Source organism: Astatotilapia calliptera, chromosome 18 (genome assembly GCF_900246225.1).
Source record: "Astatotilapia calliptera chromosome 18, fAstCal1.2, whole genome shotgun sequence".
In the NCBI taxonomy this organism is placed as follows: Eukaryota; Metazoa; Chordata; class Actinopteri; order Cichliformes; family Cichlidae; genus Astatotilapia; species Astatotilapia calliptera.
The window spans coordinates 27,334,441-27,475,185 of NC_039319.1; the positions used below are offsets into that span (position 1 = coordinate 27,334,441).

Below are 140,745 nucleotides of genomic sequence, written 5' to 3' on the forward strand. Positions count from 1 at the left end.
GTAAAAAACAGGGGGAGGTGGCGCACACACTTATCCCACACTGTCCTGATGGCAGCTAGCTTGTCTCTCTGCCGTCGAGCTGGTCTGTCATCTTGGTTATCAAAACGGATAATCCTGGAAATTTTGTGGAAGTTTTCCAGAGACATTGATGCATGGAAAGGTTCTTGCCGGTTTCTGCATCCCACAGGATTCTGTGGATTCCCCTTTGGACCTCAAAACTCCTGCAAGGATAAGAACCCCAAAGTAGGCCTGCAGATCAATTTGGTCCATCTCCTTCCACCTCTCTCCAAAAACACACGTCCTTCTAGATTACTGCAATCCAGAATAATTTTCTGGATGGAATCTGGGATGAAAAGCTCAAATGAAGACTTGATGTCCTGCACATGAGTACCTGTCAGCCGTGTTGGCCCTGGCTTATCACAGTAACAGCTCTGTAGGGTGGCTCATTTCTTGGGCAAGAAGACCATTCAATTTCACCAGTTATTGACATCCATATTTCTTCACTTGCTGTCTGGTGGGCTTGTTCTGGTCCTGGAGCTGGCAGCAGATGGGGTACTCGTCTTTGTTTGGTTACTAAATGGTGCTCAACCTCATCCTCTTCTTCAAAGTCACTGTCAAACTCTGAATTTTCAGAAATGTGAAATATTCTGAACCCTCTTTGTCAACATCATCATCAGAAGCCCCTCTCTCTTCCAAAATCAATTGGATGGCCCTCGCAGCAGATAATCTTTTGCCATCTTGATCAGTTGTGGTAAAGAACCACAAGTCTTATTTATAGTATTATGCCCCTAATTTGCAGGAGGGACAGGGTATGAGAAAATAAAATTTGGATCCCTCAAGAAAGAGGGTAAAATGTGCAGGAATGTAAGAGCAGACGGTGTTGATAGTTGAATTTTCAACAATGTTGCAACTTTGTGCGGGAGCAGGAGGGGAAGAAAACACTATCAGCAGCACCAGAGAGGAGGAAGACAGAGTGTGGGAACACAGGACCTGCACTTTCTACACTTTTATTAGGCCTGGGTCCAGTGGACCCAAACACCTTGTATGTAATGTAAATGCGTGGGGGGAGGTACAGTATGAGGTCATTGAAAATTAGTTCGGATTTATGTTCTTCACAGAAAATAAGCCAAAGCCAATGAATTTCAGGTTGAAAAAATAATTAATTGTTTAATTTTTCTTTTGAGAAAAACTGAAAACGGGTCTCACAGACCCGAACACCATACAAGGGTTAAATAGAACAGTGACAGTATAAGGTCCTCGTAAGTGGATATCAGGCTGTTGTAGAGCAACAAATAGGACAAATAGGTGGCAATTATCTAGTTTATTCTGTGTTTACAATATTGAACAGTGTCACTGGTAAATAATACTACTCCAGTCAGTGTTACCTCATAGAAGGAAAAATAATAATAATAATACAGGCACTAATAAACGCAGAAGGACACAGTTTTCTTGGATGACTTCAAAATCACATTTTAGGATATCAGAAAACAAATAAAACAAAAACAACACAACAAACAAAACATCTGTATGTCAGGACCAGAAGCTGCACTTGAGAGTGACATTTTAAATGGAGGATAAGGAAGGAGTCTCTAAAAGAAAAGAAGAAAACAAAGTCCAAATCCTATGATGCAGTGCATGAAGTCAGCAACAGTGTGTACAGTGTCACTGCACAAAGACCTCATCAATGGCAAAAGACCATTTGATAGTCAGTAGAATCAGAGGGTCTGAGACTGGACTACACTGTGAGATTTTAAGTGTCTTTTCAGGTGACTGAGGCACGTGTACGTTTTTGCACACAGCTGACAGGCGTAGGGCCGGACTCCTGCATGGTTCATTGTGTGTTTTTTCAGTTCGCTGCCACGTGAAAAGCCTTTCCCGCATTCAGAGCACTCGTAGGGGCGTTCCCCAGTGTGAACACGCATGTGGAGCGTCACTTTGCTCGCCCTGGTGAATCCTCTCCCGCACACAGAGCACTTGTATGGCTTTTCCCCCGTGTGGGTGCGCCTGTGTATCTGCAGCTCTCCGGCAGAAATGAAAGCCTTGCCACAGTCGGAGCACAGGTACGGTTTCTCTCCTGTGTGAATCCTTACGTGTACGTTCAAGTTTCCTGACACGGAGAAACGCTTCTCGCAGTAGGTGCACTGAAAGGGCCTCTCGCCTGTATGACTGCGCATGTGAAGGTTCAGATCATGCTTGCTCTTGAAGGCTTTGCCGCAGCGTGTGCAAATCTGTGTCCTCTGCTGTGTGTGGCGCAGCTGGTGAGCAGTCAAACACGCAGCCGAGCTGAAAAACTTCCCGCACTGCTGGCACTGATTGGACAGCTGAGGAGGATGGATCTTTTGATGTGATCTTAGCTCGCTTATACCCGGGTATACCTCCCCGCACTGTCTGCATGTGAAAATGCGGTTCTGGTTGTGAGTCAGCTTGTGCTTAGCCAGCAGGTACATTTTCTTAAAACTTTTCCCACAGTAAGGACAGTCAAACTTGTGGATGCTATGAACACAATGGTGTCTACATTTTTCCTGCATAGACTGAAAGCTTTTCCCGCATTTGATGCAAATGTACGCTGCTTTTCTGCACTGTGTCCGCCTGTGACTTGATAGATCAGAGCTCCGCCGAAAAGCTTTCCCACACTGAGAGCACTTGTAAGGGTTTTCTCCGGTGTGCAGCCGCTGATGCTCCAGGAGTTCATACTTGTAAATGAAGCACTTCCCACACTGAGTGCATTTCTGTGCAACTCTCTGTCTGAGAGGGCCGATCACAGAGCTGGATACCACATGACTCTCAGCAGATGAAGAGGGAGCTTGGCGAGTTGTTGTAGCTTGGTCACCACACTCCTCCACAACATGTGTGTCAGGAATGCTGTCGGTGTCTTTTCCTCCCGCCTCTTGTTCTGCGCTGTGAGACTCTTCCTCATGTGGCCATCTTGTATCCCACATGTCACCATCTCTGGGCTCTTGAAAGGCAGCTGCTTCAGACACTCTTTGGTTTTTGAAAGTTGGTGCATTTGATTCCACATCTTTGGCGCTGTTGTCTATCAGGGAGACGGGGAGCGACAACGAGGAAAAAAGCCGCTGCTCTGAGGGAGATGGCACTGTTTGAAAGAGGAATTAAGAATTCAAAAAGAAAAGGGTCAATAAAAATAACTGCATCCAATACCAATGCATTTTTATCTTTTTCAATTAACTGAAGGTATTTGGCTATAGAAATCCAAAACACAGCTCCCAATGTCAATCACAGGACCTACAATAGAAATACTGCATCTGACAAATACATAACTCTGATTAAGTGCACATATACACTTAAATTTTATTTATAGAGCCTCAGTTCAGCAACAGCAGTCATTTCAAGGCATCTTATACTGTATGTAGCACACATTATGAACCCATTACAGACTGTCAGGTAAAGAGCCTACAGAGTGAAGAGAATCCTAATGATCAGATCACTCTCTGTGTGCAAGCACTTGGAGATGCTGAGGAGGAAGAACCCTTTTAAACAGGAAAGACCCCCAGCTTAAGCATCATTAGTTTGACTATGGTTGCGGGGGGATGTGAATGAGAAAAGAAAGGCAGACAGACTCACCACTTGAATCTATCTTGGCCATTTCACTATTGCGAGGCCTGGTTCTGAGCAATACTTTGATGTCATCAGCTTCAGTTACACAGTGCATGTACTCCTCTACCTCAGCTGGTGTATCACTGATCCACAAAGCAGCCTTTATCAGATAAATAATATGATTTTAATGCACAGGCCTTAGACTGCTAATCTGTGAAAACGCCCTAAAAATAGTCATTTCTTACAGGTAAAGACTGTGGACCTCTACCTGTTTAAAGTCTGGTACTGGCAGCAGCTCTTCCAGTTTGGAGAAGAAGTCACAGAGAAGCTTTTCCAGTGCTGTGTCAAAGTCGGGCCCATACGCCACAGGAAACACATTCTATCAGGCGAAAAGTTATTATTAAACACCCTCACCTATTTATATTTAGACTAACTGTAAGACAAAAGCAGAGACACACTTTGAGGAAGTGTTCTCTCCCTTCTGAGTCGTCCAGGAGTCTCTGAACAAATGTGACAATGTTGGCTTCAAGAGGGTTACCTTCTGGATAGACCTGCAGAGTTAAATAAACAGTTAAAGTCAAGCAGAGCTTCTGAATCAGCCAATAACCAACATCCAGGAACGTTAAGCACTACACACCTGTCGTGAGCGAGTTTGCAGCAGGCAACCCAAGTGTGTTTTAATGCCTCCGAGATCCTCAGAGTTTAACATTTGCAATATCATCTGGAAGAGACGTTAAGGACAGACAAACAGTGAAAGATCAAATGTAAACAGTGAAATCTACCTGCTGCCTCTTTCTGTTCTACTTACAGAAAGACTTGCCTTTAACTACCTCTTGTTACGAACTTGCATGTTCATGTGTTTGTTTTGTGCAGGTGATGTATCTTTTTATGTTAATTCAGCTGTGCCAGAGCCCTGCTCCGATTGGTGTGTGGATACACTGCCCCGACGTGACTGGTTCCAGCTGGAGGACCCGCCCATTAAAAGAAGGCTGGAGTGTTACGGCGGGAGAGGTCCTCGCGTTTCATGACCCAGCAGTGTACCTGTGGCAGCCGCTGGCTGCAGTGCGGCTTAAAAGTTGTGGAAGTGGAGTGGGTAGGGGTGAGCTGCCGTTTCTTTTGATCACCCGTTTTCTCCTGTTTTGAATTAGTTAAGGAGCTCAGACTCTGTCTTTATTTTTGGACTTTGTTTTAGGAAGGTCAGGGGTGTGGGATTTGTGTAGATTTGTTTTTGTTTATTATTTTGGCCTTGGCTCACCCTGAAGTGTTGACACTCCCGTTTTGTTGTTCCTTTTTTTCCACTTTGTAAATAAATCACATTATAACGAACGGATTTGTTTCCTCTGGCTGCTTGGGTCTTGGTCTTGAGCGAGTGCCTCACTCATGTTACTGCCTGGCCCTAGACATGAGTGAGGGTCGTAACACCTCTGTATCTACAAATGTGACACTAAAGATTTAAGAAAAAGTATTATGTATATTTGTTACTCATATCATCTTCAAGACAAAGTAAAGTTTTGGAGTTTGTGATCATCCATCCAACCATTCGCTTCCGCTTATCCTTTTCAGGGTCGCGGGGGGTGCTGGAGCCTATCCCAGCTGTCATAGGGCGAAAGGAGGGGTACACCCTGGACAGGTCGCCAGTCTGTCGCGGGGCTAACACATAGGGACAGACAAACATTCACCTAGTGGCAATTTGGATTAGCCAATTAACCTATCCCCACAAGCTGCATGTCTTTGGACGGTGGGAGGAAGCCGGAGTACCCGGAGGGAACCCACGCAAACACGGGGAGAACATGCAAACTCCACACAGAAAGACCCCGGCCTGATGGTGGAATTGAACTCAGGACCTTCTTGCTGTGAGGCAACAGTGCTAACCACTGTGCCACCAGTTTGTGATCAATGCAATGCTTTTATTTTGTTGTTAGATTAACAACTGCACGAGCCAACATAATCCTTACAAGTTTGTAAAATGAGAAATTCCACAGTCAGACAAATATGCAAATACCTAAGAAATTTTAACATGATAGAAATGTGACTAATACATGTGGAGACTGAATCCGCAGTATGTTTCCTTACCTTTGCCCTCAACCCCACAGTGAGCAGTGTCACCTGATGGCTTGTTAAGATGTCGGGAATGGCTTCAGATACCAAGGACACAAATTCCTCCACTTTCCCATATTGCTTGACGATTTTCAGATGAACCACCTTCCACATCACAGCCGACATCACCCGCAGTGGTGGAACCAAGAGCCTCAGCGATGATGGAGGCAAGGGCCCCTCTGTACGTGCTAGAACAGTACATTGATCCTTTCAATGAATCTGTAGAGACTCCTACAGCATCAATATTCTTCACACTTTGAACAGTTGGAATGAGAAAACTATTCATAAAAACACAGGTGTCGGTACATAAAAACTCAGTTTTCTTTAGGTTGTTTGTTCTTCTTAAAAGAAGAAAATATGGTGTCAGGTAGAAGTCAATGAAGCCACACGTGACAAAGATTTTAATAGGCTTCCATTAGTTGTGGGGAGAAAAAAAATGAAAACACCAAAGTATCACAATATTTTTGTGTGCCAGTACATACGCTGAGAGTACTATGAACATGTGAGCTAATCTTATGCACCACTATCCTGAGATATTAGCTGAGCAAACTTACATGAAATCGGCTCAACCATTAAAAAAAACATCCAATATTGGACACGTCTAGCTTAAGAAAGCTACCTCCTAATTTAGAGCAAGCTCAGTCCCAAATGTGCAAATAGGATACCATCCTCCATCTCTGCCTGCCTGCTGATTATACTGAATTTTTTCACATTCTGTGAATAATTGCAACTCATGGTGACTAAATGCTTGTTCAGAGCTTTAAGGTGTGGCACACTCATGACAGCATTTGATCGCAAGGCGATTGCACAGTTCTGATAGGACGCAACCTATCTGCAAACAGTTGCAGTCTGATTTGGACTGACAGCAATCTCTCAGAGAGATTATTGGTTTCTAAATAATAAGTGTCAGATTGCCAACATGCTGCTATTAGTCTGAACTAGAGCTGGGCGATATATCGAGTTTTTAAAACATATCGATATATTTTTATACGAGATATAAGATGTGACAATATCCTTTATATCGATTTAGTCTATGTTACGTTATAATTATAGTTGTGGAGCCGCAAGTTTGCCTCTCTTTCGTCCACTTTTGTCTCTACGCAACGTTACTCGGCCTCGCCTCTCTCCTTCACTGAAGACAACTCCCCCTCCTCCCCCATCGCTTCATATGCAGGCAGCGACAAGATGTTAACGGAGATTTGCCGTATCCGAGTTACTGCGCATCGCCCCATGCGTGGGGCTGGACGGCGTCAACGTGTTAACGAGCTAACCGCGCTAACGAGCTAACAGCGCTAACCCTAAAATCCTTTCATTCTCTCAAAAGTTGACAGCGCGCCTTATGTATGAATTCTGGTTGTGCTTGATGGCCGCGAACCGATTTTATGTGGTACACGGCGCTCAGCAATCTGTCACAAATGTTTGAGTACGACTTTGGTAAGCTACGGAGCTGCACCGCTTGATAGATTGTCGGCACATTACGGCTACTGAGGAGCTTCGCGGAGTGATACGTACTGTGCTTCAACGTAATATTACCCTACTGTGTATAAGGACCATAAATGGCACCTGTAAGAGACGTGGTTATGAAGCGGATTTCAAACTCCAGGCTATCAGTCACACAGTAAAACTTGGGAACAGAGCAGCTGTGAAATCTGTCTGTCTTTGTTATTACGCTCAGCGTCTTTTAGTTTACATTTTGACTGCACAATTGTGAGCTCTTTGTTTAGCACAAAAATAACCTTGTTTTCTTTTATTTATGGAGCATTATTATTTAATGAATGCTCATAATTTAATTTTGAGTAATTTTTCATGTACATCTGTGCTGTATGTTAATAAAAGTGCCTGTGTGACATCTGGGACACAGCTTTGACTAAGAACTCTCTTTTTGTTCTTACTTTATGGCTTAAAAAAATATTGAGATATATATCTTATATCTCCATCCAGCTAAAAAATATCGAGATATGAATTTTGGGTCATATCGCCCAGCCCTAGTCTGAACGAGCCTTTGTCAGTGAGCACAACTCAAGGGGACCCGAGTCCACTGGCTGTCCGCTGATTGTATTCTGGTTATATTCCTACAGAGCAGGACGGTTGCTGATCGCAAAGGAAACACTTAAATGTAAATTTCCGTCTATACAGTAAGCAACAGCTGTGATTTCCCCACAATTTATCACAGTTAATAGCTGTATTATCAGAAACTTAATTGCATGGAATTGTTTCAGGTTTTAGTGACAGTATTGGTACACTTGACAATCTTATTGTCATAAAAAAAAAATGAAGTGAAATAAATTTTTCTCATTGGACAAAACAAATAATGACAAAGTTTAACTTTAAGAACATAATTGGCAGTTGAAAAAAAGATGATAAGTGACAATATATGTCATTGCAATACCCAGCATATTGCAAAAATGTCAAAAATCACAATAATATTGTTTTGTAAATTAAGTATCGGTAATACTGTATTGTGGGGTGTCCGGTAAGTCCCACCTCGAGCTTCTAGCTTGTGTTATCTTATTGATGTGTGATATGAATGTGTGCTTAGGATTGGTCCACCCTTTAATTTCTTATCTGTGTATGACACTACTACCTTTCTGTGTAATTAGGATCTCTCTTATGTGTTATCTTTCATGTGAACAAAATAAGACTGAAGGGGCACTGCCGAGCAAAAACAAACCAAAAAACTTTCATCGTCTGTGATTTATCGGCAGGAAATTTACTGAATATTTTTCAAAGTGCAGTATAATTTCTTCGACTTTTTTTTTTTCACAAGCTGTCGAAAATGAGTCAAAGAGAGGAAGTTAACGTTAGCGGAAAAGCTAACGACATCAAGACAAACAAAGACAACCGATAAAGAAAATTAACCTTTACCCATGTTGTTATCCTGAAGAGCTACAGCTGTTCAGCGGACACTGAGGAAGGCTCCCTCATAAAATAATCTTCCCGCTGGGGTAACGCTGACAACAAGCACTCGCTTCAACACACCTCACCGTTTCCAGTAGGCGGACAAACACAGCAGAGTAACTTCCGGACTCTTCTTCGTGGTGCATATGTTGGGTTGACAGCTCTACCGCCCTCTACTGTCTGCTGCAAACAGCTCAATAACAGCAATTACACGCAGTCAGAGACGTCTCTGCCAGTTTATTCAAGCTGTAAATGTAAATGAAAAAAACCCTCTCTGTTATACGTCTTTAGTGGTAGTTTATAGCCTAAATGACAGTAGTATGAAAATGATTAATATCATAACATTTGGATGAACAAAAAAAAATTATAAAGAGGAGGACGAGAAGATAAGCAGAAGCGATCAGAAGGCCATAGTAAATCACCAAACCTTTATCACATGTTCTCTAGTTTTTCATTAATACTGCATGTTGATGGGCCTTGTCTCCTTTCCAAAGTAAATCTGCTCATCCTTCAGACTCATGTGTAGTTGCATGAACCCCCTGGTGGTGGCAGTGAAGGATATGAAACAGTCATGGCTCAGTAAGTATTTATCAGAGGCAGAGGATCCATGGGAGAAGTAATTAGATAGTGCCTCATCAGGCCATCTGGGCAGTATAAACCAACATGACTAAGTAAATACCCTGCAGCACATGTGGTGACTGACAGACGCAGTACCTAAAAAGGCTATTTCCGCTCTTTTCTGTTTTTGTTTTTGTTTTCTTTTGTTTGTTTGTGTTCTTTATGTGTCTCTCAGTCCTTTCAGTAAAGCCAGCCTTGGTTTTTACTTTGCTGTCACCCACAGCCACTCGGTCCAGGACTAAAAAGTTACAACAACATGCAAGCTAGCTATAACTTTGTATTCCAATATCAATAAAACTGGGTGATAAACTACTAAAATACACGTGTTGCAGTGTGGACATCAAGTAAGAAAATCTAACTCACTGTGAACAGATTTCAGGTAAGAGGATCTTTATCAAAAAACCTGACTGATTGAGTCCATAAAGTTTATTTTGTTTAGTTTTTTAAGGTACCCAAAGTCTGTAGGATCATTAAAGAAGGCTTTAAAATCAACTTCACATATAGAACAATTAGATCTATTTTCTTTTAGAAAGAAAGTAATTTAAAAAGAAAATTACCCATATTTAAAGTATTTGAAGCTTAACATGAAAATACCAAAAGCAGTATATAAACAATTTTAATTCCAGAGAAGTTGGAACAGAGATTTAAACTGTTTCATGAAAAATATTAGCTCAATTTCAATTTGAAGGCAGCAACAAGTTTTAAAAACGATGGGATGGGGGCAACAAAAAGGCTGGGAAAATAATTAGTATTACAAATACATCTGCAGTTGGCAGCATGTCAGTAACATGATTGGGTATAAAAAGAGCATCTCACATATAAAGATGGGCAGAGGTTCACCGGTCTGTAAAACACTGTGTTTACAAATGACACATGATACAAATCTGATTGTGTGTCATTTAAAATGAAATTTGCCAAAGTGGTCAGAAAAATCAGAGATTTTAATTCTTTTTGGTCCTTCAGACTAAAGAGGAGAGGGGCCATCCAGCTTATACTCAGTTCAAACGCCTCCATCTCTGATGGTGTAGATGTGATTAGGCAGCTTGCGCATCTGGAAATGCACCGTCAATGCTGAAAGGTGTATACGGGTTTTAGAGCAACCACGCAGACCACATCTTCTTCATTGAAGGCCTTGCATATTTCAGCAAGATGATGCTAAACTGGATACTGCATCTATTATAACAGCATAGCTTTGTAGTAGAAGAGTCCGGTTCTTTACACAAATGAACAACATTTGGAGCATCATGAAACAAATGCTATGACAAAACTGAGGACAAGAGTGGGAAACGTTTCTCTCCCACAAGCCCAGAAGTTGCTCTCTTCAGGTCTCAGATCTTTACAGACTGTTGTTAAAAGAGTGGATGTTACACAGTACTAAACATGGTCCTGTCCAGACTTTTGTTGAGCCTTTCACTTCCAAATAACCTTTTTTTTTTCTTAAAATGGTGTATTTTCTTATGTAAACATTCATATTTTCTGTGCTCTACTGTGAATAAAATATGGGCTTATAAGATTTGGAAATCAATGTATTCTGTTTTACTTACATTTTACTGCACTGTCCCATTTTGGAGGGGGGGGGGGGGGGGGGGATTTGGATTGGATGTAGTTAACCACTGCAAAACTTTAGAAACTTCAGACTTTAGAAGGTCCATGCCAGGACAAAAGTGTCGACCACCTATTTAAGATCTTTTGAAGTGACATAACTTTTCACATAACTTTAAAAAGCTTTAAGCTCATATTCTTCTCAATTTTTTGCTCACAGTGTATCAATTTTTCCAACATAACGTTTTATTTTTAATGTTTTTCTTTCAATTTTTATCACTTTTTTCATTTTTCTTTTCTTTTTTTTTTTTGGCAGAGACAGGCCATAAAAACCACAAAACCAAGAAGTCAGAGATTCATTAAAAACAGCTGAAGTGTAAATGTTTGTACTCCAAGAGTGGAGAACCAAGATTGACCTTAAAGACTGACAATGATGATGATGAGACACAACATGAGTCATGACCTTTTTAAAATTTATTGTTATATATATGTATGTATGAATATACTGGTGCCATATTCATCATATGTCCCTTGTATTAGGTGTTCACATCATATGCAGTCAGTGTTTCTAAAGCATTACGTTGTCGTCGCTTATTTTTTATTTATTTATTCTTACTGTGGCTGTGCATTTTGTAATTACACATAGTGCCTTTTTAATCTTTTAAAAAATATTTTAGTTTCTCTCCGTGATGAAGCTTTAATCTCCGCCACATGTCCCAACGCTTAAAAAAAATCAGATCAATTACCAAGTCACATCCAGTCATGCCACATTTTTTTCCGGCCCTTCACGCATAAAAACCCAAATTCAATTTAAAGCGAGCATCTGTCTGTTACCACGGTCGAAGAGTATAGCGTGTGTATGGCGGACAGGTTAATGCATGTGTGCACGCAAGTGTGTAAGAGTGCGAAAGACAGGAAGAGAGAGAGGAAGACTGTGTGTGTGTTTGTGTGTCTGCGAGTGTGTAATTAAAACAAGTGAACCACCCCCCACCTTTTTTTCTTTTTTTTACACACAGATTATCCCTCCATCCCAGCTGGTCAGAGTTGGATTTGACCACCCGACAACGAGAGAGAGGAAATCTCTTTGGAGCTAAATCCAAATTGGCACCCTTGATTTTTTTTTTTTTTTTTAGCAAACTGAAAATGTTGGCGTGTTTAAACAATGAATTTGACACTAATATCTAAAACATATTAAGTAGAAAAACACACTGACGTCTCGAGGTATGAACACTGTAAAACTGGTTTTGTAGTTAGTTTTTGTGGCTCTTCAAAGTATTGCTAAATTTTTCGCATGTGTTATAAATCTCCCATCACTGTGTGATCACATCACATCACTGACACATGAGTCTGTGTCAGAATGAAAAAACTAAAATAAACTAAAAAAATAACAACAAGTGGAAATGATTAAGATCACTCAGGCTGGTTGTTGAGGGGTTTTTGTGGTCATGTCGCTTTTGTGCTGGCATTATGAACAAATTTAAGCTGCAAAGGGCAATACGAGCACACTCACAAGGACAGCACAGTGATGCAAAGGTTTCTGCACATCTGTTTGGCTTTTTTTTTAAACACATGGACTCTGAGAGAGATTGAGCGAGAGAGAGATTTAATATCGCCCTGACTTGTAATGAGGTCAAATCAGTTAACTGGTTCCTCATGTGAAAATGAAGATGCTGGGATGCTGCTCGGTTCTGAGCGCAGCTTTAACTGTCCACTGTGTGGTCAGTGAAAATCCACAGGTCTGTAAAAGAGCTTTATTATCATTCAGTAAAACAATCGATAAAATGTTTAACCTAAGTGCATTACAGACAACCAGGTCCTCAAGGAAAGTCTTTTATATAAAAATGAAGATATTATATTTTTATAGTTTTAACATATCGTATAATGGCCACTATGAGAGTCACTGAAACGGTCTTTAAATATAAATATATCACAAAAAATATGTAAAAATTAGCTTTACACTCATCATACAGCCTAGAAGCTGTTTACGCGCTTAATTACAAAATGAGCTTTCAGTGCATGCATGCTCTTCAAACCCACATCAGTCAGATCAAATTAAACGGTCTAAAGAGATTCAGAGTGTGCGGACAATAATCAATATCAGGCACATGATTCAGGGATCATCAGTACACACAGCCCTTCTTAGTAACTGACACACAAGTTAAATGTGCAATGCAGTATACATGACAAAATAGCTGTAAAAGGTTTCATTGTAGTATATTTTTTTATAATGAATATGAAATACTGCTTGTTTTCTGTCATCTGAAAATGCATATATCACCTTCATTTAATCAATAATGATATTTTGTTGACAAAAAGTAGTAAAATGAATGTCATTTTATGGGTTTGGCTTGGCTATGTTTTTTCCTGCATTCTGGATGAGCAATTGCTAAAGTTGTAAGCTTTGGTTAAAACTGTAATACGGTAGTATGCATTAACATATTAAAACCTGAATTAGCACTTTAAAAGTGCCACAGTCAATTAAAACTAGAAACTTCAGCCTGCAGGCGAGACTGACTGCCATCAAAACATTTGGACATTTCTATCAAATTTGTATTTGTAGAAAATAACTTATTCAACAAATATATATTTTTAACTTCATGAAACTTTTAGCCAAATCTGTTTTTGATTGTATCGTCAGTTTGTTACTTAGGCGCATTCTTTAATACCTTTCTTTAATAATTTTTAATTTGCTGCATATATCTTGTATTTCTCAGTTTGAGAAACCAATTTCTTTTTTTGTCTGCTGTTCTCTCGGGGGTTTTGCTTGTCCATTTATCATGTAATCAGAGAGAAGCTTTTCACTGCAGGTGACAGTTCTTGGCCTTGAGGAGGGATGTGTTGCTTCAGACACAAATTTTACTTCACGAGGACTCCTGGTTTTAGCAATAAAAATTTATTAGTGTAAACTACTGTTGTAAATTCCTTGAAGTCATGATGTTGTTTCATTGGCATCTGTCATTGGATAGTTTTATTAATCTGCAAGTAAACACTCTCTAATCTAACTCTCTAATTCTGTAATGGCTCAGTCACACTAAAGTAAAAGTAGGATGGCAACCTCCTTGTGATTAGGAAAAATCAGTGATTGCATTTCATTTTTTTTGCTGTTGAAGACAGGTTGTAAGGAGTTGTGGTGGCCAGTTGCTTGCCCAGAGGGTGAAAGATTGTGACTGCACAGTTTGCCTGGTGGGCAGCAACCTGTCTCCAAAAAATTGTGGTTTAATTCAGACGGACTGCAGTCACTTTCAGACAGATTGTCGAAGGTTTGCAAATAAATGATTTATAAAGGCAGACAGACTGCAGCAATGTCGGCATCAGTCACACCCGACTTTTGTGTGAGCGCAACTCATCTGTGAGCAATCTCTTTGCTATGGGGACTTGACTCAAATGTTTGCCAACTGGTTGCAGCAAGTGCAGTGTTTAGTTGTCTTATAAAGTGGTGGATAAACAAATCCATTCAACGGAAGACCTTATTCTAAATCTGATTAATCTGCTTCTAACAACTTGGTGCCAGATATCACAAATGACCTTTGCAAGTCTTCTGGTTTCCTTACTTCAATGACTCAGAGTTGTATTTGCTGCACAGTGAGGACCAATACGATACAAGGGAGCTGGTTTTAATGTTGTGGCTTTGTCTTGATAGGTCTAGGTCGATATTAAAAAAGAGTGCGTGATTATGTCTGATGCCATATTGTGATATTTTTAAGATGACGTTTAACTTCAGAGCTGTCCATGGTATTCTTTTGAACGTTGTGGCATAACTGACATCTTCCATTAAGAAAATAGAGGCCGAGTTACCTAAAAACACTGCATATTCCCTCCATATCTGTTAAAATATAAAAGCTTTTTTTTTCTCTTAGACCGTGAGTAATTTCAATGCATATTCTCTGCTGTAAACAAAACAGACAAAAACAATACAATCACCCTCCGTTCAACTGACTCTCAAAGAAAAGTTTCCTCATAGTTTTCCCCAGGCTCCCTGAGTTCAGAGTCTCTGGATACTGATCGGGTCACCTCAGAGAGGCTCAGAGAGGCTGCCCTGGTCACACTATCATAAGATGGTGGGGAGGATGTTACAGTGTCGTCTGCTGTCTCTGCAGCCCCCACAGGCCCATAATGCTGGATCATGGTGGCTATCAGACCCTCCGTTTCTGGAGCATTCTCCACATCCACAACTGTCTCGTAGTTTATCTGTCTGTAGAGGTAGGACGCCTGCTTCATCTGCCGGCGCACAAGATGCCTCCTGTAACACCTCTGGATGACGATCGCAGACACCTCCTCGAGTTTGCGCCGCAGTGTGGAGGTGATGGGCTCGTGGGAAACTTTGGACGGGTTGGTCATCATGAACTTCTCCTCCATTTGCTGTTTCAGGGCATCCATTTCCCCCGACTCTCCCAGTACGCGCTTTGTGAAGGCAAACAAAATATCCAGGCAGTGGATTCTGTCCCCACTGACCATAGGGAGGTCCATGGAGATCAGGTGGATTTTGTTGGGCTTTGGGATACGCAACGGTTCCGACAGAGTGTCAGCAAAGTTCGACAGCATGGAGAACTCAATGAACTGCGTGGCCTCTGAGTCAAACTTCTCCCAAACCTCGTAAAACATTTCAAAGTCATCCTCGCTCAGGGGCTCTGTGCTCTCCTCTGTGGCAACACTGAAGTTCTCCAGAATGATAGCTATATACATATTTACCACAATGAGGAAAGAAATGATAATGTAACTGACAAAGAAAGCTATGCCCACCGAGGGGTTGCCGCAGTTTCCTCGGGTGTTGGTGCCTGTGTTGATGAAGTTGAGGTCACACTCATCTGGGGGGCTGGACATTATAGGGCTGAGCAGGTTGTCCCAGCCTGCCGAGGTGCTGATCTGGAAAAGGCAGATCATACTATTCCCAAAGGTCTCGAAGTTAAACATATCATCGATTCCATCTTGTTTCTTCACATAGGCAAAGTTTGCCATGCCAAAGATTGCATAGATGAACATGACAAGGAAAAGTAGGAGACCAATGTTGAACAGTGCTGGCATGGACATCATTAAGGCAAACAGTAAAGTCCTTATTCCTTTGGCTGCACGTATAAGTCGGAGTACACGTCCTATCCTTGCCAGTCTGATGACTCGAAACAGGGTCGGCGATACAAAGTATTTCTCAATAATGTCAGCAAGAACAATCCCTGAAATGAGAGCAGACAGGAAGTGATTTGTCTCATTGCACAATGACACACTCAAATTAACCTGCAGCACTGTAATTCATATACTGTTCAAAAAGCCCTTTTTAATCAGAGTATAACATCAAGTAAATTAAACTTGTGGGATATTGATGTGGTCAGCTGTAATTGCAGCAAAAGGTGGTTCTACAAAGTATTTACTCAGGGGACTGAATAATTACGCACACCCCACTTTGCAGTTATTTATTTGTAAAAAATGTTTGGAATCATGTATGATTTTCGTTCCACTTCTCACGTGTACACCACTTTGTGTTGGTCTTTCATGTGGAATTTCAATAAAATTAATTCATGTTTGTGGCTGTAATGTGACAAAATGTGGAAAAGTTCAAGGGGGCCAAATACTTTTGCAAGCCACTGTATTATGCTAACCATAGCTCTGTGCCTAGCCACCGCGCAGCACATCATTATATACCAGCTAGTCCAACTTCAGTAACCCTACAAACGTCACTGCTGTTTAGTTTTCCATCTTCATTTATTTTGGAAGTGATAGCAGAGCTGTACATTTTAATTTTTTCAGAAATCCCTCAGTCACAACATGCTATATCATGTTTAGGTAGAAACTAGCAAGCTAACTCCCTGCTAACTTCTAACTCATTTCATAAATTCTGTTTTCATGGATGCCTGGATGTTAAACTCAATTGTTACTCCTGGTAGAACAGCCACACAGATCATTTTATTAAAGATGAAAGAATTTAGACAGTGTTTAACTTTCAGCGATGTTAAAGTGACTGTGGGACCTGAAGCAAAGTTTGGACCCGGAAATGACTAATGAGGTCAGACTTAAAGACTGGGTTGCTTAGATGTTGAAATAACAACAGGACAACAATGAGACAACCCCCAAAACAGGTATGTTTTTACAGGTGGACACTCACAATTTTCCCTCCTCATCTTTTCTGACTGGTTTTTTCACTAGCTTGGCATTTACAAAAATTGTAAACAAAAAGATTTTTTTTTACTTCTTACCGACAATAGAGAGAATTATCACCACGAAATCAAAAATGTTCCATGCAACGGTGAAGAAATAACAACGGAGGGCAAAGATCTTGATCAGGCATTCGGTGGTGAAGATCACAATAAAAACCAGGTTGATCTTGTTGAGGATGGACTCCATTCGCTCTGACTGCTCATCGGTTTCCACCATCATGGTCACCATGTTGACAATGATGAGCATCATGATCATAATGTCGAAGGCTTGCTTAGACACCAGATCAAAGAAGAAGGCTTGGATAATGTTCTAGGATCGGGAAAGAACAAGCAAGAATACAATTTAATTTATATAATCCTTAACAAGGTTTGCAAGGTTAATGATATCACTTCAAAAAAATACAAAATATTTTAAACAATATATAAAGTGTACAGGTAAAAATCTGTATCTTAAAAATGTGCTACATTTGCAATTTATATAGCTTTACCGTGGGTCTGGGTATTGGCTTTTGAGGTTTTTTAGTTCCTAACTTCTTCATAGCATTGTAGTACTTCTTCTGCTCTTCAGTCATGAAGATATCTTGTCCTCCTAAGTGGAAAAGAAAAATATCTCACGTTACTTTCTTTCCTAAAACAATGACAGGAGTTGTTTTCTTTTAAATGTTCAATCTGGGGGAATTAAAACCAAAAATCCTGCCACCTTATTCTTACTATAGAAAATTTTCCTTTGTACTTTTATTGGACTATTCATGCATTTATTTCTGCAGCTTCAAATAATAAGAACTGCACGCAAATATCAAGTGATCCCAGCCTGAAATCAGCGTTTTTAATACTCATCTTTCTTTTCTGCTGATTGAAATTGTCAATGATGACACCGATGAAGAGATTGAGGGTGAAGAAGGAGCCAAATATGATGAAGACTACAAAGTAGAGGTACATGTAGAGGTTGATTTCTTTTATCGGTTGTTCCTCCACCTAAAAACAAATGGGTTCATTAGTCAGTTAGTTAGTTAGAATTTTCATGGTATAGGTGTGGAAGAAAATAATATACTTACTCCTCTTGAATCAACAGCTGCATACATTATTTCCATCCATCCTTTAAATGTAGCCTGTAAATAAGAGAATATAGTACGATGTCATAGTCCAGGCGCTGCATTGTAATGTTATAGTAACAGCTGATTTCATTTTTAGAAAGAAAACAACAGTGAAATGTCTTTTATGATCTGCTGTAAATATTGCAACATGAGAGAGACTGATTTAAGTGTCTGGACAGAACAGGAGAGGAACAAAACAACAACATGAATAGTGAACAAGTTCTCAAGGTGTTTATTAGCAAAAACAGGCTGGCATCATGTTTGACAGGTTAAAAATAAAATCAACTTACCACTTGCAAAAGAGAAAGGTAGCCAAGCCCCACATTGTCAAAGTTGACCTTGACTTTTGTCCAGTAGAACTGGGTGTCATTCATGGTGAGGCAGTCTGACTTGTTGTTGACCAAAGAGACACTGTGGATGAACCCCGTTCTGTTCACGCACTTTCCAAATTTGCCGGCGAACAGATTGACTCCCATGATGCTGAAGATCAGCCAGAAGATGAGACACACGAGCAGCACATTCATAATGGAGGGAATAGCTCCTATGAGGGCGTTCACCACGACCTGATGAGCAAACAAGAAATCAGGTCAGTCCCAGAGAAATAAAGTATATTCTATTGTTGTAAGCAGCTTATCTTTGTGATCTCTGTAGTGCACACTAGTCTGGTAATCTTGTTTTCTACATATGCTATGATGTGATAGTTGAAGTTTAGTTTCCCAATTCTAACTTGAAGCCAACAGGACAATTTTTCACAGTGATTTACGTTATGACAATCCCTTGTATGATAATACATGTGCTGTATGTGCTGTGTGTTGATAATCAATTTCACTCTAAATCACATGTATGATTTTTGAAAGTACAGGAAAAGTCAGTGGGATACATAACAATGTGGCGATACTGTCATACAAATTCAGGGTATATGGACAGACACACACGTTTATACACATGGCCACTTTATGAGCTACACCTTGCTAGTATTAGTGTGAGACCCCCTTTGTTTTCAGAGCCCAAATCAAAATCACTCAAATCATCTCCCCCCACATTCTGGTGCTTGCTTTGAACCTAAGCTGGCCCTTTTACCATGGCTCCATACCTAAATGAATTGGGTTGCTTCCATGTGATTAGGTGTTAGTAAGCAGGTAAAAAGATGTACCTAATAAAATGGCAGTTAAATAAACGGAGTGGCTGTAGCTCAGTAGAGCAGGTCATCTACAGATCGGAAGGTTGGTGGTTCGATTCCTGGCTTCCCCTAGTCTGCATGCCAAATATCCTTGAGCAAGATACTAACCCCAAACCATTGGAGTATGAGTGTGTGTGAATGTTACTTAGAAAGCACCTAGAAAAATGTGCTTGTGCGAATGGGTGTGAATGGGTGAATGCACAAGTTGTGTAAAGCGCTTTGAGTGCTCAGAAGAGTAGAAAAGCGCTATATAAGAACCAGACCATTTGCCATTTAAACTGTTTGCGAAAACTGCATTAAATCACAATCACTAAAATAAAAGTATAACAGCTAACAGCTACTGTTATAAAAGTATAACAGTACTGTAAAGTTTACATTTAGTATGGCTCGGTTCAGCATGTACCCTATAAAACACATATACTGCTGGAAAATCTAGTTGTCAGAACTTTAGAGTAATTTACATTTTTTTACAATAAGATTGGGAACTATACATGTTTGCACAAAGTTTAGGGCTAATCTAGCAAGAAGCTAAAGAACTGCTGTCTTTTGTTGGATAACTAAAGACTTTACATGTAACAAATCCCTGAAATACTACAACACATCCACAGTGACATCAGTTCCAAAGTTTTATCCACTCAGCAGCTGTTGAGACATTTCTACCTTGTAGAAAACTACTAATCAATTAAGCTGTTGTGGTAGTCCCAGTGCTAAAGTTGCTTTATAACTAAGGGTTTATTCATAAGTGAAAGAATATTAATGAGATTAATCAGGATGTTAGTAGCCAACAGTGACAGCAAAGGACAGAAAACATATTTCTCACCCTCATGCCCTCAAATCTGGACAGAGCTCTGAGAGGTCTCAAAGCACGGAGGGTCCTCAGGGACTTGATGGCAGTAAAGTCAGAATATCCCAGTGAATTTGCTACCAGGCTTATCAAGGACACCTATGTGGAGTACAGAAAGGTGTATGAACTCTGAGAATCATAAAACAGACATCTGTGCTTAAACCTTTGAGAGGAAACAGCGAAAAGTACTGAAAAAAACAATATCAACTGGTCTTATCAGCACATTTGCCAAGAAAGTGAGTATATTTTTAGCGACTCTTATAAAGAATCAAAAAAACGGAGGAGAGTCGTAAGAGACACGTCAGAAACATTTAAAGAGCCATAGTCACATTTTTTGTGTGTATTTTGGGACATTCCACAGTTAGGAACACAAATATTGTATTTTTGAGGTTTAGATTTGATTTGGTTTTTGAATCATCGTTTCAGCAAATTTAGACTTCCACTCTATTCTACATCCAAAAGAGACAAAACAAAATGGTATTCCGCTGTTGAATGACCCTTGGATGACAGCTATGGATGAAAATGGCATGAAAGATATGTGAGAAAGTCGAGTCATGAAGGATGATGAAAAAACACAGACAAGTATGCACATATGGTAAAAACAGTATCCATGCATGCATACTCAGCTATATATGCATATAAATATGTATATATATCAAATAGAGTGAGTTTTATAAAGAAGTTTAATCTGTCTTTGCCAAATTTGTTTCCCATTTTGTTCCAAATTGATCCAATAAGTTCATTCAAAACAATTTAGGGCTAATAAGGTCCCAATGATCTGTATTTCTTTATAAAAGTCCTTTTAAAGATGCGTTTGGCCAATATATCTAAAGAAGATACTCAAAATCAATTTCAGGACTACAGAAGTCTTTGGCTCCATCACAATACAGACAAAAAAAAAATACAAAAATAAAGCAAAAGTAGGAAAGAAAAGTTTGCTAGGACTTCCTTTAAACATAAAAAACAGAGAACGCTCGGTACCTGAGTTACACCAAACAGGTCACACATGAATTCAGCTGGTGCAGTTCAAAAAGAAGACTTTACGTTCCACAGTAAACCAGATCTTCTGTAGATAAGCCTCAGATCACATGAAACTGCGTTTGGTTTTGATATAAAAGCCAAGGTCCTGTACCCAAGCGGTTCAAACGATGATTGCTGAGAGCGGTTTTTTAAATTATTCTTATTTTAAATCTCATTTTATATGAAAAGCATTTGTTTGGAAACAAGACGGTGGCTTTTGATATCGCAACAAAAAGCGCTTACGAGTGAAGAAACACAGAAGCATTTGTGATGCGGATGCAAGTTTCCAGTCCCAGACTCCATACTCCATACTCACCTGGGACCTGCTAACTACAACTTACCCTAACAATAGAGCGGTCTGTGGCAATCTGTGTAACAGCAGGTGAAATCAGAGGAAGTCAAGGGCTGCATGCCTCGGGCACTTTGAGTGACTAAACACTTACAGAACCGCATCCAGTTCCCCACAAATGTGTGGCAAAATCCTGACATGAGAGCAGCTGCAAAAATCTACAACGTATCTACTGTTTCAGTGTGAATTAGCACTTAGTTCTGCAGCGAACAGGTTCAGGTATTGAAAATGTTGTCTAGAGCTAATTCACGTGCTCTCCTGTGAAAAATCTGGCATCATTAGAGCTATAAATCCCACAAGTACGGCATACATTCAGCTACATCCTTTCACGTCATATGATTTGAAAACCAAAGCAGCAAAGCGTTAACTTACATCCACAATCAGAAAGTCGAGCCAGCACCAGTAGTTTGTAAAATACGTCTTGAAGCCGTATGCAATCCACTTGAGGAACATCTCCAGGACGAAGATGTAGGAGAAGACTTTGTCAGCGTACTCCAGCATCACCTTTATGACTTTTCTCTTTTCAATGTAAATGTCTTCAAATGCCTGCAGTATAAGAAAACGCAGCATTACATTTCCATTGCTCAGCATAAGAAAACCATCTGTGAGAAGTTTTTTTCTTTAAAACTACACAAAAGGCGCAATTTGGACATCAGCCAGCTCAACATCTCATCAAATCTACTGCTGATACTGTTGGTCAATCCAGAGATTAATAATTAATATTGGTATTGGATCAATACTAATCTTTCTAATTAGATCTAGGACCCTTACCAGAGCCCCACTGCTGAGCAGGATCATGAAGATGATGAATGTCTCAAACCAGCTGTGCTCCACAATCTGGTAGCAGGTCTTCCTCAGCCTCCACCAGGCCTGTCCTAGTCCATGGCTGGTGTTGATGTTACAGCACTGGCAGTGTCTCATGCAGACTGATGACCGTGTCAAAAAACAAACCGGCATTTATCACAGCATGAAGGAAAAAAATAAACATTTTAAATGAATGCACGTTAGCAGATTTAGTGAGGTTGCTACTTTCGCTCACATTCAGGAAAGCATTCATCAGGCTCCATACTGTCTTCATCCAGCACTGACAAGTTATCCTCTTCCTCTCCGGGCTTCCTTAGATCCACTGTGCTGCCCTCTGACAGGCTGATCTTCTCCTACAAAATAAAGTCTGAGTGTTTACAATCACGTGCCCTCGTATGGAAACAGCCCTCAGCTCTTTGACATCTGCATGTGTAAATACAGAATATGAATCTATATTAAACTAGCAAACAGTGATTTGTTCTGGTTGTGTTCCCCAGCCTGTTGTGATACTGCTGATGCTGTTGTCATACATTCATGTCACACATTAAGAGTTTTTTTTTTAAAGAAAAAGAAGTTGCAGCACATTTTCCTGCTCCACATGAGCCTGCGTGCATTCATCCCATCAGAGCCGGCGCACCTTGATGGACTTTCAATCTCCTGTGAGGCTTACTGCAATTTTGATGAGATTTTCACGTGTTGTAACAACAACATATTTCATATGATTTACAGGACAGAGGTGCAGCTTCAATCTCGTAAAATGATACGAAATTTAATCCAGCATTAAAGGGCGTGCACGGGATCTGGAAACCAAATTACCAGCATTGCTCATCTTAGAGTTTAAAGACAGTGAGAAACATAATGGACTGATGGCACATCAGAAAGTAGTAATTGATCCCATTTAAGCAAAGGAGATTTATTTACACTCTAGAGAAGACTCAAATACTTAACTATAGGATTTCTTTTTAACAATATTCTTACATATAATATGTTTATCACTTTTGTGTGTGTTTAAAGCTCTGCATATGCAGAGCAGCTGCAGATGCCCAGTTAAGCTGATGGACGATTGGAGGTCCCCCCCGCCCCCATTTTTCATGATGCCTAGTTCTAGTGTGGTGTGCAGCAGCGCATGGGAGGGAAAGAGGAAGAGAGAGCACCAGACTGCAGGCTGCCCAGCTCAGCTGTGTCAGTTTAATCTGCTCTACAGCGCCTGGCTCCACATCTGGCCTGCTCCTGTTTTTCTGCCAGACAGGACAGGAACGACACATCCTCCGCCTCAACAAACGCCCGATCTGCAGGACAGTCTGACTCTAAAGCTTTCGAATGAACACAGTCAAATCCAAATCTATACAAAAACTGAGGAGTGCTATTGCACTCTCACTGTTGCGTTTTCATGCAAATTAAAGTCCAGTGTTGGTGTGTAAGTTAGCTGTCTAATGCCGGGCAAATAATACTAATGCACCTACGGATCAGGGGTGAGCTTTTCAAGCTGCGATGCCTGACCCGTCGAATGCTCGGTGTGCTTCCCTAAGATTCCCTAAGAGGCTTTCAGAAGTGTGCTAAAGACATATCTGTTTAGGCAGGCATTTCAGCGATGCACCGTCTGCTGTATACGTCCTGCGTTTCTAACACTGAAGTCTTGAACTGCTTTAATCCCAGATTCTTTTGTTCAGTTGTTCATGTTTTTATCATTTTGATTTCTATAAACGTGTTCTGCTTTCAATTGCAATTTTCTTTACTTTATATTTCAATGATTTCAATGATGTGTTCTTCCAATGTTTGTACTCTTAATAATCATATAATCTTACAGTACTCGCTAATGGGTGTAAAGAGTGCTGTGGACAAAAGTACAGGGAGACCTAAACATCAAACCTACAGGAGTTGCTCAGCCATCCAAACACATGAAGCTGCACACAGTTTTTGTGCTGATGGTAATGCCAGAAGAGGTTTTGAGTCAGAAGAGCATTGGTGACCTTTACTCACTATGCACCTTACCACTTGGCAACCTGATACTGTAACTTTAAGTGGGCTGTAACTCCATGGGTCATTGCTGTGGCTCCTAAAAGCTTTCCCTTTGTAATAATAGCACTTACAGTGGATCGTGGAATATCTAGAAGGGAAGAGATATCGAATGCTGACTTCTTGCTACAGTGACATCCTGTGACAGCGCCACCTTCAAATTCTGTGAGCACTTTGGAACGAGCCATTCTTTCACAAATGTTTGTAAAGGCTGACTGTGTGGCTAGGACGCTGATTTTCTACACGTGTCTCAATGGGACTGAAAATCTAAATTCAAAGGATAAGATGTGTGGCTTAAATAGTAATGGCCTCATTTTCCTGTTAGTTAGGGATAATCAACCCCTTTAACATGTGTGTACTAAATATAGCTTTAAGCATAGCTCGGCACACATTCAACCACATCTCATTAACATGTGTGTGGGTGTGCGGGACTCTATGACAGACTGATTCCATAGCATCATCATCATCATCAGAATTAGAAAACACAGATGTTACTAATAATATTTAGGCTACCAGCACAAAACATATATGCTTAAACATACACACATATGTTAAACAGTATAAGCTCTGTTTTAGCCACAGCTAGTTTGGAAAGTGTGCAGCCCTTCTGTGTCCAGTCATTAAACATGATAAACTAATCCCACCATTTTGATATCATGTTCATTCTCATACAGACCCTTTGTAAAAATTAAAAGCTTCTGAAAAATCTTTGAAAAAACTTCAATTATTCCAGCACATCTCAATTTAATAGGTAGATCAGACAATAATTTCAAAATCATAATTTGTTGTCAACGTGGACTTCTTGAGTTTATCTCAGCATATACAAACAGCAAAAAACCAAGTAATTACTCATTTATATAATAAGAAACACAAGCCAAACAAACAAGTTGAGTGTTTCAAATGACAAGATGAGATTTCATTCTTAGCGAAAAGTATGCCGATAAAATCACATTCTCTAAAGTATGTAAGTTCAGAGAGCATTAAAGCCTGAAGTTAAGCCCCAAACATGATTCTGGGCACGACATACTTACCAGTTTGTTTTCTTCATCCTCTGATGACTCTGAGATCTCCTCCTCCTCCAAAAACTCCACATCTGACTCCCCAGGCGCGATAGGAACAATGACAGTCAGGTTTGGGTTGGTCATGTAGCTGTCCTCCTCTGGTACGATGTACTTCTCTCCATAACGTCCAAAAATCCCCCCATTGCTCTCCATGTGATTTCCGACCGGCTTGAGGGCCTGACTGGTTTCCTTGGCTTTGTGTTTTCGACGCTTCAAGCTCCTGTTGCAGAGGTTGATGACGCTTGTGACAATCCAGGAAAAGCCGGAATGGATGCGAGCGATGGCAATCTGAATGTTATTCAAGTCCCCGTCTTCGTCTGGAGCAGAGAGATTGTCTGAGCTGAAGGAGCTCAGCAGCAGGGCCAGAAAGAGATTCAGCACCTGTTGTTGACATACCAAAAAATGTATGTTTACTTACATCTGAATGGATGAAACTATTAAACTTGCTTATAGCTATTTAGCCGTAACCACTTAAACCCTTAGCCCCTTTCTCTCTTTCTTTTTTGCATCTACAAATAAGAAACACATTTCAACCAAATTTGCTTATGCACAGAAATGCTACATCCCATTTCCACACAGCCTCTTTATTCAATATGCCACACTCCACAATAATAGGTGGTGGTGGGTAGTGTGTTAATATGGCCTGCAGCAGAGATCCTTGGTGTGAAAAGGGTTAACAAAGCAGGACATTGTATAGCCATATTATGCTTGTATCACCATCTGATGCGCAAAGCTCTGAATTGTTTAGTATGTATGTATGCTTTATCATTTGACATAATGCCGGACATGATGTCCCATATATTTTGTCAACATTGGCAAATCCCGCAAAGTTCTGCAACAATGATACGCTCAGGTACATATGGCTGATGTTTCAGGCCTCCTGAAGTCAAGGTTCAAAGCATCCAACTCCTAAGTAATCTGTCTGCTAGCTTAGAGAGCAGCAGCACGGGGCATAACACTGCACATATGTGTGTGTGTCTGTGTGTGCATTCCCTTCATGGGTGATGTGCACAGTTGGCAAGGATCATCTTTAGCCACTGAGCTACTCAGAGATGGGGAGCATGAGCAGATGATTAGTGATGAATGCCCTCCGACCTTCTCACCCCTAAGCATCCTGGATAATCCCACAGATAAACTGCTTTCCCACGATTCATGTGCACAGAGAGGTTCCTGTCCATTAAATTCCATAGGGAGCGCTGTTGTGATCTGATCTTTAGGCTAACAAGGCAATACAGTCAATGAAAGTGTCTCTATCCACTAATAGCATCTATGTGATACTTGAGAAACTGCTATGTACACCTAGAAATATCTAGTACCATTCTTTTGACTGGGTTTGAATTATGCAAATCTCTTGCTAATTTTTTGTCAAAAGAATTTAAACTTATCCTAACTACAAAAGTCGAGGGGAGCAAGTGAACAAGTAAATAAAACTAGATTTTTACTGGGTTAAAATAGTGCTATACTAAAATACAACTATTTCTGCATGTATTTCTATTACCAGGATCACCACTGGAACGACACCACATTCAAAGCAAAACAACGTTGACTATAAACAAATCCTGCAAATTCAGCGCGCTTTTGTATTCTTTAATATCAGCTCACAGGAAACGGCTGGCCATATGGGAGGAGCAGTGAATGTGGGTGGGCGTATACAATTAAAACTGAATTAACTGCTGTTTTTTTTAACAGCTGCATGTGTTGGCTTGCAAAATGAGTAAAAATCAAAACTTGGTGTTAAACGGGGTGAACGCTCTGCGGTGTTTGTGCAACACTTGGGTCCCCATTTCACCCGTAAGGCTTAGCTCATTAGTGGTGGATAAAAGGGCAGTAAAGCTGCTCCAGCACTGAGTTTGTCTCTTGTCGCTTCAGTTTGCACGGCAACATGTGTAGATAATACACATATGATGCAGCACAAATAACAGAGGGTTTTTAAGTTGAGGTGATGTGTAAAAATGCAAGTGAAAATAGAACGAAATGATCTGCACATCTCATAAATCTATAATCTATTAAATTTGGTAGAAACTCTGCTAAATCTAATCTGAAGCAAGACCATGACACTTTCATTTAATACAGCATGCTGAAGAGTTGCTCATTTACAGATATACAAACTAATACAGCTTGCAAATTTTAACATAATTAACTTGAAGGATGGTCCATTCACATAATACACAATCAGCAGTCCTCTCTTGTGCCACGTAATCCCAGATTACTTGTGACATCACCAAGTGGATTTGGTAGCATTGAAACGCTACTGCATCGCTCTTAGTCATCAAATACTGTTTAAAGGATAACTTTGCCTGTCACAACTTTGCCTGAACATCAAAAGCACTTCTTCTGTTAAAGACAAATGATACACTCATACCCTCCACATATCCTCCATTTTTTTAAATCTTTATTAAGGAGCAATGGATTCAATCATTTTGTAATGCTTACAAAAATCCATACTTCTATATGTTTAAATAGGCTGAGTAATTCCACGTACTGCCTGGACACCTTTTTTTAACAAGTCCGTTTTCAGAGTAGTTCAGCCACTGACCTAAACATTTAAGGTATGTTCAAAAATAACAAACTTTAATTTTCTCAGTCTCCCCTTCCAGGTAATTTCCCGGGGAAGTGCTGCTCCAGTTCCTGCACAGTTGGTAATTTAACTGCACAGTTGGAAGCAAATCTCAGGGTGGTGGGGAATGACTTGCTACCACATGGTGATGTGACAGTAATTTCCACACTGAAAGTTTGACTTTGGGGTCATTTCTGGTGAACAACCATGTTGCCTGTGCTCCTGACATGATGTGAGGATGCTCTCTGAGTCGGGTGGCTATGACTTTGAGATCACTGCTATGAGCAATGTGACGGTTGCGGCATGAAAGTTGGTCAGTTTGTGACAGAAGTTGATGTTTGCTCTCTATGCAAGCGCAGCTGATCAGAACAGGACTTCCAGTGAGAGCTTTCCAATGAAAGAACGTGAAGGAGGGATCAGATAGTTTAAATTAGGACTGGATTCATTTTCCAGCTTTTTGACTGCACCTCGTGCCTGATCCTGTAGTTGGCATTTGCAGCAGCAATGTGGTGCATGTAGGACTGAGGTAAATGTCACTCAGTGCAACACTGTGGTTGACTCATTTCTACTGTCTGAACTTTACAGCACAGAGGAACAGGGGAAAGGCCACACAGACACTTCTCAAAAGAAACTCTTGTTGAGTTTAATCTTTTTGTGAGCTTTGCCGGTACAAAAAATATAGACTATCACTCAACATAACCTTAAACAGGTTAGAGTTTAAATGCCAAGTCATAATAACTTACCACCAAGTTCCCTATGACCATGACCAACATGAAGACCAGGATGCAGAGGGGCTGGCCAGCCACTTCCATACAGTCCCACATGGTCTCGATCCACTCGCCGCACAAGACCCTGAACACAATCAGGAAGGAGTGGAAGAAGTCCTTCATGTGCCAGCGAGGCATCTGACAGTCAAAGGAGATCTTACAGACACAGTCCTGATAGTTCTTGCCGAATAGCTGCATTCCCACCACAGCGAAGATGAAAACAATGATGGCCAGCACCAGCGTCAGGTTTCCCAGGGCGCCCACCGAGTTGCCGATGATCTTGATGAGAGTGTTGAGAGTGGGCCAGGATTTTGCCAGCTTGAAGACTCGCAACTTATGATAAGAGAAATGTGAAGACAAATGATGCTGCATCTTCAGAATAGACTGACTATTACACTGTACAAGTTGCACAAGTTAACTAGACTTCAGAGTTAAAACCTTAAGAGACTTTTATGTTTTTAGATGTAGTCTGATTATTAGATATAATGTGCAACTCTGACAACTCTGTTCCTAGGTATCATCATTTTTTTTAATGGACATATTATGCTTTGTCCATATTTTTATCTTAGACTTCACCCATCCGAGAACCCTTAGTTCATCAGCTGTCTGTTTCCCATTGCAAATAGTTGAATCTGCTCCCGTGTCTAGGTTTTGTCTTCTGTTCATCAGGAGCTGATCAATCGGAAATAATTAATCAATTTTCTTCAAAGTAACACAGAGAATGAACAAGATTTCCCTCACCAATCTGAAAGATCGCAGGACGGACAGTCCCTCCACATTGGAGAGGCCCAGCTCCATTAAACTGAGGCAAACAATGACGCCGTCAAAGATGTTCCAGCCCTGTTGGAAGTAGTAATAGGGGTCCATGGCAATCAGCTTCAGTACCATCTCAGCTGTAAATATACCAGTGAACACCTAGAAAAAAAACACAGAGTGACAAAAGGACATTTAGAGGTGAAAAATCCAGCAAAACACTAGGAATATTATATAGCTACAGCTTAATTAGTAGAGCATTCACTCTCTTTTAGATGAGTTGTTTCTCTTTTGTTGACCACAAATAAACAATTTTACACAACCGCCTTCAAAAGATGTGTAATTTGAATTTTATTAATGAGTGAACTAAAAACATTTCAGTGAAGGTTTCTGCACACAAACCTTAGTTCAACAGAAAATATAACAATGTATTTCAATGTGTTATTTCATTTTTGTTGTTGTTTTTAATTTATTCATATAAAGGTACATATAAAGTTATATAATTTTAAAATTACTTAATGTATTAATGTATTTATTTATTTACCAAATCTCTGTCAGAGTCTAAAATTCACCGGTAGGAAGAGATTTCAAAACAGAACAACAGGAAATCAATTCCACCTCTTGCTAAAAATACTCCATGTTATTAAAGATAATCGCAAATAGTCTAAAACAGAATCTTTGACAGCGGATCAGCATCACTGTATTTGACCTCCTGTCCTGCACCTGCTTTAAAAATCAACCTGTCTGCAAACAGAGACGGATTATCTGAATGCCGGCCAGTTCAGTTTCCTCTCTGTTCCACTCTCCTCTCCTTATCTAGCACCCGACAGCACTTATAGAAAGTGTGTTAAAAGCTGGAAACATCCCTCTGGTATCTTTAAAACCCTCTTACCAGATTGCCCACTGAGAGCATGGTGTTGAACTCATCAGTCATGGGGTAGTGTTCAAGTGCCATGAAGAGGGTGTTCAGCACAATGCATATGGTGATACCAAGATCCAGGAAAGGATCCATCACCATTAGCTTCACATACTCCTTCAGCTTCAGCCACCAGGGGCAGCAGTCCCATATCAGATACTTCTTGGCATACGTGTACCAGCAGGGATGGCACTTTTGCCTCGACTCCTCCAGCTCTGCAGAGACACCACACGGAAATGATTTATATCTGCAGATAACTTGATCATTTTTGAACAGCTAAAACCTGAAACCAGCGGCGATTCTAGGGTCCTTCTGCTAGCAAAGTTAACTAAAGTTAAATGTTATTTGGGCAGGTGGAGGGTTGGTTGAGAAAACCAGTTCTAATTTCTTCTACTATGCCTTCATTATAACAGCTGAGCATAAATACAGAAATCAGGGGGAAAGCTGGTTTGGCTTTGTTTGGGAAGTAGCAAAATCCACCTACTGGGACCTTAAATATGTTAGGTATCATCTGCTTAATGACACAAAACAGTACTAAAGAAATAATGGGAGATATATGCATTTGTTACACTATTTTCTGATGTAATAACTTCCTGGATATGTTATTTAGCAACATGTAGAGGATCTAGTAACCTTCAGACAAGACCAGGGTAGCTGTTTCCAACCCTTTTGCTAAGCTAGCTTTATATATCCCCAAAAAGGGATGTAATTTCTGAACACTTCCTTAAACAGTGAAATGGACGCACCGTCCATGGCATCACTATAAAAGCTGACAGAGCTCAGGCCCCTTTTCCTGCGCACGGGGGATGGATCTGTCACTGTGGGGGAAGGTTGCAGGAGAGGCCTTGGAACTGTCTCCTCTGTGCTGGAGGGCTTCTGGCAAACAGAAAATATCTAAAAAACAAACAAACAAGGCTGTATTGTCATGTTCTTATAAACTCATATTTAAACTTTTCAGAACAGTCTCATAACAACGGCTCCGTCACTCACTGTGTCTTCCCTGACTCTCTCCATGCTGTGAGCTGGCATGGACGTAGAGGTGAGCAGACCCATAGTCATGACTCCATTGTGGTCGAGGGAGATGTTCAGTCGACCGTTGACATTGAGGCTGGGGGTGAAGATTTGGGAGCAGTGGCTTCTCACGCTGCCCGTTCTCCTCTTCCATGGCGTCGCTGTCGAACTGGTGCGACTCCTGAAGACGTCTCCGTGAACGCTGTACTCGTCGTCCGCGAAGTCGGCCTCTGAGTTGTTGCGAACGCGGAAGGAGCTGAAGATGCTGTTCTGGCTTCCTCGTCTGGTGCTGAGCGGGTGAGAGGATAGCGTGGCCAGCAGAGGGTGGGCCGGCAGGGGGGACAGGGGAGGCTACAGAAATATGGAAGAACGCATTAGCTTCTGTGGTTTCAACCATTAACAACTCGACAGCGCGCTCCTTAAGGTTACATACCATTACTTCTTCCAGGGGCTCCATCTTCTGTTCTGCAGCTTCTTCTGCCGTTTCTTCGGACAGCGTTCTGTGAGATCGTCTTCTTCTGCTGCTGCTTCTTCGTATACTTCCTGTGTACTTCACACAGAATGGAGACAGCTCCGGGGACAACACTGAGTCTGTCTCCTGTGCTTGTCTTTTTGCTGCCAGCTTCACATGGGATGAAATTGTTTGAAAGAGTTACAGTTGTGTCTGTCTTCAGCTGAAGGCGCACATGAAAATATGACAATGCACCGCACTTACTCTTTGCTCTCTTCTCAGGTGTTCCATGGCCATCTGAAACTCTCTCTCCTTCTGCCAGGCCTCAGCGATGGTTGCCTGATTCTGCTCCTCGTAGGCCATGGCCACCACAGCCAGGATAAGGTTGACCAGGTAGAAAGAGCCCATGAAGATCACTAGAACAAAGAAGATCATGTAGGTCTTCCCAGCTGAACGCAGAGTCTGTGGGAATCAAAGAAAGTAAAGGCAATAAAAGCAAATTCACCAGAGTCACTGGTTCAGCACTGTGTATAGTCATAAGGCAGATCATATGCTAAAGCTAAACAACACAGGTCAGTACAAAAAGGTTTCTGGCCACTTTGTGAAGTGACGTCTTATTCAATATCCGTTTAAGTATGTTAGTTGTGTTTCTCCACTATGTCACCCAGTTACTGATTCTTTGTGAAAGTGAAAACTACTTTGGCCCCAGAGAAGACCAGCAAATAGAAAAATGCTCCGAAAGCTCACAAAAAGACAACAGAAGTTGAATAAAGAACAAAGGACATGGGAAAAAAACTAAACAGAAGGAAAACAAAAGGAAGTAGAAAAGAACAAATCTGGGAGACAAAGTGATGAAACATCTGCTTAAGTAACAGAAACCAGAACATGTGAAAGACTGAAGTGAGGCAGAAGATGCAGGTAATCTGTGTTTTAATAGCAAGACACTGTAAATACATGTTTGCTCGTACATTTCAGCGTTAGCTCGTCACTTCCACAGCTGTTCTGTCCCCAAAAATGCTTCTGTTGTGTTTTCTAAGGGTCTTTTCTTTGTGAGCGTTTGAGTTGTTTTTCTGTTTCTATTGTGTTTTATTCAACTTCTATTGTTTTTTTTGTGAGCTTTGGTGACGTTTTTCTGTTTGTTGGTGTTTCCTTAAGTTGCAATGCGTTTGACCTCTTAGAGCCACTGCTGAAAACACTGAACCTATAAGAGGAAAATTGAACTTTTAAGTTGAAGGTTGTAACTACAGGATGCTGATAGATGAAAAAACCAAAAGTAGAAAATTGCACCTGGTGAAACAGTTTTTCCCAGTAGTCCTGCGTCATGAGACGGAAAAGTGCCAGGAAAGCCCAGCCGAAAGTGTCAAAGCTGGTGTAGCCATAGTTTGGATTCCTCCCTACTTTTAGGCAGTCAAATCCTTCTGGACACTTCCTGTAATGTGCAAATGATTGAGAGGTAGAAGATAAATGATTAGAGGCCAGGACTGATAAACAAAGGCCGAACACAGGAAATTAAAAGCAGCTGCGGAGAGATATAGCCGTGCCGGTGTGCGTGCTGCTTTCCCAGAGTTAAAAACATTCTACATGTGGCTCTGCGGCCTTTGACTTCACAGAGAAAACTGGGAGATGAGTCAGTAAGTACGTACTATCATCACCGTTATTTCAAAGAAGACGGCACTTGAAACCTGTTTCAGACAGGAGCACTAAAATGCACTGGAGCAAAAAGAGATTAGCCAGATGGATATCAAATTGCAGCAGGAAAAAAAAATCAGCTCGATTCCAGCGTCTCTGATCTTCATTGTCAACATAGTGGCATTACAGCAAATATTTAAGTCCAGCAGCTGAGAACAAGCTGGACTGCCATGTCAATCTCAGTGTGGAATAATTTCATAATGGCAGGCAAACAGCTGGGCGGAAGAGCGCTGCTGTGAGAACAGCTGTGGATCTCACCAACACGCCAGCTAAGCAGGAATGCTCACTAATATCCAGCAGCGAGGGCAGAGGATGCTGTGTGAGGCCAGCGACATCTTCCTGTCAGGCTGGCCCTCTGCTACATCACTCACACCAATCTGTTCACCTCTGTTAATCAATGCACATTTAGTTTATTTCATATCAACATTGTTGAGCAAAATTAGCAAAAATCTTTCTGTCAACTCGGCATCTAAACAAATGTTGTGATTTAAAAATTCGACTTTTGTCAAAAGGAAAACTTTATTTTAAAAAAAATGCACACTAACTGAAAACAGTATCATGCCTGTAAAAAATAACTGTCTTTTGTTTTAGTCTTTGTCAAGTTTGTCAGCTTAAAGAGGCTTTCAGAGCACGTGCTAATGGAGACTGTGATTTCTACAAGACTCCGAGTGTACTCCCAACTGTAAAGTTTATCCCGGAAATTTCCACCTTGTGTTTGCTTGAAGATGCCACATGCCATTGATTTTCTATTGTCTCTGGTCACAACTGCAAATCACTTCCCATGTGCACTATGTGGAGCTTCCTATACACTGCAGCTTAATGCGTCTTCAAGCAAACATGCCAAGTATACTGCTGAGTTCCTGTCAACTAAAGCTGCTTCCTGACAGGAAGTGATATACGGCAATGTCCAATGAAAGACCATGTTGGGTCTAAACTCAGAACAATTCACTTTAACAGACCATACAACCTCAATGACATTGAGCGACTAGCTGGTGATGCGACGAGGGCAGATCCGAGATAAACCACCAAGGAGAGTATAGGTTACTGATGATTGACATCCATGTAAAGCGGCCCTGGTGTGCTGGTGATTAATTCTTACGTCTGAGATCATTTTCAGCACAGTACTTATAACTTGACTTTGGAACATTTTATATACTTTACACATGAAATGACTAGTCTGGAAAATAAACTGCAGCTTAATTAAAAATGAAAATAATAATACAATGGTAAACAATGCATGGAAGGTGTCATATCACTAAGTTTAGCTAACAATATTTCCTGTAATCATCACTATTCCATGTTTTCATCGTGTCATTCTGCAATCAAGTCTGAGCAACTTTCTGTAGGTGCTCAGACTAGGTGCCTCTGTATGCAGTTTATAAATGAATAAACTGCACTCAATGATATGCTTGTTAATCCACTGTTGTCCATTAAACAGCTACAAAAATGTGAGAGTCCTTTCGTAGTTTTGTAATTGTGAACAAGGTGCCTGCAGAGTTCATGTCCCATTAGTCTCTATAGCAACTGCCCAATGGAGCAGCTGCTGATACACACAGATATAACTCAGCTGTGCATCACATCTAAGTATTCTGCAAGTTTGTTTTTTCATGCATTTTTACCACTTGCTATTACTACTATTACTATATATATCTGTTCTCAGGCTCTAGGAAGTTATTTTTATATGAATTCTCTACCATAGTACACTGAGCAAAAATTCCCTTTTATTTTTTTACTTTACTGTTTGGGGGCTTTTGCCTTGATTAGAAAGGAAAGCAGGGAATGAGTGAGTTGGGGAAGACAAAGGTAAAAGCACCTTGGGTCAGAGTTGAACCCGGGCAGCTGAATTTAGCCTTGGGGTATATGGTCAGCTGCTCAAACTATGAGGTAAAGCAGTACCCCCATTTCATTCTTTTAACCACACGTCATTAAGAACAAACCCATGGCGACAGTGGCGGTCTACCCCAACTTCCTCAAAGCCTCTTGAGGAAGTTGGGGTAAGAGCTAAAAAGGACAACACTTATTGATTTTTTAAGTTAATCTAAAGAGGAAACCCAGGGAGCTGAAAATGAAGCCACTGCTGAGTGATGCAATCTGCAGTTCCTCCAGTTGAAAAGGCCTTATGATTTTATTAACCTGTTGCTTACTGGAATTATAGGAAGCATGCAGCCAAAAATCTAAAAAGCGACATGTGAAAAGAAAGGCAAAATATGAATAATAATTGATTTTACAAGTCATCTTGTGCAATCATTGGAGCACAGCTAACACAGGGTCGGGTGTGTTAGACCTCTATTAAAGCCCTTTGCTCCATGTTTACAATGTTTGGTTTTTTTTAATATTATATATGTGAGGACAACATCAATTTCCTGCTGTTTGTATAACAGCAGGAAATAACATCTGTCGGTGGCAACAGTTTTTTTTCCTGGGTGGGGCTAAGGCGGTGAGTTTCCTGCCCGCATCGCTCCAGCTCAGGGCAAAAGTGGAAACTTTCAATACAATCAGTCATAATCCTTAATGCATAGTGGTTTTAAGATGTAAGGGGATAAGCACTTGCCTCGACTCTACAGTAGGCGTGATGGGGGCTATGCGCATGTGTGTGACTGTGTGTGTGTGTCATCATAACGTATCCAAAGCTTTAATTTGGAAATCTACTCAGGGATTACTTGTTGGAATACACTCAAAAGATTAAGCATCCTCTATGTTTTACGTCCTCCATCCTGACCTGCTTAATATCTTGCTCTCCTCCACAGCCAGCCTCAGAAAGTTCCATCTAAAAATGTTGCACAAGTTAAGAGGCCATCTCAGTTATCTGCCAGTAAAACCATAAGCTACCTTATGGTATCTTTAACCTGTCAAGCATGTCACGAATCTGTGCCACTCTTGCTTTAGCTGCAGTTTAGCTGGAGAGAAAGTTTTTTAAAAATGCAGTAAGTGCAACAAAATGCATTTTCTTGATGATGATGTAGCAATGTTAAAATAAAAGGGGACAAAGACGCCATTAAAAACAACAAAAAGGTTCAAACTCTGCTGTATCGATTGCAGCGCTCTGTTAGAGCTCCACAAATGGCAAAAACACAAAAAGCGGGCAACAAAAGAAAGTTCACATGTAGTGACTTGTAGGTGGGACAGCTGGGTAGGTCTCGCCTGATCTTACTGACCCACTATTTAAGTGAGTTTAGTGACATCATTTCCCCGTCCAAATCTTTTGCTCTGACTTCAACACAAATTACTGAATCAGACGGTACTTCTTGGGAGATTAAGGTCCTGTGCTTTTGGAGGAGAGGGATTAAAAACTAAAGGGTGGCTGGATTCTGTTGCCTCTAAAAATATGTGACTACACTCATAATAACTATAACTGGGAATGGGAAGGATTATAAGTTGCAAATTAAATATAAATATGTATTTTTTAATTGTTCTTGGAATTCTATATAAAAACTGGAGTTGTGGCAGTCAGATAGTGTTAGCTTATTCATACTGGCAGTTTTTGTCTTGACTTGATTGATTGATTGATTGATTTGATTTGATTTGATTTTATTGATTAGCATTCAAATATCTCAGTGAAGACAGAACAAAGATCTACCACAAAGCAAGAAAGCATGAGACAAGGCTAATCAAAAGGTATTGGCTGAAGCATTTGCTTATTACGCCTTTTTGCATGCAGCTCCTGTACACAGGGCTCAAAGCAAATAATAAAACAAAGCAAAAACAAAACAAACAAACAAACCAAGAAGAAGAAGAAGAAAAAAAACTTTCAATTTCCACCTTAGAGAAGTAACTACATCAAAGCAAAAGAATCAAGAGGTTTTTTTTTCTTCTTGATTATTCTAACAAAATATCTGCATGAATTAAATATATGCTAAAATGCTAGTTTTAGCCACGGGCGACCGTGGCTCAGGGGGTTGGGAATCGCATCTGTAACCGGAAGGTTGCCGGTTCGATCCCTGGGCTCTCTGTCCTGGTCGTTGTGTCCCTGGGCAAGACACTTTACCCTACTTGCCTACTGGTGTTGGCCAGAGGGGCCAATGGTGCGATATGGCAGCCTTGCTTCTGTCAGTCTGCCCCAGGGCAGCTGTGGCTACAACTGTAGCTGCCTCCACCAGTGTGTGAATGAATAGTGGTATTGTAAAGCGCTTTGGGTGCCTTGAAAAGCGCTATATAAATCCAATCCATTATTATTATTATTAGTTATTAATGTCGGCTAAACATTAGGTCCTTATTCAAACATTAGCTGATCATTTATAGAAAACGTCAAACTCCTCAAACATTTTAACTCTAAATATTCTCTGCTTTTATTAAAATATATATTTTTTGTTTTTTAGTTCACTAGCCTGGTTAGCTGTAACAAACATTGTGCAAAGGGTTAGCTTTGAAGCAAGAGGAGCTATTTTTGGTGCGCCCTTTTTTCAAGAATAAAAAGTTGATTTACTTTATTCTTAATGACAGTGTTTGAACAATTTGAACTGGTATCAACAAAAAATTGATAACAGCCATTGTAACAAAATTTCTGGTTCTTTGAGGAAAAAAACTTCTGTCCACGCAAATGTCAAAAACAGCTATTTTTTGACACAGTGATTGTCTCCGGCCAAAAGCTACTTTTTGGCCGGAGACAATCACTGAGCTTACATAATCCAACAGTACTATGCTGTAGAAGTGAAGTGACCACCAGTGACAACCAGAAGATTGCTTCGAGTATGTGACTAGCTGAGGGTCACAAAAGACCATTTAGATCAACTGTGGACAAATCTTTTTTTTTTATTTTAGAATCAAAGTAACTAAAACTTGGCTATAATCTTCTGATCATTAATCACTTTGGAAAACATGATCTGATAGGGTTAAGGCTGGAATGGACCGCTGGAGCCCCTGCTCAAAGCGTGTGTTATCTCCACTAGCAGCATTCTGTTGGATTCAATTGAGAATCCAGAGCGTCTCATAAGGAGGCGGAAGGGTACCTTTCGCCATACTATTAGACGCCTCGGGCCGGGACAAATCGTCGGTATGTTGGAAATGAGAATGCTCTGAATCTAAAACCTAAAGGGTCAGGAGAGAAAAGCATATAAGACATGATTTAAATAGGGAAATAGCATGAGGGCAAAGACCACTACATTGTGTAACATCACTCTCAGTGAGATGCACGTGGCTAAAGCTGCTTAAAAGAATACAACATATGAAACTATAACCCACAACAACATCCAAGGTTGACCAGCGATGTTTAAGCAGACAAATCAAGTTCAGGTTGGCCAAGTTTTTTCCCTTCATTGTATTACTCTGATTCCTCTTGATATAAAAGGAATCTGGCGTGCCTTCTACCGTAACATAAAGCTTCTGGTATGTTTAATTACAGAATCATATTCAACAATTTCTTCACCATAAAAGAGAAACATTGCAAATATGCTACATCATCTCCTGCTGTCTCTAGGTGCTTATCCCTGCTTCTCCAAAAAACATGACAAGCTAATGGTACATGAAGTAAATGCATGACATAAACCTATAAGGTTTCATATAGAACCACCTTTGTTTAACGTGCAAATAAATTGAAAACATCTGCATCAAACTTCCCTGCAGAGGCTTTAACATCATCACCATGTTTTATTTGCTATCATTCATTATCTTGTATTATTAACAAGAGCACCTAATGGAAGCCATTTGTTGGAGCTACAGGATTTCAGATTCACACAGATGGGTATTTAGTTCACTATAACCCCTGAACTGGGCCTGGCATTGGGCAGAGTCATCCTGTTGTGCTTGTTTCAAAAGCATTTGGATTTACAGGATTATTCAGTGCGTAGGCTGAGTAGCAATATTTGGATGGTTTCAGACTGTGCCTTTGACTGGGAACAAAGTCCATCACCCATTTCACCTATGCATTTACATCTATATTTACTTACATCTAAGGACCTTATATTTAGCATTGTTTTGACTTATTTTAGCTCAGCAAGCAGGTTCGTCAGAAGCACTAGTTAAAAGCTTCAGTACAGTCGAAATAAAAATATGATAACAAAATATCAATCCCAAAGTGTTCTAGTCTGCTCCAGTTACCCTAATCACAGCACAGAGCTTTTGAGATGATGAAATCTCCAAAGACCTCCCGCTCTCCAGCTGGCAATGCCATGTCTCTCTGTGAAGAGCTCCAGTGGAGCCGTGGTGATTATCCACGCCACATGTTGTCTTGTGCTCAGCTTCTCTCAGGCGAAACCTCTCCCTCCAATGGGATCAGTTACCTATATATTATACCTAAGTCACAGACTGAGAATCCTAAATGACAGGACATCATCTATCATTGAATCCTCCTTTTCTTGTGAGCCTTGAGCTACATGTAACTACACATATATATATATATATATATGATATTACATAAGAGCCAAACAGGTGAACAGATTAAGAAGCAGTAAGAAAAGTGAATGTTTACTTACCCCGCATCACTTCCATATCCACATATTAAGGCATCCTTTGCTCCTTCAACTTTGTAAAAATTATCTGAGGAAAAGCCAGTTAAACATACAAAAAGTTGTAATATGTAAAGTATTAAATATTACATTGTTAAGAGCACTGTACATCTGATGATCAATAGCAGGCTCTTCTATTTTTGGCTGACCTTCACTGCTGAGGAAGTCCTCCGTGGAGCTCCAGGTTCTGTTGTTGCAGATGAAGGATGTGTTGGGGCTAAACGAGGAGTTGACGCAGTGCGAGAGACTGCGGACGCACTTTTGTCGTAGTAACCCCATAAAAAGCTGCAGGCCGATGAGGGCAAACACGCTGAGACAGAACACGGTCAAGATCATCACGTCTGCCAGCTTCTTCACAGACTGGATCAGGGCACCAACGATGGTCTTTAGACCTTGTGTGTGTGTGTGGGGAGGAAACAATATGTATTGGTTGTATGACACCATTACAGAAACCTTTGTGAATAACATTTAGACATTTTAGAGAGAACTAAAAGGAATCAAAGAAACCTGATTGTTCTCTTACCTGGGATAACTGAGATGGTTTTCAGTGCTCGCAGTACTCGGAAGGTTCTCAAGGCAGAGACATTTCCAAGGTCTACAAATTCAGTCAAATATCTGGAAATTCATACAACAAGTGAAGAGAAATCACATCTTTGTCTGGAATGTAGTGTTACAAGTTTATATTACAGCTTTTCAGCTGGTCAATGTTAATCTGACATTTTGTCGTCTTTTAGCTCATATTTTGGTCTCCACCAACCTCAAACTATTTTGTGTTGAGCTGCTTAACGTTCCACTAAGTTCAATAGCTAGTCACTAACTTAGTCTGCATGGAGTTAGGTGCTGGGGATGCACAGTGAGTACAGGCTACAACAAAACATTTTTGTTTAAAGTCTCCTGTTTTTGCCCTTTGCTCTCAAAAACAATGCTGCAAGGGCAGCTTCAAGGATGAGATCCAGTAGAAGTGTTTGTTTTTTTGTAACAAAGCAAATGTTGTGTTTCAAATCACCACGGAGAATTATTGCTTCACTAAGTGAGGGAGAGGATTTTTGTTTTTATCAGATGATTGCATTACATTTTTCTTAAAAACTGTTCCTCACAAGAGAATACAAACACAGATTCAGAGAATCAGAAGACAGTGATGATGTGTGCAATGGTGAAATGATATCTGTACTCACGCCATCATAATCACCGTGAAGTCCAGCCAGTTCCACGGATCTCTCAAAAATGTGAATGGCACTGTACAGAAACCTCTCGCTAATATCTTTATTGCTGACTCGAATGTGTAAATACCAGTGAAGGTATACCTGGAAAAGATCCATGGTAGGAGAACACAATGTAGCATTAGCACCAAGGACAACGTTACACTGAAACAAACTGGAGCTTTAAATACATCTCAACACTAAAACTATTTATAGTAAGATAACAATGAAGAGTTGTGTTTGAGATATGACGCAGCCTGCTGAAAGAGCTTGAAAAAGAAAAAAAATACTACTTGTTTAATATTTGTCACCATTTTTAAAAAATCTACCAAGATTTGAAATCTAACTATAACTAAAATCATGATAAAGTCCAAATCTTAAAACATATATAGACTGACAGATATAAAAAAAAAAGAAACTACATGTAGTGTGATGACAGCGTCACACAACTCATTTTCTCAGTTTGTGGTTTTTCAGAGTTTCGTGCTGTTTTACTGTATAAGTGGCACAGGCAGTTTATCTGCTGATGGTGCAATTGTACAATTGATTATCCTGTTTGGTGATCTGTTTTTGTAACTACATGGTCTTTATAGAGCATATATACACTCACTGACCACTTTACAAGATACCCTTTAACTTCAACCAGCTGCTGGAAACATTCGTCAGAGATCCCGTTCCATCACATCCATAATTTGCTCTATTGGACTGAGGTCTGGTAATTGTGGAGCCCATTTGCACACAGTGAACTCACTTCCATGTTCAAGATTTCAGTTTGAGATGATCTGAACTTTGTGACATGTGGCTAGGAAGAGCCATCAGAAGATGGGTACAGTGTCTAAAAACTGAAAGCAGGCAAGATGAATCCATGCTTTCATGTCTTTTTACACCAGATTCTGACCCTACCATCCAAATTAAATGGAGACTCATCAGACCAGGTGACATTTTTCCATCCATCCATTCCACTTATGGATGGCGAGAGGCGGGATATACGGTCACTGTCACATGGAGCAACATTTTTCCAATCTTCCTTTTTGCAATTTTGTGAATTTAGTTTCATTCTCTTAGGTGAGAAGGTGTCGCCCCTGTGGTCTTCTGCTGGTGTAGGCTTCAAGGATTGTAATGCTGGGTGTTCAGACATGCTCTTCTGCCTTCTTCTAGTTGTAACAAGTGATTATTTGAGTTATTAGAGGTTCTCCTCTTACCTGGCGTTAACAAGGCATTTTCAAACATTGTGAACTGTCATTCACTGGATACTTTCTTTATCAAACTGTTGTCTGTAAACCCCGGCAATGGTTGCGCAGAAAAATTTAGTGAAAATCCCGGTAGCTTCTGAAATACTCAGACCAGCCCATCTGACAACAACAATCACGCCACATTCAAAGTCTTTTAATTCACCTATTCTGATACTCGGTCCGAAATTCAACAGGGCAAACTGAACATGTCTACATAGCAGAATGCTCTGGGTTGCTGTCATGTGATTGGCTGATTAGACATTTGTATTAAAGAGCAGTTCACTAGCTGGACCCACGTCCTCATTTTAGGTTTGACAGCGTTTTGGGGAAAGCCTCGAAGGCAGATCCCCATGTACTAAATACAAGTGAAGAAGTTAAAGAATTGAAAACAAGGAGGGAGGGAGGGTGGGGCACGTAAACAAGAATGAACAGCTTGCAGAACTGGAGGAACCTATATAGTTGACAACCGGAAGGAGCGTGTTTGGAGGCGTGGTCCCGCTCCTGAAATTCCGATACATAATCTCCAATTAAACAGGTATACCTAATGAAGTGATCAGTCAGTGTATGTAAGACCAACAATGCGGGAGACTGATTAAGACAAATGGAAAAACTATTGCAAAAAACAAAACTGCTTTTCTTCCCACATTAACTAAAAATGAATTCCTGATGTTGCAAAAAGTAAAAAAGTCTCTGTGAATGTGGACAGCCTGTTGCATGCTTCACCACCTCTTTACAGCATGCACAACACATTATATTGCAAGATTCTTCTCTTGGTTCAACTTAACATGCAAATGTGGTGTTTTCAAGCATGGCGAATATATCACATGCATCATATACTTACATATGTCAATTGATTCTGCCAGTTGCCACTGACAAAGCAACAAACCCCAGCAAACTACACATTAGAACGTATGCAGACAATTTTGAATCAAGAAAACAACTTCAAGCTGCATTAACTTACTCCAGGTACTTGGTCCATGTTGGTGGATCAGACATGGCCATGAAGAAACAGTTGGTCAGGATAGTGAACATTATGAACAAGCTAAACAATGTGAAAAGAGAGTTAAGGAATGTGTACTGTAAGGTGACGATTTACAGTTACCCAATCAAATACGTTTTTCTGATAAGCAGACGATGTATTCAAATAAAACAACAAAGGTTTATTGTAATCCTGTGGAGTATATACACGAGGATGAACGGTCACTGTTTGTACCTACAGACTACAGTAAATGCAGATTATAAAAAACAATGTAAACAAATTCTATTTAATATCGACTCGGTAGAAAAACATAATCTCCCATATGGAGACATGGACTGAAATCCTAAAGGATCTACTGAATCTTTACAAATGATTGCAAAGATTAAAGTGCTTTAGCATAAAATGATAAGAAATTCACTGAAATGAACATTAAAGTTTTTCGCTATAATTTAAATTATCTGATTGATTATATTACATTATAAAATAAACCGATAGTTTGGGTATTGAGGGCTTTTAGCCTGCACTTCAGAACCGACTGCGGTAATCTGCATGTTTCAGAGAATCAGTAACAGAAGTGAAATCTATAACAGGGGAGAGTTGGAGGAAAATTTGGGAAAATTACAAATCATCTGTCTGACAACTAATAGTCAGCCATCACATGATGTGAAATCTCCTTGCTCTTATTTCATTTCAGAGATTAAAAGAGGGATATGAGGGGATTTAGTGTGCGATGCCAGAGAGAACCATCACAAAGATGTTTCAAAAATAGGACTGGAAAAATCCAATAGAAACCTACAGGGGGGAAATCAGTAAATATCACAAATTGGCTTATCTGTCAGCAGGAAGTGAAATCTGGACTTTTCATTGTAAAATATATAAATTACAGTAGGAATGGTTCAAACTAGTTTGTTCACGGCAGGACATCTGAGTCACAGTCTAATCCCCATGTTATCACATGTCAGGAAAATGACATTCATGTTTTTAGTTTAAAGAGAACACCCTTTTTTTTAGTGGTTTAAAAAGTCCCTTTTCAAGTGTAGCAGGGGAAGAGGAACACATGAGCCTTCAACAGATAAATAAAAGCAGGAAGAGGCACATGCAGAGAACCCAAAAAGGATATGAATGAACTAAAATCTTTATGGCAATCGCTCTGATGAGGTGAAATGGAGTAAATATGTAAAGTGCAGATGTGGCGCTGAATCTGAAGATGGCCTTCCCTTTGTTAAGTACTATAAAGGTCTGCAAGGGGGGAGAAAAAAAAGAAAAATATAACATTATTGACAGAAATCACATTTTTGAAAAGACATCACACCAAAAAAAGCATTTCTTAAAATGATTTTCACTTTGTGCACAACAACAACAGTGAATCGCAGCAGCAGCAGGTCTGAGCAGCAGTTCAGCTGCTGTCTTTACCAAGCAGGGATAACAATATAGCTACCATCTGTGTTAATATTCACCGTGAGCACTTATGGCTCCAAGAGGTGAGCGAGCAATGAGTGCCCGTCCACACTGTCAGTGAGGCCGGCTGAGATAATGGAGACAACTCCAATGGGAGCTGACCCTTTCCCCAACAGATGTGGCATTTATTTAAATATTTTTCCGTCTTTGGATAATCCTCCCATCCAGCAGTGCGCCACATGCCAAAACAAAGAGACCCTGAGAATGACTGCCACATCCTTTTTTTTTTTCATCTCTCCATAAACAGCCCATTAACGGGCAGCAGCAAATCAAAACTTGCTAATCCTATTTCTGAATCCGCAAGAGATCTAAAGCGAAGCAGTCACAGAGGCCACGTCTCAGCTCGCTGCTCCAAATAGCCACTTGCTAAGTTCTGTGAAAATGCCAGTTTATTTGGAGGCTCGCTATCATATCGTGTTCAAATTCAGATGAACATTCATCAGCGAACATGGCAGAAAATATAGCAGCAAAATTCTGCATTAGTAACCACAAACACTTTCATTTTCAAGCCGATTATTAAGAAACGTGGTTAAATAACTTTAACATTGCCAGGGATTCGCCATGGTTACAATCTCTTTAACGGTTGCCAAGAAATTGCCTCTATGAAGGAAACCCCAGAAAATGGTCATTTTGTGTCAAGTATTTCTTTAACCAGTAAAAATTATATTGATTCAGTCTGTTAAAACAGGCTGAATTTTGTCTCCCACTACCCCCACTGTAAAAGTGTTGATGTGCTCATTTTAATTTAAATGGTACATAATCTTTGGCAGATTTATCAATACTGATCATTTTATTGCAAACATGAATAAGTTTCTGCCCATAATGTCTGTGATTGCTGGAACCAATATATCTGTGACATGTTTCTTTAAGCAAAAGACAGTTAGCTTTGTTAATACAAAAGAATTTAAAAGAACTGCTATCATCATCATACATTAGTTTGGGCATACAAACCACTCAAATAAGGGCACCTTTGCAATGATTCTCTTTCTGGAACTCTAGTAGAGATATGGAAAACCATTCATCCAAAAGACATTTCATTATTTGGTGTTTTGATGATGGCAGTGAAGAGAGCTAACACTGTAGTCTTAAAACTTCCACAGGTTTTTACGTAATCTGAGTTGAGATCAAGCTGTCAAGTCATAAAAATCATATAACTACAAAAAAACCCAAACAACTCCTATTGGGAGTAGTATCCTATTCATCCGAGCACAACGGTCATCACTCAGAACAAACTTGTGCTGATTCACAGTAACCCTTTCTTCCACAAGGGGACAAGCAAACCCAAACTCTTACCCTCTGGTTCTTGTAGTAAAATGGATCGATGTCTTCCAGCGGCACCCCAATAAGTTCTTGAGGGATTTCACCGAAGATGCGTGGCAGTTGCTTCCCTGCCTCCAGGTCGACCCTGGGTTTCGGTGGCTCTGTCTTCTTCTGAGCCCCCTTGGCATTCTTGGCCTGCTCCTCCGCAATCCGCTGCTCCAAGGCAGCCAAGGATTCGCGAGTGAACCGCCGCAAGCCATCAGGACCCGTTGGTAACAGCATGGTTGCCATCTTTTCATCCTGATTCTCCTGTACTAGAATTTACTTACAGCTACAGGGAGGGAAGTATAGATTGAACACAGAAAAACAGATTGAAGAAGGTGAGGATAAATACATTATATACTGCATGAATCAGATCATCTGCCTGTAGCTATCTGTACCAGTAGTTTGGTAAAACAAATTAAAAAATGTCTGAAAGCTGGATTGGAACTCATACTCAAACACTAAATGTAAATGTAAACAGTAAATGAACTGAATTGGTGTCAGAGAAGACTGTTTCTCTGTCACCTGATTATTATATTATACTGATTAGATTATAATACTATTCAAAATTCTGCATCTATCCATCTATCTTTCTTGTAGAACTGTGCTGTCCTTCGGGTGGCGCTGTCACTTGGTGTTCGCTCTCTCTGCGGTAAAGTATCACTTCCTCTTCCTGTTCCAACACACAGGGGTGTTTTTGAGTAGTTTATCTGCATAGCAATTTAATTAAAAACTTTTAGATAACTTCTGTTTTCACAGTATAATCTTCACGTGCTTCATCCAAAGAACACTCTGCTCACACTACTGTTTGAAAAACTAGTTCATGCATTCTAGACTTCTAGGCTGGACTACTGTAACTAATTATTATCAGGACGTCCTAAAAACTCCCTGAAAAGCCTTCAGCTAATCCAAAATGCTGCAGTAAGGGTACTGACAGGGACTAGAAAGAGAGAGTATATTTCTCCTGTTTTGGCTTCCCTTTATTGGCTTCCTGTTAAATCCAGAATTGAATTCAAAATCCTGCTCCTCACATACAAGGTCTTAAATAATCAGGCCCCATCTTATCTTAATGACCTTGTAGTACCGTATCACCCCATTTGAGCACTTTGCTCTCACACTGCAGGCCTACTTGTTGTTCCTAGAGTATTTAAAAAGTAGAATGGGAGGCAGAGCCTTCTGTTTTCAGGCCCCTCTTCTGTGGAATCAGCTTCCAGTTTGGATTCGGGAGACAGACACTATCTCTACTTTCAAGATTAGGCTTAAAACTTTCCTTTTTGCTAAAGCATATAGTTAGGGCTGGACCAGGTGACCCTGAATCCTCCCTTAGTTATGCTGTATTGGTCATAAGCTGCTGGGGGACTCCCATGATGCATTGAGTTTTTCCTTTTCAGTCACCCTTTTCACTCAGTATGTGTAAATAAACATCTCTGCATTGAACCGTGTTTGTTATTAATCTCCAGCTGTCTTCCACAGCATGTCTTTATCCTGTCTTCCTCCTCTCACCCCACCGGTCCCAGCAGACGACCCTGTCCTTCCCTCAGCCTGGTACTGCCGGAGGTTTCTTCCTGTTAAAAGGGATTTTTTCCTTCCCACTGTCACCAAAGTGCTTGCTCATAGGGGTTCATTTGATTGTGGGGTTTTTCTCTGAATCTATTATTGTAGGATCTACTGTACAATATAAAGCGCCTTGAGGTAACTGTTGTTGTGATTTGGCGATATATAAATAAAATTGAATTGAATATAGAAATAATTAAAGATATATTTTTTTTAATCACAAAACCCATTTTATTTGTATCTAGAAAGACATATACAGCTATAACTTAAAAAACAAAACATTGCCTATTTTTAACTCTAAAAAAGGCTAACAGCATTGTTGTACAATTTTGGCAGAAGAAAGCAAAAACTAGACTTTGCAGATAGATATTAAAGCACTGAGTGGCTATTGTGTCAGATCTCTTCTACAGCTTGGTGTGCTCTCTCCCATAATGCCCAGAAATCTGTTACTGACTGAATTTGAACATGTTTGACTCTCTGTGCCAGCATTCAAAATCTGAATCCAGTCTGAGGCACATTTGCTGTATGATTAAGTTTAACAGCCAGTCCAAAAACTCTGTCCTATATTTTTGAACTAATTACCAATTGTCTGTGCAATGCACTTATAACATAGCTATATGTAAAAGATGGACACAGGCAACATGAAGTTACATATTAATTTTTTAAGCCCTGTTTTCCCATTTTGAAGAGTCAAGATTAGCATTTATCTGTGCGCCATGTTAGCTGGAGCTAGAAGTGAGCATATCTGGACAAAAGTGTGTAGCTGTAAGTTATTAGCTAAGCCTGGGTAGCGAGGATGAATCCATCAAGTGCATGGGCCCACTGCACAGATCAGGCAGATATCTTTAAATTAGAACTATATAACTAGATAATAAAATACTAGAATTTCACTCACCACAACTTTAGCACAGGCCTCTGGATGGACTGTTAGTACAATTAACCACACAACAGGCTGCATATTTTGTTGGATAAAACTACAACTACTGATTATTCTAGTTAGCAGATGTGAATCCTAGCAAAGAGCTATTAGCAAAACCTGCATGTGCACTCACTTCTCTGTCAAAACTGCCGGACTACTAAATTAAGCTAAATGAAGTTTAAAAAGGCAAGTCATTAAAAAGTTCTATCACTGTAAGGTTGTCATGAAAGGGAAAGGGACCAAAAACATTACCATGGGAGGTTTTCAACACTTCTGACTTGGCTTCCAGTCATGGAGGCTGTTCCTTGACTAATACAGCTGCTAAGCAACCTGCTAACACATGGTTAACACAGCAAAGTGTTACTTAAAAACATCTTCGAGAACACTAAAATACTCAAACTGAGGCTTCAAAACAAATCATGTCATGGTGCCTGTGTCCAGCTTTCCTAGACAATTTATCATTTGTTTTTGTGTGGCATCCTGTTCGTCTTTCACTGCAATTCGACTGCACAACTTAACCGATAATGCTTGAACAACCACTACATCCCATTCCCCATTAGATCATTTAATTACCAGTATTGTACTACTGGTCGAACTACAATACACACTCAGTTACTCCTAGTTTTGTTTAGGCTAGCAGCCCTGCTTTGGGGTCTAAAGAAGAAGAAGAAAAAACCCCAAAAATCACAATGAAATATTTTGGGCACCCATCTTGATATGAGGTTTGTAGCATTTATGAAGGAGACAGATATGCCACTGAAGCCCTCACACGGTTCATTTCAAACATTGCATAACAGGATGAAGACTTCAGTCAAACGTGGGATTAGCTCTTATTGTTTTGATGGTAAGACTGTGCTAAAGGAGGTTAAGAGACATGATCTAAATTGTCGACTGTTACCACAAACCACCAGCTTTCTGTTTCTCAGTCAGACTAAGGCAGACATAGTTCTAAATCAGAGGGATTAGGAATCAGGATTAGGATGGCGATCATTTGCTGACTGCAACAGGTGACAGCAAGAAGAGAAAATGCTAAGCTATCAGGACATTTACACATATTTAGCACACTTTGTTGTCACTACAGCATCACAAATGCCAAAATGAGCTCCTGAGGCTTAATTTAAACTGTATGCTTCTAAGTTTTCAAAATATTTAAAGCTCAGGGCAGAAATTATATAGGGTACAAGAGAAACAGCCTGCAATAATAAAATCCTAAGCGTAAGTTGTCATTCTGTTGCCACTAAAACTGAAAACAAGAACTAGCTTCATAATTGCTATCACCAAATGTGACATCAAACTCCTTGTTTGGACTCCAGGTCTCAACCAACTCGAAAGATATATCTGGTATTTTCACCACATTCTCATGCATCAATAGTTAATGACTACCAAGAAAATATGAATATTTTTTCTCTTTCAGTCTACAGTGAGATCATTTAAAAATCAACTAAATCTGCATTCGGACATTGAGGGCACGGTGGTGGTGCTTCTCAAACAAGCAAAGCAAGCAAGCTCATCTATCACACAGGGTTGTTTTCTATTTGCCACGTTTGCTTGGAAACAAGTTTGAAAGCCAGAAACTGTGAAATGTATTAACCACAGAAGCAGAACAAGTAAAGTCGACACTGGGATGAAAATGTCTGTTCACCATGAGCTTCTTCTTCCACATTATAAACAATTTGGATTTGAGAAATGCTCATTTGATCCGTGCTATAGCTTACTTGGACTCTGCCATATATTATATAACTACAGTGTAATATTATTTACACTGTAAGTACTTCCTCCACTCTGTAAAACTTCATTAGACTAAAAAAAAAGATTTGTATAACAACTGTTGTTAATTTTAGTCTTTCCCTTTGACAAATCAGAGAATAACAGGTTATTTTGACTCGAGAATTACAGATAAAGGCGGAACAGCTTGAAATCCTGCTCACCTCAAACCCACAGTCTAGAAGAGTACATCCGCTTTGTTCTGATTGGCATAAGCATTAAGACAGGTTGCAGGTCATCGGTACTACACCGTTATTTTTACCAGAGAAGTAAATATAGCTTAAACAGCTCGAAATCCTACTTGTGGATGTTTACAAGCCCGAAAGCAGCACATCTGCTTTGTTCTTAATGGCAAATGTCGTTCCCATGGGATAAGCATTAAGACAGTTTTCAGGTCATCTGATCAGAGATAAAAACCAAAGTCTACTTGTAAATAAAGATAAATACTAAAGACCCTATCGAAAACTCACTGCTACATGTTATCCATGACAGAGTCTGCTATATTAATAACTCAAAAAGCTTTCCAACAGGAGGATTACATTTCGATGCCCTCCTTTTGAAAGAGAAATACCATTGTATCCTTTTCCTATTGACTAAGCTCTGCGAGTTTTGCATCTACTCCTGTCCTGAAATGCATTGATCCCTTCACACGTCCAGCCAGACGCTAGTTATCTGCTTTCACTTGATCTGCTTATTTGGCCCAGGTTTATCTCAGATCAGCTTGTCTCATACACAGAATCCAGTGCTCTCCCATTTACTGTCAAAATAAAGAGGTTAAGGCCCATTTACGACATCATAAAGCAGATAAAAGGTTCAAAGCAATGATATTTCTGTCATGAGGCGACGGGACAGGATGTGACGAATCTTTCAGCGAAACACAGCCCCCAACATTCAGTCTATAAATCAAATGAATGAATGATACAAATTTAATGTGAATATTATTAAATGCACAGAGAGGACAACTGCCAGCATGCACAGTTTCACTTTGCATGCCAGCTTACTCATAGGAGGAAGTGGTTGTAAAGTATTTCACTCATTTTAGTTTGAATAAAATTTAATTCCCATAACAGCCAGATGTGCTGTGGTCATCAGCAGTGCAAATAATTAAGATAATTAGATTGAAAGCAGAGCAGAGCTGCACACTGGCAGTTTTCACATGCAAATGCACGCACATGCACGAACACATGCATTGTGACATGGATTCTCACATCAGCTAACGCCAGAATTTAGCTTCGTACAGCTATGCATTGAAAAAAATGGTTAAAGTAAAGACTCACAGTTCAATAACTGCATGAAGTCTGATGTGTTTTGATGTAAATTAATATGGAACATTATGATAGGACAGTGACAGAACAGTTTGGGCAGTTTTGAGGTTCAATGCATGCGTACAAACCAACCTGATAATTCAAAGGTAACAAAACATGTTTTTAAAGCACCTGTTGACTTTATGAGAGTCTGATTCTAATGCTGAACTTACACTGAGGCATAAATCCAAACTTTCAGCTCTGTTAAGTATATAAACGGCTTTACTGACAATATTCTGTCCCTGCGACGACAATAACTGCAAAAAGAACCCTAAGCTTCAGCAACACTGTAACAAAGTCTGTGTCTGTTACCAGATGTTTATATAAAGTCTTCTGTGACTCTCACGTGTGTCACGGTTTACCAGTTATAATCATCGAATGGTAACTCCTGTTTTTATGCCTCTCAGGGCATCTGTGGATTATTACAAATCGTCTCCTCCTGTTTGGTCCCTAAAGTGCTCATAATTAACTAATTTTTCTCTCATTAAAAGTGAAACATTTTAGAACATATAAAATAGTTAAACATATAAAATGTAGGCTTTTGGAATGTGTGGCTTACCTAAAATAAATGGAAAATACTGTCTTATTCTATAGTTCAAAACAAGTAAGCTGTGAATTTTCTCACAGCTTACTTGGTAATTGTAACTATATTCGAATTGTTCAGTTTCAGGTTTTTATGGCACAATCTCTAAGTTGCTTAGACCATGGTCTAAGCAACTTAGCGTAACTTAACGTATATTAGCAATTTAGCTAGTTTCGGCACTCTCTTAGCTCAAATTATGTCTTTTTACAAACGTTTTTACAAACGTTTCATGTGTAAAGTTGAGGTCACAGTTCTGAAAAATGTGTACACATAGTATTTGTATAAGTTTGAACTTATATATGTGGTTCGGCCACAGTCTATGGGTTCGGTAACCCCTGCGCAGCGGAACGGCGCGAAATTTGATTCCCTGGTAGCTGAATGCAGTTTACCGTTAGTGTATTAATGGTTTAATAAAATCACGTTTTTACATCCATTCCAAGGCCATCAACACACATGGGCGGCTGAATATAACGTCTAAAGGAAATATCTTAACACCGCACTTGTTTAAAATATAACAAGGGTGTCGCAGCTGGGGTTTGATAGTCGCGTTTTAAGCAATGTGGGAACTTTTTCAGCATGTAATCTGAGCTTGTAATACGGTCCTGCGGGTGTTATCGCTATAAGTAATCGGTCTGAAAGAACAGACGGCAGAAACTGTCGGAAATCTGGAGAAAGGAGTCACCTTAGTAGTGAATATTAACAAATTACAGCATTCTAGTCTTTTTTTTTCTTCCAAACTTGAAAGGGCACAAAAGCATGCTCAGACTCTGCTCTCCTGTGTCCAGTAGTCCCAAACAAACATCTAAATTTAAAAATGAAAACTTTGCATATCAAGAGGATTCACTCTAAAGATTTGCTTTATTTTATTTTATTTACTGATTTTTTTAAATGAATATTTCTTTGAACTGAAAGAAGTTGTACAAAAGGTTTTAATGTGTGTGATATACGGTTTTTACCCATGTAAAAATGTGGTGATAAATATTCTTACATGGAATTTAGAGTTTGTACTACCATTTATCTTGCAGACAATGAGGTTGATGGTGACACAGTTGACTGCGGTCTTACTGAGACTATGGTTGCATACCTTTTCCAAGGATCCTTCAAAAAGCAGGTTAAATTCAACCAATTTGTGTCAAGGATGAAGGAATCTTCAGTGACACTGACTCTACAGACTGTCTCTCCAGAAGACTGGCAACCATCTACTTCGTCAACTTCAATAAGGTATTTTCTTATTTATAATGAAGTTAGTATGTCTGAAACATACATGTTGGCTGTTATGCACTTTTAGGATTTAGTTAATATGATCATTGTTTCTACCATATGTATTGTTACTGTAGTGTTTTATACTTCAATTCATGCAATAAAAACAAACGCTTAACTGTTTTCACAGCAATGAAAATACTTTGAGACTACCAGCGTCTTTTGAAATTCCAAGATTTCCCAAAAATCTCCAACTAAAACTGGACAACAAAGAACCGTGCCATAAAAATCCAAGGGACAGACACACAATAATCAGAGTTCTATATGAAGCTGTGGCACAGTATACTATGTAAGTTAATCAGGGTAATGTTAGCTTGTTGCTTTAGAAAAAGCTGAATCTGTCATATTGAAAATAAACGCTACATTACTAAGAAACAATAACTGACACTTGATAAAGTTTGTTTGTCAGCAGTTGCTCTAACACTTATGTTTCTTCTGATATTACAGGTATCCCACAAATTCTGAATATGTGCAAGCTGTGAAGACGCTGGTAATGAAGTATCCTTTCCTCAAGGATCGTGAGGGAAATGGTTATGTAAGTTAAATTTAAAATTTGCATAAGGTTCCTTCAAGATTACAAAGTAAAAGTGAAGCTTTTTTCAATCTTGTTTCGTTAGTAAGACAATCTGTAGCCTCTCAGTAGGTTTGTATGAAGTATGTTTACTGATTCTTTGTTGGGTGTATTTTGTGTAGATTGTTTTTACAGTAACTTATGTTTCTGTTCAACAAGCACACATGGCATATGTCTTTGAGACGTAAATTCAAATCAGAGCGGGCACCACTAGTCGACAGTGAGGCAGTGAGGCGTTGTAAGGAGAAGTTTGGTTCTACGAGGAGAGGGCAGCCTAATAAATGTCAATGAACAAGTCAGAGAAATGTTTGTCAGGTTGGTGTGAGGGACATCTTGAGCTATAAAATGTTCTTGCCTCTGTTATTACATCTAAAACTAAGGATTAGGGATGCAACTGTACCCCTTTTTTTTCAAACCGAAACAATACCAATACTTGGATTAGAGCACTTGCTAATACAAAGTACCAGTGCTAATACTTCTACCTCACAAAATATTATTAATTAGAAGGCGCTAAAAGAGGGTGAACTAGATTTAAAAAAAAAAAAACATTTTAAATATGACTCCAAAACTAAAATTTCAAGTTAACAATTAAGATTTTATGTGAAATTATTTCAGAGTTTCCATATTTTAAATATTGGTTCATGGTATCGGTTAACTTTAACCGATACGAGTTCTTTGTGATGCACAGATCGTGTCAGCTCTAATTAGTGTGAATGCTTGAAAAGCATTCACAGTATTGTTGTTGTAATCTTTATTATTAGTGTGAATGCTTGAAAAGCATTCACAGTATTGTTCTTCTAATCTTTATTCTATTTTATTTATTATTCTGTATTCCGTACGTTTTTTGTAATCTATCTCCTTCAAAACCGTTCAACTTAGAAAAACCATTCAAACACCGTTAGATTCCTATTCTTTTGGACATGACTGCTTCTATTTTTCTCATTTCTAACATTTATATTTTTAATTTTATTCAACTTTATTTAACAAAAATTTATAATGTATTTCAATGGAGAGACCCTTCAAATTCTCATTCAAATTCCTCCTCTTTAAACTGTATCTACTTCAACATACGTTCACATAGAGCCTCCATTCAAACTTTAAAACGAAGACAAGACATTCAACTATTCAACTTGTATTTATCTTTTCAATATCTATTATACTTTTTCTTCAGTTCCAGTTTAAGTTTCATGATGTTTTTTCAGCCGTTTCAGAGTTTATAATGGGTGTGTATGGGACGGAATGTTGGGGCTAGAGTGAGACAGCTCAACTGCTAGAGTGAGAGGAGCAAAAAAATTAATCTTAAAATCTTTTTTAAAACTGCTGCTGTGTCCGCAGCGTTTGCTCTACAGGTATGATTTTACCCTCAAAACGTAGCCATCGCTGTCCTCTTTCATCCAATGTGTTTACTATTGTACTAGGTGTTATGGTTCTTTCATAAATGTCACCAATGCACAGCCTCCTCCCTCCAACTCTTCCATAGACTCTAATGTTAAAATGGCTCAGAAGGTTCGTTTGAAAATCAGAAGAGCATGGTGTCTTTACACTGTCACCACGTCCATATAATAAACTCCACAGGCATGAAAACTGAGAATTTGTTAGACTGGACATTGCTGCCGCTCACGGTGAAAGAATTTTGTCAATACGACCTATACTTTTCATTTGGGAGCGATTTGTTTAGGGCTGACGTTTCTGTTCATTTTAAGCAGCAAAAGTGAGGTGCATGTCTGTGTGCGTGTGTATGGAGCCATTGGGTGCGGTCACTATAGCAACCAGGCTCACACCTGCCTGCTTAACGAGCTCTCTCTCTCTCTCTGCCAAGATTCATCTTAAGCACTTCTCTTTCAACTGCTGCTGTGTCCACAGTGTTAAAGCCATCATTTTACCCTCAAATTGTCGCCATTATTGTTCTCTTTCCAACATTGTCTTTCAAAGCTCAGACTTTTACATTTTTTAAACTGTGTGGATCCAAGCGGAGGGATCACATTTTAGTCATTCAGTGATTCAAAGAATATGAACTTTTAATGTTCTTTCAGATGTTTTCTGACTCTGAATTTTCTTTTCTCAGTTCTGAGGTTTTTCTAATTTACAATTAAAACATTTTCAGCTTTTTTTCCAACTTCTTCTTCTGTGTAACCTTCAGCTTTTAGCAGTTCAGCACTTTTGTTTTCAGGTTAAATTCGTTTTTTGGTTTTTTTTGTTTTTTTTTTATCTCATTCAATATTTTTAACTCAAAATTCAGCAATTAATTCATTTCAGTGCATACATTCAGATTCAAGCATTCACACTGCAGTTTCTTCAGAAAATGCACTTTCTAGTTATTATTATATTTTATTCTGTATTCCGTACGTTTTTTGTAATCCTACTCCTTCAAAACCGTTCAACTTAGAAAAACCATTCCAACACCGTTAGATTCCTATTCTTTTGGACAACACTGCTTCCATTTTTCATATTTTTAACATTTATATTTTTAATTTTATTCAACTTTATTCAACAAAAATTTATAATGTATTTCAATGGGGAGACCCTTCAAATCCTCATTCAACTTACTCATTTTTAAACTCTTACTACTTCCACATACATTGACATAGAGCCACCATTCAAACTTTAAACCGAAGACAAGACATTCAACTATTCAACTTGCATTTATCTTTTCAATATCTATTATACTTTTTCTTCAGTTCCAGTTTAAGTTTCATGATGTTTTTTCACCCGTTTCAGAGTTTATAATGGGTGTGTATGGGACGGAATGTTGGGGCTAGAGTGAGACAGCTCAACTGCTAGAGTGAGAGGAGCAAAAAAATTAATCTTAAAATCTTTTTTAAAACTGCTGCTGTGTCCACAGCGTTTGCTCTACAGGTATGATTTTACCCTCAAAACGTAGCCATGGCGGTCCTCTTTCATCCAATGTGTTTACTATTGTACTAGGTGTTATGGTTCTTTCATAAATGTCACCAATGCACAGCCTCCTCCCTCCAACTCTTCCATAGACTCTAATGTTAAAATGGCTCAGAAGGTTCGTTTGAAAATCAGAAGAGCATGGTGTCTTTCCACTGTCACCACGTCCATATAATAAACTCCACAGGCATGAAAACTGAGAATTCGGTAGACTAGAAGCTGCTGTCGCTCACGGTGAAAGAATTTTGTCAATACGACTTGTACTTTTAATTTGGGAACGATTTGTTTCGGCCTGACTTTTCTGTTCATTTTAAGCAGCAAAAGTGAGGTGCATGTCTGTGTCCGTGTGTATGGAGCCATTGGGTGCGGTCACTATAGCAACCAGGCTCACACCTGCCTGCTTAACGAGCTCTCTCTGCCACTCTGCCAAAATTCATCTTAAACACTTCTCTTTCAACTGCTGCTGTGTCCACAGTGTCACAGCCATCATTTTACCCTCAAAACGTCGCCATCGTTGTTCTTTTACCAACTTGTCTTTCAAAGCTCAGAGATGTAAACTTTTTAAACTGTGTGGATCAAAGTGGAGGGATCACATTTGAGTCATTCAGTGATTCAAAGAATATGACCTTTTAATATTCTTTCAGATGTTTTCTGACTCTAAATGTTCTTTTCTCATTTCTTAGTTTTCCTAATTTACAATTAAAACATTTTCAGTTTTTTTCCAACTCCTTCTTCTGTGTAACCTTCAGCTTTTAGCAGTTCAGCACCTTTGTTTTCAGGTTAAATTCGTTTTTTTGTTTTGTTTTTTTTTAATCTCATTCAAAATTTTTAACTCAAAATTCAGCAATTAATTCATTTCAGTGCATACATTCAGATTCAAGCATTCACACTGCAGTTTCTTCAGAAAATGCACTTTCTAGTTGTATATTTAGTCTTATGTTGGGTTTCTAATCTGTTTTGACTTTCTCTTCTCACTCTTGCTTTCTTTCAAGGGACCATGCGTCCAAGGAGAGGATTTATTATCCATAGACGCCCACTTAAAGGTCTTACAGTGCCAATTAGAGCAGGGCGATATGGCCAAAAATATTTATCACGATATATATTTGAAAATTTGCGATAACGATATAACTGACGATATAATTGATGCGAGACAAAATACAACTCCACAACATTACTAGCGCAAAAAGACAACCTTCCATTTATTTTCACGTAAACAAGAAGCTGGTTTTTATGTACATTAAAGCTTTATAAAAATGTAACAGTGCAAATGCAAATTCCTTGCTGAAAGTTTAACCCAAAGGCATTTCCAGTAGAAATGGGCTGACATATCCTGAGCATAACCATGTATAATATCCACTGAAGTTAAAAAGAGGTGCTTTGCAACATTAAACTGCAGTGTGCAGTACGCATTTTTCGGACCATAAGGTACACGGGATTATAAGGCACATTAAGCGAAACAAAGCAGTCAGATAAATCAAACTTTATTAAACTCATTCTTCTTGCTTCCTCCACTTCTGTACCATTGATTCATTAATGTTGAATTCTCTGGCAGCTGAGCTATTCCCATGTTGTTGCAGTATATTAATAACTAACCTCGTATTGTGGATGGATTATCTCAGTTGTTCTCCTGACTGAAGTTTCGTCCGTTTACAGCATCCTGCCATGCGATTGCATTTGTCTCTAACCATGAGGAACCTTCACGTTAACTTTTATAAGTGGAAAAGTGTTAGTGTTCGTCCTCCAGCTTCACTGTTTATGTTATGCTAACATAGCTGTGTCGCTAGCGATCACGTAGCACATCATTATATACCAGCTAGCCCAACTTCAGTAACCCTACAAACGTCACTGCTGTTTAGTTTCCTGTCTTCATTTATGTTGGAAGTGATAGCAGAGCTGTACGTTTGAATTTTTTCAGAAATCTCTCAGTCAGAACATGCTATATCATGCTTAGGTAACTAGCGAAACTAGCGAGCTAACTTCCGCTAGCTTCCTGCTAACTTCTAACTCCGTTAAATGTAATAACTTTTGTTTTCATGGATGCCTGGAAGTTAAACTTTATAGTTACACCTGGTAAAGCAGCAATGCTGATCGTTTTATTAAAGATCAAAGAATTTAGACAGTTTTCAACTCTCAGTGATGCTGCAGTGTTGTTTGACCTGAAGTCAAATATACGGAGTTTGGGACCCAGATTACTCCCAGATTTAAGAGCATCTTAGTCCGACAAACACGACAATAACAACGGCCGCTTGCATGTTCTGCAAAAAAATGTGCTTTGTTGTGTATCTGACGGACAAACACCAAACCAGTTCCACATCACGGAAGTTGCACCATTTTTACAAACCAACAATCGGCCATGTGCGTATGAAAACAAAGGCACTGCGCATGCGCGTTTTACTCCCATTCTATCGCGATATTTCATTTTCCTATCGTTGCCTAACATTATACCGGTATTACCGTGAACGGTATAATATGGCCCAGCCCTAGTGCCAATATCAGAAGATGCAACCAGATACGATGGTGGTTCATAACCGTGTGCAGCAAACGTTTGCTTGGCGGCAGAAAGAAATTGCAAATGGTATGCCTGTGGAGGATGTGTTGAAGAAGTACCCCTTCTTAGGGATGCCTACAAGTCTACAAGCCTACAAGTAAGTCAGAAAGCTGGATTGAACTTGGAAATAGCTGTCACATTTAACATGTTTATAGTAGTAAATTTTATTTGCCCTTGACCTTGTTTTCTTCATCTGTCCCTCTCCTTTTTTCGTATGTTCATGTAACTTCTTACAGTATTGTTGTTAAATTCTATAAAAAAAATAATTATGCAGCACCATACATAATTAATATCAACTTTAGATTATTTCATTTTCATACACTGTTATTTTGTACTGAAAATGAATTTTTTACTTGTAGCTGTGCAACGAACTCGGGTGGATCCAACCAGCAACGGGTAATGTAAGCCAGCGATTTCGTGAAGGGCTCTCATGTGTTGCAGCAAAGGTGATTGACCTTACACAAGGGAAAACCCCACTCTACCAGCTCTACCTTGATGCAAGAGAGGAGGCTCTCACTGATGACCTACCAGGTATTTGCTTTTTTTTTTTTTTTTTTTTTTTAACTTCAAGGCTTCCATTTTATATAATTTTTATAGGTAACTGGAAATGCCAGATAAAATGCATGGGTGATCTTGTGTTTTGTTGTTCTTTTGGCAGATCTTGACACAAGGGCTGCACTTTTATTCCTGCCATACGTCTTCAAGGAGAAACTGGATCTCTTTGTCATACTTGGAGAGGTGTGTGTATTAAAATATTTAGTCTATATAAAAGGAAAACAAATGTATCTTTTGTTAAGAGACTAATATATTGCTTTCCTCTACCTTCTCTTTTGACTTCAAAGGTTCATCCTAAAACCCCCTATCCAACTGTTCAGCTACTTCATGAAGACTGGAAACCAGTGTTCTCCAGAAGCGCTCCAAACATTGTGAAGTTGGATGGCAGTGAAGTGTGCAGAAGCTCGTGTATTTTTGAAGGAATCATCTCTTCTTTCTGCTTGTATTTTGTCTTCAACCTTGCTTATCCAAAACATCTGAAGAACACCCTGATTTTTCTCCAAAAGTACATTGTGAAAATAGATGAGGGTGAGGACCGGCCTCTGCCAATCACAGTCACCAGACAAATAAATCTTCTGTATTGACCACCATGCCTCAGCCATATCAGTGCTCCAAATGTGGCAGAAGAACCTTTAGTTTGACAAAGCTTATTCAGCACATAGGACTTATTCATTCCCATGATGCCAATTTTGATATAACCTGTGGACTCAGTGACTGCTGTTCTTCATTCAAAAAATATGAATCTTTCAGACGACATGTGTATAGGAAACACAGAGAACAGGTGTTGTGTTAATATTGACACAATGTGGGTCTTTTGTGGAAAAATTCTCATTCCTCTGTTATATGACAACCATTTTCATTCATACAGTGTTAGAGTTGATAGTGAATGGACGTTGCTAAAACCTGGACAGGAAATTGATGTTGCAGCTTATGACACATACTCTGTTGATAACAGTTTGTATGTAACAGTTAAGCAATGTATTTAAGAAGGTAATAAATGTGACAAGTATTTTTGACTTTGTATCTTCAATTTTTCAAATCTTGAGAGGAAAAATATAGGAAATCTGTGTGTAGATACTGAACCTTTAGAAAGACATTTTTGTACTCCTTTTAAGGGTTCTTTTTTGTACTTTATACTAAGGGTACAATTTTGCCCTTTAAAGTACAGGTTTGACATGTAAAAGGTACAAATTACAAGGGTACAAATCAGTACCCACAGTTTAGGGTACAGAACGGTACCTTAGAGGGTACCACCCCAGTGACAAGCCATTGTACCCCTATAGGTACATTTCTGTACTTTAATTTCTGAGTGTGCAGTGAAGAACTATTATTATGCGACAAATGTATTTAAATACATTTTGTTGCTCTGTAATCCAGCCATTGTTTGTGATCTTAGATTGTAGCTCACACTTTTGTCTAGTTGACAGATTTCCATATAAACCTTCTATATATACCTTAACCAAGCCTTTTTTTCTTTTTGCCTTCTTCCATTTTCTGAGTTCAGTTTTTAAAACCTTGAACCTGAACAGTAGAGTATGAATCACTACACTATAGTCCACAGCACAGTGTATTAGCTCTGTGGTCTTAAATAGTCAATAGATGATTTTTCAGATTCTTTCAGATTCTAACTTGTAGTCTTCAGCTCTTTAACCTATACGAATGGAGTAACATGACTATTAGACATGGCATAGTTCCTTATAGAGCCACAGAAGACTATTGTCCCCCCCCCCCCATCTTTTATGGGACTTACAGTAGGACTTTGTACTGCTGCTATCTATTCCATCATCTTTTATTTTAAGATTGTTTTAACAGGTAAGAAAGTTGTTATCAGGCGTTAGCTCTCACTATCTGGTTGTTAACTCATTTCTAACTTAAGACTGCTTTCTTTGGATTTACTTTTTTTTTTTTAAATAATGCTGTATTTTGCAATCGAAATATTAAAAACTACACTAAAAACATTATTAAAAAGTTTAGAAATGAGTCCAACTTTTTTCAAATTTTTCTGGGGGGTCTAGTGTAACTGGGCCTTCTGTGTGTTCTTCATCACCATGTTATGTGTCCTTCTCCCCCTCAGAGCTTCATACTGTGATCTGAGGTGCACAGCCTGAACTGATGACCTACTTCTTTGGCAGAAACCTTTCAATGTAATTGCAAAAGATAGCTTAAACGCCAAGCATACAGAAAGTACACACATATAAAAATATAGACAGTGGTAAAATGATCCACTCATGAAACCAGTAGCTGATAATGAACTGAATCCCAGTTGCCAGTGTTCAGATATTACTTTTAAAAAAAACACCCAAAATATGAATATTACAACTTATCAAAAGTTACATGAGTCACATTAAACATGAAGATTGTTGAGCTTTTTTTTTTTTTTTTTTTAAAGTGGTTTGTGATGTCATGAATGACGTGTAATAATCATTACATTAAGTGTCTTTTCACTTCATATGGAGATAAGAAGCCAAAGGAAACATTGACCTCGTTAAAGTGAATTTCCACATGTAGCTTAACCCTAAAGCTTTTTGAAAACTGAACACTTATTTTTGATGAAGTAATGAGCGCTTCTCCGTTAACATACGGCCCTTATGCGAATACAATAAAAAATGAAAAACAAAAGGAGAGAACAAACAGCCAACAAGTCGTGCCAATCATTTTCTGCTATATGTTTTTGCAGCCACATGAGGATTCCGTGCAGAATATACTTACATGTGAAACTGTGAGTTTTACAGCATCGTTTCCAGAATGAAGTTCTTCGGGTTTTAGAAGAAGAAACAACCAAACCTTCCGTGCAAAATCCATGTTTTCTTTTCAAGGCTCACTTCGCCTCATCGTGGATCCAAACTCAAGCCCACGGGGGAAAAAGTGTCATCAGAATCCAGAGAAAAACGGTCAAAACTGACTTCTTGGTAAGCGCCAGAGGTCTGCAGTCACCCTATTTTGGACATTTTGAAAGCTGTCACAGGTGCGGTGGTAAGTAAAACTTCGTCCTCTTGCCTTCCATTCGTGAGGCCCGTCGGTTTTCATCCCATGAAGGAAAAGTCTCCGGCTGCCGAGCGTGGAGGATGCTGCGCTGTCTCGATTTGCCCTTGAGCAGGAGAGCAGTGAGGGTGGGGGAAGGGGGGGGGGGTTGCTGGGCCACAGAGGATTACTGCGCCATAGGCGTCCCATGGCGCTCTCAGGCATAATGTGCGCTGTGCTTTTGCCACATCACCAAGTATGCCTTAGTCCAAGGACTATGAAGAAACTCAAAGTTTATTTCTGTAAAAAGTGTGTGTGGGAAACGCCCAGTCTCCTACCAGAGAAGCCAACATTTCACGTGCCTCACCTTTCACACGGGGGTTTTGAACACTTGAAACACTTTTGTTTGGTTTAATGGTCAACCAGAGGCATGCACACCCGTGAAGAACAGCCAGAGCCCGAGTTCACAGCATGCACCCTACAGTGAGCTGATTTGGTTTGGATTCAAAACCTGATTCGCATGAGTGAATCCTTAAAAAGACGTGATTTCACACCACCGGTCCTCAGACTTTTATTCTGTCTTTCCGGGAGGTTTGGACTTCGTGTGCAGCTCATGATAGTGTATTACCCCCTCTAGTGTTCGGTAATAGACTTTCTTTTTTGTATGGAGCAGGAAGAATTCTTATTTTCAGAACATTGCGCAGATTGATAGACCCAAATACTGTCTCATCAGGATTCATACATCACATTTTGTGCATTAAGGTATAGAGGAAGGCGGGACATATTTTAAGCTTATTTCTAAGTCATTCTAATAAAAGATAAAAAGCCTGGTAAATAGTTTACCCAGATAATGTGAACATTGGACGATTGGACAGTCTTGTGTTAATCCTCCTCTGCGACCATATAAACAGATGTTTATATTTGCATATTATATAATAATACAGCCATAACGATTACCCAGCGTGCATCATGGTAAACTGCGCGGAAGTATCAATCACTGTGCCATACAGGATCGATATAAATATTGATAGTTTCAATACCAAAGCTGGTATTGATATTGGCTCGAGACGGTTAGAGTCAATACTTTCTTTCTTTCCCCTATGTACCCCACTGAATTATTTCATGAACAATTATAGCTATATCAAACACGCACTATGAAAAATGTCTCTGCACCTTTTTTGTGTTGACTGTCACATCTGTTTTAATTATGGTAGCACATAGAACAATATAAGTTGACCCAAAGTGCTTGAGAGAGAGACGTATTTAGATTCTAGGTCTTCAAAAAACCAAAAACAAAACAAAAACTAGTTTTAAAATACATAAATTATGTTACATTGATTATTACATTTTTAAATTGATTGATACCCAAAGTGTACTATTACAAAACAGCACCACTGTGCCAGTGAACAAATCCCCAGGAGTGAGTGGTGGGGAAAGACAAAAAAATAAATAAAATAAAATCCTTTTAAGTTAACAGTTTAGGAAAGTGTAGAACAACATTACCCAGAAAGCCCAGGTACATATGTTTTCTTTTTTTCCGGATGTAGCATCACATGAATTCACTGTCAACATGCAAGATGGCCACGCATCACAGGCAAAATGCTGCTGGGCGGAGGAAAGTACAGGTAAATTAGAGGCGTTACATTATTGATAAATGTGTGACAACGGCAACATCGGGGCCTCCAGCTTAAAGATGCTCTTCACAAACACCCGATAGGGAGTAAAAAACACATGCACAAGATAGCGTTGCAGTTAGGTGTCATGACTCAAGCCAGCTAACCTATCTAGCTTAGCATACGAGAGGTGTTAGCGGCATGTGCTAACGGTCGCTTCCAAATGATTACATGCTTTTGCAAACATTTTTTTCATACGAGCAAGTGTAAAATACTTTATAAGATAACTACAGATATCGCCTGTCAGTACAAAATAATAACACCCCTCTTGGGTTGCCGTTTGAAGCTGTTACGGCGTTGACGGAAGCTAAGCTAGCTACTGTATCCGGGCTCCGTCTAATTGCTAGTGAAACGTACGCGTCCGGGCAGGTCTGTCGTGAACCATTGCCAGTATGCCCAGCTGCCGTAAAAATACACATTAAAGTTATGCACTTTCCTTGTTGTTAAACTGAAACCGGTTTGCATTATATGCCAGTGTGTGTGACATTTAGTTAAGCTCTGTGTTTGTCTCGTTAACTCTGCAGGTCCTTGCAGTGCAAGTTCACGTTATACAAGTGTTAGAGCGTTAGAGCTTAAAGGGTGGGTGTGTTGGGTGGGTGTGTTGTGTGGGCCAAAACAAAACAGGTCGAGATTAGGAGTCTGAGCCCAGCGCCCATTCTCCTCTCTGTGTTCCAGGTATCATATGTCATTAGAGATGAGGTGGAGAAGTACAATCGAAACGGGGTGAATGCACTCCAGCTCGACCCTGCTCTGAACCGGCTCTTCACTGCAGGGAGGGACTCCATCATCCGGATATGGAGCGTCTACCAGCACAAAGTACAGCTTCTTGCCCTGCTCCGTTATGCTAAAACAGTCAACTCATTTTACACAAGGCAGCTGCTTTAGTATGCATTTCTCAAATCTCATGCCTAAGACTGTTTTAACTGTCCTTGTCCTCTCTTGTTATTGTAGCAGGACCCATACATTGCATCGATGGAGCATCATACAGACTGGGTTAATGACATAGTCCTCTGTTGCAATGGAAAAACTTGTGAGTTTTTTTAAGCTGTTCAGTTCACCCAACATTTTATTTTGAAACCCCCGTTTCTAATCTAAAAAAAATTTGCTTTCAGTGATATCTGCCTCATCGGATACGACAGTCAAAGTATGGAACGCACACAAAGGGTTTTGTATGTCAACGTTACGAACACATAAGGACTACGTGAAAGCGTTGGCTTACGCTAAGGACAAAGAGCTGGTAGCATCAGCAGGTCTGGACAGGCAGATCTTTCTTTGGGATGTGAACACACTAACAGCACTCACTGCTTCCAACAACACTGTCACCAGTAAGTAAAGATTTTGCAGTGTGACACTAGTATCCATTTCTGTCCTCTGGACAGAAGCTTAGATTAGATGTGAATTGTACTGAGTGTAATTTGTATTCAGCATGACCGATATGTTTATGTCAAAGTCAGTCTGTACCTTTGGACTTATTATAATTTGTCTCCAACAGCTTCATCGCTGAGTGGGAACAAGGACTCAATCTATAGTCTGGCTATGAACCAGATGGGCACGGTTATTGTATCAGGATCCACAGAAAAGGTTTGTGACACACAGATGGACAGATTTACACAGTGCCCAGTGTTTACACTAAGGAATAAATGCAAACTTTCAGTTGTGTTAAATTTTTGAAAATACTGAGACATAAACAGCTTCACTGAGCAACAATCTGTTTCTCTAACTACAATAAATTTTAAAAGGACTCTAAGCTTCAATAACTCAGCTCTCAGGAGCGTCACAGGTACCAATTATAATCACTCATTCAGTGATTAGAATTGCTTTTTAGGGTCTCTGTGGATTATTACACATCTCTTAGTCCTGTTTGGGTCCCTAAAATGCTCATAATTGTCTTAGGGGTGATGTATAATAGCATAGTTTAAGCGTTGCTCTGTAATCCAGGTATCATTTGTGATCTTAAATTGTACCTTCACAGTTTTGTCTAGTTGACAGATTTCCAAATAAACCTCAGGCCTCAACAAAGCCTTTTTAGCCTTCTTCCATTCACTGAGTTCAATTTTTTCAAAAACTTGAACCTGAGCAGTAGACAATGAATTACTACACTATAATCTAGTAATTGCCTTGTTAACTTATTTTTACTAATTTCTTAAAACGCAAAACCCATAAAAAGTTCTTTCATATTCTAACTTGTAGTCTTCAGCTCTATGTAGGTAGGTTACATGGCTTTAGTAAAATGACTATTATAAGAAAACTTAACTCTAACTTCTCTTAAGAATTTGTAAGCAAGTGATAATACAAGTTCTTCACTGACCTTTGGTTTCTGTTCAGATATCCTTAAAGCATTTCCATTAGGCTGTCACAAATCTGTGGATATTATAAACTATAAAGACTGCTTCAAAAATCTAATATAAAGGAAATGCATGAATGGTGTAATTGAGTGCGTACCTTGCTTTGTTTTAGCCCAGTAGGATTATCATGCATGTAAACACAGTGAAGTAGTGCCTGCTGTCGTTACCCTTCTTGTGTCTTTCTTCAGGTTCTGAGAGTGTGGGATCCTCGAACATGCGCTAAGCTCATGAAGCTAAAAGGTCACACGGACAACGTCAAATCGTTGCTGCTGAATCGAGACGGCACTCAGGTGAGTTAAATAATCTAAAATGCCGTGGCTGCCAAAGAGCAGAGTTTCAGAATCTAAAAGTCACCGGTCCTCCCCACAGTGCCTATCAGGCAGTTCAGATGGGACCATTCGCCTTTGGTCCCTCGGCCAGCAGAGGTGCATCGCCACCTACCGTGTGCACGACGAAGGGGTGTGGGCCCTGCAGGTCAATGAGGCCTTTACGCACGTATATTCTGGAGGCAGAGACAAAAAGATCTACTGTACGGACCTGCGTAACCCAGACATCCGTGTCCTTATCTGTGAGGAGAAGGCCCCAGTGCTCAAAGTAAGGGTCCAGCAAATAAGGGCTAGATTTTTGTAATAACTGCATAACAACCTGTGTAATAGTTAATTTTAGGATATATTTAACCATAATATTGAAAATATAAAAGGATGGGTCTCAGGGTCATTCAGCCTTTTGCCTTTTCTTGCACAGATGGAACTGGACAGATCTGCGGACCCACCTCCAGCAATCTGGGTCTCCACCACCAAGTCATCTGTTAATAAATGGGTAAGCATGCGTGACACCTCTGAGATCAGTGATCCACTGTCAATGTAGTGAAGTATAGATAGAGGGTTGTTCATGTGGCCACACCTAACTGTGTTCAGCCATAATTCATCTGCAGTTCATTTAAAATTTAAAAGCAGCTTTGTAATTCTGTATTACAAAAGAGAAGAATAAGGAGTGGGGAAGCAATTATTAAAAGTTTTTGTTTTTTTGGTGTGTGTTTAGTCTCTAAAGGGAATGCACAACTTCAGATCATCCGGAGAGTATGACAACGACTGCACCACCCCTCTGACACCACTGTGTACTCAGCCAGAACAAGTCATCAAGGGTACTTTTGTTTTTTGTTTCTTTTTTATGTGAAAGTATACAATCCTCCAAATCTCTTTTCCCTCTGTTAACTAACAGCGCTGTTGATGTTGCAGGAGGTGCCAGTATTATTCAGTGCCACATTCTGAATGACAAAAGACACATACTCACCAAAGACACCAACAACAATGTGGCTTTCTGGGACGTCCTAAAGGTAAACCACACACTCTGGCATTAATGATTAAGATATTAGGATATGGGATGTGCTCTTATCTTGGTCTTTATTGGTCTTCATAGGTGGGAGGATAAGTGAAGGAGATTTCAGGGCGTGGCTTGCATCACTAAATGTCACTGATTAGTCGAATATATCAGAATTTTAAAGCCAAATTTAAAAAAAAAAAAAAAGCTGCTAATGCAGACTGTTTTTGTTCACTGTTCTAAGACATGACAACATGGAGATACAGCAGAACTGGGTGGTGATGCCCAACAAGAATGAATGGTTTTATAGTTGTGTAAAATAAAGAAGAGCTGTTGTTTTTGGTTTGTGAAATGAATGATTTTGCCTTATTTTTTAATCTTCCTGGGGCTGCCGTCCAGGAAGAAGAACTGATGGACCCCGAATGAACCTTTAGTTCTTCTGAAAGTTTCCCAGGCGTGGGTGTTGGGGCGGAGAACTCCACTGTGGTTTTATTGGTGCTCATCCACCTGAATGAGCTGATGAATCTGTGTGAATTAAAGTGAAATTGTAGGAATGCACACCTGTCGATATATCTGTAGTTTGAAATGACCTTTTGTGCTCACATTTGACCTGTAGGCATGTAAGGGCGAAGACTTGGGGAAGGTTGAATTTGACGAAGAGATTAAAAAGCGCTTCAAGATGGTCTATGTGCCAAATTGGTTCTCTGTTGATCTGAAAACTGGGGTGAGTTTCAAACCTGGTAATACAGGAGCCCGTCACATGATTTGACATTCAGTGTTTTCTAGCTGAGTTCTAACTTCTCCTGGTTGATTCCTGTCGTGGTTATGTGCTCGACAGATGCTCACTATCACTTTGGATGAGAGTGACTGCTTTGCTGCCTGGGTGTCTGCAAAGGACGCAGGGTTTTCAAGTTCCGATGGATCGGATCCAAAGTGTAAGAGATTAAATTTTCTATACTAATGAAGGTTACGTAATGCAGAGCCAGAGGTCTAAGTTAGCATTACACAACGCTGATTTCTCCCCTTTGCAGTGAACCTGGGCGGACTGTTGCTTCAGGCTCTGCTGGAGTTCTGGCCCAGAACCCGAATCAACCCCATGGACGAGGAAGAGAACGAGGTGAACCATGGTGAGGAGATTGATTGACTGATTCAATTATCCAGTGAATGCACAAACTGCCAAATGTCTGCACCGAGGGGAGCGTCATCGGGGCATGTTTTTTCCTTTGTCTTGTTTCCCTCGTCTTTTTATCCACTTGGCCTCAAACATGAATTGGCTGCAAACTGTGCCAGTGAGCGCATTCTAAGCCAAGATGTCATCGGGTTTGTTGATTATGTTCTTGTTCCCTCAGTGAACGGAGAGCAAGAAAACAGGGTCCAGAAAGGCAATGGATATTTCCAGGTGCCACCACACACACCAGTTATCTTTGGAGAAGCGGGAGGCAGAACCCTTTTTAGGTAAGCTCTCACCAACAAACTTTCAAACTTTTAGATCGTCAGTTAAGGTCATGTTAGAAAGTCAAATCTTCCCCTTGTGATGTCATCACATGTCATTAGAAATGGTCGCACAAGTCCAGCGTTTCTTTTGATCTGCTTTATTTTTACGCTGCAGGTTGCTATGTAGAGATTCAGGCGGAGAGACTGAATCCATGCTGCTCAATGAGACAGTCCCACAGTGGGTTATTGATATAACTGTAGATGTGAGTATCTCTGCTGATCATTATTATTTTTAAACCTCCTTTCCGTTGATCTTTTATTAAAGTGTGCATGTTGTGCTTTTCATCTATCCTGTCATATGCAGTGTTCCACTGGTGGCTGATCATAGTAAACCTGGTCAAAGTTTCACATAATAAAATCAGTGGATAATAATCTCTGTGACACTATTGGCTGATCATAGGGTCATAACTTGAAAGAGAGGGGCTATCTTAAATATAATCAAGCACAGCACAGCACCTAATGTTTTACATTTCTTGTTTGCAAAGGGTAGCCAATCATCAGAAAGTTGTCTGACAGTGAGTGTGAAAGAAACCTAAGCAGCTCATTTCATATATGTTCGACATGAGAGGCTGCTCCGAGACTCAGTATAAGATAAATAAGCATTATTTTTGAACTGTGGAGCATGCAAAGCTAGTCCAAGAATAAAAATATGGAACTGGAAATGAGCAGCTGGCTCCCTTTTTAAAGCCTTTCCCTTATTTGCCCTTTATCCTGGGCATCATCCTTCATCTGCTCGTCTAACTTTGGTCTACATCGCTCTACATAATTTATTAAAATTAGAAAGCCCAAGTGCTCGTGTCTATATTTCATGCACATTTCATTCAAAAATTAAAAGAAGATTTTTTTTTAAAATGTGGCATGAGTAGTTGAAGCCCACTGGTTTGGAAGCTTGGAGGAAGAAAATCATGACTGCTTTTGTTGCTAAACACTACAAAGTGTTAATACGTATACTCTAGTTGGACGGCTTTAGTGTGGGAAGGAACTAAAAGCTGCATAAAACAGGCAAAAATAGCCCTGTGTTTGTATTTGAGATTCAGTACTTCTGAGTTTGTGTAACATGTTTTATACTTGGTACAGATGATGGTAATGAGTACTTCCTTGAGTTGCTTATAGACTAAAGCAGAATTGTGACTCCAATGATGATTCTCTCTCAATCAGTAGTGGCCAGAATATACAACACCTTAAAACCTGAAGCAGCAAAATGTTATTCATTTATCAGGTTACTGTTTACAAATGTGACCTGACCAACTTTTTGTTATTTCAAACTAAACACTCTGTTCTGTATAAAGAGACTAGACGTGCACAGCTTGCCTGCTCTAATAGTAATCCACTAACACTCAGTTGTTAGTGAATGAGTGAACATTAAGGCAGTTAGAAACGACGAGCACTAAAAATGTGTACTTGCCTTTCACAAATTGCTCTATACTCAGTAGGGACTAAGGTATGACATTAAGAGCTATGACTGTGCACTTTATCACAACATGATACAAATGTGAAACCTGATTGCAGGAGATTTCTTGCAGTGAGAAAGCAGAGGGAACTCTGCAGCATTGCCGTTAAAAAAGTTCTTCAACCACTTTGTGATTTATTTACTCAAGTTTAATACATGTTATTTTTATCACACGGTCAGAACTCATTTGTGTCAAACAAGGTGACACAGAGTCATTGCTTTTAAAGTACACGGACCAGCTGTGCCTGGCTGCGTAATCACCGCACTGCTCGCCAACAGGCCCGGTCTAAGCCAGAAAAAAGCTCAGCGGTGTTACAGATCCATCACTGTTCTTCCCTGGATGAAGCAATACCATTTTCTTGTATCTTTGTGATGTGACATTTGCAATTAAATTTTGTTCTTACGTTTGAGTTACACGTCTTTTTTTTTTTTTTTCCATGACAGAAAAATATGCCCAAGTTCAACAAAATCCCGTTCTACCTCCAGCCCCACTCTTCCTCTGGTGCAAAAACTCTAAAAAAGTAAGTTTGTAATTTCTCGTATTTCAGCAAAGATCCGTGTCACGTGCAGCTCTGCAATGTTCAGAGCCGGTTTTTATACCTTCTTTGTCGCACAGGGACCGACTGTCCGCCAGTGACATGCTCCAGGTGAGAAAGGTCATGGAACATGTTTATGAGAAGATCATCAACTTGGACAACGAGTCACAGACCACCAGCTCCTCGGCCAACGATAAACCCGGGGAGCAGGAGAAGGAGGAGGACATGGCCATGCTAGCTGAAGAGAAGATTGAGCTAATGTGTCAAGACCAGGTGGGCACATCAACACGCTCTGTGAATGCACTGAACACAACTTCTCTTTCATGTTAGTAACCTTCTTTTGTTTTTGATTCATCCAGGTGCTAGATCCCAACATGGACCTGCGAACAGTTAAACATTTTATCTGGAAGAGCGGAGGGGACTTGACACTTCACTATAGGCAGAAGTCCACGTGAAAGTCGTCATTTTTAAAAGCAGAACTCTTTGTCATTTGCCAATCACCACCCACCTCTGACATGTAGTACCCTAAAACCCCATTGTGTGGTCAAGAGTTGCAGTAACAGTGAGAATCCAGTAAAATTTGTGGGGACATGGCTCATGTTGTATTATAGGAAACTGAGAAGAACAGGCCGGCGCAGCCAACAGACACCTGGGAAATAAGTGGTCCATATTGTTTTTTTTAAGTTTGGACGTAAATGTCTCCTCTCTGCATCCTTTTTTTTTTTTCCTTGTTCTTCTTCCTCACATCTTTGACTGTCCCTGCCCACCCTTTCCTGATTGGCATTTTATTTTTGAAGCGACTGAAGTTGCAGTGCGTGTTTGTGTATGTATGCACACGGATGTAGTAGACTGTCTGTTCTAGTACATTCCAGGAAACTGTCCTTGTTCTACAGACACTCCAGTCCTGTCTCAGCAGTATCACCAGTTTAGGAGTACACTTGGTCTCTGGGTAGCCTCACAGTCCCTCAAAGACAAAAAAAACCCCTCTGTTCTGTAGTCGACGTCGTCTGCATTAACTTGAACTTAACCTCGGCTTAGACATCCAGTTAGTGCAGAGCTTGAACCTCATCGACAGAAGCAGTCCACGTTGTCTTTTGTTTTTAGCGGTGTTATCCTCAAAGGAATGAATGTTCTTTATTTTGTAAATATATGTACAACATTTTTCATTTAAATTACTTTTTCTTTTGGTTTTGCAGCTGTTTTCTTTTTGTTTTTGTACAGTTTACTTAAAAAAGCAAAACACACAAAAATTATTTTTCCAAATCCCTGCAGCACATTCATGGTCATGAACGCTAAATGACTTGAATGGTAAGATTTGCATTTGTTGATTTCACTGCAATCTAAAACTTGCAGTTAGTATTTGTGTAGGTCATCTTAGCAATTGGGGAAATTATATATAGGGTATATATCTTAAACAGTAATTCATGCTTAGATGCTCTGCGTTTGGTTCACGAGCATGGACTCTGATGACAGCGAGGGTTGTTCCTAATGTATATTTCATTTAGATTCAGTAGGAGTTCAGTGGAGCATAAATTTAACTTGAAGGGGAATCTCATCTGAGATAACATACGAACATTCAGCCACTGTGGGAACTTCACCAAAGTGTAATAAATGCTAACACATCTTGTCGCTTGGTGTGTCACCAAGCCACAACAACAGATCTTTTCATTGTAATTTCCTGGAGTTTAATTTTGCCACGAGTGTGTGTAATGCCATAGCAGGAGGGAGGATGCATTGAGTGAGCTCTAATTGGCCAAAAATAAAAATCCAAGATGGGTACAAATAATCAGGCCATAACTCTGCAATATCCATTATTGTAATCATTTGTGAAATATGTATATTTTAGGCATTCAAAGAAATAAATTGGAATGGTTTAACAATGACAGGTTTTACCAGGATTATAAATGGCTGTCTCGAGTTGTATTGTGTTGAGCTGATCCAAGTGAAATAAGAGAAACGAGGGACTCATTTTTTTTCTCCCAGTGATTGTTTAACCATCGAAGATTCACCCATTTCACATTCATCAAGACTTTGCACTCATTCCTAATAAAACAGACAATTCATTGATAAAAATATCTGCAAAAAATACTTTTTCTTATTTTACACACTAGCACCTACTTGACCAATGAAAACTATTAAGATGCCCCTAAAAAAACAAACAAACAAAAGTGAATTACTCAAGTATTACTAACTTGGCAGTCTTAGATTTAATTAAATGCTTACTTTACATTAGCAATGCATTGTCTATGAAATGAAAGGTGGGTATAATCTAGTGTTGCATAGGTCATGGAAATTAAAAGGGGGCATAAATCTGGCTATACAGCAGTAAACATCCATTTTAGACTCATTACAAAGTACATCACTGAACAAAATCTAATTAAATATTAGTGTTAAAAACAAAAGTAAAACCTGTGCTGTTTCTATTCAGCATCGTCCCACAGTGAAAGCCCTTTATGTAGTGTCACCAATCTGGAGGATATAAAGTAAAATGTCCCATGTCTTATAATTAAAAGTGTTTCTTTGGGTAAGAGTTTAAACGACGTTGCTTCAAAACATTAAAGGTAACACTGCACCACCGCCAAAGACTATGGCGACTAATCTGAGTGGCCAACCGTCTAGTAACTTCAAAAAAATATTGATAATTGTCCTTGATATAAAGGTGCAGCTGTGCTTTGCAATGTCTGTCTTTGGAAAAATTCAAGTTTTGTCACATCGGCCTACCAGAAGCAGTCTCATTACCCGTATGATCCAAATTTGCACTCGGAAGGAAAAAGTTTGACCTTTAAAAACTGTTCTGGCTTACAACTAAGCAGTAACTAAATTCTCACATACAAAACACACAGAAGATTTTCTGTGATCTTCTGCATTAATGCTGTAGCTGGTTTATGTAGTGTCACCAATCTGCTGACGCAGTCTTACATGCAAACAAGACAGACTGACAAGATAAAGTCTTCCCTCTGATGATCTATCCTAAAAATCATTTCTTTAAAAACAAAACAAAACGATTGTCGTCGACACTTTGCATTTGTCTGGCCTGACTTAAGCCTACTCAAAATGTGCCTTCTTGGGTTCCTACTCATCATCGTGCTCATGGTCACAGTGGTGAGCAGAAGCCACATGCAGAGGCTCTGCGATCTCATCCACTGACCCGAGAGTGTCCTCGATGGCCTGAGGTGGAGACCTGTCTGCGGTGGACTCCTCGGTGACCAGAGATGGGATGAGATCGACAGGAGATGAGCGAGGAAGGTCTTCAGCGGGCACAGAAGGCTCAAGAGAAAAAGACAACGCACCTATAGTTGGACTTTGGCTATCACTAGACTCAATGAGAGAGCTCTGTGGCTCTGCACACTCTGTGAGCAGGTGGGAGAGTCCAGCTGGTGGGACACTTGAATCAGCAGACAAGAGAGCAGGAGTGAAGTCTCTGGCTGCCTGGGAGATGTGCTCTTGTGGCTCATTCTGGTGGTCTGCTAATGATGGGAGCAGAACACTGTCCTCCAACTCTTCTGTAGTAAAACAAATATGGTTGAATTCAACAGAAGTGGATGAGAGAATTATATTAAACATACAACATATTTCATTGGCAGATGGCTAGTTCTCACTGAGCCTGGTTATACTAGAGGTTTCTTCCTGTTAGAAGAGTTTTTCTTCCCACGGTCACCAAGTGCTTGCTCATAGATGTTTCATTGTTGGGGTTTTCTGTGTATTATTGTTACGTTTTTACCTCAAGTTTTTCCCAAATTAAAAGGCGACCGTGGTTCAGGGGGTTGGGAGGCTCATCTTGTAACAGGAAGGTTGCCGGTTCGATCCCCAGCCCTCTCTGTCTTGGTCGTTGTGTCCTTGGGCAAGACACTTCACCTACCACCTACTGGTGATGGCCAGAGGGGCCATCGCTTCTGTCAGTCTGCCCCAGGGCAGCTGTGGCTCCACCAGTGTGTGAATGTGAGAATGAATGAATAGTGGAATTGTAAAGCGCTTTGAGGGTCTCGAAAAGCACTATAAATGCAATCCATTATTATTATTATTATATAAAGCACTTTGAGGTGACTGTTGTTCTGATTTGAACCTATATAAATGAAACTGAATATATTTCTTAAAACTGATGCATGAAAGTCACTGGACAGTGATGAACAGCTGCCACACTGACTTACCAACACCAGATATCTCGCTTTCCTTCTCCTCGTGCATCGCCAGCGAGGTGTTTGTCATGTCAATGGATGACATGGACAGATCCAGCCTGTCCACCAAGTCTGAAGGATCGGGGTTCATCACTGCCATTTCAGAATCAGAAAAACCTGGAAAATTCCAACAATAAAACACACATCTTAAGAAGATTTTTGCAAACACAGCATATGCTAAGGTGAACAGAATCTTAACTGACCAAGCTCGGTGACCCTTTGAATGGGTGGAGGTAGATAAGAGTCCTCGAGGGTGACCTGCTCCAGGTTTAACTCTTCACTATTGCTTGAAGGTGCCATGAGAGGTGCCTGGAGACACACGCACACGGTGAAAGTTATTGACCTGTGTCAGCTTCTCAAATGTGAGATTTTGCTGTATTTTACTGTCACCTCTGTGTATCCATGCGCAGGCAGCTTTGGAGAGTGTTTCTCCTCAACATCAGGGGCAGAAGGCTCGACTGTTGATATTTCTGGATTAGCAGGGATTCGGTGCAGGTAGCCATAACCGATACCGCAACCCAAACTGCAGACAAACATTTGCAGATGCTATAAGATATAATACAACAACTGATTAACAATTTACACATGAAATCATAGTTGCAACATGCAAGACCATCACCAAGTAAGACCCTATTCTGGGAATGTCTTGTTTTAGGGATGTGAGCCTGATAGCCCACAGTGGGCTGGACCATTTTCTGTTGGTGTAAACTACATATATAATAAATGTGTAAATAATAAATATGAGAAAATATAGTGCAAGTTCAACAGTTTGTCCTTGTTTTTCTACACTATAATGAAATCTGTCAGCATGACTCTCTGGGCTTAAATTACAGAAAAAGTTTTACTAGCTCATTGCTCTGACTATCCTGTAATTTAAACTGAAAGTTCTTGTTATGTCACAAAAAATGTTCTTTTTTCTGGTTTTCTAAGGAGCTTGGAAAGAAAAGTGTCTGGACTTCTTTAAGTGGCTTTAAGACGTTTCACCTCTCATCCGAGAAGCTTCTTCAGCTGCAGGGTCAAAAGGTGGAGAGTCCCAGATTTAAGCCTGGTGGGAGTGTGCCCCCGAGAGGGACAATGGACACCCTAATGATCCTCTACTTAATCACATGAGCCAAGGTGTGAAAACGTGCGTAGGTCACAATCAGTCAAGGTATTGGGTGAGCTCATTGTGAAACCCCGTTCTCACACCTGGGCTCATGTGATAAGGTAGAGGAAGTCCAGAAGTCTAGACAATTTTCTTTCCAAGCTCCTTAGACTACAATGACCTGGATGACTGAGAAAACTTCACAGACATTTTTCTGGTTTTGTTTTTCTTTAGTGTGGGCCCCTTGTAAAAAAAAACCCTGAAATTTTTATATCATAAAGTGAAAAAACAGGAACTTTTCTTTGATTGAAGCATTTATTTATTACTTAATTATTAATTGGTTTAGTTAAAATTGCCATAAGTGAGATAGGTAAAGCTGTAAAACTTGTGAAAATACAGTTAAAAGTTTAAAATGTATGTCTTCCAGTGGATCGGATCTGAGTCTTTGAAAAAAAATATGGCCCCTGGGCCTTAGGGTGCATCTGCATCAAAGAAAAATCTAAAAATAGTGGGGGGGAAAACACTAACACGCGTTAGAATGTGGAGTCCAGAAACCACCGGGTGACATGACAATGATTACATCCATCTTTTATATACTGTCAGCTGCATTTGGCCATACCTGCCCTCTCCTCCCCATGCTCCGTTTGGTGTGACCACCACCTCTCTGCATAGGTCCGTTTGTGTGTTGTACACCAGCAGCTTCAGAGGTTTTCCTTCATGGGCCTCAATCAGTGAGAAAAAGTCTTCTGACTGCAAATGACAAACTCTGAATTAACTACTGAAGGTGCAAATTCGAAATTTTCATGCCACAAGTAATGTTGCATGGTTCTAATAAGACATCTTACATCTTGCAAAACCTGATCTGCTCCCACAATATAGTCACTGTGGGGCTGAAGCCCCGCCAGTGCAGCCGGTGAACTGGCTTCCACATCCTTGGAGAAAACAGAAACAAAAGATGAAGCCATAATGGACTCACAGCTACAGAAGCTGAGACTACAGTGAAGCACAATGCGTTTTAGTAGTTCTTTGACGACGCAACTCACCAGGACATGCCAAACATTTTCATTGGCCCCCTGGTAGCTGCAGAAGCGAACACTAGCGCCCAGCAAACCCTGCCCTCCCCACATGCTACTGGGCACCACCTCCAGCTCACGAACCCTCGTGGTTTTAGTGCTGTACACCTCCATCTTCACTGCTCTCTCCACATTGGCTTTCAGAACCTCCTTCAAAAGGTCATTTTCCTCATTCTGGTGTGGAATAATTAAAGAAGACAACAATTATAGCAACCAGCTGTGTTAACCTTCTTCTTTTTTCATGTTCATCATATTTATCTACAGTCGCAGTGAATAACCAGTAAATGCAATTGTTATTATATGGCTGTAATTAAACTTACAAGTCTCTTGGTGTCAAGAGACAGGATGAAGTCGAAGAAGGGCTGCAGGCCAGCCTTCTCTGCAGGGGAATTTGGCTGCACCTGTCAAAATAAATACAAGCAAGTCTGCACTTTAATCTTTGAAGAAAATGATTTACTGGAATGTTTTAATTCAAATTAATATATAAGCAAGCAAATGTACAGAAAAACTAAATATTGCATCATTATTTTAAATTGAAAAAAAAATAACAGCGTCGCAAACGCACATCTTGATCAGTCGCATCGATTTATCAGTCGATCGACTAACCATTTAAGCATCTCTGAACTATAATCCAAAGTACTGCTTGTATTTTTTGCTGAAGCATGAAATGGTTATAGGAAAGCGGTTCGTTCTAAGCCGGTAAACATTTATTTTCATTAATACTGTCGTCGCGCTAGTTCTACTTGTCAAAGCATCACTTCCGGGCACTTATTAAAACAGAAGCTCAGTGGACTCAGACTTCTTAAAAGACTTTCTTTGCGACAAGTTATATGTTGTGCTAACATTTTATTTCTTAATAACACCGTAAACAAATACGTCCTAATGCACAGCTGCGCCCACAATGACACGTAAACTCCGTCTCTTCTGTCAGGTTTTTGACACTACGAAGCTAGCTACCTGTTAGCATACAACACAGTTCATAAGCTGCTGTACATTCAGCTCCAGTTTCAGAGAAAAACGAGCCGCGTTATAAGCCTTACACCGTGCACATGATATCCATACGTCCCTCCTTCGGATGCTTCTGAACTCTGAGATAAACCCATTTCTGCCGGGAACTCGTTTAAAAATTACTGTCATCAGAAAATACCGACAATTACCACAGTTGACAGTTCTCGGCCATCTTGTCTGCAGCCCAAACCAGTCGAACATCGCTGCTGTCGATCCTCGGACACCGTGCAGGGTCGCACATCATTGACAGTGTTTATTTGCTGCCTCATACCTCAGATTCTGTTACACCGGCTTCAAATTTCAGTGTTATTTGATGTGACACAGCTGTGACGCCTGCAAAGTTAGCAAATTTCATAAACCCGTATCTTATATGATTAGTACCCACAAAACATATTCAATTTTTAAAATAAGGACTTTTTCTATTCTAGGATTTATTTATTTTTTTGCATATTTTTAACTTGGGGCATGTTTACCACTGTGTAGCATCCCCTCTATTTATAACAGCAGCCAGTAAACACCTGGGAACTGAGGAGACCAGCTGTTGGACTTTCAGAAGAGGAATGTTGTCCTATTCTCGTCTGATAGAGGATTCTAGCTGTTCAACATTCCTGGGTCTTATTTTTCCTACTTTTTTGTTCCATGATGCTTTAACTAGTGAAAGGTCTGGCCTGCAGGAAGGCTGGACTCTTCTACTTCAAAGCCATGCTGTTGTAGTAGCTGCTGATTGCAGTTAAGCATCATCTTTCTGAAATATGCAAGACTTTCCATGAAAAAGATGTCATGTCGATATGTTTCTGTAAAACCTCTATATACGTTATGTCATTGATGGAGCCTTTCCAGATGTGCAAACTGCCATTTCCACAGATACTGCTGCTCCCCAATAACATGAGAGATGAAGGTTTTTTTAGGTGCTGATGGAAAAAGAAAAAAGAATTTAAATTGTGATTCCCGTGACCACAGAACAGCTTCCCACTTTGCTTCAATCCACTTTAAATGAGCTTTGACTCACAGAAGACAGGAACATGTTCACATATGGCTTCTTCTTTGCACAACATTAATCTGCATTTGTGGTAAACTGTGTTCACAGTCTTCACAATTTTACACTGAGGATCATTATGCTGAAATTATTCCAGAATTTGTAGACGCAGTTTTAAATTGATTAGTGAATCTATGCTCATATTTACTTCTGAGAAGTTCTGCTTCTCTAAGATGTTCTTTTTATAGTGTATAGTTTCAAAATGTTGGTCCAGCTATTTCTTCTTAGTGCCACTTTTTTTTTTTAACATTTCTAACCTTTCATTGCTCCCGTCCTAACTTTTTTGAGACGTGCATTTTCATTAACTAATAAAATGTCTCACTTTGTTTCTCGCATTTGATATGCTTTCTGTGTTCTATTATGAATACAGCGTGGCATTGTGAAATTGGAAGATTGGTGCTTTCTATTTTTCTTTAGATTTTAATCGGCATAACATTTTTGGATTTTGGTTTGTAGTGTAAATAGTGGGAGCACCTGGAACAACCACAAAAATAGAGACTTTCATACAAAATTGCACCTCCAAACAAAAAATTGCAATCAAATAAATAAAAATATTTTATTATTCCATCACAGACACACTCTGACCATACTGCTAAACACATAACAGATAATCCACAGTGACCCTGGCAGTTATTAAGAAAAAATATTCACATACTAGAGGCTGGAGTCATGAGTCACAGTGGATTAGCTCTATCCTGTCTTGGCCACCTTCCAGCAGTATACACGTGTTTCTATTCACATGGCACCTCTCTCTTCTTGCATACCCTCTAGGGTATGGGCACGATGACAAAAAAAATTAAATAACACATCAGATTTTTATTATATAGTTTTAGGAAATTAAAAAAGACATAGATTCTAGGCAAATACTTCTTCAAATACTCAAGGCAAATATTTTTTCAGCAATAGAAAAATATCCAGCTACGAAAAATATGTCATCATCCATTAGTCTTTGTACGTCAAAAAATTATTACTAATACATAAAAGCAGTGCTCAGGACATTACATTCTCTCACACATTTTCTTTTATCGTATCACAAGAATTCCTTAAATCTGCTTAAAAGAAAAAAAAAGTTGGGTATCAGTGACTGAATAAATCTACTCTGTGTTCTGTTCAGTTAACCCGATCAGAGACTCCAGGAGCTGGGTGCTCGACTCGTACTGTGGAAAACTGACGGAGCTAAACAGCTGGAGGTGGCGAAAACTGTCTGGGTGTCTGTGCCCTTTGAAAGAGCTGTGCAGTGGTCCGCAGGGATAATCGCTGTCAAAGAACTCCAGGTCGGAGTCAGAGGACAGACTCAAGTCCATGTATCTGCTAAAGGAATAGTCCACAGTGGGAGAGGGCGTGTTTGGCAAGTCATCGAGAGAGTCGTCGTTGAAGACGTCTCTGGGTTGATTCGCATTTTCATCAAGATAATCTGTCACTGAGTTTCTGCTTATATTGTCTGCGAATGTGTCGACTGTGTGTGGTCCCGTACTGTCAGTAGTACTGCTGTGAGTGGCAGAGCCGCTGCTGCTGCTGTGCTGTGTCACTGGGTCTCTTTGAAGCCTCAGGTGGCTGTATGAGGAGTAGTTATTACTGTCCGAGTCACAGAGGCTAAGAGCACGGCTCAACCCTCCATCAACATCAGGGAGACTGTGACCCCCGCTGCAGCCTCCTCCTGCATCACAGTCAGAGGAGGAGCAAGAAGATTCAGTCATATCGCTGCTGCAGCTGTTCTCCTCCACTACCAAGCGTTCTGGGATGAAATGGAATGAAGGGGTGGCAGGCATGGTGACAGGAAGGCCAGCCTCCTCTGAGGTAAAGCCAAAGGGACAGCTCTTGTCCTGTGCATTCTGCTCTGTACAGACCTCCTCCTCCTCTTCATGCTGTTGAATCACCTCTGTAAGTCCAGCCCGGTCCTCAGGGTTCTGTTTTTCATCTTGCAAACGCCGCTCTAATTCCAGTCTCATGACGGTGTGGATGTAATGAGTCTGCACACGGCGGGAATCAAACTCGAAGCGTCCCTGAATGTTACCACAGCTGTCCTTACTGCAGCCACACGGGAAATTGGAGTGGTCCACCTGTATGTGACAAAAGCAAGGAAAGAAAATGGTGATTTACTCATAAACAGAACCTACTGACTCAGCTTAGTGATTCACGGATTCTCTGCATCAGTGAGTCACTAAGAAACAAACGTAGGTGAAATAATAACCAACATTCAGCATCTGACTATATACAAGCATACGTACTCAGGGTAGACTACTATTTACATTCAAATCAGTCTGAATTACACATGTTGAAACTACCCTTTATGGAGGGAAGGTTTGGAGAAGAAATTCTGTGTATGTGGAGATGTACCTGACACTTAATGCCCGCCAGACTGCACGCGCAGGTCTCCGGCTCACAGAAGCCTCGGCAGTCACATCCACAGGTCTCTCTAGAGAGTCGCAAGGCATGAAGCTGCCTCTTCTCCTCCCTGTCGATGAACTTGACCCCTGCTGCTTGTAGGATGGCTTGGCGATGTTTAGAGGAGAATGGCTGAAGGAAACCTCTGTCCTCCTGATCGCTATCACTGACGTCGCTGTCAGTGTCTTCATCTGGGATTTGATCTGTAGTAAGCCTGTCTGCTTCCTGCTGGTCAATGGCCCCACTGGTAATCAGCTGGAGTGAGCACAACAGAAGTAAGTCAGAAAGGCGTCATGCAGACAGGCGCTGCAAACGTTTAGAAATGAAATGCACCTACTTTGTGTTTTAAAGCTTCTAACCGCTCTTTCCTCTGTTTCTCTCTGAGTCTCTGTCTGCGCCTGTCCCGTTGTTCCAGTGCATGCTCGGATATCGTGTACTGTTGAAGGCTGCTGTGCTTCCGCACCATGCCAAGGGTGGCACCTCCACGGCTGGGCACGCTGGTAAAGCCCTGGCACCGCGGGAAGCTGAACACTGTCACCTGGTCAAAGCGTACGGTGCACGGTCTGCTTGCAAGCTTAGGCCTCTTCAGGATGGAGTGAGCTGGTTGTGTTTAGAAAACAAACAGCAGAATCATCACGTAAACTGAGGAACTACGGTACCTGGTTGTGGTGTAAAGTAAGCATCTGGTAAATGACACCATAAGTACACTGTAAAACATAAGCATGTTGGTCAGCAAAATCATATATCAGTCCATCCTGGCAAAAATAATTATGATGCAATAATATTTCCTACATACAGAAGTTTTGGGACTCCCCAAACAGGAAAATGTTCGTTGTTAAAATAAACTGGTTATTTTTTTAAAACCAGTTTTTGCAAATTGGAGTTTCATTAACCCATGAATAGTGCACACGTATGTGTTATATGGCTAAAAATACCTCCTATAGTTCTGTCAAATAAGATATTTTTTGTAATTTTCTCCTCCCCAAAAGCAGGAGAGGCCAGGAAATAGAAATTTATTTTAGGTTTACTTCAGCATAAATAACTAAGACATGGATTTCAAAATGAAGTATTCCCAAAGAATAAGAAGAACATTAAGGCTGAACAGTGACAGAAAAAAAAGGACTTTGTTAAATAAAGGGTCCTTAATGACTGTACTTCTGAATATAGACTCATTCCCCTGAAATTAACCCCCATAATGATAATAAAAGACATGCATCTGTAAAGTTACTTCAAGCGCACCTATTATTCCTTTCCTTATTATTAAAAATGACAAACGTTACAAATAATTGTCCATCAATTGTTTGAACCTTATGTCTGTGAGGGGCATCCAATCAGAATAAAAGGAATGGGAGATAAAATGGCTTATTTCAGACAGTGGATTAAATCAGTGTCGGATGGTTTTGATTATGTGAATCATGCAAAGCTACTCTAAAAGAATCTTTGTATAAAGTGCTGTTTGATGTGTGTATAAAAGGGGTGCTTTAAAGAAATTAAGCAAAACTTTAACATTTGACTTTTCAACTTGGTCACCAAAGTGTACACACAGATCCTCAGGCTCTATTTTTTATGTTTCCAAATGATTACCATCAGAAAAAAGAAATCTATTTGGTCACTTTAATTCTTAATTTGCTCTTTCAAGAGCAATGCCACATTCTCACAGACAGAATCCGCCTTGCTCAAAGTTAAGTGCTGCTTTGAAGTACTGTTCAAGTCCCTTTTCTCCTAACTTCACATGAAGCACAATTCCAGGAAAAGATTCCTTGATGCCTGATAAATACGGGCTGAGTTGTGACACAGGCTTTGCAGGTCTCAGCGTGGCCACTAGGGGACACACTACAGGTGCTTCACTACAGAGGCCAGGGTCAACAGTTGAACACATGTACAAAGGAAATACCAAGACGGGTCGATTGCAACAACAGGCTGATCAACAGAACAGAGCGGGGGAGAGACGAGTTCACGTCTTTGCTGCCTGCTGCTACTTGGGTGTTTATCACAGTATAATTAGACACTGGCAGTTTAGTTTTCAATCCATCCATCGGGTTACTGCTTGATGTAACAGTTTGGCTTCAACAAATTGCCTGACCTTCACACATAACTGAGGCTGAACTCCAGTTGCAAAAGTCAGTAAACAAGGGAGGCCAGCTGATTAAGCTTGCCTCAGCTGCTGTTTGTCCAGGCAACTTCCACACCGAATCCATCAAGTCTAGCAGACACCGTGTTTGTCCTGTCCAAGAGATTACTGTAAATATTCTGAAAACATTTCCCCCAAACCTTTGTTTATTTGAACATGACCCAAAGCGTGTCTCTGTGTCTGTCTTTTCCCTCCTCCAGCTCGCTCTTCCTATTTTCACCTCCCGATTTCCTCTGTGGCGAACCATCGGCCACCCACAGACCTCTCTGTGTCTCTCCTCTGGCTGCCGGTGCCTCATTACGAATCTCTGTCCTTTGGGACATTCAACTTCTCCTCTTGCCTCGCTCTCTAATGTGTGTGTGCTGTTGTTGTCTCTCAGTCCATCTGTGTGCCAGTTCCCTTCTCCTTTATGTGTGTGAAATGTGTGTTCTGTTAGTGCAGCTTGTTTCGCTTCTGAGGCTCAAGTATTTGTTTAGCGGCACCTGGATGTGGCTTGATATCCTCCTGTATCTACAGATCTATAATTGCGTCAGCCTGATTACCCGCTTATTAACATCTCTGGCAATCCTGTTCTTTGATGCATCAAATTTTGTGACTATAAGCACTTCCAGTGATGATAGATGGGGTGTGCAGCCTCGTGACATTTGAATAAAGGCCATTCGATATGGCTTGTTTAAAGTGACCCTACTATTCAAATTGATTCCACAACTTCCTAGCACTCAGGCAAATGATCTTCTACACAACCAGCCAGGCAGTCCAGAGGCGAGCCATCCTGCCTCTGTGTTATCTAGAACAGCCCTAAGGTTAGCGTTTTCATATCAGTCAGTCATAACTGTGCTGCTGCGGGGCGATAAGAGACACTCCTATAAAAAGCTGATGGGAAAGTGGACAGATAAGGAAGACGTTTGCATTATTTGAAAGACAAGGAAAAAAGACAGCTGGTTTGAAGACTTACTGGGCAAACTGGTGGGTGAAGCAGGGCTGCGAGGTGTGAAATCCTGATTTTCAGAAGAGCCGCGCTCTCCATCAGAGTCTGACTCTGAGGAGGCAGGAGAGGAGAGGGAGGATGGAGGAGACGAGCAGGAGGAGGAGGATGAGTAGGCATTGTCATCAACCTCTGCAAACTTTCTCTTAAGGATGCCTCTCATTGTTGCACTGCGGTGGGTGATATGCATTCTGCAGAAACAAAAAGGAAGCAGGGGCATTAGTTTGAATCACACAAGAAGAAAAAGAAATGGATTTTAGTCATTTACAATTACAGTAGATCTTATGCAAATCAGCACTTTAATACTGGAACAACTATTCAAGACAGCTGAGCGATACTGAGACAGCGCTGCGTTCTCACATGTATTGGAAACTGAGAACGTAAACAGCACTTTTCAAAAGCTAAGGGAAAGAACGATCTTCCTGCCGAAAGCTGCCTGTCAGCTGGTCGAGCCAGTTTCAGGCCACAAGTTTGTTTAGGCGAATTCAGTCTTGATAGTGATTATCCTACAAAGTCATGTTTCGTAAGTGGAACAACGTCAAGAGAAATCTTTTGTTGACTAACAACAAGATGAGTTATATATTTAAAAATAATAATAAAAAAAAATCAACATTTCTTTTTCTTGTTCTTTTCCCCGCTGAGTAATTAACATTCCAGTGATTCCTCGAGTTTTTTGTGAAGAATTCGTGGAAACAGGCCGTCCAGTGGTTGTGTGCTAAGAGCTCGGGTGGGGTGGGTGGGGGTGGGGGATGTAATGGTTCAAGTGAATGCTATTTTTGGATGTGAACATGGAAATACAAACTCTGAGGGTTGCACACTTTGGCAAGACTTTCCTAAACTACTGAGAAAAAGTGAGTAGCAACAGAAAATAAAAGCTGTTAGGCACAAGCCCCATTTACTGCTTGCTTGTTTGAGGGCTGCAGCAGATGACCGATTTTGTTCTGCTAAGTATTTTTAAATACTGACCGACCGGTTTGAGCCGTATAAGCTCTGAAAACACAAAGCACAATTTTCTCAAAAAAAGGTTTACATATGTTTATGTGGTTTTGCTTGAGAAACATTTAAAAAAACCCCTCCAAAAATCCGTGTGAGAATAATATTGTAGAAGTCAGTCAGTGAATATGCACGTTTCCTATTTTGCCCTGTTATATGAAGACATTTCAATGAAAAAAAACTATTAAAATGTAAAGCCTGGCATATAGCTCTTATTCTTCTTTGCCAACAGTTAGAAACATCTGCGCTGAGCATGCTATTGTGATCCAATAGGTAACAGGACTGGGATTTAGACTGAACTTAACACAAGCAACCGAAAACATACCACACACACCCACAGTTACAACAGAAGCATTTCTTTTTCTTGTCAGAGAAAAGGAATGTAAACCACTGCACTGACAGTCTGTCACTGCCCTACACTAATACACAGTCAGCCAGGGTCCACACGGGGCTTCAGATAGTCTGCAGTAAGCAAATACCTTAGACCAGTGAGGCTGTGTGTGTGTGTGTGTGTGTGTGTGTGTGTGTGTGTGTGTGTGTGTGTGTGTGTGTGTGTGTGTGCGTGTGTGTGTGTGTGTGTGCACTCAGACTGAGCAACTTCCTGGATCCATCAGCAAATACGAGATGAAACAAGAGACTTAGCTCAGCTCCTACACTGTTTACACAAAAGGAACCATTGCTACAAAGACAGCTGGAAAGGAATTTATCTCAGGTGAAAAGCATCTGCACAGTCATGCTCAAGGTTTCCAGAATCAGAGTGAGAGTTGTGTCTAATTAATACTGCAGAGCAGTGCTATTATAGCACCCTCTTGTTCCAGTTCTATCACATTTATTACATTTAATATCTGACAGAGCAGAAAAGCCTCGCAGTTCGCCTAGGTGTCCGCTGAGACCACATCAATAATTTAAAGGTTCAAAGCAGCAGCAGCAGCAGCAGCAGCAACGGAGAGTGCGCGTGCGCGTGTAACAGTAAGAGGGAGGTACTACACTGTGTTAACGCACATAAGTGATTAAGAAGAGGTTGCAGGACTTTTAATGGGACAAAAACTTCCACAACAATACAAGGATAGAATAAAACGTTCAGACAATCATTAAATGCCTTAAGGAATGTTACACGGGGTTTTCACTGGAAGAGAGTAGGAGTCGTTTCCTGTTTGGCATAATAACAGTCATTAGGCAGCTGACCTCTTCACCTCGCGGAGGGAGACACACACACAGCGATCATATCAGCCACAATGACAACACTGTTCCCCACTGCTCGCTACAGGGCAAACACTTGCGGGCACGGTCAGCGTAAGCGCAGCAGGACACACACATACACACAAACACATACAAGTTTTCTTCAACATTACTCTTGTCCGTTAAGTGTTAAGGTGTGAAATATGAAGCAGAAAATCAGCATAACTGTAACTTACCACATTTCACACAAATATGCCACACAGTTTTTATAAGCATAAAGAGAAGTGAAAAAAGCATGAAACAATTTAAGGTCACTCTATAGGCTAAAGTATTTACTGACAGAGAGTTTTTTTTAGTTACTCACCACAAATTAACACACAGCATAGTAACAAAGAAGGAGCAAATTGACACAAAGTTACGTGTCCTGTCCGCCGTTCAGCCAGCTGAGCATTGTGTGTCCGCCTGTGTTTAAGTGAAGCGACACAGTAGTACCAGTGTGATCATGAGAGGACTGGCTGGGAGCTCCCAAAGACACGAAACACGGCAACAAGATACTTCACCCCCTCCTCGAGACCTCAACTATGTTTCTTGGGAAATCACGTACACGGCAGTTTCGCCTCATAAGACAGCAACAGCATTTTCGTTTTCATTAACGCTGAGCTTTTTGTATCACTTACCATAGTACGTTGACATTTCAGCACAGGCTAAACCTCGCGCAGAAGAAAGTAATAATATATAAGACGCTAGCATAACAATGTTATTAGCCTCGACGTAAACGTTTCAAGAGCTTAATATTTACTCGCTAGTAGTATAACAGCTTCCATCATTACTCTCTTATACTGTATCACTATTTTGTCCCATAGATTCATTAGCCAAAGCTCAATCGTTTAGCTTAATAATCCGGAAGTGTCGGGCAGGTAGTCCTCTTGCTTACCATCAGTCCTCTGTGGCTGCCCTGTCTGTCTTGACGCAGACGGTGACACACGTAGAGGCGGGAGACGCCTCTCACTCAGTGCTGCCCACAGATTCCTGTCTGTTGTGTTCACACTGTACTGTTCCCACTGGTGATGTGCTGGTAAATAACCTTTAGACCTCCAGCTGGTGATTATTATCAGAAGGCACTCAGCCACTGTTACAAACGAGTTAGGACACGCAGTGCCTTGGCAACGTTTATGTTTATTCCTATGTAGGGTGTATTTTTTTATTTTTTTATTTATTTATTTATTTTTTTAGCAAATATCAGATCAATGCATTTGCAAATAAATGAATAGAAAACACAAACATAAAAGAACTACAGAACTTACTTAAAGTAAAAGTAAAGTAAACATAATAGTATTTCAATAGTATTCAGACTTCCTTGGGGATTTAATCCTTTTATTTAAACAAGGCTTTCGCATCTTTGTAAGCCACCTTTAGACCTGTAGTAAAATTGTGATAAGACCATCATTAAACGTGAGATACAGCCTTTGGCGTTTGTGTTGTTTTCCTTTAATATATTTCCTGTTACATTGGTAGGAGTGATGGTTCCAGTCAGGCACTTTAAGAAACAGTTTGCAGTGCAGAAGAGCCGAAGATGGCCAGGATTATGGATTTGGATGTAAAGCCTCTGCCCGTTTAACGCAAAGAAAAATCCTCTTTCTTGCTTTCACGCCACACTCCTCACAAGCAGATGTTGTCATAAATTAAAGCCTATAACATGTATACGCACACACTCGTTATGGGCTATCCAAACAGAGCTTTTCTTACACCATGAACCTTGTGGCTGAGTGAAGGTAAAGCGGCTGGATTTAAGATTCCAGTGCCTCTGCTTTTAAAGATAATCATAGGCTGTGCTCTGCGTCCCCGACTGGGAGGAAAATGAAGCTCAGGGGAGACAGACAAAACAGATGGACAGACAGATGAACGGAAAGATGGACATGCCCAAAATACTCCTGGACTCAAGCTTTGACCCCCTTGTGTTGATACAGATCTGTGCAGCAGTTTGAAAGGGTTAAATAATAGCTGCACTAATGCCTAAATATCTGCTGGTCCAAATCCTCTGGTCAGAGGAAGGGCCGCTCATCCTGACTTCAGCACTCTGTGGAAGTGTGTTACGAGAGAGTGACCCACTTTGGCTGGGATCACTGTAGTGCAGCATGTGTGTGTGTGACCTGCGTGGAGAGTAAACACAGAGAGACAGTGCAGCAGGACAGATTATAGGGCAGAGAAATGGCACGTAAAAGAAATTATGTCTGTTCTTGGCTGCTAAAATTAGAATCTGGATATTTGACTCAAGGTAGATTTTGCAGCTTGAAGGATCCGCTCAGAGAGATTGCTACAACTTACTCATAACACATCATCAAAGTGCTATGTGAGGCTTCATGTGGCTATTTATAGCACAATCATTGCCTGGACAAAAATACATTTGAGCAAATACAGTTGGAGTTTCCTGTTCCTTTTTGCAGGCTGTTACCACGCATGGTGTGACTGTGTCGCATGCTGTGTGCCTCAGATGTGTCAGGCGGATGATCCTTTTCACACCCGTGCAGCAGAGAAAGTCAGAGTTTTTGTTCCTACGTTTGTTAATATTCAGCCATTCTTTCACAACTGCCTGTATTTACTCACTGTATCCATGCAGCCATCGCAGTGCAAACTGACCCAGACTCCTGACCTCATTCCTTTACACTTTTCAGATTTAAAGCCACTTGTATGTGGCTGCTCAGTATCAGTTCAGTTTTTTTGAGCTGCTTTCCTCACCATTGTCATGCACCCATATTCTGCGAATATTGCCTGTCAGAAGAGAGTCAGAGCACAAACATTGCTGCTCTTTCACTTCACACTCCAGGTTACATAACCTAAGTTAACCTACATTCTGGCAGCCTCTCAGGTTGCTGCCACAGGCTTCAGTCAAGCTGTGCCAGCGATGGCGCACATACAGCAGTAATAATGCTGGTGAATTCTGACAAAAGCTTCAGGCATGTAGAAGTCTGCCCCAGTTTCTCCTTCCTTGTTGCTTGTGGTTATTATCTCAAGGATTTGCCTGTGTTTTAGGAGACCGCACTCAGCTTTCCAGGGTATAAGTGGAAGTATCAGATAGTCACAGGGCGAGTGTTGTTGCTTCCAGTCAGGTAGTAAAGCAAGATGGATTGAAGCCACATGCTGCCAGGAGATTGTTTATTCTTTTCTTAGAGTTACTTCCTTGATAAACTGATAGATAGATAGATAGATAGATAGATAGATAGATAGATAGATAGATAGATAGATAGATAGATAGATAGATAGATAGATAGATAGATAGATAGATAGATAGATAGATAGATAGATAGATAGATAGATAGATAGATAGATAGATAGATAGATAGATAGATAGATTGATTCTCCAACTTTCTTTCTCTCTCTTTCAAATGTAAACATGACTCCTTTTTTACACAGCCTCTGATGTCATTTCCTTTCGTCACCATGGTCACAAGTGCAAATATAGCTCATGCGTTTTTATTTTAGAGGACAGTGAGTGAATCACTATGCTTGCCTTCATCATCAGCAGCATCAACACTGTCAGAATCACGAGTTGTTTTTTTTTTAACGTCAGTGGTGTTCTTAGCTTACTACGTGATCTTTTTTTCCTTCTTTACTTCAGGTTTACTCATCTCATATAATTGGTATTTGTGTCTGACGCAATCACATCAGAATTTTAGTCTCTAGAAGTTCAAAAGGATTTTCTACTACAACCCCTAAAACTTGGTTTTAATTATTAGAAGGCTTATTCTGCTCATTTCTAGCTCTAACTTTTTAAATTCTTAGATTTTATCAGAGTATCTCTGCATGATTTACAGGTCAAAAATAACTGATCTTACACTGGTCCCAGCTATTTTTTCCATGAACTGCTGCTGACTCACTGATCATCTAGCTATTTATCTTTATGAAATTGATTTTTTAGTAAAACTGTAAGCCCCAAATAAACTAGTAAATTATTTCATATTTGGGTACCCAGTGGTATTTCAAAATAGCAATAAACAAAGTTGTAAAAGAGCACAGAGTGGAATCTCACAGTTCATGGAAAAAGAAGAAGAAATGAAAGTCTCACCTTCTCCACTGAAGATACAGATAAAGACTACCGGTAAAATTTCGCAACTGTGACACCTTAAGTGATAGGTCAACTGCCATCCTTTTGTCTGTGCAGTACTAGCAGTTCAGGGGGTGACACCAGAGAGCTTCCTGTGTCTCTGTGGCCACAGAGGGTGATATGTTATCTCTGAGGCAGCGTTAGAGTGTGCTCTACATGCTTAAGCTCTACAGTTGATATGGAAAAAGTGTCATGGTTGTGTGTAATGATAAAATGTTTATGCAAAAATAAAATGATGTTTGCAATAAAGTGCATTTACTTACTATCACTGCAGCATTAGTTGCGGCAATAGTGGACGTAAACACACTATTTTATGTGATAACACGAGTATATTTCCACACTTATTTCCCAAACACCATCCACTACAGTACTGTTTTTTAATGCGAGTCGAGCTGCAGCTCAGAGTGCAAAGTAGGTTGCACAACAATTTTCTAGAGAAGTGATCTTATCTGTAGCTTCATGTGAGCGACTCAAGCTGTAACAGCAAAGCAGCTGTATGATTGGGTTTGACATCTCCCACCCCCCTCCCCTTCAACAATGAGCCTTTTGTCAACAAGAGAGCTGTGGTGACCTTTCTCACAAAACTTAAAAACTTGCCTGAGTGATGCATCGTGCACCCACAAGGCATTTTCCACCAGGGTACATAGTAAAACGCATCACTGAGTAGAGATATATTTCCTTATGTCTGTGCTGCAGCAGCTTCATTATGCATTCACAATTAGAGACTACCAAAGTTGTGTGAGTGCACAAAGCGTGTCTGTGTGTGTGCATGTGTGTGTTCCCTTTCTTATGTCGCCCCAGCTGATTGTGCCTGGCTGTCAGCCCTGCAGTGGGAGCTCCCGTGCTCGCTGAGTCCCAGCACAGTGTGCTCTGCTGTTGGTGTTGCCTGTCACATGTGGCTCCATGTGAGGCTTTTGCAGGAGCATGCAGGAGGAAGGAGACCTGCTCTGTTCACAGCTGTTCAGGCCAGTACTGACTGTTCTGTGGAACTGTGTGGGTGAGACTGTCTGACTCCCCCCCTCCCTCCTCTACACGCTCACTGATTGCCTCTCTCTTCTTCCATTACAGCTGGCAAAACACATGCTAAAGGCTAACACTGTTAGAACCACAAATCTTTAATTCTCTTCGTGATTTCTGACCACAGTGTTCCTGCTATGCATTGTAGTGTTTGTGCACAGCAGACTATAGTATTAAATGTGCAATGAATATATGTTTGTGTGCGTGTGTGTGTGTGTGCTTGTGTGACCACACGCATTTTTTGCTCTTGCAAAACTGGTGTGATTTATACATGAGCACATGGTCAACTGTAAAATATGACAACAATTTTCCGTAAACAAGGAAGTAACTATGATGCCCTTTAAACTCATCTACTGCATTGTAAATGGGGGGAAGGATGGCACTCTGGCTCCATCTACTGGTGTCTCTTTTCTTTGTCCACAGATGACGTTAAAGGAACCACTTTCCTCGCTCAGGTCGGCTCAGGCCTTACAACTTTCATATTGGAAACGTCTTTTTTGTGTACATTTGAATCAGAATGACACCTGACAGCAAGCCTTCGGGTCTATTTTGTAAAGTTGTGGGGAGTCGGAGGGTTAACTCCGATAAAGTTAACGAAATCTTTGTTTCTTTTCCTGAACCTACACAACAAATTTATTTCTTTTTACTCATATGGTTTGTACATGTATGGTCATTTTAGAGCTCTACATGCAGATCTGCTCTGACACTAAATACAATTCTGTTCAAAAGCATTGAAGTACCCCTCATTTCATGCCTCAAGGCCTCAAGATGCTCATAAAGCGCCTTGAGGCAACTTTTGTTGTGATTTGGCGCTATATAACTAAAATAGAATTTAATTGAATTTCTTTATATTTTGTTAAGCCATTTAACACTGTTATGGGCCATTCGATCCCTACACAACCGTTGCAAGAGCTTGGTTCACATTGCCGGCAATAAGTCGGGCTCCGCCAGGGCTGCCCTTTGTCACCGGTTCTGTTCATAATTTTTATGGACAGGATTTCTAGGCGCAGCCAAGTGGCGGAGGGATTTCACTTTGGTGGCCTCAGAATCTCATCTCTGCTTTTCCTCCAGTTTTAAATTGTATCTTAATGCACGTTGTTGCTAGCCGCCTGTCACAAAAACACACAATATTTTCTCATTTCGTTCGCTGAATTTACAAAAAATGCCAAAGTTAACACAGTTTGACAGACATAAAACTGTTCTTTTGCACCAACAATGTGATTCCTAAATACTACATTACAATTTGGTACTTAACCATGGTAAATGGCCTGTATTTGTATAGCGCTTTTCTAGTCCCTAAGGACCCCAAACACGTTCAGTCATCCACCCATTCACACACAGGTGATGGCAGCTACATTGTAGCCACAGCCACCCTGGTGCGCACTGACAGAGGCGAGGCTGCCGGACACTGGCGCCACCGGGCCCTCTGACCACCACCAGTAGGCAACGGGTGAAGTGTCTTGCCCAAGGACACAACGACCGAGACTGTCCAAGCCAGGGCTCGAACTGGCAACCTTCAGATTACAAGGCGAACTCCCAACTTTTGAGCCACGATCGCCCATAAATCATAAAGGCCATAAATTGTTTGGCAGGTTGCTCTTTTCTTGTTTATTGATGTTGTTGTCTCAGAGCCTTTAATAATGAATACTTTAAAACTGTCTGAAACTACAACAAAATACATATGAAGGTAAATATGCTGCAAAATGTGAGATCTTGTAGAATAAAAAGTGAAATGCGTCGTATTTTACAAAATGAGCTCACAGTTCCTGTTTTTGGCCAGATAGGGGCAGCAAAGATAAGTAGCAAACACCTCTCTTTTCAGTTTGGGGTTGCTGTTTGTTGGCCAGCAGTTACCAATTTACAAATTTATCTCATATGGAAAATATTTAGGTTTGTTTATTTATTTATTAATCATTTGTCCACCCACTGATAAATTTGAGTACTTTCTTTATAGCTTTGTTTTTGCTAGGAAACAACTCCTGCAGTAACGTGTTACTTCTAACTATCAAATGCTCCACTAGCTGTCAGCTAACTGTGCATTTTCTTTTATAAAGGCTACAGAAAGCTTGATCACTATTACAAGCAAGAAGTGTGACTACAAGCAACAAAGTTATTGCTGTGAATTTGTCCTAAAAGATAAGTAAATATTTATTTAACTCATTTTAAACAAGATAAAAAATGAAAAAACACAGCTCATGGAGAAGCTTGTGTTGCACCTCCCTTTGCTTTCACAACTCTCTTAATTCTTTATAACATGGTTTCATTTATAGCAGGTGCTGTAAACATTCCTCAGAGATTTTCTTTCAATATGGACATGACAGGATCAAACAGTTCCTGCAGATTTGTCAGGTGCACATCCCTGATGAGAATCTCGGTTACATCAAATCCCAAAGGTGGTCTGTTGGATTCAGATCTGGTCATCTGGTCATCTGTAAGAAACCAGTGTGAGATTATTAAGGGTTTGTGAAATGGTGCATTATCCTGCTGGAAGCAGCCATAGGACGATGGGCACATTGTGGTTATAAATAGATAAACACAAGGAGACTGTGACATTTAAAACAATCCTCAGTTACTATGTGGCCAAAGGTGTTTAAAAAAATATCCCAACACCATCCCCACCATGCTGTACTGTTGATAAAAGGCAGGATGGATCCATGCTTTCATGTTCTTTATGCCAAATTTTGATGCTACCATCCGAATTTTGCAGCAGAAATCGAGACTCAGCAGACAAGGTAACCTTTTTTTTTCTTCTATTGGCCAATTTTGTCGAGCCAGTGTAAAATGTAACCTCAGTTTTCTGTTTGTAGCTGACAGGAGTGTCACCCAGTGTGGTCTTCTGCTGCTGCAGCCCTTCCGCTTCATCGTTTGATGTCCATTCAAAGTAGCACTTCTGCATCTCTTGGTTCTAACCAGTGGTTATTTGAGTTACCGATGCTTCCTGTCACTGCAAAGCAGTCCATGCTCCTCTGACCTCTAGCATCTACAATGCACTAATGGGATATTTTCTATTTTTCAGACCATTTCAGACCAAAAGCAGTTTTTAAAAAATACTCAGACCAGCCCCTCTGGCATGTTCAAAGTAATTTAAATCACTTTTCTTGCCCATTCTGATGGTCAGTTCGAACTTCAGCACCTCATATGGACCATGTCTACAGGCCTGAAAGCAATGAATAGGTGCCATATGATTGGCTGATTAGACATTTGTAATAATGAGAAGCTGAACAGATGTACCTAATAAAGTGGCTGGTGGATATGTATGTCATCACGTTCAGAAAAGCAGTTGCAGGTGAATGCAGGCCTCGGCTCTCTCCTATTGTGACAGAGCCGCTCTGTGAGTCCTTTGCAGGTTGTAGGCATCATAAAACTGTAAACCTCTGCGAACTATAAAATTCCTTTGGGATAATTAGGGTATAAAATTGTATGTGCCAACAATTTAGAAATATAATATCACCCTTTGAGTACTAGCAGACTGTAATCATCAACAGAAATGGGTTCATCATCAACTTACAAGCACCGTCAGCGTTTCTGGTACTGGTATCAGCAGAATCAGCTAAACATGTTATCTGTTTGAGCACACTGAGGAACAGTAGATGGGCGAATGTGGCCCTTGCTGCTGCTAACACAGTTTCTAGGGTAAGGCGTGAGAGGTGCAGATAAAATGCTGCCGCTCTGGGTTTTGGTTTGGAATCCAGTAACAGAGCGGCTATGCCAGGCATTTCAGCACGGACATCTGACTGGACCAGCTGTCACGCAGGTCGGCTCTCTGGCTTCTCACTGTTTTGAATGCCTCAAACTGTCAGCATGGTCATTAGTGTTTAAAGTATCAAATAGAAAGCATTACAATTTACAGACACATGGATACTAAAAATGTGTTTTGGTGATATGTTTAGCGTAATAAAGACAAACAGAATTTTGGGAAATGCGACTTTTTACTCGGCGTACATGTCTCCTCATTTATAAATATCAGAGTTTTATTGCTCCATCAGACAAATTCATCAGGTGATTCTATCATGGCAGATATCACATCCGGAAGACTTGAATCACAAGGTGTTTGAGGACTTTGACCACCAGAAATTGCTGTGTCTTGTGAGAGATGCTCCTAAACCACGAGTAAGACGGAAAGACAGAAATGCAGTGGTGACAACTTCTTCTTCTTTTCAGGTTTGGAGCTGAATATTTATTAGATTCCTTTTAGGTAAAAAAAACATTATTTGCATCATTATTATTGCAACGTTATTGTAACTGCTTTGTAGCTGACGGAGCGGCATCTCATATGTGAGTCAGACAGAATATATATATGTGAATATGAATTCTCTGTCCAGAATTAAGATGTCGTTCTTTCTTTCTTTCTTTCTTTCTTTCTTTCTTTCTTTCTTTCTTTCTTTCTTTCTTTCTTTCTTTCTTTCTTTCTTTCTTTCTTTCTTTCTTTCTTTCTTTCTTTCTTTCTTTCTTATTTGAAAGCATTAAATGTCCTTTCAGCTACAGCAGTCGTGTATGTATCACACTGTTATAAGACGGCATCTCGAGCCAGGACTCTGGGTTTGCTGCTTGAGTGCATAAATTCATAAACATTAACAGAGTCAGATGACTGTCAGTGTCAGTGTCTATTGTATAATAACTCAAAAGAAGTTAAACCTCAGTTATGTACTTGAATTTAAGAACGTCAGATTTAGAGTTTATTGATGAGTCAAAGGAAAACATTTGTGGATTTGATCTATTCTGATTTAAATGACAGCCTGGTTTTAAAAGCTTGCAGTTTGGTGAAAAAATGCTGTTGCTTTAAATTGCAGCTGTTGTTTAAAAGAATACAATGGAGGTTTTTGGCCTGAGGAGGACCCAGTCCTTGAAGAGTCTTTCTGGGATTCAGGAAAAGTCGTGGGTCAATGCAGTTTCCCCCAGCTGGAAGAGAAAGTCTGTCTCTCAACTGGTGCAACAGTAAGTTCTACTGAGGCACAAACTTGTGACATTTACAGTTTATTTACATTATTCACAGGTGCTGGCAACGTTTACTGACTGTGTGTTGTCTTCATTCACTCATCTGTTAATATATATTGGTATTAAATTTGTCCTAATAGTTACCAAAGCTGCTCTGACCTAAGGAGTCCTGATAGGGCAGAGCAGAATCTTGAGGTAGGTGTCTACACTTGTGTTTGTTAAATGGAAATACTGCTAAAACTGAAAAAACACATAAAAATCAACTACTCTCTTTAGCTGTCGGAAAGCTGGGTGGATGGCGGATGGAGAAGAGGGGACAGCAGAGAGAATGTGGTCCTCTGGGGCTCAGGAAGGCGCTCTAATCTTTCCAGGAGTCGCTCCATGGAGTTCCTTCCTCAGAAGGAGGCTACGGGCACCAAAGCTCTGTGCGCCCTGTTCGAGTCCAAAGCTACCCTGCAGCAGTGCTTCAGCAGCAGCCCTCGGCTGAACATGGCATCTGAAACTGACAGTGTCACAGTGAGAGACTACCCTCTGCAGGACAGGAGAAGTCATAACACTTTTCTTAAGGACACAGCTACACAGGTGTGTCAGCTGCCTACTTGAGCAGTTACAAGTAGTGTTACAATACAGTGCTGGTCATCCAAATGACACAAGCACGTGATGTGAGCCTGGTTCTGCTAAAGGTTTCTTCCTGTCAAAAGGGAGTTTTTTCTTCCCACTGTCGCCAAGTGCAATGTTGGGGTTTTCTCTGTATTATTGTAGGGTCTTAAAGCACCTTGAGGTGACTGTTGTTGAACCACTCACCTGATATGTTTGCACTTTACATCCAGAACCAGGCAGTTACTCTATTTGTGTAAAAAAAAAAAGAAGAAAAAAATCTGGACCAGTTAATAGTGAAGCTTACTAATCCTGCATATCTTTCCTGGCTATGTGTTACTGAAAGTGACATGAGTGTCATCCAACTCTTAACCCAGCTATCATGGATTTTAAGCTCCCTCTATTTTAAGTCTCGACAGCCCGACTCCACACCCACCAAAATGAGACACAAAACAATCATATATTGTCTGTTATAATTCTCTTGACAACATAATGTGCTGTTTATCCACAGAAAGCCACTCAAGTGGGTGGAAGAAGGGCTGTGAATGGGCTTCCAGAGTTTCATGACAGAGCACGCAGACACTTGCCTGGTGAGCAGTGGTACTTTATTTCATATTTACTACAATCACTGACATCTAGGACGGGATAAGGGATGGGTGCCAGAGTTTCCTTGAAGCTTTGAGGTTCATTGTCATGTAAGGTAAGACGAGTGGACACTTCTCAAGCTGTTTAATATATATGTTCCTGACAGTTCTTTGAAATAGGAATGTAGGCACATTCATCTTTGCATGTCAAACAGCAGTTCTCAAGCGTATCAAATGAATCTATATTAGGTTGCCACAGAGCAAACAGTTCAGGATCAAGGCCTAGTATTTAAAGTGTCACCATGTAAATCCTGACCGAGTTTACGAAGCAGTGGCAACCCATGTGGTGTTTGGTGGTGGGAGGAAAAAGAAGCTAAATAAAGACAAGGATGTAGTGTTGTAAATGCATAACTATGTGCCCGGCACACATGCTTAAGATAGAACTGAGAGTGTCACCACCAGTTCTGACCGTGACGCAGGCCTTGGCCCTCTGAGCCATGCCTGTCCGCGACACATTACTGATATTGCTTCAGCAATACTGACGTCCTTACCCTGTGATGAACCTGGTATAAGTAAGGAACAACCAGTAACGTCAGCTGTGTTTGTTCCAAAATAAAGCTGAAATATTTGATAGCATTTCATAATACAGCCCATGGCTTATGGTGTAATTTCCCAGCGTTTGCCATCTAATTCTGTTGAATTTAGGGTGAGATTTTGTCCTAGTGATACTTAAAGTGTAGGTAGTGTGGAAAAAGAGAGTGAGAATTAGCATTTTAAAAGACTGGACTGAGATCAGGGCAGTTTGGAGGCCAGATCAGGTCCTTTGGATCTGTGTCATGTTCCTTGAGCTGTTCATGAGTACGTTTGGCAGTGCGGGGGGTGTACATTGTTCTGTCCAATGGGACACTTGAAGGTGTATGTTGGCCGAAAACACTGTTTAGGCGTGTGAGTGACATCCTCATGAATGCCAGGACCCAAGTAGAACTTACCAAAATAGGACCATTTGTCTGTATTTTTTCTTTCAATATATTGGCTGCCGAGCACCCACTGACACAAATACTATTGGTCCCACCCAGTTCCTGTTATAGCAGGTGACAATGTATCTGTGGAAATGAGGGGTGTCCCAATCCAACAGTGACTAACAGAGGTGATTGACTCAGGCGAGTAGCAGCAGCCAGCCCACCATCCCAAAATAGCCAAAGTCTTCCACTGGGGCAGCAGGCACTGATAAAAATCAGCTGTCACCAAGGCCACGGGACTAGAAAGAGTTCAGTCACAGAGAGCACTGAAAGAGGAGACAGGCTCTACTACACATCACACATCACAGGGGTCCTGGGAGTGAACACAGCAGAAATACACAGGGAAACAACGCTGGATGGTGTTTTAGTGAGTATTTATTAACTTTCTTCATATGAGGCCAAATAGCGTGACTGTGCCGCTACAGTAAAATGACAATAGCACTATATAATGACAGAGAAAGGTTTCTGGATGTACATGTTTTGTATTATTGGACTTTATTTTGTCAAATTTCATGCTGTTATTGTTGAGACAAGATGAAGTTGTACTGGAAAAACAGATTTTTTTCAACAGCAATCACAAAGTATAGAAAATTCTGAAATTTGCAATTTTGCTCCTGTCTTTTTATGACTGAGCTATAAAGGCAGTAATTTATGAATATAATGCTCTCTTCATTAAGTGTTAAGTGCTCATCAACCGTCAGACCCCATCGGTACGCTATCCCTCAAGTTTCAAACAAATGGTGGAAACTGGAAGTCATATGTTAGACAGTCAGTCTGTTTTCTTCTCTATATCTTCAGAAACATTGGAAAATGAAAATCAAATGAAGGGGAAAAAATGAACTCCTAGAAGTAGGCAAATGGTGTAACACACAGTGCTATATGGGGGATCTGGGACCCTATAATACAAGTTGTCCTTTGAGATGTTGGTTTTCATTACAGTCTATGAATGTAGCTACAATTGCCAACAGCTGATGGAGGTAAAAGGCTGCGGTGGTGGTGAAGAACAAATGCCAGCTGCATTTAACCATCTTTTGTACAGCTGCCAGCATCCCAAAATTTCCTCCCATTAGCATGCTGCTAATAGCTCCTCTTCATTCCTGAAGAATTAACCCAGATCAAAGAGATGTTGGCAGACATTGCTCAGAAAACGCTGGAATCACTGAAAAAAGTTTGCAGTTGTGTCATTGACGCTTAATTTCATTTTCGAGTCTGTAAGAATGAGTCTTTTCATTATTTCCTCTGTCGAGACAAGTTTGCGTGGATGTTTGTGAACACACGTCGATGATGAGTGACAGTTGACCTCTCGGTTTACTGGGTGAGGACTTTCATGGGGGGGCATGGCAGTCGGTTGCATGATTCTATCTGCTCACCCATCTGTGAAAATGCTTTAAGTCCAGACTCGTGAGAGGCGCCGGCTCGCCAGGCCATCCTTTTGTCCCGTCAGGGCTTAGTGCGTGAAAAGGGAGGTGTGTTTAAATCTGGCCATTAGTTACAGCTGGATGGCCTGTGCAGCATACTGTGCTGTTGACCTCTGAACATATTTTTCATGATGCTGCTGTTGATTTTTTTTCTAAACTCATTATATTTACTTAACTCCAGCTGAGGAACAAATTTCAGCTAATACAGTCTGATTGCAGGGTGTTTTTTTTGCATAAACAAAAATCAGTTTCAGAACATGCATGTGGTTTACTGGGCTGGGCTGTTGCATTCTTTTGGTCAGGTGTTGATGGTTTGATGGGAGAGAGCCCATTCAAACAATGTGCAAACAATCTGTGTCCATCAAGCTGAGCTAGCAGTTGCTGTTTTTTCTTCTTCTTGGGTGTCATGGTCAATCCGTGGAATGCATTTTGATGATAGTCCTGTGCAGCAGGGAGGGCTGTGTGGGCCTATTTATCTCCCGGGGATCAAAGCTCGTAATCTGACTTGATTGTTACAATATCTCTCTTTACTAAAACATATGCTGTTTCATGGCATAATGCATGTGAACTAGAATCCATGAGGTAACAGGAAGCTACAACAGTGATAAGACAGATTCCACCATAACTAAAAATACACAGACACAGCGTTATCATTCAACTTGTTGCTGACACTGGACACGCACAGCTTTGCTTATTATAGGATACAGCAGTATCCTGTTGTTCCACTTTTATGCATGTGTGTGCCACTAGGTTTAAACTAGAAATCCCAAGACTCCAGATGTATTATTGGGCAAATCTAATAAAGAAGTCAACATTAATTTGATGTCGGATCTTGCTCTTGCAGAGGACAAATACAGCTCTTCACTGACTAAAGGGGGCACCCCAACGAGACAAACCAGAGACAGAACTTCCTTCTCAGTGAGAGACAGATCAACTCTCTATCTGTCAAGAACAGCAGCCACTGACACCACAGGAGGCCCAACACAACCAGTGAGTTCCTGAAATGCTTCTCATTCCTCCCCACAAAGTGAGGTCAAAGGCTTCAATGGGGAATTTTCTGTGTGCTAGGTCACAACAGGAGCGCCTCAACACTTTAGTGCATGTTTGAAATGTGTGGAACACAGTGCTAATGGATATATTTAACAAATAATAAAGTTCTGTGTGATTCAAACTGATTTAAATCACTCTTTGCTTTTGTTTAACAGGAATTCATTGGTACACTAGGAAAAGGGGCTAAAAACAGTAAGGTACAGTATACGTCATTTAGAAACCTTTACAGGAGAATGTGGTTTCTCAGTATTGTGTGCTGTGCATCTAAGTCTTTGCTTCCACCATCAAACACACAGTAAACCTACGAGCTCACATTAAATGCAACATTCAGGATGTTACTTTTTCACAAAGGGTCAGGTATGTTTAAATCATTTAGATAATTTATTTTTGTTTAAATTTTTCTGGTTTGTAATTAATTGTAGTTGTATGTAGTTATGTTGTTATGTTGAAAAACTGAGAATGACCACAAGGTGGTGCCTCCATCCTTTCTGTTGAGCTGAGCTCCAGCACAGAATTGAACACAGACACAGAGTATCTCCATCAGAATAGTAAAGATCAAGGGTAATCATTATACCAGTGATTGCTGGTTCTCCATGGACACCAACAACACAAAATCTAGCTTTTGTTATTTCTTCTGAATGTTTATTTTGGGATTGAAAGTGAATCATCTCTATTAGGTGTTTTTGTATTCTGTTTTTTGTTTTTGTTTTCCTGTTTCAACAAGCGTCTCTATCAGTGCATGTGGCATATCTCTGTGAACATATCAACAATAGCTGGTTGACTGATGGCAGCCTGTCCGAAACTTAACAATGCCCAACCCTAGTTTACACTGCAGCCAGAAAAAAAAAACTTAATGCAGATTTAAATTTAACAATGTTTTCGCTTGTTTTCACCTAAAAAAGTTAAAAACAACTAGCCACACTAGCAGCCTCGGCGGCGTGTATGTGTGATATTTGCCTACTAACAGCTGTGAAGTGTTTTTGGTAACCCTGGTGTGACTGAGGATGGTTTGGGGTGAAAATGCATAAAAGAAGCGAAGCGAGCATAAAAGAAGGTAAAGTATGGCTTTCCTTGCTATGCATGTCATTCTAATATTTGCATGTATTGTTTTAATGCTCTTTTTGTTGACTAGATCACTAGATCCTGATAATATTCTTGAATTTCTTTTATTGTTTCAAGATGGCTGACCAGACCAGAAAAGTCACAGTTTTACAATCATCTCCTGAAGAAGATGACTTGCCCTTCCCCCCACCTCCCCCAGTACCACCTAGACCTCTCAACTATGAAGGGCCTTCATCGTTAAGTAGCCTTCCCCTGCCTCCACCTAAAGAAACCTTCTCCACATTCTACCAGCAACGGCAGAAAAATGAGCTGAAGAGGCTCTTTAAACACATCCACCCAGACTTACGGGCAAGTCTTGATGACGCAGTGGATGATGAGATCATGAAGGCAGTGCAGTCAGAAAACACTCAGGCAGCAGATGCAGCTTATCAGGGGGAAGTGCAATCCATGAGGTGGATCTTTGAGAACTGGACTCTGGACAGTATTGGAGATCCTCATTCAACCAAAAAGCTGATGGATAATGAGGAGTTAAAAGGTGGAGATGTAAGAAGCACCTCCTCGATGTTTGAACATATTGACAGCACCCAACTACAGTCTGCCAAAAGGCAGATTTCTGTCAGGGGGGATGTGAGAACATCAATGTGGTTGTTTGAGACCCAGCCCTTGGATTCCTTAAATAGATCCGTAAATGAAGAGGGTGAACTAGTTGAGGCAGTGCTGAAAGAACCTGTACAGCCTGGGGATGTAAGAGGAACTCGTCTGCTTTTTGAGTCTAAAGCACTGAGTGACTTGGGGCGCTGCAACTCTATTGAAGATCATAGTTTCCTGAAACTGAGGTCTGAGCTTCAGGAGCTGAAAGGTGATGTCCAAAAGACCGTGAAACTGTTTCAGGCAGAACCTTGCTGTGCTATCAGAGACAACAGTGGCAATATGCATGAGATTAAATCCATCTGCAGGGAGGAGATCGACAGTAGTGGTGTTTGCACTGCCCGCTGGCTTTTTGAAACCCAGCCTTTGGACCTGATCAGTAAGGGAACTGATGTCGTGAAAATAATTCGGGGCATATCGCTAGAGGAGGGTCAACGAGGAGGTGTTGACCGGAAGAGGTGGATGTTTGAAACTGAGTCATTTGACAGAATACCTGAGGTTGTAGGAGAGAACACATTTGAAGGAGCCATAGCTGAGTGCACAGGAGAGGTTGATGTCATCAACAAGAAGAAATTCTTTGAAATGAAACCACTGGCAGCAGGAAACATGGCAGAAAAGTCTTTGGAAAAGGGAGACGTAATTGGGGGAGATGTCAAGACCTCCCTTTGGCTGTTTGAAACGCAGCCCATGGAGACGCTTAGTGATAGCTATGAAGTCGGGAGCCTGAAGAAAATTACCCTTTCAGCTGAAGAACAAGGTGAAGTAAAAGACAAAAAACAGTTATTTGAAAGCTGCAGCATTCAAAAGAGCACTTCATTAAAAGAACAAGTGATTGAAAAAGGTGACGTGAAGGGATTCAAAGAACTTTTTGAAAAAATTCCTTTGAGCAAAATTGCTCCTTCTGGGGAGGAGATTACCGAGAACGAAGAGTCTATTGCAGTTGGAAATGTAAAAGGTAACAGAGAAATATTTGAAACAACTCCATTATATGCAATAAAAGACAGCTCTGGAAACCTTCATAAGGTTACAACAGTCAGCCGAGAGGAATTCACTCAAGGGAAAGTCAAAAAGTATAAGTGGATGTTTGAGACGAAGCCGTTAGACCAACTGGTAGAAGGAAAAGGAAATGTGGAAGTAATCAAAGGCATCACAAGACAGGAAGACAACACAGGTGATGTCAAAATGGCAAAGTGGCTTTTTGAAACACAGACAATTGATGGGATTCATTCAAAGTTCAATCAGACAAAGCAAAACTCTTCTTTGGAGGAGGAGCCGCATAAAGGTGACGTGAAGACCTGTAAATGGTTGTTTGAAACACAGCCAATGGACATTTTGTATGACAAATCCGAAAAAGCAAAGGATAAAGAAGCCATTGAAGATACCAATGTCAAGTCCATTACATGGCTTTTTGAGTCACAGCCTCTAGATAGCATCAAAGATGGGGAAAAGTACAATTTGAAGCTATGCAGCACCATACGAGATTCAGTCCAATCAGAGGTTGGTGTTCAAACTGTGAAACATCTTTTTGAAACAGAGGCCTTGGACAGAATAAGAAAGGATACAAATTCAGACCAAAATCTGAGATGTGTCAGCCAAGTGAACTTTCAGTCAGGGGAAGTTTCGCGAGTCAAAGAACTCTTTGAATCCCAGTCTCTTGACGAAATAGGATCAGAAATCATGGCAGCATCTGATCAGCAGAACCAAGGAGAACAAATCGAGAAAGGTTCTGTAAATAAATTTACTTGGATGTTTGAGAACTGCCCCATGAGCCAGATCAACAAGGACAACAATGACACAAATACGCCAAGGGTTGAGAGTATTGAAAGTGGTGATGTCCAGAAGAAAAAGTTTATATTTGAAACATCGTCACTGGATAAAATTCACGATGAACCCGTTGAGCAGAATTGGGTCAATGTGGAGCAGCCTGTGAGCAATATAGACGTGAAGTCAAGCACTATGATGTTTGAGTCCCTGCCACTGTATGCCATCAGAGACAAAGAGGGCCAGTTTCATGAAGTTACAACTCTAAAAAAGGAAGAGGTAATGAGTGGTGACGTAAGAGGAGCAAGGTGGATGTTTGAGACAAAACCACTCGATGCCATCAAGGCGGAGAATGAAGTTTACGTCATACGAGCTGTCACCCAGGAGGACGTCAAGAAAGGAGACGTTAAATCAGCCAGGTGGAAATTTGAGACACAACCTCTTGACTCCCTTACGAGTCGAGATGAGCTCTCAGTCAGGGTGACTGAAGACTTTGGAAGCAGTAATGTGCAGCTAAATAAACAATTATTTGAATCTGAGCAGCAGTGCAAGAAGTTTGTGAGAATGGTTAGTGTCACTGATGTGCAGCGTGGCGATGTCAGGACCTCCACCTGGCTCTTTGAGAATCAAACAATTGACAGCCTGAAAGGGGAGCCTCAGGAGCAGGGTCCAGTAAAAGCAGTCCACAGGGAAGATAGCCAGAAGGGAGATGTGAAACGCTGCACCTGGCTCTTTGAATCGCAGCCCCTGGACAAAATTAAGGAGCCAGAAGAAACCACAGTGCAAAGTGCTAAAGATATCCCAAAAGCTGATGTGAAGTGCACCACCTGGCTCTTTGAGACCACTCCACTAGACAAAATCACCGCCAACAGTGTGGCTGATACCCTTTCGTATTTGAATGAAAATGCTTTTGTTCACTCAAGCGGCATCATAATAGAGGCAGATGGCAGCAGAAATGTTAACATGGCAAAATACATGTTTGAAAACAAAGAAGGGGTGCAGATTGAGAAAGAGGATGTTGTTGAGGGTAACATCAGGAACATCATGCTACAGCTCTTGGTCAGACCGACTCTCAAACCACAAGTAACTCTTCTGAGAGAAACTGAAAAAGGTAAAGTTAACATAACAGTAGTCGAGCTTCCAGTCTCCCAGGCGACCGGCACAGTCAACATCGAACACGATCAAAGACTACAAAACATTGCCCAGGTAATTGATGACTTGCTCATTCCACAAAATAATTTGAAAAAGGGAATAATATTGCAAGAGACTGCAGCGGGACAAGCAGAGATGTCCGTTTATTCACTCATCTGCAATTACGAAATCAAAACCGAGAGTCTGGTTACAGAGAGGGGAGATGTCCAGTCTACAATTGGAAATTTGTTAGCTACTGCCAGTTGTCAGAGGATAGCAGCGTCGTGCAGAGTGGACGAAACAGAGAAGGGAAATGTGAATTTGTACAAAAGCTGCATTGAAAAGGGAGATCTGCATTATCTCAAAAGTCTTCACACCGAGGCGTCTGAAGACGAAGCTGATCAGAGCCTTCTGACTAAGGAACAGATTGAAACAGTTCAGGGGGGTGTGAGGGAAGCAAAGAGAAGCCTCTATCAGCAAAAAGAACAGGCAGAACGAACAATTTCTGATGTTTTACCAGGGGACGTAAAGAACACCAAAAAGGTTTTTTCATCAGAGTGCTCTATCAGTGTTGACAGCTGTGTACCAAAGGAGGAAATTGTCCCTGGAGATGTCAAGGCAACAATGCAATCATTAGAACGTGCAAAGCAACAGAGTATGTGTGTGGAGCGGGAGGTCATTACACCTGGAACTATTTATGACATGGACCTGTCAGCTCAAGGTCCTGAAAGCGAAGGAAACCAAGCACAAAAAGAAGTCATTATATCTGGAGACGTAAAAGCAGCTAAAAGGTCTCTTGAAATGGCAAAGCAGCAAAGCATGCAAGTAGAGCGGGAAGTCATCATTCCTGGAAAAATATACAACCTGAATATGTCCGCACAAGAGGAAAGCTCATCAACAGTGGCACAATCAACATGTTCGTCCTCCTCAAGATGCCAGCAAATCAGGACTTCTCCGAAGGTCAGTGATACAGAGAAAGCTCAAGAAAGCCATATCTCCTTTGAGGCTTGTCAACAGATTGCAGCTATAGACAGTAATAGTGCCCCAGAATCACTGCCACCTTTTGTAAGTTGCGAGTTTAATAGTCAGACAACTGAAGATGAGACAGAACAAGTTATCAGAGGAGATGTGAAAGCAGCTATTAGAGCTCTGCAGAGTGCAGCGACAGAGCAGAAGCTCCTAGATAAGGAAAATATTATAAGCGGTAATGTGCAATTGGCTCTCAAATCTCTTGAGAAGTCTAGCGTAAATGTATCCAAAGGAGACTATAAAGCTGCCATGATATACAGAAATTCAGGCAGGGCTTGTTCAGAGAGGAGCAAGACTGTTCACAAGCAGTGTGTTGTGGTGCCTGTGCCTCCATCTGACGCAAAATTATCTCCTTCAATTTCAGTAACCTGTGAAGGACAACCATCTATTACAACACAGAATTCAGCTCCCAACCCCGTAGCAAATGGAACCTCTAAATCACCCCGCTCTGAAAGGCCAAGTCCACCTCCACTGCCTCAAAAGACTGAGAAACCACAGGAGCAGAAGCCAGCTTTACCACCAAAGCCACAATGGATAAAATCTGTAGTTGTGGAAGAACCAAATACATCACCTAACAAAGTTTCCTGCCCTGTTAAAGAAAATACAAAAAGTGTAGTAATTCGTCCAAAACAAAGCCAGTCGTTTTGCTCTGTGGGTAGCCAAGAAACTACAATGCATGGAAAACTCAGTAAACAATGCTCACATGAAACATACCAACAACAAAAATGTGTTAGTGAAGAAATGCAAGTCGCAAATCAAGCAAATGTATATCTGCCAATCAAGCCAAAGGCTCAGGAAAGCAGCAAGAAACAGGAAACAGCACAACTCACAGAGAGGAAATCAGACTGCAAAATGACCGTGTCAAACAGCAGTGAAGTGAAAACAGAGAAAAATGTGAAACAGAAAATCAATGCAGCTGAGGAGATACAGATACGTATGAGGGGTTATGAAGATGGTGAGCATGAAATCAACACGAGCTCGAAGGCAGCACTAAATAACTTTGAAGGAAAGGACAGAGACACTTCCAAGAAGGCAGCAATCACAGATGATAACGGTAGAGGTCATAAAAAGACAGAAAAGACTTCTGTTCAAGAATACAAATCAAATCTCAAACCTCAAGAAAAACAGCACGAGCCCGGACTGCAGACATCAGTCACTACGGGCCATGTGCAGGAAAACAACCCGGACCAAAAGCAACCAACTTTTGAGGATAAAGTTGTTTTAAGAGAGAAGAAGGCAAGAGAGACAGAGGATGAAAGACGACAAAGGCTCTCTGTACACATGGAAGACATCGTAAAAGGAAATGTAAAGGCAGCCATGGAAATCTTTGAAAACTTTAGGAAAAGAGAGGAACTCAAGGGGATCCTGTCTCAAGTGCAAGAAATAGAGGGAGAGGCCAGCAGTGTAGATGACACTTCACTGAATACATTATACCAGAATGTCCCTACTTGGATGGGTACATCAAGGAGAAACGCTAAGCAAAGTAAAATGGAGGGAAAGAAAGTTGAAGCAGAAACCCAGGATGATGATCTTGAAAGCATCTCCTCAGTTGAGACGGCATTTGAAGATCTGGAAAAAGCAAGCAAGGAAATAATGAACCTGAAGGAACAGACTTTAGCAAAGCTGCTTGAAATCGAAGAGACGATTAAAAAGGCTCTGTACTCCGTGTCTAATCTGAAATCTGAGGCCGACATTGCAGGGTTGTCGGGGCTGTTCGATGAGTCTTTGAAATCTGAGCAAAACTTTCAACCTGCCAACAACATCAGGAAGATAAGCATTGTTTCAAGCAAGGCCAAATCAGGTCAGACAAAAGAGACAAGCGATGTAAATCTCCAGACAGATTTGGATTCAAGTCTTTCCAAAGAGGAAGTGTCGAGAAAAGGGCACAATAAGCCCCTTATTAGACAGTCTTCCTCTCAGTCTTCACCATCATTCATCTCCATTCACTCAGCTGCCAGAAAACCAAGTGATCAACCAAAGCCAACCATGTCAACATTTAAACCAAAAACTAATAGCTGCTCTGACAGTTGTCAAAATGTGAACAGCGATCTGGAGTCCGCAGCTGCCGAGTCTTCAAAAAATGGCCCACAGCGCAAGGTCAGTGTTCTTGAAGTGCAAACCGCAGAGCAACCCGCAGGAATAATTGGCACGAAGACTGTCAGTGAAACTTATGAAGAGAGCGACGGCTTTGGCAATGTATTTGTTTCCTCCAGGACCTCAACATTCGTCACCAAACAGTCTGACAGTAAAACATCGGCCCTGTTTGAAATTAGTCCAACCAGATACGAAGTCATGACATCCCCACTGATGCGAAGGTCCGGGCGCTTTTTTGAAGATAAAGTGTCGAGGAGCACCAAGGACGACGGGACGGTATTTGTAACATTCGGCCCACCAAAGGAAACGCACTGAACGAGCCACTTATTAGTGCGTTCCACGGTCCTTTAACTTTAGGAAAGCAGTTTTATTTACGTGTGTTTTCATCCCATTTTTGTTTTATTAGTGAAACTGTTTTGTTAGTCTTTAAACTGAACTCATGAAATCATGAAAATGTTACCTTTAAAAACTTTTTGTCTTATAGATTTTATACTGTAACCACATGATAAAGTGTTAAGATCTTTTAACAAGGCTAAACACAAAGTTAGCACTGTTTATTCTTCTGTTTTAAACAACTGTCAAATAAATGACAGGTTAGAAGATGTGACTGTTATCGGTGATTTTTTTCTTTATTCTCATTCCTTGAATTATAAATATAACAAATGGCCACAGAGCAGCCATATCATTATCACCAACCACTGATGCTACTTTTCAGCATACTATAAGTAGATTAGCTCACACACAGACAGTGTTGGTCAAGTTACTTGAAAAAAGTAATCAGTAACTAATTACTGATTACTTCCCAAAAAAGCAATCCCGTTACTTTACTGATTACTTATTTTCAAAAGTAATTAATTACTTAGTTACTTAGTTACTTTTTAAAAACACGATTTACAACCTGAATAGGTGATAAAGCGATAGATCTTTCAGCCCAATTCTACTTTTTCTACATAATCCATCATACACAATGTAATCAAATGGAAAAATCTATTTTTTTAACTTGTTTTATCAGTTTTAATCTTTTAACTTTATGCATCAAGCAAAAATTTAATTATATGCAACATTCTCTGAGTTGAATAAATTAGTTTAACATTTAAACCTATTTTCTGCACATTCCAGCACATAAAATAAAATATTTTTTGTGTTTACACACACACTCTTTCAAATAGATGCAAGTCAAACACAGCAGAACATAAATAAAGTCAAAGACTCAGCGGTCCTGTTGCTCTATTTTCACCTATTAAAAAGCACTGCGGTAGGCGGAGGTTTACCCTGGTGCAGGTGTGCCGCGGTCAGTTGAAGAATCCGCGAGTTTCTCTGTGAATTTCCCATTACGTCGTTGCGCACTCGGTGCTTGCTTGGAAGTTTAGGGTTTTTTTTCGCTGTAAAAAGAATTTTTTTTTCCCACGCACAACGGACGCTAATGTTTTTGTCACTTTTTATGGAGTCAAACTCAAAGTAAGGTCAGTACTTCCACACTGCACGCTCATACTCTCTCCCACAATCGATATGTGATCCATTGTTGATCTGCACACAGCTGTTGTCACTAACGGCGCACTCGCTTACGTCACTGTCGTGAGACATTCTCGCAAAAAATCACGGTTTTAGTAACGCAGTAACGCAGTGTTCCTACGGGAAAGTAACGGTAATCTAATTACCGTTTTTGCAATAGTAATCCCTTATTTTACTCGTTACTCGAAAAAAGTAATCAGATTACAGTAACACGTTACAAGTAACGCGTTACTGCCCATCTCTGCACACAGAATTTATAACTCAATTCCGTGTATATCAACTTTGCTTGGCCCGAAATCAAAGTGATGATAATAAAATGTAGAATCTCTAAAGTTAAATGTCCCTGCTGATTTGAGATCTTGTCTTGGTGGAGATGCCAGGCAAAATGCAATTCAGTAATGACAATTTTTTTTTAAAGGGGTAAAAAGAAAATCAAGCAAAAACTTAAATGAATCTAAAATCTTTGTGTGGCTGAGACATGGCTTGATTATTCTACAACTCTTAATTTGTTGTTTAAATATTTTGCCCAGCAAAATTGTCACTTAACTGTATATAAACAGAGATGAAATGGCGCAGCCACTACGCCTTGCTGCCATTTTTTTTTTTACGGCAATGGAAAATGTCCCCGTGGCTCCCAAAGCCCATTAACTTGTAAACCACAAATATAAAATTGACTCCTTTTTAAAAATCCAGTGGTATTTAGTTTGAATGAATATCCAATCTCTAGGCTAATATATGAAACAGTAGTACATTGGTGCACAACCAATAATTCACACAATACTCCTAAGTTACTTAAGTAAATTCTACAAAGAGTATTTCTTCACCAATTTACTTCATAAATTGCCTTTTAAAGGAAACCTGGAGTCAGATGTTGCACAGTTGTAATGGATCTATGATGAGAAATCACACCACCGCTATGCTTTTTAAAATGTCAGTTTCTGTTTTGGTCACGTTTTCTCTACTTTTGCTCCAGACCTTCATTTCAAAATAAATCAAAATCAAATTCAAATTTTATTTGTCACGTACACAGTCATACACAGTACGATATGTAGTGAAATGCTTGGACAACTGCTCGTGACCTAAAGAAAACAAAAAAAGGAAAGGCTATGAATAAGATAGGAAATAAATATGAAAAATTAAAAAGGGTAAATTCAACTAGGAAGGAATAAAATATAAATTAAGGTTAAAAATGAAATAACTGTACAACACAAATTAGAATGAAGGGTAAATTTAACTGGGAAGAATAAGATAAAGATAAATATATAAATTAAAGTTGAAAATAAAATAACTGTACAACAAAATACACAATACACAATATAGAACTATATAAGAATGTATGAAGAAATATAAATATAAATAAATATATACACAAATACCTCTCTTTTCTTCTCCTGTTGTTAGTTGGTTTGAAAATACAGGATTTTGCAAACATCAAACACATCTGAAAGCCTCACTGTTGCTGTTTTTACCTAAAGTTGAATACCTCATAAATGTGACATTATCTAGTTATGTAATTGCTAAATACCAGGAATCAAACTTGTCAGTGGTCATGCGACATTAGGAGTACACCTTAAAACATCTTAGATGTGAGTTGTAAGTAATTCCTGTGCGTTTCTTCTAACTTATTATTTTAAAAAAGTACACATAATTGTAGATCATAGATCTCTCCACTACAGGTGGCTGGCTGCATTTGTAAAACATTACAGAAAAGATCCTGTCATGTCAAACCTACAAGACAAATTAACCTTAAACTAAGTTTGTTTTCATCATCGTAGTTCCAGCCGCCTGCCAAGGAAATGTGTTCTGCCTGTTTGACACCAGTCTACCCAATGGAGAAAATGGTGGCTAATAAACTTATTCTGCACTACAACTGTTTCTGCTGTAAACACTGTAAGAAGAAGCTCAGGTGAGATGTTAGAACAAAATTATAGAAATTGGAATATTTATCATATAGAACCCAATCAAAACTACCAAGATGAAAAGATTTAGTATTTGCATTAATAAATGAAACACATACATGAAATAAATCCTCAATATCAATGAATAAATCATTCACACAAGCTGATCTAGCACAACAAATCAATAATGTGAGAGAAACAAAATTAGATCTGATTTTATATTTGGGCTTTTTCATTTCATTGCAGCACACACAACTATTCTTCTCTTTATGGTGAATTCTACTGCATTTCTCACTACAATCAGCTTTTTAAAAGAAAAGGAAATTATGACGAGGGCTTCGGTCACAAGCAACACAAAGACCGCTGGCTTGATAAAAATAAAGGGACAGATGAGCCAGATGCTAAGCCCACTCCCAAAATGTCAAAGAACAAGTTAAACATTTCTAATGGCTGCAGAGAGGCTTCTGCTGAAGCGTTTGCCACAAAGTCATCCCTGAGAGCGTCGGGAGATAAAAGTGTTGCTGATGTTAAAGGTAAACTAAAAATGAGCTGGCCACCAGAGAAGAAGAATTCTCCGCAGCGAACATATGAACCAGCTCTGAAAAATAAAATCTCTGACATCAGCAGAGCAGGTGCAGTTAGCATGAGCTTTTCAGAGCATTGGAAAAGCGACAGGCTCAGTAACAGAGAAGGAATGAGAGATAAGAGGGGGAAGGAACAGTCTACAACAGCAAGCTTTATCTCAGCTGAGAAGTTTCCCTCAGAGAAAACAAAACCAGTCAGTCCTGTCCAAACTAACCACTCAGAAGCGAGAATTTCTGTCACGAATCAAAAAACAGTTCACACAAATGTGGCCCCCACCTCAAAAGCAAACCACAGCCCAGTGGCCAACAGGCTGGACACTTCTCCAAATAAAGCTCGGAAATCCGTAAGGTTTGCCCCAAATATTGATGTCGCTCGATACGACCGATCCTCTCAGCTGAGCTCAGGTACAGAAAATGCAATGGTCGCAGATCAGTCTGAACAAATAAATAAAACCAATGATGGAACAGACGTGAGGGAAAACACTATACTCGACGATTTGGCATCTGAATCCAGCGAAGAAAATAGAAAGAGTGAGATGTACCTTGAAATCCCTGAATATAAGCACCGTGAAGAAACAGCCAATATGTCAAACCAAGAGCATGATGCGAACGTAGGGAACAGTTTCAAAACTCCGCAGAATGATATTGCAACTCTGAACGGGGATGTGCACAAGGTTAATGACTCACTCATCACCCAAAGTCTTACTGAAGCTTTCACTTCAACTCAAGACATCATGACACAAAAAGAGCCTTCTGAGAAACTGGATGTCAGTCCAGGGAACCCTGTTAGCGAGCATGAATCAGAAAATGCTGACACAGCACAAAGTCCTGCAGGACCCGTGAATGGAGAGGAAGTCAGTCTTGAAAAAAGTAAAAATCAGCCTGAAAAGGTTCATGAAGAAGGTGGTGATCAGAAGAAGCCTGTTGGGAGAACAAATTCTCTGAAAGGCTCTGACAAACAGGCTGAAAAGGCCAAAGGCAAACTGGGATCCTGGTCCAAAGGAAAGAGCCCCTTGTCAAAACTCTTCACATCGAGTGGAAATGACAAAACAAACAAAGCAGAACAAAAGGATGCCAGGAAAGCAGATGTCAAACCTAGCAGTGGACTCTTAGGAAGGCTACTTCAGTCATCCGCAGAGAAGGCTGAGGACATCACAAAATCAGCTGCTCAGGACAAGCGAAGGGATGAAACTCATGTTGATGACAAAAAAACAGAGAATGAAAAAGGCTCTGTTACAAAAGATGCACAAAAAAAAGAAGACCCATCTAAAGTCCCTCCTCAAGAACAAGCGCTTCAGAGCGACATCACGGACAAGTTACAGTCCGCCGAGCCTGATGCACTTAATAATGACTGTAGATCTTCAGAACCTTCCAGCCTGTCCATGATAAGTAGTGAGACAGGTGATGATTTAACATCCATAGCGCAAACGGATGCAATTCTAACTGGTGATCAAGAATCTCATTCACAGAGCAGTGAGGCTACAAACCTGCCCGTCTCTGATCTGGAAATAGAGTCTAAAGATCTTGACCCTGCAGCACAATTACTGAGCACACCGCATGGGCAATCAAACAGTGAGTTAATACCTGAGAAAGGTGATGATGCATTAAATGACGTTTTTGGAGATAGTGTCACGTCACCCTTTGCTGACCCACTGGCCACAGAGATAAAAACAGATGAATCTGCCCAACAGCTGAACAAACATGACCCACCGGTTGAAGGAGGAGGGAGCTTGAGCAGTGGAATGCTTTTTGATCTCATCCACAACAGTGCACAAGATTCCTCTGATTTCTTTGGTCTGCCTGACACCCCCAGCACATTTTCAACTTCTATGACTGACACAGCTTTGCTTGAACCTGCTTCTACTCAAAGCTCCAGCCTGGTTGACTCTGGACCAATATCATCTGAAAATGAAGCAATCATTGGCATGTCAGATCAACTCACCATCCCTGACTTAACACCTATAAGCCAAGATGTTAGTCAACCCTTGGATCCTTTTGGCAGTGAGAAGCAGACAAGTGAACAGGACTTTGACATATTCAGCTCTAATGATGATCTCTTCAATCAGCCTCCTCCGGTTAATGTGCTCGATCATGGAGGAACTGCTTTCCCTGATGACATCTTTGGAAGCAGCAATGTCTCAAACAGTGCAGATGGGTTCACAGGTCTACCAAGCGGTCAGGCTGCTCAGAGTTCACTGAATGATTTGCTCGGCTCTGAAGCATCCTCTGTTGTTGCACCTTCAGCTCAGATGGACCTTTTTGCTGATGATATTTTTGGATCAGAAGCACAACTACTGCCAGTGTCTGAGCCAGGTGGTGCAAATGTATTAGCTGATAGCTTGTTAGCATCTGAAGAAAACAATACTGAGCAAAAATCAGAGAACAGTAGCTGGATGGATGATTTGTTGGGTTAAAGAGATGAGTGTTATAGTAACTCCAGCTCAGCCTACCTTTGCATATGTGGACGTCTTACTTTGTCTCTCTTCAGCATTGGGTGCCACCCTTTTATGGAGCTGGTTGTACTTGGCATTCAGGCCAGAACAATTAAGCTCAGGGAGAGGAGGGTGTTCAGATCGGTTAACCTGTTTCAACTTATTCTTTTGTTGAGTGATTTTAATTTGCTCTTACGACTGCCACCGCTACTACTAATAGAAATAAAATAAACACTTTTTCACACACATGTATATAATTAAGCACTTGATGTTTAAAAAAAAAAAAGTATAACTGATTATGTTTAAATTCAAATTACATTTTATTCAGAAAACTGCATCAAATATTGTAAAAGTTAAAACTTTATGGTAAATAGCACATCTTCACATTACATCTGCAAAATGCATGCATTTTATTACATTTTACAAGGGCAAAAACTACATTCAATGAATAAATTGATGTGCAGTGACATGTTTTATTAATAAATACTGTATGAAAAGTAAAATATAACATTTAAAGAAGATCGTAGATGAGATTTTCTGTTGTCTGTAGTGAGTGTTGTCAATATGCTAATGTGAAAATTTAATTATGAATTATTAAAATTAATAAAACAACCTTTTTAATGTTTTCTCAGGATGACACTTAAATACAATGTGATTCATTAATAAATTTAAATAACCTAAAAATGTTTTCTTGAGCTGTGTCTTGGGTCTCTTTCTGCTTTATGTGTTCTACACTCACAACCACTTCACTGGGTACACCTGTTGAGCTCCTCATTATCTGATAAGCCAATCACATGACAAAAACTCAATGCATTTAGTCACATAGGCTGAGACTTCCTGCTGAAGTTCAAACTGAGAATCAGGATGGGAAACCTTTGAGTGATTTTACACACAACACGGTTGTTGGCGCCAGACAGTTTTCTGTGTATTTCAAACTGCTACAAAATCATCTCATGGATTTACAGAAAACGGTCTGACAGAGAGAGTTTTCATTTCTGCTGTGACTGGGTCAGAGCTTGGTGTAAACAGCATGAAAGCATGGATCCATCCTGCCTTCCAGCAACAGTTCAAGCTGCTGGTGTTAAAATCGCGCCCCTTAGTAACACCTGAGCATTGTTGAAATCCCGCAGCCTAACTGTGTATGGAACATTGTCCATGCCCATCCCTTTATGATTGCAATATGGTAATAAAGGGCGTCAAGGGTGGAGAGCTATAAATACAGCTCTTGCCCTTCATGCTTGACGGTGGGAACAAACACTCCGATGGTGCTTGGAATTCTATATCATCGATTAAAAAACTAAGATAGTCAAATTGATGATTTGAGAAAGTGTCCTTGTTCAAATGACACATTGTTCTGAACCTAAAGTTCTATGCAAATGTAACATTTCTGTAAAAACTGGCACCTCCATAGAGCGGCTCTTAAAATAATTTATCTGAAAATCAAATCTTTTGGAAAGCTACGAGAACGTGTGTCTTTTCCCGATACCAACCTTGCTTTCATATTTTCAAATATTTGCAATTACCCAACCAGGTACTCCGTTTTCCCTATTTGAAGATTTTGATTTTACAGATTTTTGAAATAATGCACTCACTGAAATATATTGTGACTCCATAACAGGCATCTGTTTCACGCATTCTGTTCAATGACTAACCATTAATGAATGAAACTTTATAAGTTATAAAACATGAATCTTTAGCTAAAATGGCAGTTTTTGTAATGAATCCCTTAATGCTGACAGTTTTATGTCTGACCAGTACAGCTCTGTTCCTAAACAGACTGCTGAGGATCAGCTTTGCAGAGTGTAGCTGCTCCCCTACTCACTTGAACACTGCGGTCCTGTTGTGAGCTGATTTTTTTCTTGATCCTAACAAAACAAAGAATTTCCAGAGTAGCAGACATGAAGCAACGTGAAACTTTATTGAAAACTCTTTGTTCTTGTTTGCTTTTTGATACAGAGAAAAAATAAAGAGAAGGGGTGATAGGAGTCTTAAAGACAATCAGTCAGTTGCTGGGAGACTGACGCAGAAACAGAAACAGCACAGAGCTTTGAAGAGTTTTTGGAGGAAACCTTTTTCTTTCTTCTTGGTTTTAAGGTCTTCACAGCTCTCTGCAGTATTGGTAACTGGTATAAGTGGTTCACACATGGATGATGTTTCTGAAGGGTGTTCCTCACTGGCTTGAACCTCAGACAAAAATGGAGATTCAGCAGAGGCTGATAGAGAACCTGGTGTTACCATGTCATCGTTAATTTCTGGACTTGTTGATTCTTCCTCAGTTCCAGTAATGTTTAAGTCGTACTGATCTCTTGTTGGGCATTGAGCAGCTTGTGTGTGATGAACTGGCTCGTTGGGGATCTGGGGCTGCAAGATCTTACAAATGTGGTTTGTTGCTACACCAGCAATTGTGGTGAGCAGGGTAGTGTGGTTTGCAGTGTTGCTGAGCACAGTGTCGTCTGGGTGTTTCTCTCTAATTTCTGCCAAGATGGTTTGGACCATGTCATCTTGCATGGAGCGAGAGAAGATGGCCTTGCTTTCCTTTGCTCTGGGAGTGTTGGAGAGTTGATCCAGAGTGGCTTTCGTAACACAGGTGGAGAGCTCGCTCAGACTCTGAGATGCCAGGTTCAAAAGGGGGTAAGGAGGATGCTCCCAGAAGCCTTGCAGGACTCTGGGAACTACCTCTATCCCTACTTCTTGGGGGCTTAGCAGTCTGGAGGTCTGTGTTTCCTGCAGCTTCTCTTTAAGGATCTCAAGGTATTTGTTGAACATGCTGAGGAGTTTAGGCGTTCTGTAGATTAAAGTTATAAGTATTCAGATATATTGAGACACTGTAGCTGAATTTTACATAACTGTATGTCAAATGGGACTCACTGAAATTTGGGAGGTATGGCCTCTGGATATTTGAGGAGCAGCCGAGCCTGTAGCTCAATGTCCTTCATTTTATTAATAATGTTCACTGCCCACACCTGAAACAAATCAAATCAAAACAAAACAAAAGAAGAAAAACACATATAAAGTGCATTTCTGTTGTTAATGAAAATTCTTTTTAAAAATCTACAAATTACTATAAGGTCCATGAGTTTTCTTGTCTTACCAGTTTCAGAAGACCTTTGGTTTCATTTTCTTCCAATTTCTCAATGTCAAACTCCCAAAGTCTTAAAATGGACACAAAGCAGGTTTTATCTCAGCATCATCACAAACAGACGTTCATCTATGGTCTGTTGGTGTCACAGTAACTCACCGCTCTCTCAGTGTTTTTTTGTTCTCCTCCATTAAAAGGTTGATCATATCTTCAGCAGTTATATGAGGTGGTATCTGATTTTCCTGCTGAAGTCCAAGGAATGCCATCATCACTGCAATCTAAAAATAAAGAGACATTTAATCATGAGCACTAAAAAAAAATCAAAATTTACCAGATATTTTACGCCAGTTGGTTCTTACCTGAGTCTTGTAGCTTTGAGGGTGCCAGCAGGTCTTTAAAGCTGTGTTGTACTCAGGTGTGTCAAACAACACCTGTCAAAGCAACAAGAAGTTACTCATTATTAGTTAACTTGATTCATTGTATTTTTTAAAAATACACCAAATTCTTCATACTGTTCAAATGCAGTAAAATTAAAGACTCTCACATACCCCAGTAGGTTTGTAGACTCCAATACTTTCCTCCATTAAAATGTTGTTGCTGAGTATAGCAAAAATGGTCAAATACAATGTGAGCACTTAGCTAAAAGGTCAAGATGAAAATGGTTGTTTCTCCTGCACAAATGAAGTTTGTTATGATTGAAGCAGAATTCTAGAACTGTCATACACATCGCAGCAGGTCACTATGGTGACACCATGCAACTTTCATGTTGTTAAGTACTATCATATTTGTGTTTATTTTACTACACTTTGTTTTCTGAATAAATAAAGTGTAGGCTATAGCCATCCTTAAGTTGCTGCAGTGAAAAGATGCATGCAAGTCGTCATTCAGAAAAAAGGGAAGGAAAAACAACCTGAACCATCATGTTAATTCATATTATTTGCCTGCTTATCTCCATTTTCTCATTGTAGATGTCAACTTATAAGGTTTCTTTAAAGCACTGGGTTATGAGTTGTGGAGAGGAATGATGCATGCATTTGAAGCGTGACAGCACCGGCCCTTAAACAGCCAAGAGGGAGAGATCTTTGTGTGTTCTGTAGTGGGATTGTCACGATACTAAAATATGAATTACCAGGTAAATTATACCATTTTTGATACCACTGGAAAACGTTTTACCCCATCCCACAAGAACAAAGGTTATGGTGAAGAAGTCATATTTAAAACAAGTTGTTAATTTTCAACGAATGTTCAAAGATTTAATAAAATAAGAATTTAAGATCAGTTAAGTTTAGATGGTCTTGATGCATTCTCAATCATCCAGGTAAGTAAATCTCCAAAAGTTGATTCTGTTCATCTGGACGTAGCGTTTTGTGAGAGAAACATTTAGATGGTTTATACATTTTACATATTATTTAGACAATTTCATTAATGACCATTAGTTATAGTGATATAAAGACATCACTATAGATGACATTTTAATAAATTACTGTGAAAGGAGAAAAGTTAAAGTTCATTTTCCACATTCCACATCTGCCTGCAGCCTGTTTTTTATCCACGACTCACACGGCTCCGCCTCAGTCTCCAGCTCTTCTAATTCTTCTAGGCAGGTCTGATTCTGCTCTGGATTTCACTTTTTATTTGCTTGTATTACGTCTTCACACTCTGGGCTCTCAGTTTCCGCGGCTGCTCTGCACAACCACAAACCTGCTCGGTTCTTCACCCGTGTCACAGTCCTGGGTCAGTTGACCCAGTGTTTTGAGATTTTGGGGGCTTTCCAGTTTTTCTTTATGTATTATGAGATATTTGGGATGTGTAATGTTTGTATTATTTCTTCTACTCATCCCATTTATGTGTTTAGTCTTGTTCTCTCTCTCGCAAATTGCTCTAGAGCTCAGCTCTCCCCTAGTGTTCGATCCTCGTGTCTGTTGCTCTTTTGTCTGTCAAGTTTGTGTATCACATCCTGGTTTCAGTATTCTGTCACCTCCTGTTTTATTGTGACAGTCCCCCATCTCGTGTGCGTTATGATCTGTTTTACTTCCCATGTCTCATTAAAATAAACATCTTCCCTAATCACCTTTTTGTGTATGTATTGTTTTTTTCTCCCATGTTCACTGTCAGGATGTTGAGTCACCATCCCTCCTAGATGTCTCCTCGGTCCAGTGTTCCTAGCCCTTGTGTTGTTCCACGTTTACTTTTCAGTAGATGATAGTTTTCAATTTCCTTTCTTGTGTGTTATGTAAGGCTCACTTTCAGTTCACCATGGTCTGCTGAGTGTGTCTGCATTTGGCCCCTCTCGTTCCTCGTACACCCTTATACATGACAGTTCTGAATGTTAACTACTTCAGCTGTTAATGAGGGGAGGAGCTGTGTTCCTGTCTGTGAAGCTGTGCTAGTTTGGTTTCTTCGTGCCTATGAAGCAGACCATTTTTCAAACCAGGATCTAGTGCTGAGACGGTGAGGTCTGCAGCTGTGCCAGCCATGCTCCAGCTTCCCCCCACAGTCCAAAAATATGCATGTTAGGTTCATGCCTATGGTGTGAATGGTTATCTGTCTCTATGTATTGCTCCTGTAATAGACTGGTGAACTTTTCAGAGTGTGCTGTAACAGCCCCCCTGCTAGTCTAAATTGAAAAAGTGGTTAAGAAAATGCATGTATGGATAATATATTGTGTGTACCATACACTGGCACTGTGGGCTGTATCAGGGACAGGAGGAGTGTGGTGGACAGCTTTGTTGAGTGGTGTGAGCTAAACCATCTACAACTTAACATCACAAAGACAAAGGAACTGATCATGGACTTCAGGAGGCATGCTCCTCCTCCTCCCCCTGTCACCATCAGAGGGGCTGACGTGGTGGGTACACATTGACTGTAAACTGGACTGGTCCAAGAACACCAGTGCTGTCTTTAAGAAAGGGCAGAGTCGGCTGTTCCTACTGAGGTGGCTCAGGTCTTTCAACGTTTGTGGGAAATGCTGACCATGTTCTATCACTCTGTGGTAAACAGCGCTGTGTTCTTTGTGCCGGGGCAGCTGATGCCAACAGGCTGAACAAGCTGATTATAAAGGCTGGTTCTGTCCTGCGTGTCAGACTGGAGAACCAGGTGGAGGTGTCTGAGAGGAGAATACTAAAAAAGCTTCTCTGTGTCATGGACAACCCCTTCCATCCCATGCACGCCTCCATGATGGACCATCGGAGCACACGCAGCAAAAGACTCATCGCCCCTAAATGCAGAACTGACCGCCACAGGAAATCCTTTCTACCCATGGCAATAAGGCTGTCCAACTCTTCTTTTGTTTTACCTGATATAGTTACATCATTACTTGTTAGAGTTATTTTGATACTATATTTGCACTATCCTACTGTATATTACCTTATCCTACAATTCTTATAGTATATTATTGTATATCTTTATTCCTCTTGCTTTATTCTCTTGCTTTATTGAGCATGTGTCTTGTCTTATCTTATCTTGTCTTATATAACAAAGTAAAATATTTCAAAGCAAAAACAGAAAAGGCTCAGTATTACACTATAAAGTGTATTACACAGTATGGTGCACTAAAGTAACTTAGTGTGTGTGAAGAGTTGTGATAGTCAGTGCAGGTTGAAATAAACTCGATGTGAAAGAACAGATTGGAGGTATGGAGAGAGAGCAGTCGACCGCTTTTACTTTATTTTATTTTATCACATTTGAAAAAAAGTATTAACACAGAAGCAATTTTTGTTTCTTTGTTTCATTTCTTTTATTTGTGGGAAACAACTGGATTTGTGTTATATAACATGCCGCCCATGAAATTTAAATTTGGTGTTAAATCTTTTTTATATTTATATTTAAATTACATCAGAATGAAATTATGACTTTGCACGAACGTGCCAGATAGTTTAGGTGCCAGTCTCAGGTGATGCCACACTCTACTTTCACTGAAGAGTATTTTTGGATTTAATGTTAAACTGTTTGCAAACAATGCCTTTACAGAAAAGATTGAAAGTCAATAATTTATCACTAAATTATAACATAAAAAACATGTAGTGCTTAGAAAAAATTAATTTATAATTATGATGAACAAAGTTATAATAAAGTAAGTCCATAAACTGATGCCAAATCGTTAAAAAGCTCATATAAGACTGTATCTAAATGCTTGCATTATATAAAACTAAGAGATCTCTTATATCAAAAATCATTAATACAATAACGGTATTGTTTCACAGTTGGTCCATACAATACAACTCTGTGGAGGTACGGAGAAACATACAAAGCAAACACTATTACAGTGTATCTGCTGCAGAATAAAGCAAGGAATGATAAAGGGATCAGATTATTATGAATCATGGATTAATTAGTAGAATACGTGTCTTCAAATTTGAGGATATTGATGATCTCGACAGTGCAGTGATGCTCTGTCATAATCTCACTCCCTAGTTTAGTTATCCATGGTTCTAATTCTTAGTCCCTCTCCTGATTTAGTTAGTCCCCTTTCGTGTCCAGTTGTTCCCTGTCTCATCTGTGTGTATGTCTGTCTCCTGTATGTTGTCATGTCTTTCCCTGTTTGTCTGTGTCAAGCTCACATCTTCTGTTTTTTGTTCTTTGTCTCTGTTCCGTGTTTGTCACTTCCTGTTTTATTTTGTTAGCCGTGGTCTCTGCATTATGTTGAGTTTTGCTTCCTCTGCCTCGTCAAGCCTAATTTGTTCCTAGTGTGTTCCCCAGCTGTTTCCACTACCCTTATCACCCACCTGTGTATATATGTCCCAGCCTTGTTTGTCCGTGGTTGTGATTTCTCTTATCTGTCTGTGTCCTGTCTTTTTAGAGTTTCCTGTGTTAGAATCCCCACATATTTGAATTAAAAACATATAATTATTTTGGTATATTTGTAGAAAGAGTTAAAAACTCAATACAAAACAAAGTCAGTACACAAACATCTACATCTTGGTTGAATATGAATGTGGACTGGTAGTTGTTCTTCTTGTGGAACTAACTTGTCTGAAAGATATAAAGCAGAAACAGATGAAAAAAATGATGACTGACAAAATAACATGTTTGAGATGCTGCAGTAGTTAAACACTGATACCCATTGCGCTCAGCCTCTTCAGTCGTCTCAGGAAGCTCTTTTCTTTTGGTTTCGGGAAGCAAGAAGCCGAGAAATCCACCTATCAACGTAAGGCAGCTGAAGACTGTGATGGGTATGACCGAGTGGTACATGGCCAACAAGTTCAGCAGTGGAGCCAGTAATCCACCTAATCTTGCTGATATGGATCCTAAAGCTGTGGCTGTTTGTCTGAAACAGGAAGACAAATGGTATACTCACTAATTCCTCCCGTGTGTTCTTTTCACACAAGTCAGGGTATTGTTCACAAACATGAATAAAAACTGTGACTGCTTACCTAACCGATGTTGGAAACAACTCCTGCATAAAGACCATACAAACAGAGCCAGCCCATATCAAGAAAAAACGAGATGCAACAGCTAAAGATGTGACAGCAATGGCGTAACCTGACATAAAGGAAATAAATAATTAATAAAAGTGAACGTAAACATGATAAGCAGACAATTGAAAATGTATTTTGCGATATAACAAAGCTTTTACCATCAGGAACAGCTAGGATAAGTATGGAAGAGACTCCTCCGATCAGAAGGGTTGCTATGAATAATATTTTCCTCCCCAAAATCTCCAGCAGCCACATGGAGAGTAAAACAGATGGTACTTCAAAAACACCATAAAGGAGTTGGGTTACAAAGATGCTCAAACCAAAGTTTTGCATGTCTAAGTACAAACTGTAGATGGAAAGATTCACGGAAAACCTTTAAAAGAGAAGAGAAACACATTTAATCAGACACAAAAGTCCTGTATCATGAACCATTTATAACACATTTATGAATGGCCATTTAATCATCAAAACATCAAATTGCCAACAGCAACATGTTTTTGCATTGAAATATTTCCCTTTTAATGTATTAACCTCACTATAGATGTTGAACTTACCATGACAGTATTATAATAAAGAAATATCTGGTCAGCAGTGATGATCTGAAGAGGATTTTTATTCCTCTGTTATTCACAGAGTTATTCACTTCAATCTGTGGGAGAAGTCACGCTTGCTGTAACACCATCATAGCAAATTAAGAAAAAGGACTTGAAATGAATCCATCAGTCTAGTTTTTTCCAGTTCCAGTTCAGGGTTGACATTACATACAGTGAGAGACACCCTGACCAGGTCCCCATTCTATTGCAGGGCTAATACATAGATACATCTCTTGTCATGAATATGTTGAATAGTAAACATAACAAATAAACAGCTATTTTACAGGTGTCATCGATGTTCTTGAAAACTCCTCCCCTGATGAATGTGATTCACTACCTTGTCCAGAAGAGACTCTGACACAGGGTGTTTGTTAATGGCTGCTGCTTTGACAATGAGCTGTTTGGCTTCTTCTTTTCTGCCTCTGCTTAACAGCCACCTGGCTGACTCTGGAATAAACCTGATAGGAAGAAAATTGAACTTCAAACAAACAGACATTTTGAAATGTATAAATAACTCAATAAATAGAGTGAAATACACACCATATGTAGATAATAAGCACTGCAAGCGGAACTGCTGTGATCAGCTGAGCCAGTCTCCAGTTTCGGATGCCATAGATCATACCAGCGAGGACGCACTCTCCAATTGCACTAAACAGCTGAGTCACACAAGCTCCCCATGATCTTTTGGACATCCCAATCCATTCAGTGGCTGCAATAAGGAAAATATGTTAATTGTTTGTTTATTTTAGATTAAGACCTCAGCTCAAATGGAACAAAATAAATACATAACAACAAAAATAAGTAAAAACATTGCACATCAGCTGCTATGAATATCTCGGCTGACTGTACATATATTTTTCTATTACTATTTAATACCTAATCAGACAGAACATCTCAGTGTGAATGGATAATGACCCAAACCAACCAACAACAACCCAAGAGTTTCTCAAGTATGTGTTTAGTTGAAGACAAAACCCCCTGTAGAAAGGTGGACACAAAATTACATAAATGTGTCTTTGTCCTTTGTCCAACATCTTTATGTTTAGAAACTGATTATCTTTTGTCTCTTATGTAAATGTAAATATGTAAAACGGTCACAAAGGCAACAGTAAGATAAAAGTAACAATAAAAATAATAAATGGGAAGAGGTGGAAGTAGAAAGTTTGAATGGAAAATATCAGATCAGTACAGCCTTGTTGGACCTCTAAAACATTATAAGAACATCATCTTAGCCATTGAGAGAACAACTGGCAGATTATTTTACAATGAAAACTACTGTTAGTTGTAGCCTTGTCCAGAAGATGTAAAAAGTTAGTGTACTCTTCATACATAGTATGATGCTGTTGACTCGATATCCTCCAGCTCCAAATCCCACCAGAAACAGAGATACTAAATATAAGTAGACGTTGGGACAGAGAGCTGTTGTCACGGTGAATACAGACAACAGAACTGCTGGAATCTGAGTTGCTCGTTTGCGGCCGAATCTGAAACACCAAGACAAACACACAGGGATACATTAGCTTCTGTTATGTAAATCACAAGCAGCGTTGGGGAGTAACGGAATACATGACCTGCTGTTACGTATTTATCAGAATCAGAATCAGCTTTATTTGTCACAAGCAGGTTGCCCTGCAGTGAAATGGGAGAGCCGCGAGCCTCCCCATGATGGTATCAAACTTCTGTTCCGTGGTGTTGTCATTCTTTTGATTCTGAGACCTCACAACTGCAGTGATCCGTTCCGCGATGTGTTCCAACTCAAGGGTCTCATTTTGAGCAGGCCTCTCTCTGATGTATCCCCCCATACGCTCAGTGGTGTTGTTTTGAGCCTTCACAGCAGCTGTAAGCATCTCCAAGGTGTTAACCATATTACGTTCATTGTGAGAGGTTGCGCCTCGTCCCATCGCTTCGATTCCAGCGGGCAGCCTTGGGGGGGTTTGAACAGCCGGTTCCGCTCTCTTATTTCTCCAATAAGCCAGCTCCGATCAGCAAGAACCCTGTTATCATGGTTCCGAATAGGTAGATATCTTCAGCGTCCTCGATCGATGTATTCTGTTACAGTTACCGTTTTAAAAGGTGGTATTCAGAATACAGTTACTTTGTTGAAATAAAGGGATTACACGGCAGTCTTTTCGTGTTTCATATGTTAGGCTGTCCCCTCTCTCTTGTTGGTAACTCCACGCCAGTGGAAACCCAAACAAAACACGCATTAAGAGGCTCTAATGCCTGTGTCTCAATCTCGCGGCCCATGTCACCTCTACATGCAGCCCGCATAATGATGTGAAAGAAATATTTTTTAAAATTAGGTGTTTGTATGGCAAGTAACCTTCAGTAATAGTAATAAATCACACAGCAATAGTACATTCATGTAGTTGTAAAACGCTTGATAATATATTAAGTAATCCAAAGTATTGAGAATACGTTACTCTCATTGACTAACGCAACGGAATATGTTACAAAATACATTTTGGGGCATGTATTCTGTAATCTGTAGTGGAATACATTTTAAAAGTAACCTTCCTAACACTGATCACAAGAGCTGCGGGTTAATGTTGTGCCATTAAAGAGATAACAGTAATGCAATCATGTAAAAATAGAGTTTTTTCACGGGCAGTCCTGTGAAAAGCCACACCCCATGTTTCAGTAACACTGAGGAGGGTAAATAGCAAGTGCTGTTAATCAACTGCACTACCACATAGAGACAGACAACCATTTACACAAGAAGCACCAGTTAATGTGACCCTAATAACTGCATGACTTTCAACTGTGGGAGGAAACCAGAGTACCCAGGCAGAACCCACTGCAAACTTGACCAGATAGTGGTTTTGAACCCAGGACCTTCTTGCTGTGTGAGGCAACAGTGTTAATCACTGCGCCACCAAGCTGTGAAGTGAGACTTACAAAAATAGGAAGGTTATGATTACAAGGCGTGATACAGAATTTTCTGTACGTTTTTGTCCTCGACAGGTTAAACCACAATAAATAGCAACAGCACATATGTGGTGTGTGTACGATTGTCTGCCTCTTATTACCCCAGTGATTTTCCTGTGGTTTGAAATCGTGTATGATCTTGTGAATTTTGTTAGTTCAGTCAACTAACCACTCTAACTAGATTGTATTATGTCATCTCAACAAGAATAAATTAAGTTGCTGAATTTCATGCAAACCCTGCATGATTTAATCATTAACCATAGAAACAACAAGTTTGAATCTTGTTAATGTAACAACCACCCAGTTTCATTTTTTTGAGTGCACCTAGATTTCCCTCAGCATCAATCTGGGGAATTGCTGCCAAAGCAAGTTATTTTTTTCACAGGACTGCACAGAGACTACACAACAGTCCTCTAAAAACTCTCTTTTCAGATGACTGTATTTGCAGTTTTGTTATGTATGTAGGGAAGCAACCCTTTAACATACTACATTAAAGATCTATAGAAACGCATATGGAATACTGACTTCATACAGATTTCATTGTAAGTATAATTTAACATCAGCACATCAGGAAAATATGGGTTTATTTGAAAAATATTCCATTCTGTTTCTACTCAGATTTTACACACTGTCCCAACTCTTTGGAATTGGGTTTGTAGAAATATAGTTTTATATTTTGAGATACATATATCTTTAATGCTGACTAATTATTAGGTAACATTTAGTTTGTTGAAATCTTGAAGAGTGTGTACAGCAAACTCTTCACACGTCTATTTGTTGTTAAACTTTGAAAAATTGTAAAAATTCTTTGGTTAGCTGTTGCTAAGATAGAGAAGCAAACATTTGTTTTGTAAAGGTGCTGAAAGACAAAAGTTATTCATTCCCTGTGAAATTGTATTAAAGTATTTCTGTATTTTGGAACAATGAACTACTGCAAGGAGCACACTTACGATTCAGCAAAAGGTCCAAATACGAGAGAACCAACAAGAACTCCAGCCATGAACATTGCTTGAATCACTTCCACCAAGCTGGCCTGGCCACACACTAGATCAAACTGTGAGTATTTGTAATAATAATAATAATAATAATAATAATAATAATAAAACAGACAAACAAAATAATTAATGTAATGTTTCATGGAGGTGAGAGATCTACTGAACAACAAATTTCACTTACATCAGTGACTATGGTGGCTTTATAGAGCATGTTCCCATACACCCATCCATCCTGGCACCCTGTGGTCTCATTGAGTCTGTACTCTCTGATAGTATCAATGTCCCAGCTCACTGGGACAAACATCTCACACTTGCTGAAGGTCCCATCCTCCTCCCGAGGCACGGTCAGGTTGAGCTGCTCCTCTGAGGTCAGGTTAGGAGCAGCACTGAGGATCCAGTCTGTGTTGCAGTGTCTGTCTGGATCTGATTGGATGAAAACAAAACTGGCAAAGAGAAAAGTCTGAACAAAGTTTGGAAAGCAAAGTGCAATTAGAGTGATCTTCTGGAATAATCCAAATTCCCCAATGTTCCTTAGAATCTCTCCAAAGTCTGTCATTTTGAGCTTGATGGTGAAGGTCTGAAAAACAAAAGAGCTGCAGCGCCGACTCATACAGTGACTGTTAATCTTTAACCCAGCTATATTATCTTTTTAGCACACAAGACCCTTTATTTTAATTGTTCTTACTTGAAGGTACTGAACTGCTGTCATGTCAGCACATTCGTACATCCTTTATACAACTGTGTAAAAACTCTTATCACTTATCTATATGCTTACAATCTGATCATTTCTTTTAGTGCTGTTTCAAAAGTCATCACACACACACACACACACACACACACACACACACACACACACACACACACACACACACACACACAAACCCAACCTATTGTTGATTTTAAGTCTGCTGCTGTAAATATGTAAGTTCATTAGGCTGCAGAATATCTGAGTCGGCAATAAGCAGTAAACAGAGCTAAGTCTCTTAGTGGTGTGTAATCAAAATAGCTGACACAAAAAAGCAGAGAAAGAGAGACAAGTAATACTGCAAGTCAAAAGAGATGATGTAACAATGTTTGCCTGCAATCAAGAAAGATCATATAGTTTATAATTTATGCCTGAACAGTAAAGGGATTAATGAGTAAAAATGTAACTAAGGAAAAACTAAAGGATTGTTTGCTTTTCGCAGTGTTAGCACACTCAAGGTATAAACTCCAGTTGTATACATTACTCAATAGCAGCTATAAACATTCTCAGTTTATCCAGGAATACATTTGCAAAACAGACATTTAAATGTGTAATGGATGTGTTTCTAATGGAGGTGTTTCTACAGTTTGTGTGGATATATTCACAAAAATGTGACTGATTTATACCCAATTAAAAGGTTCAGAAATCCCTCTTGTTTCAGTCTTGCACAATATGCAGAACATAAACACTCAATGACCACTTTATTATGTACGCTTACTCAGCTTCTTGTTAAGACACATTGGCAAATGGGCTAGATATGACATTAGGGATGGATGATATGGCCCAAACATAATATCACGATATTTCAGAGTATTCTCATGATAACGATAAATTTGACGATATGACAAAATACAGAAAAAGTTATTAATTTGACAAATTAAACATAACAGGTATATTTTTATATTCTATAAAAAGAAAAACATAGCTAAATTACACAGGTAACTTTAATGTATTCAGTCTTAAAGTATAAAAATAAAAATTCTCCCTCTGTTCTTTGGATTGAAAAAGTTTGTATAAAACATAAATACTAAAAGAATAAAATAAAATCCACCACAAAAAAGTGCCGTTTAGAAAAATAAAATGAATAATTCTCAAATCTTTTGAGCATAAACAATCAAACAAAAAAATAAGTTGCTTTTACAGTTTTTTCTGATTGCTTAAGCACATTTTTTGTAACTATTGGCTAATTTTGCAAAACTCTTCACACAAATAAGAAAACCTGTCACCCAATAATCAAAACATTGTAGTTCTCTTGCAAAAGCAAACACAGCTAGATTAACTCTTCACACCTTGGTAAAAATGGTGTTTCCGTATCAAACAGTACACACAAGCCATCATCTACTAAGCACACAATGCGCCAACTACACACTGATGGTATGAATACAAAACACATCTGGCCTTTGGTTTCTCTGTGCACAAGGTAGGCTATGTCAGTTTGAGCTCATACTTCTGTCATAGATCCATAAGCATAGAGGGATCCAAACTTCAAGTACTGGTGTTTATTCAAACACATCAAAACAAACACAAGTGTTCATTTCCAAGTATAGGATTATTTGCAATCGCCATAATGACTATATGGGTTACTTGGTCTGCAGTGAACATGCTTCCTCTGCCCCCAGCATCTGGTCATCTAGCAATTCTGTAAAGTAACAATTTCAGTATTTTTACATCAATGGTATTGGTGTGTTTCTCATTGGCATATGGCAGTGCTACAAATCTTAGTGCGAAGTGACTGTACTAACCGATTCTCATTTCAAGATGTCCTTATGGTACTTGCTACAGTGTAGCGGCTCGAGTTAGGCTGGACCCGTTGGCCAGCTACCCTCAGGGTCATTCCACGGTTGATTACATGGTCCACTATTGTAGCTCTGATGTCATCAGCAATTCTATTTCTTACTCTTCCTACCCTTCCTCACCCCCTTCCTCGTCTTCCTCTTGCTCCTCCTTGTCCTTGTCGTCCTCTTCATCCTACTTCTTCACCTCCACGTCCTCTTCCTCGGCCTCCTCTACTTCTCACTCTTTCTGCTCCCTCCATTGTACTCCGCACACACAGCTTACCTGTATTATAGTGCTTAGGCTGATTGCAAAGTGAACTGATTATCTAAAAAAGTTTTCACATGTGAAAGTGTGCCAGACAGTTGGCAAATTAGTGTTAATGATAGCCATACATGTGTATACTTTTGCTAGGAGTGTGTTGGAAATTTGGTAATTGAGTGTTGTGCAGTGAATTGTGCCTACAGTTTTGCAAAGTGTGTGTTACAAAATTGCAAACTGAGTGCAAAGCAGTTTTTGTGCTTTTAGTTTTGCAAACTCAGTGAGTGGTTTTGCTATAAGTCTGAATAGTTTTAGAGATTGTGCTACAGGAATCACAGTTAGGGTTTAAGCATTCAGAAAAAACTGTAACTGAGCAGGCCTATTACAGGTGACAATGTTCTCTTCTGTGCTGAACAACCTATCAGAGGCTGCACTTTGTGGCTTGGATGCACAAGTACTTTTTTGCCAAATGACTGACCTGAGGACAGTTAACCTCGTGCACTTTCCACCATTTGAGGGGATCATTGTCACCATCTGCTGGGGGACAATCTAGGTCGTTTTTAACTCTGCCTGTCCCTTGGAGATGGTCCCAGTCCTTGCTGCTACCCTCTTAAAAAAGCTTCCAAGGGTCTTCTTTGGCAACTTTGCGCTTTGGCCCAGGTTGTCTTCAGCTGATCTTGAAGCTTGTGGTGGTGTTTCTGATTCTACTGACCACGCAGTAATGATACAGTTTCGCTGACTGCTCATTCTTTGATTGCCTGGCTCTTTACTAGAATCAGGTGTTGATGCTTGAGATTGTGAAATAAATTAGAGGGATTTCCCCTTTAGATATTATAGCCTTCGTGCACTCCTTACATATTATTGTTGTTTGTTCTGTAGCTCCTCGTTTGTATCCAAAATAATTAAACAACACTGAAGAGCTGCGCTTTTGTGAATTAAATCTTCAGCCATAACGTTTTCTTCACTTTAACAACTTTAATAACTTCATGCTGCATGACCCACGTGACTGTAATCCACTGTGTGATGGGGTGATGTGTTTACACCATGAAATATCATGATATCAAAAAAAAAAAAAATTACCTGTATTTTTGTGAATGATATGACATGGCCCACCCTCATCCCAATGGCGTTGAGGGTGTCATTAATTAAACCGTTGCTTAAAAACGCATCACGTGCCCCAGCTGTCTTAGATAATTATAGGCTAATCTCCAACGTTTTTTTTTTAAATCTCAAATTCTTCCTCGCATTATGGAGTTCCACAGGATTCTGTGCAGTTCTGTTTATATTATACATGTTTCACTTAGGAAGTATTATTAGAAGACATAATTTACATTTTCATTATTATGCCAATGATACCAGCTTTACATATCCATGAATCCAGATTACACACACCAATTAGTTTAAACTGCAGTAATGCAGTGATTTGTGCAATACCTCTAAAATTAGAAAGATCCTCTTTAAGAGTGATGATGAAAAACTAGTTCATTAATTTATTACTTCTAGGCTGGACTAGAAGTAACTTACATCAGTAAGTTATCAGGGTCTCCTAAAAAGCCATCAGTTGGCTTCGGGAAACAAAGTGCTGCAGTGAGCAGTGAGAGTACTGACAGGGACTAGAGAATCGGTCTTAAGTAATCTTAAAGACCTCATACTACCACACCATCCCAATAGAGCACTTTGCCCTCATACTACTGGCCTACTTGTGGCTCCTAGGACATAAAGCAGAATGGGAGGCAGTGCCTTTAGCTTTCAGGCCGCTATTCTGTGGAACCAGCTCCCAGTTTGCATTCAGCAGACACACACCCTCTCTACTTAGCATTAAAACATTCCTTTTTGATGCAGCTCATAGTTAAGGCTGGATCAGGTGACACTGAGCCTTCACTTAGCTATGATGCAGAAGGGCTAGGTTGCTGGGACCTTCCCATCATGTAGTGAGCAATGAGTGATTGTTGCTCCTTCAGGTCTTTTCACTGGTCATGTGTTTGCACAATATTTCAAAATAATCACCCAAAATAGTTTCTAATGCTGAGAATGATTATTATAATTATAATTATGCACACAAACTACTTGGTGACATTTATGAAAAGATCATAGTTTGGATTAAGATTCACCTTCACAAAGTTAAACACATGATAGAATAACAGCAGGGTTGCTTTCAGAATGTGATGCTGCAGCAGTTAATGGGAAACAAGTAGTGGGAATAGTGTTTAATTTTTTCAAGGTGATGGAAACAGTGTTTATTTAATCACTTATTATTACACTTGGTTCTTTGTACTGCAGAAAGTTAGCCAAAGTTACACTGTCTAAAAACTAAAGTGTTAACAAAATGATAACTTATTAAGACTGCGGTCTCCTCAGATGTATCTTCAGACCCTGAGTCCAGAACCAGGGACGTCTATAGAACATGATGACTGAGGTTGTGGTTCATTTAAATACATCACATATTTGTAAAGATGAAATCCGTACAAAAACATCTACATCTTGGTTGAATATGAATGTGGACTGGTAGTTGTTCTTCTTGTGGGACTAACTTGTCTGAAAGACATAAAACAGAAACAGATGAAGAAACGATCATTGACAAAATAACATGTTTGAAATGCTGCAGTAGTTAAACACTGATACCCATTGCGCTCAGCCTCTTCAGTCGTCTCAGGAAGCTCTTTTCTTTTGGTTTCGGGAAGCAAGAAGCCGAGAAATCCACCTATCAACGTAAGGCAGCTGAAGACTGTGATGGGTATGACCGAGTGGTACATGGCCAACAAGTTCAGCAGTGGAGCCAGTAATCCACCTAATCTTGCTGATATGGATCCTAAAGATGTGGCTGTTTGTCTGAAACAGGAGGACAAAAGGTATACTCACTAAGTTGGTCTTTTTTTTTTCAGCGTTCTTTTCACACAAGTTGTTCACAAACATGAATAAAAACTGTGACTGCTTACCTAACCGATGTTGGAAACAACTCCTGCATAAAGACCATACAAATAGAGCCAGCCCATATCAAGAAAAAACGAGACGCAACAGCTAAAGATGTGACAGAAATGGCGTAACCTGACATAATGAAATAAATAATTAATAAAAGTGAACATAAACATGATAATCAGACAAAAATAAAATGTATTTTGTGATATAACTAAGCTTTTACTATCAGGAACAGCGAGGATAAGTATGGAAGAGACTCCTCCGATCAGAAGGGTTGCTATGAATAATATTTTCCTCCCAAAAATATCCAGCAGCCACATGGAGAGTAAAACAGATGGTACTTCAAAAACACCATAAACCAGTTGGGTTACAAAGATGCTCAAACCAAAGCTTTCCATGTCTAAGTACAAACTGTAGATGGAAAGGTTCACGGAAAACCTTTAAAAGAGAAGAGAAACACATTTAATCAGACACAAAAGTCCTGTATCATGAACCATTTATAACACATTTATGAATGGCCATTTAATCATCAAAACATCAAATTCAAAAGTCAAAATCTTACGATTTAAAAACAGCGACATGTTTTTGCATTGAAATATTTCCCTTTAATGTATTAACCTCACTATAGATGTTGAACTTACCATGACAGTATTATAATAAAGAAATATCTGGTCAGCAGTGATGATCTGAAGATGATTTTTATTCCTTCGTTATTCACAGAGTTATTCACTTCAATCTGTGGGAGACATAATGTTTATCGTAACACCATTTTAATACTACTGATAATAATGGAGATTTGTTATGCCTCCAGTGGTATTACTTTGAATCAAGGTAGAATTTCTTTTAGCAAATTTAGCACAAAAAAAACCAAATACACATTGATCAGGTCACCACTCTAGGCCTAACCCATCGACATCAACACCGTTTACACCTTCTGCAAATTTAGAGTGAGCAATTACCCTAACATGCATGTCTTTAGACTGTGGGAGGAAGTCAAACAGACACGGGCAGAACATACAGAGTCACTGTGTTGCCTAAATCCATATCTCTTGTCCTTAATATGTTGAATAATGAACATAATGTCTTCTCTATTCATGACTCTACTTTCCTTACTCAATTTGTTTATTTGATTAGCAACATTACGCAAAAAACACCAGGGACAGTTTAATGTCACTGGGTGGAGGGGCAGAGGCAGAGCTTAAAAACCTTTAGACACACCACCACCACCACCATTTGCATGAGTAATAGTGGAGGACTGACTCTTTAGTAGTCAGAGGTTATTGCCATCTTGATGAAAATGGCATAAAAGTCCATTATAAGAAAGCCTGTGCAAACTTTATTGAAAAATAATTAAAAGAATACCAGGCATGGTACCAAATCTAACCAGTGTTGGTCAATTTACTTGAAAATAGTAATTAGTTACTAATTACTGACTACTTCTCCAAGAAAGTAATTCCGTTACTTTGCTGATTACTTATTTTCAAAAGTAATTAGTTACTCTATTACTTAGTTACTTGTTAAAAACATGATACACAACCTCAATACATTATAAAGCAATAGACCTTTCGGCCCTGTTCTACTTTTTCTGCATAATCCATCATAAAAAATGGAATCAAATGAAAAAATTCTCTTTTTAAAACTTGTTTTATTAGTTTTAATCTTTTAACTTTATGCACATTGCATCAAGCAAAAATTAAATTATATGCAACAGTCTTTGATTTGAATAAATTGTTTAACTTTTAAACTTATTTTCTGCATATTCCAGCATGTAAAATGAAATAATTGTTTGTGTTTACACTTACTCTTTCAAATAGATGCAAGTAAAAAACAGCAAGAAATAAATAAAGTCAAAGGTTCGGCAGCACTAAGTCCTGTCGTTCTTAAATCGATTGTCACCTGTTTAGCAGGAGTGGGGCCGGTGGAGGTTTGGCCAGTGCTGCAGCGGTCATGTCAGTGGGGGGATCTGGGGATTTCTCTGTGAATTTCACACTCCTGTGGCAGGGTGCTCGGTGCTTGCACAGATTTGAAGTTTCATTTTTCGCTGTAGAAAGAAGTTGTCTTCCCATGCAGAGTGAACAGTGGTCGCTAATGTTTTTGTCATTTTTTATGGAATGAAGCTAAAAGTAATGTCAGGACATCCACGCTTTAAACGCTGCACGGTCGTACTCTAGCTCGCATTGTTGATCTACACATGTCTGTTGCTGCAACGGACGTCGTACGCTCGCACGTCAATGTCGTGAGACACTCTCACAAATAAAATCACTGTTTAGTAACGCAGCGTGCTTACGGGAAAGCAACAGAAATCGAATTACTTTTTTTTGCAATAGAAATCCCTTTCTTTACTTATTGCTTGAAAAAGTAATCAGATTACAGTAACCCGTTACTGCCCATCTCTGAATATAACACACTTATTTTTAGGTATTTTACAGGTGCCATCGATGTTCTTGAAAACTTCCCTGATGAATGTGATTCACTACCTTGTCCAGAAGAGACTCTGACACAGGGTGTTTGTTAATGGCTGCTGCTTTGACAATGAGCTGTTTGGCTTCTTCTTTTCTGCCTCTGCTTAACAGCCACCTGGCTGACTCTGGAATAAACCTGATAGGAAGAAAATTGAACTTCAAACAAACAGACATTTTGAAATGTATAAATAACTCAATAAATAGAGTGAAATACACACCATATGTAGATAATAAGCACTGCAAGCGGAACTGCTGTGATCAGCTGAGCCAGTCTCCAGTTTCGGATGCCATAGATCATACCAGCGAGGACGCACTCTCCAATTGCACTAAACAGCTGAGTCACACAAGCTCCCCATGATCTTTTGGACGTCCCAATCCATTCAGTGGCTGCAATAAGGAAAATATGTTAATTGTTTGTTTATTTTAGATTAAGACCTCAGCTCAAATGGAACAAAATAAATACATAACAACAAAAATAAGTAAAAACATTGCACATCAGCTGCTATGAATATCTCGGCTGACTGTACATATATTTTTCTATTACTGTTTTATACCTAATCAGACAGAACATCTCAGTGTGAATGGATAATGACCCAAACCAACCAACAACAACCCAAGAGTTTCTCAAGTATGTGTTTAGTTGAAGACAAAACCCCCTGTAGAAAGATGGACACAAAATTACATAAATGTGTCTTTGTCCTTTGTCCAACATCTTTATGTTTAGAAACTGATTATGATGATGAGATGATGATGAGATGAGATAGCCTTTATTTGTCAGTTGCAGGTCTTTTGCCCACAACCGAGATGACAGACCTTGCTGACCGTACATACAATACACAAACATCACATTGGGGAGACAGGTCAGGCTAGGTAGCGAGGAAAAAAACATCGAAAGGTGTAACACAAAAGGATATTGCAGGAATGCACAGATATCAACACACCATAGCACAATAAACACAGACAAGCAACATGGGAAAGTGTTCCAGTGTGTACATCTGATCTGGGACCGCTGCAATCTTCGACTGCGCCTCCAGCTGACCCGATGTCCACATCAGAGGGGAGGTAAGCGTTGGAGGTGGCGTTGGATCCGGGTAGGGAGGGTGATGCGTCAGTGAGTGCTTATCAGTATCAGTATATGTATGTGTGTGCGTGTCCATAGTTCAGCTGAGACAGTGTCCTTCGCCCTGCCAGGCTAAGTAAACAGCCTTCCAGCCAACCCAGGTGGCCTGGCATGGAATGAGAAGGAACAGACTCAACACAGTCGTTATCAGGGAGTTTTTGTTCAGCTTCAGCCTTGAGCCCACAGCTGGCGCCGAAGGGGTAGCCGGATTATGATGGTAATTTTTCATTTGCAACAACTCATGAGAATTTCAAGCTGTTCTTTAACACTCCGACACTGGTCTCTCAATCTCCCGTTGGATAGCCGCGAGTTTCTCCATGATGTTATTAACCTTCAGTTCCCTGGTCCTGTCATTCTTTTGCTCAAAGAGCAGATTCTGAAAACTCACGACTGCAGTCAGCTGTTCCAAGATGTAATCCAACTTCTACTCAGAGGTGTTGTTCTGAGTATTCACGGCAGCCACAAGCTTCTCCAAGATCTTATCCATGCTGCAGTCAGTGAGCCCATTCTGAGAAGTTGCGCCTCGTCCCATCATTTCAATCCCAGCGGGCAGCCTTGGGGGGGTTTGAACAGCCAGTTCCGCTTTCTTAATTCTCTGATAAGCCAGCTCCGATCAGCAAGAACCCTGTTATCATGGTTCTGAATACGTAGATATCTTCAGCGTCCTTGATTGACAGTCCCGCCAGGCACATGACCCTCCATGTCTGCCACCCGTCCATCGTGTATCCAGCGGGGAAAGTCCCTCCAGGGCACTCGGGCTCTCCCGAGCCCAGACTTCTCGTTGAGAAAAGGGTGTCAATAGCATTCAGAGACCAGTTTACCAGGGAAAGTAATACAAAAAACACGAGACTAGACAAGGACATAAGAACTAAGCAGGGAAGATAAGGGAGAGGAGAGGAGAAAAAGTGCGTCCGCCTCCTCCGAGAGCCAGCAGAGTACATCTTTTGTCTCGTATGTAAATGTAAATATGTAAAACGGTCACAAAGGCAACAGTAAGATAAAAGTAACAATAAAAATAATAAATGGGAAGAGGTGGAAGTAGAAAGTGTAAATGGAAAATTTGAGAAAATTGGAAAAAATTTGGAAAATATCAGATCAGTACAGCCTTGCTGGACCTCTAAAACATTACAAGAACATCATCTTAGCTATTGAGAGAACAAGTGGCAGATTATTTTACAGTTACAACGATTGTTAGTTGCAAAGTTTGTGCAAAGTTAGTGTACTCTTCATACATAGTATGATGCTGTTGACTCGATATCCTCCAGCTCCAAATCCCACCAGAAACAGAGATACTAAATATAAGTAGACGTTGGGACAGAGAGCTGTTGTCACGGTGAATACAGACAACAGAACTGCTGGAATCTGAGTTGCTCGTTTGCGGCCGAATCTGAAACACCAAGACAAACACACAGGGATACATTAGCTTCTGTTATGATAATAAGCACACTAAATCACAAGAGCTGCTGGTTAATGTAGCATCATTACAGAGATAACAGTAATGCAATCATGTAAAAATAGTTTTTTATGGGACTCTGTGCAGTCATGTTGGAGTCTCTCGCTGTACTGGCCATATCTCGAGTTTTTTACTGGCCTATAGAGGTACAAGACATTCCTTTAATTGGAGAGGGTCATGAGTGACTAGAATAAAAGCATGCAAACAACACAAATATGCAACATATAAAAACAAACTAATAAATTACACATAAAACACACAGAACACAACATTAAATTACTTACACTGCTTGACAGGGGCAGCTGAATGAAGAAATAAAACCACTATGGTAGGGAACCAGAGCTAAGAGATAAGCTTCTTATATTTGCAAA

At 40.1% G+C, this 140,745-nt stretch overlaps 10 protein-coding genes and 1 pseudogene across 17 annotated transcripts in view; 4 read left to right on the top strand and 7 right to left on the bottom strand.

Annotated features, from left to right (window-relative positions):
* Nucleotides 1-1,306: 1,306 nt before the first annotated feature.
* On the bottom strand, nt 1,307-8,714 carry LOC113010050 (zinc finger protein ZFMSA12A-like). 2 transcript variants are annotated; one of them, XM_026148854.1, is made up of 7 exons: nt 8,518-8,714; nt 5,629-5,840; nt 4,193-4,276; nt 4,014-4,106; nt 3,824-3,934; nt 3,583-3,715; nt 1,307-3,094 (listed from the first exon to the last, which is right to left on the bottom strand). In XM_026148854.1, exons 1-7 carry the CDS (start codon nt 8,519-8,521, stop codon nt 1,716-1,718), a joined length of 2,016 nt encoding a protein of 671 aa, XP_026004639.1. In that variant the 5' UTR covers nt 8,522-8,714; the 3' UTR covers nt 1,307-1,715. The 2 variants fall into 2 exon arrangements, with proteins under 2 accessions (XP_026004639.1, XP_026004638.1); XM_026148853.1 differs by having other exon boundaries at nt 8,512-8,714.
* Nucleotides 8,715-12,447: 3,733 nt separating this feature from the next.
* Nucleotides 12,448-63,013, bottom strand: LOC113010049 (sodium channel protein type 4 subunit alpha B-like). 2 transcript variants are annotated; one of them, XM_026148851.1, is made up of 28 exons: nt 62,641-63,013; nt 45,970-46,267; nt 44,339-44,457; nt 43,201-43,290; nt 40,984-41,112; nt 40,332-40,423; nt 39,958-40,200; nt 39,776-39,839; nt 32,967-33,108; nt 31,944-32,141; nt 31,662-31,850; nt 31,208-31,579; nt 30,964-31,111; nt 30,194-30,432; nt 29,290-29,463; nt 28,525-28,881; nt 25,195-25,605; nt 22,383-22,500; nt 22,115-22,269; nt 21,716-21,889; nt 21,336-21,362; nt 19,951-20,073; nt 18,241-18,513; nt 17,912-17,965; nt 17,694-17,831; nt 17,345-17,449; nt 16,896-17,166; nt 12,448-15,878 (listed from the first exon to the last, which is right to left on the bottom strand). In XM_026148851.1, exons 2-28 carry the CDS (start codon nt 46,225-46,227, stop codon nt 14,650-14,652), a joined length of 5,892 nt encoding a protein of 1,963 aa, XP_026004636.1. In that variant the 5' UTR covers nt 46,228-46,267; nt 62,641-63,013; the 3' UTR covers nt 12,448-14,649. The 2 variants fall into 2 exon arrangements, with proteins under 2 accessions (XP_026004636.1, XP_026004637.1); XM_026148852.1 differs by lacking the exon at nt 21,336-21,362.
* On the top strand, nt 53,000-60,947 carry LOC113010051 (sterile alpha motif domain-containing protein 3-like; annotated as a pseudogene).
* Nucleotides 63,014-64,437: 1,424 nt separating the features above from the next.
* On the top strand, nt 64,438-72,887 carry wdr48b (WD repeat domain 48b). 2 transcript variants are annotated; one of them, XM_026149562.1, is made up of 18 exons: nt 64,438-64,517; nt 65,241-65,381; nt 65,517-65,595; nt 65,678-65,890; nt 66,058-66,146; nt 67,099-67,200; nt 67,280-67,504; nt 67,655-67,729; nt 67,952-68,054; nt 68,149-68,246; nt 68,847-68,954; nt 69,069-69,165; nt 69,262-69,357; nt 69,580-69,685; nt 69,840-69,927; nt 71,619-71,695; nt 71,791-71,983; nt 72,070-72,887. In XM_026149562.1, the coding sequence occupies exons 1-18, from the start codon at nt 64,446-64,448 to the stop codon at nt 72,163-72,165; spliced, it is 2,058 nt and encodes a 685-aa protein (XP_026005347.1). In that variant the 5' UTR covers nt 64,438-64,445; the 3' UTR covers nt 72,166-72,887. The 2 variants fall into 2 exon arrangements, with proteins under 2 accessions (XP_026005347.1, XP_026005348.1); XM_026149563.1 differs by having other exon boundaries at nt 65,520-65,595.
* A 992-nt stretch (nt 72,888-73,879) lies between these two features.
* On the bottom strand, nt 73,880-79,336 carry gorasp1a (golgi reassembly stacking protein 1a). Of its 2 annotated transcripts, none has more exons than XM_026149564.1 (9): nt 79,200-79,336; nt 78,363-78,443; nt 78,013-78,216; nt 77,815-77,901; nt 77,589-77,719; nt 76,276-76,408; nt 76,089-76,194; nt 75,859-76,002; nt 73,880-75,213 (listed from the first exon to the last, which is right to left on the bottom strand). In XM_026149564.1, the coding sequence occupies exons 1-9, from the start codon at nt 79,317-79,319 to the stop codon at nt 74,783-74,785; spliced, it is 1,437 nt and encodes a 478-aa protein (XP_026005349.1). In that variant the 5' UTR covers nt 79,320-79,336; the 3' UTR covers nt 73,880-74,782. The 2 variants fall into 2 exon arrangements, with proteins under 2 accessions (XP_026005349.1, XP_026005351.1); XM_026149566.1 differs by having other exon boundaries at nt 79,083-79,264.
* Nucleotides 79,337-80,617: 1,281 nt separating this feature from the next.
* Nucleotides 80,618-88,747, bottom strand: LOC113010559 (cysteine/serine-rich nuclear protein 1-like). 3 transcript variants are annotated; one of them, XM_026149668.1, is made up of 5 exons: nt 88,694-88,747; nt 85,558-85,778; nt 82,809-83,071; nt 82,424-82,726; nt 80,618-82,146 (listed from the first exon to the last, which is right to left on the bottom strand). In XM_026149668.1, the coding sequence occupies exons 2-5, from the start codon at nt 85,775-85,777 to the stop codon at nt 81,181-81,183; spliced, it is 1,752 nt and encodes a 583-aa protein (XP_026005453.1). In that variant the 5' UTR covers nt 85,778; nt 88,694-88,747; the 3' UTR covers nt 80,618-81,180. The 3 variants fall into 3 exon arrangements, with proteins under 3 accessions (XP_026005453.1, XP_026005452.1, XP_026005451.1); XM_026149667.1 differs by lacking the exon at nt 88,694-88,747 and adding an exon at nt 88,437-88,581; XM_026149666.1 differs by lacking the exon at nt 88,694-88,747 and adding an exon at nt 88,124-88,323.
* Nucleotides 88,748-97,673: 8,926 nt separating this feature from the next.
* Nucleotides 97,674-110,959, top strand: xirp1 (xin actin binding repeat containing 1). 2 transcript variants are annotated; one of them, XM_026149568.1, is made up of 8 exons: nt 97,674-97,813; nt 97,954-98,008; nt 98,090-98,395; nt 98,922-99,000; nt 102,276-102,421; nt 102,637-102,678; nt 103,661-108,043; nt 108,477-108,538. In XM_026149568.1, exons 1-8 carry the CDS (start codon nt 97,689-97,691, stop codon nt 108,477-108,479), a joined length of 5,139 nt encoding a protein of 1,712 aa, XP_026005353.1. In that variant the 5' UTR covers nt 97,674-97,688; the 3' UTR covers nt 108,480-108,538. The 2 variants fall into 2 exon arrangements, with proteins under 2 accessions (XP_026005353.1, XP_026005352.1); XM_026149567.1 differs by having other exon boundaries at nt 103,661-110,959.
* A 2,151-nt stretch (nt 110,960-113,110) lies between these two features.
* LOC113010838 (FK506-binding protein 5-like) lies at nt 113,111-117,269 on the top strand. The gene is made up of 3 exons (XM_026150063.1): nt 113,111-113,624; nt 113,863-116,375; nt 117,265-117,269. The coding sequence occupies exons 1-3, from the start codon at nt 113,515-113,517 to the stop codon at nt 117,267-117,269; spliced, it is 2,628 nt and encodes an 875-aa protein (XP_026005848.1). The 5' UTR covers nt 113,111-113,514.
* Nucleotides 117,270-118,546: 1,277 nt separating this feature from the next.
* Nucleotides 118,547-120,394, bottom strand: LOC113011216 (uncharacterized). Its single transcript, XM_026150657.1, has 6 exons — nt 120,260-120,394; nt 120,071-120,142; nt 119,871-119,989; nt 119,724-119,784; nt 119,501-119,595; nt 118,547-119,417 (listed from the first exon to the last, which is right to left on the bottom strand). Exons 1-6 carry the CDS (start codon nt 120,293-120,295, stop codon nt 118,631-118,633), a joined length of 1,170 nt encoding a protein of 389 aa, XP_026006442.1. The 5' UTR covers nt 120,296-120,394; the 3' UTR covers nt 118,547-118,630.
* A 4,227-nt stretch (nt 120,395-124,621) lies between these two features.
* Nucleotides 124,622-130,200, bottom strand: LOC113011133 (solute carrier family 22 member 13-like). The gene is made up of 10 exons (XM_026150527.1): nt 129,826-130,200; nt 129,600-129,703; nt 127,051-127,205; nt 126,262-126,430; nt 126,059-126,179; nt 125,683-125,777; nt 125,287-125,501; nt 125,084-125,192; nt 124,771-124,977; nt 124,622-124,682 (listed from the first exon to the last, which is right to left on the bottom strand). The coding sequence occupies exons 1-10, from the start codon at nt 130,198-130,200 to the stop codon at nt 124,622-124,624; spliced, it is 1,611 nt and encodes a 536-aa protein (XP_026006312.1).
* Nucleotides 130,201-134,615: 4,415 nt separating this feature from the next.
* The window catches only part of LOC113010909 (solute carrier family 22 member 13-like), a 9,912-nt gene continuing 3,782 nt past the window's right edge, over nt 134,616-140,745 (bottom strand). The window contains exons 3-10 of the mRNA XM_026150185.1: nt 140,154-140,308; nt 138,020-138,188; nt 137,817-137,937; nt 135,981-136,075; nt 135,563-135,777; nt 135,360-135,468; nt 135,046-135,252; nt 134,616-134,958 (exon numbers count right to left, since the gene is read on the bottom strand). Of these exons, the coding sequence (XP_026005970.1) occupies nt 134,898-134,958; nt 135,046-135,252; nt 135,360-135,468; nt 135,563-135,777; nt 135,981-136,075; nt 137,817-137,937; nt 138,020-138,188; nt 140,154-140,308 (1,132 nt within the window). The 3' untranslated portion in view covers nt 134,616-134,897. The remainder of the gene's footprint in view (nt 134,959-135,045; nt 135,253-135,359; nt 135,469-135,562; nt 135,778-135,980; nt 136,076-137,816; nt 137,938-138,019; nt 138,189-140,153; nt 140,309-140,745) is intronic.

What these genes read in the sequence shown, in the direction of transcription:
- wdr48b (XM_026149562.1), top strand. Translation starts at nt 64,446, where the DNA reads ATGAATTCACTGTCAACATGCAAGATGGCCACGCATCACAGGCAAAAT. An exon ending in CTGGGCGGAGGAAAGTACAG is followed by an intron (nt 64,518 to 65,240) that starts GTAAATTAGAGG and finishes TCTGTGTTCCAG; the next exon opens with GTATCATATGTCATTAGAGA. An exon ending in TTCCAACAACACTGTCACCA is followed by an intron (nt 65,891 to 66,057) that starts GTAAGTAAAGAT and finishes TGTCTCCAACAG; the next exon opens with CTTCATCGCTGAGTGGGAAC.
- LOC113011133 (XM_026150527.1), bottom strand. Translation starts at nt 130,200, where the DNA reads ATGACAGACTTTGGAGAGATTCTAAGGAACATTGGGGAATTTGGATTA. An exon ending in AAGCCACCATAGTCACTGAT is followed by an intron (nt 129,704 to 129,825) that starts GTAAGTGAAATT and finishes AAATACTCACAG; the next exon opens with TTTGATCTAGTGTGTGGCCA. An exon ending in TTGTTTCCAACATCGGTTAG is followed by an intron (nt 124,978 to 125,083) that starts GTAAGCAGTCAC and finishes TTCCTGTTTCAG; the next exon opens with ACAAACAGCCACAGCTTTAG.
- LOC113010838 (XM_026150063.1), top strand. Translation starts at nt 113,515, where the DNA reads ATGTGTTCTGCCTGTTTGACACCAGTCTACCCAATGGAGAAAATGGTG. An exon ending in CACTGTAAGAAGAAGCTCAG is followed by an intron (nt 113,625 to 113,862) that starts GTGAGATGTTAG and finishes ATTTCATTGCAG; the next exon opens with CACACACAACTATTCTTCTC.
- LOC113011216 (XM_026150657.1), bottom strand. Translation starts at nt 120,295, where the DNA reads ATGGAGGAAAGTATTGGAGTCTACAAACCTACTGGG. An exon ending in GAGTCTACAAACCTACTGGG is followed by an intron (nt 120,143 to 120,259) that starts GTATGTGAGAGT and finishes TTGCTTTGACAG; the next exon opens with GTGTTGTTTGACACACCTGA. An exon ending in GCCATACCTCCCAAATTTCA is followed by an intron (nt 119,418 to 119,500) that starts GTGAGTCCCATT and finishes TTTAATCTACAG; the next exon opens with AACGCCTAAACTCCTCAGCA.
- LOC113010049 (XM_026148851.1), bottom strand. Translation starts at nt 46,227, where the DNA reads ATGGCAACCATGCTGTTACCAACGGGTCCTGATGGCTTGCGGCGGTTC. An exon ending in CCAGATTTGAGGGCATGAGG is followed by an intron (nt 18,514 to 19,950) that starts GTGAGAAATATG and finishes TTTGCTCATCAG; the next exon opens with GTCGTGGTGAACGCCCTCAT. An exon ending in AGCCAATACCCAGACCCACG is followed by an intron (nt 17,167 to 17,344) that starts GTAAAGCTATAT and finishes TCCCGATCCTAG; the next exon opens with AACATTATCCAAGCCTTCTT.
- xirp1 (XM_026149567.1), top strand. Translation starts at nt 97,689, where the DNA reads ATGGAGGTTTTTGGCCTGAGGAGGACCCAGTCCTTGAAGAGTCTTTCT. An exon ending in TTAAGGACACAGCTACACAG is followed by an intron (nt 98,396 to 98,921) that starts GTGTGTCAGCTG and finishes GTTTATCCACAG; the next exon opens with AAAGCCACTCAAGTGGGTGG. An exon ending in AGCACGCAGACACTTGCCTG is followed by an intron (nt 99,001 to 102,275) that starts GTGAGCAGTGGT and finishes TTGCTCTTGCAG; the next exon opens with AGGACAAATACAGCTCTTCA.
- LOC113010559 (XM_026149668.1), bottom strand. Translation starts at nt 85,777, where the DNA reads ATGCATATCACCCACCGCAGTGCAACAATGAGAGGCATCCTTAAGAGA. An exon ending in TTCACCCACCAGTTTGCCCA is followed by an intron (nt 83,072 to 85,557) that starts GTAAGTCTTCAA and finishes AAACACAACCAG; the next exon opens with CTCACTCCATCCTGAAGAGG. An exon ending in TGGCGGGCATTAAGTGTCAG is followed by an intron (nt 82,147 to 82,423) that starts GTACATCTCCAC and finishes TGTCACATACAG; the next exon opens with GTGGACCACTCCAATTTCCC.
- LOC113010050 (XM_026148853.1), bottom strand. An exon ending in TGCAAACTCGCTCACGACAG is followed by an intron (nt 4,107 to 4,192) that starts GTGTGTAGTGCT and finishes TTAACTCTGCAG; the next exon opens with GTCTATCCAGAAGGTAACCC. An exon ending in GGAGAGAACACTTCCTCAAA is followed by an intron (nt 3,935 to 4,013) that starts GTGTGTCTCTGC and finishes TTCGCCTGATAG; the next exon opens with AATGTGTTTCCTGTGGCGTA.
- gorasp1a (XM_026149564.1), bottom strand. Translation starts at nt 79,319, where the DNA reads ATGAGGCAGCAAATAAACACTGTCAATGATGTGCGACCCTGCACGGTG. An exon ending in CTCTTGACACCAAGAGACTT is followed by an intron (nt 78,217 to 78,362) that starts GTAAGTTTAATT and finishes ATTCCACACCAG; the next exon opens with AATGAGGAAAATGACCTTTT. An exon ending in CTGCGCATGGATACACAGAG is followed by an intron (nt 76,195 to 76,275) that starts GTGACAGTAAAA and finishes GTGTGTCTCCAG; the next exon opens with GCACCTCTCATGGCACCTTC.